At 38.6% G+C, this 110,762-nt stretch overlaps 3 protein-coding genes across 3 annotated transcripts; 1 reads left to right on the forward strand and 2 right to left on the reverse strand.

Moving 5' to 3' along the window:
• Positions 1 to 569: 569 nt before the first annotated feature.
• Positions 570 to 5,068, reverse strand: LOC140236751 (alpha-1,3/1,6-mannosyltransferase ALG2-like). Its single transcript, XM_072316679.1, has 5 exons — positions 4,760 to 5,068; positions 3,497 to 3,679; positions 2,905 to 3,049; positions 2,073 to 2,270; positions 570 to 1,720 (listed from the first exon to the last, which is right to left on the reverse strand). Exons 1-5 carry the CDS (start codon positions 4,925 to 4,927, stop codon positions 1,209 to 1,211), a joined length of 1,206 nt encoding a protein of 401 aa, XP_072172780.1. The 5' UTR covers positions 4,928 to 5,068; the 3' UTR covers positions 570 to 1,208.
• Positions 5,069 to 11,896: 6,828 nt separating this feature from the next.
• Positions 11,897 to 17,817, reverse strand: LOC140237146 (adrenodoxin-like protein 1, mitochondrial). The gene is made up of 6 exons (XM_072317087.1): positions 17,652 to 17,817; positions 16,412 to 16,469; positions 15,228 to 15,334; positions 14,151 to 14,238; positions 12,923 to 12,975; positions 11,897 to 12,573 (listed from the first exon to the last, which is right to left on the reverse strand). Exons 1-6 carry the CDS (start codon positions 17,815 to 17,817, stop codon positions 12,470 to 12,472), a joined length of 576 nt encoding a protein of 191 aa, XP_072173188.1. The 3' UTR covers positions 11,897 to 12,469.
• A 6,398-nt stretch (positions 17,818 to 24,215) lies between these two features.
• LOC140236933 (VWFA and cache domain-containing protein 1-like) lies at positions 24,216 to 97,260 on the forward strand. The gene is made up of 28 exons (XM_072316872.1): positions 24,216 to 24,859; positions 59,597 to 59,665; positions 65,227 to 65,375; positions 66,419 to 66,525; positions 73,403 to 73,547; positions 78,091 to 78,235; positions 79,357 to 79,492; positions 80,298 to 80,387; positions 80,712 to 80,846; positions 81,542 to 81,648; positions 82,080 to 82,215; positions 82,827 to 82,976; positions 83,716 to 83,839; positions 84,274 to 84,346; positions 85,370 to 85,448; positions 86,211 to 86,300; positions 87,239 to 87,381; positions 87,848 to 87,945; positions 88,641 to 88,724; positions 89,198 to 89,308; positions 90,191 to 90,313; positions 91,177 to 91,276; positions 91,683 to 91,934; positions 92,279 to 92,397; positions 93,089 to 93,205; positions 94,436 to 94,578; positions 95,129 to 95,404; positions 96,607 to 97,260. The coding sequence occupies exons 1-28, from the start codon at positions 24,464 to 24,466 to the stop codon at positions 97,038 to 97,040; spliced, it is 4,131 nt and encodes a 1,376-aa protein (XP_072172973.1). The 5' UTR covers positions 24,216 to 24,463; the 3' UTR covers positions 97,041 to 97,260.
• Positions 97,261 to 110,762: the final 13,502 nt, after the last annotated feature.

The raw sequence follows: 110,762 nt of genomic DNA on the forward strand, positions 1-110,762 counted from the left end.
CGCTCGAATTCATGATTTCGTGTGCAAATCCAATGCAAACTGTGTTTTTTTGTTTAATTGATATAAATTAGTTTATTTCAACTTTTAACCAATGAAATAAATCAATTCTAATGTAGATAAGCTTGAAAAAGTGCCTCCAACAAATTCTGGCAAAAAAATAATAGGAAAAAGAAAACAAAAGATCGAAAAAACAATAAAATACATAAGAAATTAACAAAACAATAAAAAACAAAAGACAATGATTTTGATTGCACTATTTTTTTACAAGAAAATTGTTTGATGTGTCTTGAGGAATTCTGACACAAAAATTCAATAATCCTTCAGTCTTTTTGATGGAGTTATAGGTGAAAATATGATTTCATGTGTTAATTTGCATAATTAATTTATTAAAAAATATGAAATCAACATTTTTCTATTGTATGACGATGTAAATCTTGTAGTTGACATCCGGCTCTATGTTCAGGCAAAATTTTGCGGCGAACGCGTGATCGGCGGCCGAGATCTGAAGGGGGGGTCAAATTGACCCCCCCAGTAAAAACTTGGTCTCAAATAGCCCAGTTAGAATAGGGTTAAGATAATGTCACATAGAAAAAAAAAGATAAAGACAATCAAAACATAAATTATCTGAAATACTGACAAATACTTTAACAAAAACCTTCCTAATGATGAGAGATAAAACCTTATGCAGAGTTTGTGTTTTCTTTAATTTCTTACAGCCTAATCACATCCATTCACACTTGATTTTACACCACACATGAACAGAAATGTGTGTGGGTTTTGTTGGGTTTTTTTTTGTGATACAAACAAGAATAAAGAGGCATATAATTTCTTTATCAAAAATAATTCTTAACATAAATACTCAAATGTATATTTCAGATTTATCGCAATATCTTTCTGGTATCAATTTATACAATTATATTTTACCTCAAACTGTTTTGATAGCCATAAAATCTTTCATCTCTCTTGAATTACTATTTTCCTTAAAACAAAAATCTTCCACAGAGTTCATCTGAAAATATCACAGCAGCTCAATTGCCTTCAATTGACCATTCACACAAGCACAATGCACTTCTATATCATATAGAAGCATATTATAAACTATGCAATACTTGGTTGCTTTTCACCATACATTACTGACATGTTCCACATAAAACACAGAAGCTACTTATGTGTAGATCAGACACAATACTACAGGAACTTCAGTTCTATTACAATCTATTTACCCTCTTTACAAGTTTCTCTAACTTGTTTCCAAATGCCCTAAAGGAGAAATTGTTGATTACTCTGTCTCGCCCTGCCCTCCCTAGTCGATCCCTAAGGTCGGGTTCACGCGCAAACCGCTCCATGGCACTGGCAAAGCTTGCTGCTGTCGGCTCGCACAGAAATCCCGTTTGCTTGTGTGCTATCGTTTCGAGAGGACCCCCGCTATTGACTGCAATGACTGGCCGGTTCATGTACATGGCCTCTATTGGCACGATGCCAAAGTGTTCGTTGGATGGCGTGTACAGGAGGCACGTGCAGTTATCCAACAGTGTCAGCTTCTGGGCGTCGCTAAATGAACGCAGGAATGTCACATGATCTCCAAGACCATGCTGCTCTGAGAGGGCAACAAGCTCTTCGTAGTGCTCGCGATTCTCAACAACGCGGTCGTCGTAGCCACCGGCCATCACTAAGTGAACGTTTTGCCATTTGTCATCGGAGAGCTTTGTTTTCAGTTCACCTAAGGAGTAGGGTTGGAGGAAAACAATGTGGAAGAAATGTGGGTACACACAATGAGTATCAAAACCAAAACTCATCTATAATTCAGTGACAGTTAAGAGTTGAAAATATGAAAGTGTTGCTTTCTTTTTAATATAATACAATATTAGTATTTATTGTGTATTCATTCACGGAGACAGAAATTTGATTTACACTGGCAATATACAACGAAAAATACATTTGTACTCGAAAACAATTATACAAACTTACATACAAACCAGGTCCAATTTTAGATGTCAAATTATATGTAACATGTTCAACAACAATGTGAATTTTTCATTCCGCACCTCTACTACAAAGGAGACGATACTCACCCATGGCTTCGATCGCTAGACCGAGATTCTTCTTCCTCTCATAGCGATTAATGGACAAGAAAAGAGTCTTCACACCAGATGGTATGAGGTCACCAGCTGGCTCGATGGTCGCATTAAAGGCTGAGAAGTTGAGTGAAGGATACAATACCTCAGGCTGGACATCGCTCAGGGTTGAGAATGTCTGCTTGAAAGTCTCAGCTGCAGAAACAAGAAGAGAGAAAGGAGAAATAACTAATAAAGATTTCGAAGGTCTTCAATTCTTTTTTGTTTTCACATTTTGTGCATTTATTACATCAACTGTGCATTGTTCTATAAATGCAGCATCAAGAGAAAACATGTTTCAGGCAAGCATGAGATGTCACATACTGTTTACGTCTTCATACTGAAACATGATCAACTATTAAAGAATACACATAGGTTTAATTATTGCCATTTCATTTGCTGCTAGGAAAAGATTTCAAATGTGGTAGCCATGTCATCTGCTTAGATCATTCTTGAAATGACCAGATGAAACAAACCAATCATCAAAACAATATGGCAGCTCTTAAGTGCATCGCAACATTTATGTCAAGTTAACAACAATTTGACACGTTTTGATGTGTTTTGATGGGACCTGTGATAATCCTGCAGGCTTCTTTTTTTTTTCTCTTTCTTTTTTCCATTCCACACAGTCTTCACTCATTTTTTATTCTTCTTTTTCTGTTGGGAGTGATGTTGATGTTAAGTTGCTACAGCTACCACTTGCAAATATTTTTGTATAGACTTTGCAAAGATTCAGAAAATTGAAGAACAGAAATTACCCTAGAGTAGTGTTTTGTAAGACTATACTTGCCTGTGAAATTACTGTTGACTACTATACAGTCTGCCATTCCTGTAGTCTTTTCCTCCAGCCAGTCAATGGGTGCACGATAGAGCTTTTTCAAGAAGCTTTGTCGTTTTGTAAGCAGCAGGTCAGGAAAGTGGCAGTAGAAGAGTATCTGAAATGAGGAGGGCAATTGTCAATATCGGAAAAATACTGCAGACTTTGAGCTTTTAATACTGAAGCACATGGAGAAACTCATAAAGTGAAATAGTTGAGCTTTCCACATAAACTGCTCTTCGGTAGATTTTTGCAGGAATTGATCTTTGGTCTACATCACTATATTGACAAGGCAAGCACATATACCTGAAAATGAATAATGAGGATTCATTCGTTAAATTAATAAAAAGCCTGATGCAGTACATTCATATACTGACTTGCAGCTTTTTCACACCACTTTTAAACATGGTTTTATTTGGTCTAAAAAAAATAGGAGTACTTGGCAGGTACCTGTATATAACAATATGTAATATTCTTGAGAGGAATAGATTTTTTTTTTTTTTTTTTGCTATTAAGAAAGAGAATTATAGATACCAAACATTTGTAAAAACTAATGAGATATTACCTTGGATCGACGAATCTTGAGGAATGGAATGCAGGCGGAGATCTGGTCACAGACGATGACATCATACTGTTCTCGACTGAACAGAATCAGGTAGAGAGTGACATACACCATGCGCAAGTATGCACAGAGGGCGTAGCAGTAGCCAAATACGCTCCTTGGCAACCAGTCTCCGGCTGTGATGACCTGCATGGGGTCAACAGGTGAAGAATGGATTTATTAATTCCTACCATAATTAAACAAAGAAAAAGGAAGGCTGCACAAGAGACTCTTTGACACACCTCGGTTCATATCAAGATAGTGTACCCACATAGTGATTGCAAATCAATGCACGTTTGCAGCAAAACTATATTAGCAAAATAAGTACATGACATGAAACATCCAGCATGGCGAAATATACACCAGGGCTTGATGTTTAGCGGTAGCCTGGTGTCGAGCCATGTATTTAAATCCATCTGAAAGTCTCCATAATTTTAATTTTAGTGGGTCCTAAAACATAATGAAGCACTCACTTCATGGTGCCATTAAGGTCACCAGAACTTGAAATCACTTGTGACTGTGTGTGCGTGTGTGTCCTATCATTATTTTTTTTTTTTTTTACCTTGGTAATGTTACCACTACCAACTGCTTAGAATGCAAGTAGACTCTATTCTTTTTCTTTTTTTTTCTTTTTTCTTGCTTCACTTCCTACTGGCCACAATTTACAACTTACAAGATGCAAAATAGTCACCAAATCACTGACAATGCCTCTGAAAAAAAAAATTACTTAGTAGGAAACCTATTAGATTCAAATTAATTTTACCACTCTAGAAATTAGCATCCATGATCCACTGGCAGGATCTGCACTGTAGCGTAGGCATAGCTGTTCAATCACAGTACTTGTCAGTAGTAAAGACACCACAGTTAAATTTATTATATTGATTCATTTTCATTATCATTGACCTTTTGCAGTCTGTTCAGATGTAGGAATGTACCAAGTGTGCTATCAGCTCAGCGGGAGTTGCCATTGGCATATAACTGTTTAGAGTGGAGCTGTGCTCTTGCCTTGGAATCTGTAAGTGTAATGACTGTATCAAGTTGCTGGTTGGTAACCATTTATTGGCATTGGTAACTGGATGGGATGCGTGCACAGCAATTCAAACTTCCCACAACATTATTTACGTGTGGGACTACACACAAGCTAAAAGTGACTCTGTGTCTGACATACAAGTCGGTCTATCGTAGCTTGATAAGTTCTTATTAAAAACTTAGGAGCTGTTTCCATACCTCCAAAGTGCCATCGCTTGTCTCTTTGAAACAATGCGAAGGGTCGTGATGAGCAGTGTATAGCTTCACTGAATGCCGCCGAGTCTGCAGGGCTAGTGCGGCGTCGACTATGAGTCGCTCGGCTCCACCTATGCCCAAGTCTGGATGCAAAAAGATCACTCGAACCATCGCTGATTATTTGGTTTTACAATTGTCTTACAGTTGAGTTACAAACTCTGTTGGTTGCCGAGATATGTCTAGACTGTAAGGGAGATTGTCAAACACTGGTCGCTACTTAATCGGTATTCCTAGCGCATAGCATACACGACAACCTGAATTAAAATGTGAGGTCCAATGATCGAATGTGTTGGGTACTGCCACATAAAGCTGCAGCTGTGTATGTGTGTGTGAGTACTGTGTGTCATGCTAGCTGCTAGTTTTCTTGCACCATGTGGGGTTCGTGCGCCACCCACACCGCGACCGCGGGATCTGCTCCGCGTTGCAGCAGCAGATTCAGCCTCGCCTAGCGCCTACGTGTCGATGTAATCGATGCTGTATTTTACAATCAGCTGATGCCCGACGCGACCAGCCACCCGAACAGGTCGGAACAGGATGATGTAATCCCGGTTACAAATGATACTGACTGGGGCAAAATCAAAGCAAAACGAAGCAGTCAGAAAAGAAATCGTTTAACATCACAAAAATGTGTGATTAAATATAAATTTAATGATATTCATGTACGTTTATATGCTAATAAATACCACAGTATTGTAATCAAGGGGTATTCATAGCATGAATGCTTTTGTGTGTTGGGAGAAAGTTGTGGGGTTCGCAAGGGTGAAGAATGGATGGCAGTACATCCCATATTGCATGCCTCAACAGCAAAAATATATTCATTTTTCTGACGCAACATAGCCACATGCATGTAGATGGTAGGGTGGAATTAAGAAATAGGTCTTTCTTACAAAACATTTCTGTACGGGCAATGGTAATTCTATAAAAGCAATTCATGACATCCTTCTATTTGCCACTTGCTCAAATCATGAAAGGATCCGTTTACAAAATATATAGTCCTATGTAGGCCTATAACAGGAAATGAGGTTTTTATTTTATTTATACAAAGACGAAAGTCAATTGTTCCAATGTAAACTTAAAATTGTAAAATGTAAATGCACATACACACCATCTCTCTCCCTCATCTCCCTCCCTTTCTCTCCCATCTGTATATACATTGTATCTCTTCTCTGCCTTTATATCTTTTCTCTGTACGTGTATGTGATATAATGCTCTATCTCTGCATCTGTATAATACATTTGAAACATGCAAGTTATATATCTCTTTCTATGTATAATCATGTATCTCTTGATCTCTCTCGATCTTCATAAAACCATCACCTATATCTATACTGTTGTACATGTACACATTTTTAGTACCAGTAAATGCAATGCCAGAGAGAGGGAATTACATCATGGCTTTTATTTTTCTTTACTGAAATACAAGACAGAAACATTTCAAAATGTAATGTCATCATTTATAAACACACAGCACAAACTTAAAATATCATCATTAAATCATCTGGATGCATAGTGTAGCCACCACACAAAACAATAGGCCACAAACCCTAAAACATGTACAATTTAATTCACACTGCACATTCCGGCAACTAGTGTTTGTGCACCAATCAAGTCTGCATGACATTCACAGAGCAGAAGACAAATGATTATTTGTTAACCTATTCACTCATCTACATGAAGTCCCATTCATCTATCTACTTCCTTATTCAAGCTGACCTCGCAAAAGTCGAATTATCGCCAAAGTCAAAGGTCTTTTTAAGTCCTCTTCTCTTTATTTTCTACTGATTTTAATCCCTCATAAGTCAAATTTTCTCCATAAGTCAAAGTTATTTCTTCAGTCCATATATAGATTAGACTTAGGCGAGGTTGACATATTATTTATTAATTAATACATCCATCCATCCATTCTTCCTCCAACCTATCTAATTTCATCCAGGAAGTGGAGCTACTCAGTATAAAGCCAAGGAGAGCAGCTGCGGAACAGCCATCTCCATAGTGTACAAGTCATTCTATGTGACTCACTGATACTCAGATAGTGGGGCCTTATGGAAGCATTTTTTCCTGCATAGTGAACAGGAAAAATCGACCTAATGAGACAAGTTGCCAGCGTACATAATGGAGTTGGTGAAACACAAGACGCACAGTAGGCACAGTTTGAAGGAAAATCCCAAGACTTTTAAAAATGTTGTGACAGCAAGGATGGCATCAAATTAAAACTGTGATTGCCACTAAGACATCCAGCAGCCAGCACATAATCTTACCAAAACTTGCAACAACCAGCTTGGTTATGGGACAATCATATTACATTGCTTGCACAGAAAAAGTTCAATCCTTTCAAACACCTAAATGCTAATGCACAGGATTACTTATTCAACTCGTAGCAACAAATTACTCTTTCTTCTTTTTTTCTGGTACATAGCATGCAGGCTGATGCAATCCTGGTCATGTCAAAAGCAGAGCTTATTACACATTGTACAAGTAAAGTTTGTCAAAGTTTGCACGTCATATGCACACACACAAACTGAGGTGTTTTGAACAGTCATCCATGTACTAGAGGGCTGGTTGACGTTAAAAATGATGATACCATATTGTTGAGACCATACTTTTCTTAATTGATTTTGTCATGATACACAAGAATTATGTTATTACTTCTGTCTGCATAAACAGGGCCGGCGGAACCGGGGCGGGGGGCTCGGACCCCCCCCCCCCCCGCACACTTTTTTTTGGCACCATACAAAGGAATACATAAGGTGTCACCACTTTGGCCCCCCCCCCCCCACTTTTTTTTTTCCCCTGGAAGTGCCTAAGTGGCACTAAAAAGAAATAGATAGAAACCTTGAAGTGTGAGCACGGTAAGGCTTTGTTTTTTGCGTTGAAGACCTTTTTTTTTTTTTTTGCTTGTCAGCTGAAAAAACCCGGAAGTGGCACCCAGAACACCAAGAAGTTGCGCTGAAGGCATTTCTTTTTTTTTTCTTTTTTTTTTTTGCTTGTTAGTACATGAAACCCGGAAATGCCCCCCCCCCCCCCCCTTTGAAAACGTTCCGCCGGCGGTGATAAAAATTAGTTGATTTCATTAACACATAAAAGATATTTACATACATTTGACTTGAGAAATTATGCAGAGATAAAAAATATAATATATCACTTTTACTGGCAATTTAATACATTTTGTGCGCATACATTGTCAAGAGTTTGAACAATTTCACATTCACCATCAATTGCACAAAACCTGCACCAATTTTAATCCCTCTCTACTTCACAGACAACTTGAGACTTAAAATGTCAGATGCAATATAAAAGTTACCCCAAACAGTGCCACGGTGTGCCTCACACTTGTCGACCGAAGTATTCACAAATTACAAAAACTCTTTTCAACATTATCTATTTGTACAAAGAACTCCATTTCTGGACAAGTATGACTTGAAGGTTGATTATTACAGTTGTCAGGATGACATGTCTATCTATCATGGTTTTGTGTCGTTTAATTATTTAAGCCTTCTCTCGGCATCCTCTCATCATTCTCTCTGCATCCTCTTTCTTTTTCTTTTTTCTTTATGCGTGTGTGTGCAGCTGATGTAGAAAATTGATACTGGTTTAATTTGGCCTTAAACTCTAAATTTAATCCTAGGTGTGCTTTGAGTGCAGATTGGCACAGAAAATCTATAGCACTCATACACACTGTCCAAAATAACTGACATGGGAAGGGTGAAGCAAATCCCAATTTCAGCCTAAGGAAAAGACATTTAGGTTATTGCTATCTCACTGTTGTGAATGTGGCATTGTCTGGGAAGAACTCACAAAAGTATATTTAGCACAAGAATTTGACATTACTCCGACTTTATATGCAGACTTCCAAGACACCTTGAGATACATGATCATTCTACATACCTTGTACCACTTGTTAGCTCTGCTCTATCTTCTATGGCAAAAGGAAACAAGTTTGAATCCGAAATGTAAGCTATGACGTTACACATTTACATTTACGTCAGTTATGTTTCAAAATTGGAGTATGCTCTATCTGGATACCAAGCTTTGAGCACACACACAATGTACTAATTACTAGACGTCTAAGTCAAGATATCAAAAATTACACTGATGTTAATACAATCAACGAAAAACAGATGTCGCATTGTTTGTTTTTATAACTTACTTCCTTATGTCAAAGTAGGGCAGGTTATTCAAATTTTGATATCTTATATGCTTGAAGAGAATACAGCACAATTGATACATTTTGTAGTTCGTACAGACACTTGTCAAAAGGAGCTGGTAATAAGCCTCGAAATATATTTAGTTAAGTTATCGTCCCTAATATTTATATCTACTCTATCTTATTTGTCATCGCATATGTTCCAATTTTTGTTTGAAATTTTGAAAGAACACTAAAGCCAATGTGAAAAAAAGGTGAATTTGATGACAGCTCATAAATGATAATGGAATACAAATACACAACATTTAAAAACAACATGGTTTAGTCCCAAAGATCAATATCTTTTCCTATTAATTAGAAACTAATGAGGTATTTTCACAACTCCTTCTAGACAACACATAATATGCAAATAACAGAGAAATAACAAAATAATCCTTTTTTTTTAAATCACAAAAACAAAATCTGATGCAAATGCTTTGTTAACTGTAGTATCACGCTACAAGAGAAATATTTAAGAAAACAATCACATCAATGTTACATTAATAATATCTAAGTGGCATTCACAAACTCTACCAGAACCACTTTGCTTCAAATAGAGGATTCTTTTTATGTTTTAAAGATAAAACTTTGAGGAAATACAGCATACAGCCATACAGCCACATCCATATCATATTGCACAAAGTTGTCAAATGTTGAGCTTTAAAAATACACACAAGTTACGAAGAAACATACAGTGTAGTTGTCATTATATCAATCCCCTGGTGCCACAAACTACTACGATTGGTCAATCATTGATAATAACAAAATGTATCTTGTAAGTTGTAACTGTACATGCCTCAAATGTTGCAAGCACAAGTGTATATCTTATTCAGAATTGGGACTTTTAGGACAATTTCACATAGGGTTATATTCGCTATTAACAACCACAGAAACAGATTGAGAAATAAGGAATATATGTATATATATATTTTTTTTTTTTTTCAGGAGAAAAGCTATGGATTTCCCACCTTGGAACTGCTATATGGGGCATTTGTGTTACAAGTAGGAATATTTTTGTAAGTTGTTGATTTTGCAAATATCTGTCATTTCGCAAAATTTGGGAAAATAAAAACAGTGCGAAATATAAAATTCATCGCTGGGGTGACAAGACCTCGTATGTACAAAATGTCAAATGTTCAGGAGAGCCAAAAACATGGTGGCTAAACACTATACCGAATGGGATAGCCTTTCCTTTGACATGCCGTGGTGGCTTCATTTTTGGAGTAAGACAATTGGGATTTGGACGGGACATCACTTATCCCATTATTTGACCATTAATCAAAAAAAGTCATTTTCACCAAAATTGCAGATACAAGGTCTTGTCACCCCAGTGACGATATTGCTAATACTTTCTCATAAAAATTTGTAATAGCTACAGGGGAGGACAAGGCAAACGTATGCTGGAGGCTGAAAGACCTTCCGTTGAAGAAAAAAAACTAACAATTCTGTGCATTTCTCACAATTATACTGTTAGGGACTATTCTAGCGAAGCATAACACACATCAACATCAGTTTGAGGTGGATTTCTTCAAAGTATGGATAAATTAAGATGGAATCAGCTTTTCCCATCAACTTTAATCATGGGGAATACTCTGTGAAACTGATTGTCCCAGATGATGTTCTGTGTTAGTATTTGACTTATGCTCCACATAATAAATAATTGAATAACAGGATAGCCCAAGGCTTTTCTTTGGTGTCTAAAATTTGACTTTGAGTGACGTTCACAACAGCAACACCTTTCAGAGGAACCATGAGAGGTGCTTTTTAAGATCATGTTGTGTTGCAAAGATTGTCACACATACTTATGTTTATTGCATATCATAATGTTGTTCTTTGTGCATAAGGTGACAAACCCATGAAAAAACAAAAACAAAAACAAAAACAATATTTCTGACAAAAGTACCTCGTGCGTAAATCATAAAGATTTAACGATACAAATAAATGTCAGATTATGCAAGCAGAGTGCATTAACCCGTTGAGGACGGACTGATTATGCTACAACACGCATTTCCCATAGACACCTGCCCGAGTATACTCGGGACTCGTCCTCAACGGGTTAAGACATCATTTCATGACGAACTGTAGCTATCGATTTGACTAAAGTATATTATCACAGATTCCCTCCCATGTTGAAGACTCATTGATCTACATACACAACCAACTAATTCTTACAATTACACAACAAATATACATTCAATCTATTTCATCTAGTACATGTACTTGCATATTGTTGAGTTATCTTTAATACCAACAACGAGCTTTAGATCTGTGATGTGAACGCTAAGACGATGCCTCCTCGAGGGTTGGGCAATGGAAATAGCCATCTCCCGCATGTGCAGAGCACCATTTTTTGTCTAATTGCATCATCTTAACGTTCATGTACCATATCTAAAGCTCGCCAATGTATCAAACCACTGGGTACCATACTTGTGGCATGTTAAAACCAGCTGCTACATCAATATTTTCTGTTTCCAACATCTCTTCATACCCAATGCTGTTTTGCATACAGGTTGTTCCACATATTATCTGGTATGAGTTCAAAACAACATAAAAGTTGATGAATGCTTTACTAATAAGGATCCTGAAGGCTTCTCACTTGGCAAATATCCATCGATAAAGTTTCAAAACACCCTTAGAAACCATGATGTTGTAAAACAGGGTTTTCTTGTGTCCGAAAACTATAAGAATTAGTTTTTGTAATCATGTTCTTTAGACTAGACTTAGCAAATTATGGCCCATAGATTTTTTTCACATCCAGTTTTCCAATATCAATGCAGGCATTTACCACCTTAACAGCTTCACCTCTGTCAAACAGTTCAGAAGGCAGAACTTAGTACCTTGACAATTCTGCTCGATTTCAACAAATAAATTTATACTTCTTACAGTATACATACATGGTACTTTTTTTTGCACACTATTTTTACATGTACGTGTTCGAAGAGCTGTATTACTCACTGGCTTGCCATAGTTTGCGGCCTGTGAGAACAGACGATATCTGTAAAAATGATTCCAAAATGCCATGCAAGAACGGAGTGATGCGCGAGATCCCATGGTCATGTGAAAAGCCTTCTCACTCACCATTCTATTAATCTTATCAACAGATACCCTGACAGTTCCAGCTAAATCTCCCTTGTGCCAAACTTCATAAACGCATACATCTTCATTGCCTGCCAATCCACATTGCTAATCTGTGGGGGGAAAAAAAATGACAAAGACCCAGCTTTTCATGCCAACAGAGAAAAGGTGGCATGTCGGTTAAAAAACAAAAACAAAACAAAAGCACACAAACCTTGCAAACTTTCTTCACCCTACAGCACAGATCACCAATGGGACTGCATGTACCAATACATCCCAACCCACCACGCATTGGGGTGCCCAGCACCCTCATCCCTCTGACATGGCAGAGTAGTCTGATATTCACATCAGTGCTGGAAGCCCGCTTCACGTAAGGGAGTTTTCACTTGCGCTGTGTCAGTGTGGCTGCGGTACGTGGCCATCGACGTAGAAGTTGCGCGTTGCCTTCGGCAAGTTAATCTCCATCCCATCCAGCTCCTTACTAAGAATGATTTGGCAGCCTACAAAGGAAGGTATAGTTGAGGAAAGAAACAAATAAGCCTAACTCTGAGATGACTTCAGACTTCCACATCTACATTCTTTTTACTAAATGCCATGAGGGAATCTTAAATTCAGAAGTAGCACTCTCAATATTAGTGAACTTTGGAAAAAAAAAAAAAAGCACATCAAAGCCTAATGTGTCATATTTTGATCCACTTCTGAAGTTGGCTATACAAAATGAATACATTCATCTAATCACTTTTCTGTAAAGTTGTTCTACTAATTCAATATCTTTGTATAACATTCAAAATTCATAAAGTAACTGAAAAAAATTTGTTGGGCTGATAATGAATAGTATCTTTTACTTACTTAGCCTCGACGTTGCTGTGAGAAATGGTGCAAGGTCCAGCATATCTTCTTCCCTGTAAGGCAAAAAAAAAAAAGAAAGAAAGAAAGAAAAGAAGACATAAAACAATTACTACTTGCATTTCTTTGTTACGTTGAATCTCTTTCCTTTACAACAGTCATAGAGCTACCACAATGTCAGTTTGACAACTGATGTCTTCTCTTCAGTCTACATCATATAAATGAGCATCTGTGATTTCATTCTCCATCTTAATTGGCTAAAAATCACTCTCAAATACAAACCTGCTTAGTCATAACATTCTCTGTATAGGTCAATGAATTGTTATCTTTTATTCAATGCCTAATATAATTGTTGATTTGGATGATATGCTGGAATAAGATTTAAATAAGAAGGATTGTAGTGCATGAATTATTGCAGTTCATCAGAGACTCCAACTCTCCCGTTTTCGACGGGAGATCTCCCGCCGAAAGCCCATTTTTGCACAATCTCCCGTTCTCCCGTTTGAGATTTGATTTCTCCCGCCCTGGCTCTGTGTCTCCCGGTGGAAAGGATTTCTTACTTATTTCTATCGTATGTTGAAAAAATAAGCCTTAGATAGCACCAGACAACATCTAGAATCCTAGGAACTTCGCGCTTCGCACACATCAACTTGGAGTCTCCTGTTTGCTAGGGGTTTCGGGCGGGAGAATCTCCAGATCAGAAGGTGCTTGGGGTTGGAGTCTCTGGTTCATGTCAGAATGAAACATAATGTGCATATATACAATAACATTGAATACACCTCTTTTGTACGACAAACAAAATGAAGATGTGCTCACTTGTATACAAAATATCTCGAAAATAAAAAGAAATACTCCAGGTCTTTAACATAACTATATGTATGGATATCATTAATATCACAGCTGGAACACTACAGAAGACAAAACACTGGCATCTCTCTTAAATATCACATGGCTGGTAAGGTCCAAACAACTGACTCCTCTCATGCTTTAAGTTTATGAGAATGAAAATCTCTCCTTGTCCCAACAGATTTGACCTTTGGACAGTTGACAGTAATGCCAGGGTAAACTTGCAGTGCAAAGATATTGGAGTGCTACAAGATGCAAGAGACACATATATGGATGAGATTCTCATCAAAGCTGTGAGAAATGATACAAGCAATTTTTACACACATATTTCCACCCACTTTCGACTGAAGGATTATTTGCAGAAAGACCAGAAATTGTTACTCACTCCTCTGTGGCCTCTGGCAGAAGGTCAAAGTAGGACTCTGGCAAGATGACGTGACAAGTACAGCATGCTAATGATGCTTCACAAGCGCCTTCAAGTAAGAAACAAAACAAAGCAAAACAAAACAAATTCAAAATCATTCAAGCTTAATGAACACAGTATTGTCAGAATTCATGTTTACCTTAAATCCAAATTTTATACAACATAGGTTTAAATTTGATGTAAGTAGAAGGGGGGGGGGTATATTGAATATTAGTCTCTACTAGTAATAGAGATTGATTATGACTTAGTTTACTTGTAAGACAAGACTTGCTGTCTCATTGGACACACTATGCAGGGTTCGAAATTGGCGATGGTCCGCTGGCCATTGGCCACCCAAAATCACGTCGGACTAGCTAAAAATCGAAAAATTCTGAAGTTACTAGTCCGTCTGGCTAGCCAAAATATTGCTTCAGTGTCAAAATTGATTCTAATGATACCATAATAAGTAACCAAACAGAAATACATTTTCAGTATATGCTCTATTAGCATTACACATTTTCAAATATCTCCTTTAATAGCATAATCCACATAATCCACTCATCCCATGTAATCAATTTGCTGATTCATCTACTGTCATTTCTGGTTTCATCAACGATTTTAACAATCCAAAGAAATTTCTGCATACATTCATAATGAAAAACTACGCGAAAACAACAACAACTCTTCCCATTCTTCATTCACATCAACTTGCTAAAGATTTCCTTTCCGTGCAGATTGACTACAGAATAATGCCAGTATCTCCCGAGTCAGTCATAAAAAAAAAAATAATAATAATAATAACAGCTGCAGTACCACAACCCCTTTCAGGGGTAGATCCAGGAATTCTTTAAGAGGGGGCGCCTTTACAAAATTAAAGAAGGGCGCACGTGCCCCTCCCATTTTTTTCTTTTTAATTCCTTTGTTTTAACCAAAAAAAAAATAAAGGGGGGGGGGGCGGGACACGCATCTTGTGCACTCCCCCCTGGATCCACCACTACCTTTCATAACTTCATGGACAAACAAGTGGCCAGGAGAGAATCAAAAGTTACCAGCACTCACCTTCGATTTCAATGCCATATCTATGTGCCAAGTACATCACGTTATCGCCAACTTTTCCTGCTACCTCTATCCTCTCATCGTCCTTCGTTATGTATGTTATGTTGACACTGAGGAAACACAACAACAGAAAAACTTGACTCTGATCTAATGATTGCCTCCCCCATTGATGGCTTGATGGATTGATAGCTAAAAGGTTATCATTGATTAACTGATTGACCAACTACTTTTATCAATAAAGAGGATTTACTTTAATATTCAAGGCTACATGTAATCCACTTTATTTACATTTTGTACTACAATACACCAAGAGAAGGTATAATAACCATGCATGGAATATCACCCCCCCCCCCAAAAAAAAAAAAAAAAAATGTTAAAATGTGTTATAAATGTTCAATAGGTATTCTGCAGGGTTTCGTAGGAGCTCTCATCTGCAAGCACAACACCTGGGCGGGGAGAGTAAGTTTGCGCAAAAGACTCCTCCAAAGTATTCTCACTTTGCATAGAAACTGCATCAGTACATGCGACATGATTTGCATAGTGCATTGACCTCGTAACTAATCTGACAATAGTTTATTAATCAATCTGTTTGGCATGTGCATCCCACTGAGCAGCTAGGCAGGAATATCTATATCAAACCATACATACATGACATATCTCTCAAAGAGTTGAGCAACCACATCCCACAGAGTGTTACTGAAATACATCATGAAACTGTAAGCAAAAGTGGACTTCAAATAAAAGGGAAGTTCTTTTAATAATAGACAAGGAAAATAAACATAAAATTTACATAGACATAAACATGAACAATCACGACTACAATGACAAATGCACAACAGGTCAGTTGTGCCATATTTCACATATCATAGGTCAACATTCTACAGTGAACAGGTCCGCTTATTAAATTTACCTTTACATACCAGCCTAAACTAATTGGAACAAATCCCAAGATACAATTTACAAACCTTGTGTTTTAAACTGAATATTCTTTTTGAAAACTGAAAATGTGTCCTAAGTTTGTATTTAAATGTAAGCCTCCCATAATTTGACCACAATGCCATCAAAAAATCAACTGCCTGCTACGTAGTAGAAACCTATGCTGTTATTCACAGCCCGGTCAAACCTTGGCATGGGAGGTCGAACCTTGGCATGGGAGGTCGAACCTCGGTGCGGGTGCTGATACTCACACTTCATCTGGAGATTTTGGATCTTGCCATTCATAGTCTCCATGCCTGAGACCACCACCTGTGGAATACATTGCAGAATGTGCATGTCCATTAAAACATCAATGATGATCTAAAAACATTGCATTTTACAAGTTGACCCCTATCTGTAGGCTATTAAAACAAAGAAAAAAAAAGCTTGAATACTCAAGACAATTGTTGTTATTGAACATGGCCACATCCTTGATAATCATACTTACTTAAAGGACAAGTCCACCTTCATATACATGTGGATTGAGTGAATGCAGCAATATTAGTAGAACGTCGAACACATCATTGAAAGTTTGGGGAAATCAGACAATGCGTCCAAAAGTTATGAGTTTTTAAAGTATCTGCACAGTCACTGCTGGATGAGAAGACTACTATAGTGTATAATGTCACATTCACATACAACGCTATAAGGAAAATATAAAGAGAATTTCACAAAATGATACTTTTTGAAAAAAAAGTGTACATTTCCTTGACTCTTCACTGACGTATGTTAAGGGTAGTATGATTCCACTTTGACTTCTGAAAGAGGGAAGTCCAGTGTTCTTTTATTATGCAAGGAAAGTGAAAATATGTTGAATTTTCTTTATATTGTTGTACACATGTGATATCACAAGCTGTACCGGGTAGTAGTCTTCTCATCCAGCAGTGACTAAGCAGAAATTTAAAAAATTCATAACTTTTAAACAGATTGTCCAATTTTCCTCAAACTCTTGCTGATGGGTTCTATTAATACCACTGCATTCATTCAATTCACATGTCTATGAAGGTGAACTTGTCCTTTTTTAAATAGGATTCTAGGAATGTTCATTTAAATTATCAACTTTTCCTGTAAATTTAATCAAAGTTAAGTTTCTAATGTTAGTTTCATTAAAATCCGCCCACAACTTTTTGTGTTACTTTGCAAACAGACATATGGGATATAATAGACAAACAAATTAAATAAAAACAACAACAACAACAACAACAACAACAACAACAACAACAACAACAACAACAACAACAACAACAACGCCGACAAAAGCGTAACCGTACCCCATACCCCTCCTTGCTTGGGTCTTGCGGAGGTAAAAAGCACAGTGTTCAGTGCAGTGCATGCAGTCATTGTGAATCAAAGATAACTAACATTTTTTACTGTAGCTGGGACTACAGTAATACTAGTAGTTCACACGCAATGTCGGTGTCTAGAGAGGCTCGCTTGGACATAAATACTTACCGACAGCAGTATGTATATGCCTCGCTCTCTGAATTTGGTCGCATTTCCTTGATGTTAAATGGAAATTCGAGCCATTTCGTCTCGGTCGAGTGAGTGTCCCTCGTAGGATTGACGAAAAGATATTGTTACGAAAACTCAGCAAAACTTGCCTCATGGGTGTCGCCATGTTGTTTCCACTATTAGCCTTTATTCAGTCGTGGTCATGAGTATAGGCCATAGAGCTCTATTATAGGCCTATTTAGAGCCATTGTTTTGAGGGAGTGGGGGAACAGTTGTCTAAAATTGTATTTCTCTTGAACTTTAAATGATCCAAAGGAATGGCTTCATATCTATGAAATAATCAAAGGAAATATCTGAATCTTTGCCATCAAAAGAGAGTCAGCTGACGTAATAGAATTAAAACCAAAGAGCGTACAGAATGGTGATGGCGAGTTTACAAACCGACAGATGGCGCTAGAGCTCTTGGAAAGTAACCGTTCTCTACTACTAGTATACGGATTTAGAGCTCAGTGATTGTTTAGGCCTATTGTTCGGGACAACGGAGTTTTGGGAAAGATCTTTACAAGCCACTCGTGAGAGGGTTGAATTTTTCGCTATGTTATTGTTGTTGTTGTTTTGTGTTTAGTGGCGTTTTCCATTCTCTTTAGAATATTCACGCCAAACACTGCTCTATAAATTTCTTTTCCCTTTATCATTTTTTTTTCTTATACAAAAAGGAAAATATTGTAATGAGAACCCTTGGTCAGCTGTCGGTACGTCTATTTGCCTGCTTAAAGTATATCTTCTGGCCAATCCGGCTACAGAAGAAAGCGCGTATTCGTGCTACAAGTAATTACATGACCAATAATAATTGATTGATTTAAGTTGGGTCTCTTTCGTAAAAGCAGACATTCGGGCACCATTTCATGATAGTTGTCAGCCTTGACAAGTTGTCATGTCAGTCTCTGACCTAGAGTGTAAATCGTAAATCAGGGGCGGATCGATCCATAGCAAGAATTCCATTAAAGGGGGGGGGGGAGGGGGAGGGGGAGGCGAAAAAAATATATATTCTGGTGCCACTTCCGGGTTTCATCGACTGACAAGCAAGCAAAAAAACAACAACAACAAAAACACAGAAACAAACTTTATCAAAACAAAACAAAAAACGCCTAAGCACGCTATTTCCTCTTTTGTTTATTTCTAAAGAAAAATAAAGGGGGCGCGTGCCCGGGGAGCCCCCCCCCCCCCCCGATCCACCACTGTGGGCAGGCCTTGGGAGGGGGGAGGGGGGTGGGGAGCTGCATACCCCCCCCCCCATCCACGCACACATATCTGTGTATGACAGTGTTTATGAGTGTGTGTGTGTGTGTGTGTGTGTGTGTGTGTCTTTAAAAAATCGGGAAAAAGTAAGAAAGACAAATTTGGAAACAAGTCGGAAACAACAACAACAACAATCCGGACAAAGAAACAACGACACCATGACTTTCCGAAGGTTTCGTCCTAGACTTTACTGTCTAAGGGGTACCCCCACCCAACCTTTCCCTGGTTTCGCGGCCGCTGTTACGGTCTCTAGGCTTGCCTGACGCTGCTCTCTTCCTTCAAGACTGAAGTGTCACGCAAAGTGACTGATCAGCCAAGCAAAAATATAATAGTTTGGTTTGGTTTGGTTTATTTTTGCATTTTTGCAGTACTGTAATAGTTTATTACAGTACTGGAAATTCGTAACAGAAAACATGAAATTCCTCTTTGCCTCTTTCAACAAGTGAAAATGATAGAATGTATATAAAGCTCAGAGGTGAATCTGTCAAAATACAATGATCACGATCTTTATTGTCAAATGTGTATATCTCTTTCTTTTTTTTGGGGGGGGGGGATGGGGGAGGGGGCTTTGTTTTTCATCCTAGATTTCATTTTAACTAGGAGTTGGACAATCAGTTGCAATGAGGACCTATATTTCTCTTTCCTGGCTTGTTTCTATCTGTGGTCCCTTGCTCAAATGCCTGTCTATATAAAATAATATTTGAGTGTTTCGGCTCTTTTGTTTGTTGGTTTGGTTGGTTGGTTGGTTGTTGTTGTGTTTTTTTTTAATGTCTGTGCATGCCACCACTCTGACAACATTCAGAGAGGCATGCTCTACCCTCAATACAACTTTGCAGTCATTCGATACTGGATCTCTTATTCGTCAAGATGCATTCAGATTTTACCAGCACAGTGCACGTTCTTTTATTGTTTAAAATAATAGAGATCATTACCGCGGCACCTCCTCACGACACATTAACTGTTCATCCTTATAATTATATAGCTTCTTGGAGCAGCTGCAAGAGGGATTACCTCACTCGCGAGTATCATCACAAGTATCAATTTGTTTCATTCAACGGCGAAAAAAAAAATGTTCAATGTCATTCGGTTGTCGTCCTTGTGTGTGTGTGTGTTTTTTTTTTTTTTGGTGCTATAGGCCTATATGTTTTCCAACTTATTATGTCTGTTTCCATTTTATTTATCTTTCCGTTTTTCAATTGTCCGTTTTATTTTTGGTGGTTATGATCGTCCTTTGCTTGAAAGAGTTTTAATTTCATAAATTCTCTCCAAAATCTCCTATATACAAGCTTTGCTTTTTAGTAGGTTCCTCATATTGCACGTCACGTCCTTATACATTTGTGCTATTTTGTTTCAAATTGACTGTTGTGTTAAACACTTTTTTTCTGAAATCAAATGGAATAAAAAACTTGTATGAGATGTGGAATATGGAACATGAATAGAAAAAAAAAAAATCCATGACGTGTTTTCGTGTTTGTTTATTGGTTTGTGTTTTCAATCTCACTGCAAACACGAACATGACGAACACTACACTGTAAAAACATCGGTGTTAGATTTAACACCACGGGTGTTAAATCTAACACCGATCAAACTTCAATAAAGGACCACACCCACAGGTGTTAAAAATGCACTGTGATGGTGTTGAAAAGTGTTCACCTGACACTTCGTGGTGTTAATTTGACACTGTACCTGGTGTTATTTTGACACTGTATTGGTGTTAATTCAAAAATGACACCACATGGTGTTGATTTGATATTTGCTGGTGTTAATATCAATGGTTTAACACCCGTCCAGCTTCAATAAGGGACCACACCCGCTGGTGTTACTTTGGTGTAAATTTATTTTCACATTTTTTTCAAAAATTTAGTATTTTAATGTAAAATTCTTGATCGTCTTGTTTAAATTAAAAATCAACAAGAAGTGCAGTTACTAAGAAACTCTTCAAAAACAGTTTAAAATTTGGAAATGACACCCGTAGGTGTTAATTTAACACCATAAATGAGCACCGAAAATTTAACACCAGCTCGGTGTTCACTATTTAACACCGGACTTTTTGCAGTGTATAGTCTTAGCCAGAAAGTTGATATTAGTTTGACATGCACATTTTCTTTCCCCGGGAAGTTATAGGCCTACCTGAAGAAAAAAAAAAAAGAAGAAGAGGAGCTAGGAGTATATTCGATACAATAATAAGTAGGCCTATATGACACACTATATTTAGAGTATAAAAACATGAATAAAATTGAATATAATTTGTCAATTAGTAATATCCGAATATGAGGCCGGCACACCCGCGCACACGAAAACCTATACTGAGCGGACTCAAACCGACAGCACATAAAATAAATAAACTCTTATAGGCAAAAGAAGAAAAAGAAGAAGGAGAAGAAGAAAAAAAAAAGAAAAGAAAAGAAGAAACAAGGAAGCACGGGCAAGTTAAGTATTGATTTAAAGATGAGAAAATAATGTCTTCAACACAGTCTTATACACTGTAAAAACATCGGTGTTAGATTTAACACCACAGGTGTTAAATCTAACACCGATCAAACTTCAATAAAGGACCACACCCACAGGTGTTAGAAATGCACTGTGATGGTGTTGAAAAGTGTTCACCTGACACTTCGTGGTGTTAATTTGACACTGTACCTGGTGTTATTTTGACACTGTACTGGTGTTAATTCAAAAATGACACCACATGGTGTTGATTTGATATTTGTTGGTGTTAATATCAATGGTTTAACACCCGTCCAGCTTCAATAAGGGACCACACCGGCTGGTGTTACTTTGGTGTAAATTCATTTTCACATTTTTTCAAAAATCTAGTATTTTAATGTAAAATTCTTGATCGTCTTGTTTAGATTAACAATCAACAAGAAGTGCAGTTACTAAGAAACTCTTCAAAAAACAGTTTAAAACTTGGAAATGACACCCGTAGGTGTTAATTTAACACCATAAATGAGCACCGAAAATTTAACACCAGCGCGGTGTTCACTTTTTAACACCGGACTTTTTGCAGTGTATAAAAATGGTTGCGTCGCTGCTTTTTTACGATCCCGTATGGCCTCTGGGAGGGGTTGCGCCAAATGGCGTGGGTTCCTATACCCTGTTCACTTGGTGTACCTGGCCCGGTGTGTGTGCATGTGTCTAACAATATTACAAATCCCGTACACGAAGTTCCAAGAACTTTACAAAAATTTAGTAGCAAATTTTGTTTACAAAAGAGAAAGAAAATAATGAGTGACTAGTATATTGGGGACTATTGGCATTGAAAATAGGGATAAGAGCAAAGAGTGAGAATATAGGAACAAAGACTAACCGGAAGAATATAAGGAGGGGAGAAGAACAACCTCTTACATCAATGGAAATGAGCCCTGTTAAGGGAATACTGTAAGACATAATAAATAAGGTAGCCCTATATAATTATGATATCCATATGTAGCAATATTAGATATTTGAGACTAAAGCTGCTGAAAAAAAAAGAGAAGAAGAAAATGATCCCCGCGTGATAATGTTGATATTAAGAAACAAACAAACAAACAAACCCATCGTCATTTAACAGGACGGTGAAGTATCATTGGAAAGATTTAATTTTTCTCTGTTTCCTCGATGATGGCCTCACTTTGGAAAATTCAAAAGTGACGTCATCTATTTTTTTGTTGCATTTTCAAACTCTTTTAAAACATTTTCTTTGTTGTCGTCCCCAAATAAAAGTGAATACAAACATAATTTTTAGCTTGCCACTGCGGGACACAGTGTAAGAAATTAAATCACATGTAAATATTACGATTTTTGCTGGCAAGCCGATCAAAATTGATATTTCAAATTATTCTTTTTCCCCTCTCTCCCAAAGTTATATACCAGGGAGGTGTAAGAAAAGGAGAGACAACTCCTGCTCTCCTTTGAAGGATGCGCGGCACCGCCGAGAAGTTATGCGCTTAACTACTAGTATGCAGGTGGAAATCAGGTGCTTTGACAAAAGAGAGCATCAATAATCGGGACTAGCGCTCTCACATCTAGAAATACTTGCCCCTACTGCATTTCGCTCTCTCTCTCTTTCAATGTGATGGCAACAATGAATTTGTGTACCTTGAATTGGAGCAGCGAATCAAAATGCAGTGTAAAACTAACAATTTTAACAGCAAATATTTTAAAAGCACGCTGGAGCACGCTTTAGCGGAGTACTTTATTTGAAGGATCAAAATATCCCAGATTAAAGGATAGAAAACTAGCATGCGGAAATGTGCGCATTATAGAAAAATATTAGGTTTTTAAGAGGGCCTAATTTTCATTTCACTTCGATTTGCGCATTACGAAGAAACTAGAAATACATGTTTATAATATTGAATTCTTTCCTAAACTACTCTTAATCAATTCGAGTATTTCATTTAAAACTTTACGAGGAAATAAAGCTTGTAATTCAACGAAAGGTGAAATGCGTTCTTCGTCTCCGAACTTCGCCTTGCAACTAGAGCGATGCAGAGCATGACTTCAAAGCGTATAGTGGAATGCTAGATATCCCATTGTAACGTTCTGAACCCAAACATTGTGTTTGCATGAATAGTCTCTCCTTTTCTTACACCTCCCTGGTTATCCTCAAGATGAACTGAGTTAATACAGGATTTAACCCGGTAACATCGCTCGTTTTTATTAGTAAATTTATGTGTTTTCCTTCAAACAGAGACGTATTTCATAATGTAATCTGCCTAATCCTCCCCTGCAAACCACCGTAAGATGATGTCACACACTACTGGTATTTTTCTTAATCTTCTTGTTTGTTTTGGTTTTTAATGACATGCATGTTTTATCAACTTGTGAATAATAAACCACATTTGGTACAGTGTATTCCGAAAGACAGGTGACACTCTCGTTGCATTCATTTTCGTCACACTTTCGCCGAAACGCCCTCACGTGTCGTCTGTGACGGTTGCATGCAAAAACCCTCGATTTCGATTGCAGTCGTGTCGATGGCTTCGGCAAGCACAACATCCACAGAGCTAGCAATGCTTACATACAGTAGCATAGCGTGCATAGCCTGTGTATGTGCGATCGGGGGAGTCTATGCACCTTCTTGCATGCCGAAACAAAACAATACAAACACTGCACGACGCACTATCCACGCATCAAATCGTGTATAAGTATAATCGAGGATCGGGGGGACAACGCGGTACGGCAATAGAGCAGCAGTTAGTGTGTGTGCGCGAAGACGATCCTGATCCTGTGTAGTATGCTGTGACTCGACGACTACGCTTAATTTTACGGCGTTCAGCCGATCGAAGGTGTATTGGCAGGTTGGGAAATTTGCTGTTGTCGTTATTCGCGGTTTTATTCAGCGCTAACATTATGGAAAAGAAACTGAACGTTATTTTTCCTCTTGAAAGTTAAGAGAACACACGACAGAGCTGTCCATGGATAATTTCCCGGACATAGTATATCGTACGGGCATCGCATTGACGCTTACGTCGGACGTGTAGCTGCAGCATAACCCCAGCGGCGAGCGAAGACAGTTGAAGGGGGAGAACATGGCGTCGGGAACAAGAGGCCGTAAGCTCGTCGCGTTTGCGGCTTCAGCGCTGTGGCTATTACTTATTTTCTCTCGTATCAAAGCTGAGAAGACGAACCAGTCAACAGAACCACAGCAGACTGGCCCAGAAGGTCCCGAAAAAGAGGATACTGCAAACTCTAAGAAAAAACTACCAGAATTTCCAAACGGAGTCATCAAGTTCAATAACCCAGATTTGTTGAAAGGATTGACGGGCAACGCTCGCCCACCGGCCGCTAACAAGCGGCAAAGCTATGCCGTTGTTGAAGCCGAGTTTAGGTCTGGAGTAACAACGAGTCTCATAAGCGAAGCACAAACTTTGGCCAAGAAATTTTCTCAAATTGTTGAAGAGGAACTGGGATACACTTCTATGCAGGTAATTTCATCTTTTTCGTACAATGTAATTTTCTAGAGTTTCTATTAGTGTATAAACTATGATAAATGTCGGCGATAACTAACGTTAGTAATAATAACCATGATAACTTACTCAAGTAGGCGCCTAACTGAATCATTGAATCGACCCCTACTACACTGTAAGTTAGCCAGGCCTACCACCTGACTACTACATAGTGTATGTCCCCTATTATTAGCCTCTAACGTTAGGTACCTAGATCTATATTCCATGATTGAACATCAACTCTAACACTAACAGTTAGAGTGCTTCGTTTTGGAATGCTTGTGTATTGTACATTTCGATTGTGATTGATGCTGATGTGAAGAAAAAGGACAAATTTCACAAATTGAATCTGTTAAAGAGTGTTGACTGTTGTTCTGGAGTTGTTGTTGTTGCAGATCGTGAATTTATGTGCTTTGCTGCCTTTAAATATTAACACTCGAATCTGTTTAGTATTTGTCCACTGCAGTATCATGCTATGTACAGTAATGTTCTATTGACTATTGTATAGCAGGGTTTGACATTAGCGATGGTCTGGTGGCCCAGATGGCGTGGCCCAGATGGCGATGGCTCAGATAACTAGTAGTCCTTAGTAAAAATTGATGCTGACCTTGGGTCACCAAATTTCAAAAAAAAAAAAGGCTATCTTTTGGTGACCCAATCAGGCACTTTGGATTCAAAATGGATTGTTATGTTTGCATTTATTTGTGGCCATTACGTTTCTTCTTTGGGCCACCAAAATGTCAGATTTGAAGATTTTAATGTCATAATTGTCCAAATAGGCCACCAGAGGAAAAAAAAAAGTTAGTGTTTACCATCGAATCGTGCTATGGAAAAGTATAGAACAAAAAATGTTCTAAACCTCAATCTGAAATGATCAATGAGCTTTTGAATAGGAAAGCCAAAGGCAAACCCAACCAGGTACGTATCATAGTCAGATGATCTTATTTTGATCATAGCATCTCAAATGGAAGAGTGAGATCTGAACAGAAAGTGAAATTTGGTGGAAGTATTGCAACGAAGGGATGAAGAATAAATCTGTCATCTACAATCCATTCTTATGTAATTTGCCGAATTATTTTTTCCCACCAAGTTTTTAATGATATGCAAGATAATGCATAAAGACAGGTGAACTGAACATAATGATCTTAGATGCTTACTTTCATTGGTGGAAGAAACAAACAGTCAAGCTTCGAGAAGAGAACATTGATCTATAGTTTGTGACTTTCTACACTACGTCAAGAGGGGATTTTAATGCAAAAACACAGGTTTTCTTTTAGATAAAGAAGTCAGTAAACCATTGAGTACAAATATAAAGAGTATGTTTGTCATTGTTCTGGTATATATTGAGAAGCAACCAAAGAGATATTACTTTGATGAGTATGGTCAGCAGAAATAAAACTGTTTTCCTCACTCTTTAGTACTGTATGATTGTTTGTCATGTACAATGTAAGTTGCATGCAAGAGAGACCCATGAAATGCAAATCTTCTGAGTGGAATAGAGAAGAGGGAGAAAGAAAGAAGGATTTCTTGCCAGGCATCTTGGTCTAGGGGTAACTGAGTCCAGCCTTGGCCTTGTAATGGGGTCACCTCTGGAGGGGTAAAGCAAGCTTTTGACAGGGAGAGTATATCTGGCAGGAGGGGGAGAGACTTTAAATCCCTGTTGCAGGTCATATTGGTACTGTAATGGGATTAGAGAACTGGATTGAATTTTTGGCTGCAGTCCTCCCCTCAACCTGGTTGGGATTACAGCGACATGTTTGTGCTTGAGCAGTCGAAGCAGATTGTTATTAGACGGGAGCAACTGTGTGTGCATAACCTAATTTTTTCTTTTGGAATAATTTTTTTTTTTTTTTTTGTGTGTGTATGTTCCATCAGAACTTCATAATCACACCTTCATTTCTCTATGTAGGGCCTATAGTATAATGCTTTGAGAGATGAGAATTAGATATTGTGTGTGAGGGAATATACCTGGTACATGTATATATTTTTCATATCTTAATTACTCATTCAGGTTCATAATTTGACAGTGCTAAAAAAAAGGTTTAAAATTAAGAGAAGAAGCAGGTTTGCGACAGAGGTTTTTGACAATGACATTTTCTACTGTCTGCTGTCATGAGTGAAAATAGGATGACCTATTGAAAAGACACTAAGATAGCAAACAAATCCCATCAGGCCTACAATGTATCTCTATCCCAATCAGCTTATCACAAGTTGGCCTTGAGATGGTAAAACAACTGTATGTTGAAAATTTAGGAAAGTTGACTTTTAATAGTCACATACAGTCAACCTTGCCTAAGTCAAATCTGTTTGGACTGAAGAAATAGCTTCGACTTAAAGGGACTGTACAGTACTGGTTGAGGTAGGGATTCATGTTTTGAACATTCCGAAGTGAGATAATGAAAAGCCTCTCATGAAATATGAAAGAGCATGTAATTTTAAGAAGGATTCAACATTTATTTGATGAAAATTGGTTTTCAAATGGCTGAGATATCCAAAAAAGTGCTAATAATAAAAGGCGACATGCCCCAACTTTATTAGTAACTCTTTGTTTCACCTTGTTTTTGGATATCTCAGCCATTTCAAAACCGATTTTCATCGAATAAACTTTTGATACCCCTTAGAATCACATGCTCTTTGACATCTCATAGAATGGTTTCTGAATATCTCACAAAACGTTAAAAGCTAAATCTTCACCTCGACCAGAACTGTACACACCCTTTAATAGGAAAAATTTGACTTAATATCTGAGGGATTAAAATCAATAGAATATATAAACAGAAGAGGACTTGAAGAACCCTTCAACTTTAGGTGATTATTCGACTTTGTAATATGTGAGGTCGACTTGAGCAAGGTTGACTGTATTTCAATTTGTAATCTAATCTAAGAGTGATCTAATCTGAGCTGTAAATGTGTTTCAAAACAGCTTTGAGTTTATCAACTCTACACAAAGGTGCTTCTGGCTCAAACTCGTTTGCGATCACACTTTTGTTGCCATTTTAGAAACTTGTTTCGAACCCCATATCAAAACAGCATTGTGTTTACCAACTGCCCAAAACTCCCTACAAGTGTTGTTTGGAAACCTTAATTCTCCAGCAGAAGTGAGTTGATACAGTACAATTGTACATGCACCCAAGAACAACTTGAATGGACAATGTGCTTGGTAGAAGACTGGTGCAACTCTGCTTTTAGTCAGCTAGCAAGAGAGTAAAGTTATGAGACATGCTTTGATATGATATTAACAGTCTGAAAGTAGACCGGGCTGCCATAGCAGCTGGGAATATTTACTCCTGGGCTGAGTGTACAGGCCAGGTATGAATGTTATGAAAAGAGAGAATGTTGAGATGTGAGTTTTCTTCAGTGTTTCTTCAAATAGAGAATATTGCCAGGTCCAGGGGATGATACACCTGATGCAGGTGGCCCAACTGTACAATGTACTTCACTGCTTGTGGGGAACTTGTGAGCTGACCACCATGTCCTGGAACTACAACTTTAAGAATTATGTCAGGAGTGTCTGGAACAAGGAGTGATAGTCAGGATGCTTTCTTTTTTTTTTCTTTGTGATCAGTATTAAATGCGAGAATTGCATGATGTTATGATGCAAACACTTAATATCCCTCAAATTCTGGATCCGCATCACTCTGAAGTCTGTGCGAGAGAGACTAGCGCAAAGAGTGTAAAATGCAATCTGCGTGAACAATGGCACTCTTTGCCAGATACCGGTGAATGGGACTCCTTTTGGAGCTAGGGAACAACAAAGCACCTTGGCTTCCCCCCCTTTTCTGGGTGTATTAAACACCATTCATTGGGCCGTGATCGCCTGCCACAAGCCATTAAGTTTCGGGATTAAAGAGGTGGAGGGGAGGCATGTACATACGGACAGGGAATATGACTTGTACATATACCAGTGCCACCCAGAAAGAAGCCCATTAAAGGTCTGATGATGGGTTCTTGGTGTGACCTCACCTGTTTTGCAATGTATTGTCCAATACTGGGTTAATGCGGGAGATGAAGATGGTATCTTCTTGCTCATTAACTCTAATTTGTTGAGAAAAAGTTTGCGTTTACAATGTATGCCACTGAAATGATGCTTAACCAAAGATACATAAACTTGTTATGTGGTTGGCAGTGAGGTAAAATAAGAATCCCTTTTATAAGACTGTATACCGGTAAGTGTATAAAACATAAAATCTACAATGAAATTGGGGTAGGACCTACACCATGAACATTGTATCTCCTCCTCAATACAAATACTGTAACTTTTGCATATTTTTTTTAGTACAGTATAATCTCAACAAACATAATACAGGTGCAAAGGTGCTGGAAGATAAAATATCCCTTTATGTCCAATTTATCACTTTTTTTTTCAAACACTTATTTTTGTTGGTTCTTGTAATTGGCTAGATTATCATGACATTAAAGGATGTATTTATATACTTTTTTTGTGGGCTGTGATAAACCTGTGTAGATTTACACTGTATGTTTGCAGAATTTCATTTGTCAGCATATTACTCTTTCAAGTTTGCTCAGTGACATATTAAATGTGTTGTGACATATTTGCTCACACGGTGTAAAATATCCATTTTCCCCTCAAATTGATGCAGGGCGGGGATTATGTTCTGCTTGGCGTAGCAGAACAAAACTCATCTCATTTTCTGCATCATTTGATAGGCTAAGTGTCCTTTCCTTGCTTCTATGCAAAGCAGTTTCTCTTTTCTTTTATTTTCTATTCCCCATTTGTTGATTGTGTGTGTGTGTATGGGGGGGGGGGGGGTATATATTTTTGTTTGGAATATGTTTGTTTTGTTGAGTTGAGTTGAGTTGAGTTTATTAACAACATGTGAATATGATAACATAACATGAAATTCCATAGGGTAAGATACAATAACATGAACATTTTTTATGAGAATACAATGATTTTGTACAAGGTTCTTACAGCTATGCAAGCATATATTTTACATACTTGTATTTATCTTACATAAGAATACATGTGGTATAATAGATTTAGTTTCGTTGTGATACATCACTGAAAAGGCAAAGAGTATGAATAAGTATGTAATGTAGAAATACGCACTGATAGACAAACGTTCTGAAAAAAGCAAAAAAGAAAAACAGAAGATAATGTTGTTAAAGGGGGAACCAAAAGTTAGCACAAGTGTTAGATACACAAAATGTGAACAATAGTTTATAATAAAAAATGTTGCCAGACTAAACCGTATACAATTATGGTTTAATGAGAAAAATACTGATCTCCTTATATCTAAGGCTTTATTGCAAAAATTTTATGTGGTAGGATGTTTTGTGACACAACAGACCTACACATATAATGCATCAAATATGATATCTTGGAACATTTTTTAAATCACTGTTTCCAAAGGTAAACAGGACCTTTAAGAAGTTAAACCTCAGTGAAGTGTGTTTTATGTTGCATAACATGATTCATAAAGCTCATGTGGTGCAACTCCAATTTTCATGGATTATAATGCATATATTTTAGAAAGAAAATATTTTTTCCTGTCTTATTGATTGTGATAGGAAGAGTTGGCCCACGTTTGCACTGCACTTTTAATAAGTCAAAGCTGCCCCTTCAGAAAGAAGTACAGGTGAACCGTCGCAACACTATGGATACTTTTGTTGATATACAGTATGTCGGGGGAAAAAAATATGCTGTAAACTTTGCTCTTTTGAGATTGACAGCATTGTGTTGAGTGGGGTTGGGATGTAGGTAGGTGCCTACCCTTTGCTAATGCCTTTGTAAAACATTTATTTCTATGGATGCGTAGGTGCTCTATCTTTCTATTGACATCATATTGAGTATCTATGAAGTCATGGCATTCAGGTGCGTGATGATTAAAAAAAAATTATATTATGACTACAGCATTCAGACTTGCTGCTGTGTCGCAGCAATCATTCAAAGAGCATTCAGACTGTATGCCCTGGTTTTGAACGAATAGTCTACATTAGCAATGGAAGTTGAGTCATATGTGTACAAAATGAATGATGACTCTCACTCATGCAGTATGAATTTTGGTAATGATTTGCTGCGTTGATGAAGTCTATTGATACAAATTTTAAATTTTGAAGGTACAGGTACTTGTAGGGTCAACTGTGGACATGCTGTCGACATGCTGTGCACAGGCTGTGCTCAGATACAGGCATCAATGTCTGACTGTTTGGACAGGTGTATTATACAAATTCTAGTGCATGATCTGTGCATTGTAAATCAAATCTATTTTATGCAAGTCAATTGAAAAAAAAAATGTTTCTACACAAATGCATTCAGACTAAAAAAAGTTTATTTTAAACTGAATTGTTTCCACATGTCATGTACACTGAATTGAAATTAGTACTTTTTAGCGGGGGAGGGGGTGGGCAATCTCATCCAACACAACAACAACAACAGCACACACACACACATACGAATATAGGCCTGATACAAGAGATAAGACAAGCTCAGGAATGCTTTGTAGGCCACTCAAACATCAGAGTTTACAAGTCTTCATCCCCCTTGATGAGTCAAGAAGAATTCCTGTCAGGAGGTGTCCTTACGACCACTCAGAGAGGGATATTTCTCTTGTTCCCCCGCCACTTAACTTAACGCGAGTGAGTCCGAGCAGCCAGCGTGCCCACAAAATTATGACTAGTCTTGGACAATGCAATGGGCTGTTTGCACAAAAAGAGCAACTCGCCTCAACAGCACTGGCCTTCTCCTCGCAGTGACCTCGTTAAAGCTCGGTTTTATCACTCCGGGCAGAGCCATTAGAGACTTGGCAAACAGGGGTTTATGGCAGGAAAAATAAAAAAGAAGAAAAAGAAGAAGAATGAAAATAGAAAAAAAAAGGAGAAATAGGCAGGAAAAATATATGCGAGCAGGACCCCTTTTTGATAGTTTGGTGGAGGAATACCTTTGAAGGAATAAAGATTTTTTTTTTTTCTCAAGGCTTTTTGTTAAGTTATCAGGTATACATCTCAGCTGCATCAATGGAATGCCCCCCCCCCCCCACCCTTCTTATGTATTGCACACAGTTATTATGCGGTCAATTCTACTGATGGAATAACATATCCCCAGGGAAGGATCATGTTTGAATGAGGGGAACAACTTCCATCTATTATATAATTTCCAGTATGATTTTATTTTAAAGGGGCATTCTGGACAATTTTGATAATTGCACATCATATAGGCCCTAGGACATATACCGATAAATCCATAGACTTGAGTTGTGGATCGATAGATTTTATAGTAGAGAAACCAATAGTCTGAAAAATCTTATTGAAAACAAATTACACTGAACAATGTTGATGACATAGGAGGCTCACATATTTCAGAAATGTAGCAGTGTAATTCCATTACAATATCACTTGCTTTCAGTTCACCTGTGTAGAATCTATGCATGCCTTCTTCTTTTGTTTTGCTTCCTTGAGCCCCAACTCATGCATTCTTATGGTGAGGCTGCCATGTCATCATCTTTGTTCATTGCATTTTGTTATAACTGAAAATATTCTTATTCTTCATCGCAAGCATTATACTGTAGAGTTAATGTCATTATTGCCTAGTTGAAGCTATCGTCTGTAGCCCGTTATCTACCACTTCAATATACACCTGTAGTCCATTATCATACTGCAGTCCTCCAAAAATTTAGCGGCATAGGCGTTTTCACATCAGCCCGATAAAAATCCAAGCTCGTGATATTTTTCGTGACTGCCTATTTCATTTCCTATTTACATCAGCCCGAACATTATCAAATAGCGAGCTAGTTCGCATTAATTATCCTGCTATATCGGAAATTTCCCGAGTCTGACTCGAGAAATTTTCTCGATCAATTAGCGCGCTAATTTGTATTCACATTATCAAATAGCGCGCTATTTCGTGATCGGGTTAATTTCTCAAGTCAGAATATACAGTTGTAGCGCGCTATTTCGAAACATCAGGCTGATGTGAAAACGCCTTTATGGTGTATAGATACTGGTGAAGAAAGCATGGAAAGACGACTAGACCACTACACAAGGCAGGAGGAGCTGCCTTTTTAGTCATGCAAGGACGAGTCGCCTCTTAGACTTATTATGCAGGCGAGTGTTTGATCTGATGTAGCGCGACTTTGACTTTCCTGAGTCCATATTTGCCGGCTCCTAACTGCTTTTGTGGTGCCAGGGCCCCATAAACATCCCTCTGTTTACTGTGTGGTGGGACTATTGTTGCGTGCGTGCTGGATGCGGTGAACACCGCAAAAAGGAGATGTGGCCACAGTTTTTGGGACTATCTGTACATGTGTGTGTGTGTGTGTGTGTGTGTTATGTATGAGCATGCATGTGTGTTTTGCTTTCAGAATTTTGAGCATGTTTTGAAATAAAATGTACATTGTAGGTAGTTGAGCACAGTATTCTCAGCCTCCCAAACTGGGTTGATGGGCTTTACCATTACTGTTCAGTAACACACAAAGCAATACATTCACATCTTTTCATTAAAATTAGAATTCTGAGTCAAAAAGATGAAACAAACATATAAAGGATCAATGACTGAAAGGATATATTGTAGGATACTACAAGAAAAGCTTTCAGAACTAAGTTGACCCATTTTATCTGGACACTTTTGTGTACATCAGAAACGTTCGCATGTACCCTCAAAAAATTTCCTTTGCCACCACTGTTGAAGTGAGACTCTCTTCTTTTCTGATATAATTCCTTTATGTTGTTTCTTGAACAGATGCTTGGAGATAGCTGTGTTTCTGAGGTATAGTTCCCCAATTCTCTGTCGTTTACACTGCCCAAGGAGCATTGAAAACAAAACTATTTGGATCTATCCATCTTTCACATGGATTGTATCATTTGATATGATTCAGTCTCCGTTAATGCATGGAAATGCCCTTCGTTCTCCCCCCCCCCCCCCTTCACACATACCTGAGCACCACCACCATTCATCTACATAAACGGTAAATATAAAATCAAGATAAACCTGTTTGCCGTAGTGATTATAGACCCAGATAGGCTGCAAACTCTTTACCGCTATAAGCCACAACTTCTTTCCTCCCTTCAGAAAGAAAGAGAGAGAGAGATAGAAGGAGAGAGAGAGAGATGGAGGGGTTGAGGGAGAGAGATGGAAGAGGGAATGCTAGAAATATGTGAGAAAAAGAAATTGTTCCCTTCATCCCAATTCTTGAATCGTGCCTTGCGTTTTATCGTGAGCCATTGTTTGATCCCCTTTTCTTCCGCACACTTGATCTTCGATGATATCTGAAGGTGTTTTCCAAGGTCTGTGTGGCTTGATATTTCACATGCACCTAAACAATTTATATATGGCAGTGTACAATAGTGGATGTGAGTATTCAAAATGTTTTCATATTGTACACTGGCGTACAGGCGTGATGTGCATGGAAGCCATGCTTTTCCATTGCCAAAACCTTTATAGGAAGGTAGAATACATGCTGCATTATTTTCATTACATTCTGAAAGGCTTAAAGTGAACCCACCCCTCCATCTGCCACTTCATTTATATTCAATCGCGAGTCAGAAGTTGATGCTGTCTCTTTTGCTTAATCTTCCATATTATCCCAAGAGAGAGTGCTGAGTAAAAATATCTTGACTCTGAAAGGTTTGGACCTTTTAGGGTGATGACATTTATTCATATTGCTTGTTGAGTAATGCTACAAATATGCCTGCAAGCAGTATTTTAAACCCCTCTTGCTTGTAATTTTGACCTTTATTTTTTCAACTTCCTTGTTGGCATGTCCTATTCCATACTGGGCTTTCATAACTAGGGAGAACATTCCTGAAACTGTTACTTTATATTACAGAGATTGTCTCTATTTATTACCATGAAGCTCTGTGCTTTCACAGCCTTGTTTTAAATTTGCTTGTCTTCCTGCTGTCATGAAGTGGTTTAACTTCCCCAGAATTACAGTTATTTGAGCAAAATATAAACATGATTGCCATTTTCCAACTTTTCTCATACAAATCCAAGTTGCAGAAATTGAACAGCAAAAAACAAAACAAAACAAAAACAAAACAAAACAATTACATGCGAAGTAGATCTTCTTTTTTTTTATCAGAGATTTTCATCAACTGAGATTTGTAACATCACAGTAGTTATATGTTTTGCAAGGAATAAACACTGCAAATGTGTACCAGTCAAATAATGCCTCAAGGAGCAATACAGGAAACTAATAAGTTGTTTTAGCAGTGGTTATTTGCTGCAAGGACTCTTGAAATGCACGATTTGCATGTCTCTTAACTTGCAACCAAGTTTGACATTTTGTGACGAATATTGAGAGGTGGATGGATTTGTGTTTGTTGTTGGCATTTTTGCTACTCCTTCCAAGGAAAAGAATGAAATGAACAGGAGTTGATGTAGCAAGTGTAAATTCTTGTGGCTTCTTGCTATTCAGTATCTCAAGCCTCCCCAAATGTTGGATTTTGAAACAAGCTGCTCAGAAAAGAAAGAAGAAAGAAAGAGAGAAAAAAAAATCCCTCTTTTCCTGCACCTTGCATATTTTCATGCGCTTGCAAAAATAAATGGAACTGGACAACTTGGTTTAATGGCGATGGGCTTTCAGCAGTAAAAACCACAATAAAAGCTGACAGAAAATTGCCTTGAATTTATGACATGTTCGGGCTAAAAGCGACACAAGACCAGAGTCAGAAAGGTCATTGATTTTATTTCAATCAAAGAAGAAAAATACTGCCGCCATCTCGATATATATCTGAATTAATGCAATTTTGTGTTTGCTTGGGAGCACAGCCGGCAGAAAAGCAACTGCATTGCGTGTACAGGAAATGCACGGAACATGTCTGTGCACATTGCAGAGGTAACTTGCACTCAAAACTTTAAGCAAGCGCTTTGTGGATATGTTTTTAGGTTGATCAAAGTGGCAGTGCCACATATTGTTGCAAGTGTGTACCATATGCGGAAAGTGCAGAAAAACAGCAAAGAAAAGAAGTGAAGATTCAAAGATATTTGTTTTCCAGTGATCGAAAGAAGAGCTGCCCTCACATGAAAGTTATCTCAGGATTGTGAAATAAGACTCAAGTTGGTTTTTCCATTTATTTTGTTTGCAAAACTCTAGATTGGCTGAGAGGAAAAAAAAAAAAAAGCAGAGATAGAATTGGGGATGACTCAAGGATAGGGATAACTTACAAAGATTGCAAAATATATTGCATACCAAAACAAAGAGTAGGAAACAAAATAAATAGGGAGGGAGTTTTTCTTCTTCATTGTGTCTATGGGGGTACAAGTTGAGTCATTTATTTTCTGTACATGTGTATGTCTGATGCAATATCTTCATGTTGATATGTCTGTATATCACAAGCATAAACAAAATTGGCTATGTCAACAGATTCATGCTTCCATTGTTGTATAATGCTTGATCTGTACATGTATGCTGCAGTATGTTACGAATGGTACATTTTAAAGTGAATGTCAGGGATATGTATGTCATGGCTAGAAATGTATTCAATTTCAAATGAAGCTAGTGAAATCCAATGTCAAGTAGAATATAAAGTGAAATTATTCTTTAATCCATTGAGGACATGTCCTGAGTATACTCGGGGATGCTATTGTTGCAAAATCAGTCCGTCCTCAAGCTCAATGGGTTAACATCTTTTCAAAAGTTATCGTAACATGGCTGCCAGTGGGACCAATATGCACATAATAATCCTGTTTGGTTGACATCATCCATTCAAAATATCTTATTTGTTGAGAATGATTGACAGTGCAGTTTTTCAGTCAATTGTACAAAGGAATCAAGTGTGTATGTTGTGAAGCAGGGGGGGGGGGGGGGGGGGTCTTAACTGACCACATCCTTTGTACAGTATGTTTCCAGAGTTATTCCATGGGACTTTGCATCCCTGCTTAATTTGAAACTTGGTTTATTTCACACACAAAACATGTCATTGACAAATATATTTGAAGTATTAACTACACTGATATGGACATCTCATGAGTGATTTATGAGCATTGCGGTTTTCTGCTTATTTTTTTATTTATTTATTTTTTTGCACAAGTATTGCATGTATTTTACAATGTGCATGGAATACTTGTTTCTTGGCGGTGTATACTTTCTTTAATGAAACTACTGTTCACATACGGACTAAAAATATTTGAGCTCTATCGCTTTTATTAGTAGGCTTATGTCATGTACATATTGTACATGACTTTTCTGTATGCTGTTCAGCCTGTTACCACATGATGTCACTGGTTTTATATTTAGGCTATCACTCCCTGTGCATTGCAGAGTGAGGTACAATGTAAATGTCTGCTTTCTTCAGCATCTCTACTTCCGAAGCTGCCTCCCTTTTCCCCTTTTGCCTGCTTTGACAAGGTAAAGCAGTTAAGGTGCTTTCGTGGGCCATCTATTGGCCGCGCACGCTCCATCAATTTTGCGGGGATGCTTTCCCCCGTCAGTTTCTGTTCAGGTAATTTACAGCATTCAGTGTGCGGCAAAGGCCAGTGGATACCTTTACTGGCCTGTAGCCAGGTTACATTGGCTGTGATTAGCATAGATGGCCTGTAGTCTACATATCAGTCCCACCTACTGGGAATTGTGTTTGGAGCTGTTGCAGGTGCAATATAGTGCCAATGGGGAGACCCCTTTGTTTGATGCCACTGTGCACTTTCATGGACCCTAATATCCATGTTGGCAGGGAGTCTACTGTTCTTCCCATTCAGTACATTGAAATAATTACATTACTATGCTTGATCTACGGCCCCATGATATTGGCTTTGTGTGCCCGTAGTGCCTTTTTATGAGGTTATCAGATCATGTTATGAAACATCATTTCGGCCAGGGAAAGACTTCTCCATATTTTCCCTCTCACATTGAAAATATATGAATGCAGATGCCAGAAATCTTTGTGTGAAAATATTACAAAATACATATTGTAGTTCAATGTGAAGTGCTAGTCGCCTGTAACCTTTATTCCAACGGGCAGTAATGTGTAAGAAATAGGGCCTACAACTGTACATTGTACGTACACGTACATGTAGATTTACATCTATGCATGTTGTTTCAAGAGTGTGAGTTGTGTGCACAGTGCACATTGCTAGTAAAATTCGATGACATCCCTGCAGCATAGGTTGTAGACCCTTTCATCCAATGTATCTTGGTCATTATGCTAGATTTATCATAATTAATTTTTCTCTGTAGGCTGCTGGTAGATCAATTCTTACAGTGTATGACTTCTGATGCAGGGTGTATTCTAGGGATCCTTAAATGTACAATGTATGTATCATTCATGGTCATCTGAACCATTGCATATCTCATATATCCCTATTTTCGGTCAAATTTTCGATTAAATTTTCGATTTTGAGATTTTCAGTCATTTCGATAGTGAACATTTCCATCATATGTATTGTGAAATTCTCAGTTTCTAATTTGATGTAATTTTGTGTAATCACTGTTTGTAGAGTCTTGTCATTTCATTTTGTTCATTTCCCCAAAGGCGCGCGTGTCAAAACAGCAATATGCTGTCCTGTCCTATGCATGACTGTTTGGATGACCCCAATCACAGTCCGTGCGGTCAACCAAACTGTTGTATAATGGGCGCATTGACTTTGCGCGTAATATTAGTGATGTACAATACGGGTCAGTGACCATAAGCACTGTGCACGTTGTCAACAAAACAGTCGTGGCAACTGACAATGATCTTTGCAAACCGGAAAAAAAAAAATGCTTTTAGCTCTCTTTCGATTTCTTGCATAATTCCTAACAATATAGTTTGCCGAAAGCATCACATGTTAGAGTAAGAATTAAAGACTGACGTATTACATAAATAATTGGAAATGCCAGACGTACTAGTGTAGCAATCATGATTGAAAAATGGGTAAACTTCAAACATGATTATCTCGAAATATCATTCCTGCGCAAAAATTGCGTATTATACGATGGTTCGGATGACCGCTGACGATATAACGGCACTATACAGCAATCAATATTATACAAATAATATTACTACACTGTATCAGGCAAGATAATTAAAGAGAGAACTGAATTGAAATAGTAACAGTAACAACAACAGCAACAAATTTTGATGTGATACCCAACAGCTTGGGGAATTGAGAGGACAAAACACCCAGTCTCCTTACCCCAGTGTAGCCAAAGCAGTTAAATGGTTAACCCTCTGTATTGTGAGGAGTGTTAAATGCTTTAAGGCACTGGGCATGAGACTAGGCCAATACACCGGGAGGCAGTGCCATTCCACACAAAGCGTTCAATCTCCCCGAGTAATTGTTCTTCCTACAACCAGCACCAAGCATACACGAGGCTATAATATTATGAGAAAGTAGAGGATGGGGGGGGGGGATGGGGGTGGGGGGGGGGGAAGAAACAGAAAAAGGGATGTAGAAGAGGAGAAGGAGAGGGAGAGGGGGAGTAAAAGAGAATGAGGGAAGGAAGAATGTAAAAGAGGAAAAGGTAAGCAGGATAGAATGGTAAACAAAAGTACAGATGATAGATAGCCATTTTGATGTTAAGATTATTAGGAAGAAAGAGAGTGATGTATTTTGTAGGTACAAATACATGGCACAAAAGACAAAATTGTATAAATGTGATAGATAACTCCAAGGTAGGTGAATCATGAATCATATGATTGAATTTATGTTTATATTATGTGTATTTGAAATAAAGAAAAATATAGTAAACGATATCCAGCAAAAAGGTGAGAGATGCAAATGTATGGGAAATATCTTGAAGGACGAAATAAAGATACAAGATTGAAAATAGTCCAAAAAGAATGAATGAGAGAAGGAGAGAGAGTGAAGGAAGAAATGAATTAAGAAAGAAGATGAAACCTTGATAGGAAAATAAGGGTGAGGCAGAGCGGAGGAAGAGAAGGGGTCCAGGCCCCAACAAAAGGTCCAATTGCTTAATCTTTGATCTCTTTTACTAACATGGTTCAATTGTGCCCACATACATTGTACTGTATGTGTGTGTGTGTGTGTGTGTGTGTGTGTGTGTGGTGAATGTGTGGATTTTCTCCTTTTGATTGGGTGAGGGGGGTAATAGGAAAGGATCCTTTGTATTGTGAGGGGGTCCTGGCTGTAATGAATGACCTTCTTACGGGTAAGAAATAATTATCACGTGAAAGGGCATGTCAGGGCTACTGGGAAAGAGAAAATAGTAGGGCCTATTTAACTGGCTGGATTCCCCTCCTTTTTGGGGTGAGCTGTGATGGTAAGATGGTAAATTTATCAAATGAAAGGCAGGAGAAGGAAAAACCCCTCATTCCAGTTTAAAATGGAAAAGATACCATATTCTCCATATTTTGATGCGTACTTTACTACAATTTACAAACAATAGTGTATACTGTTTACATGCAGTGCACATTTTATACATTATTAATTTGTGTGTGTGTGTGTGTGTGTGTGTGTGTGTGTGCTGTAACAAGTTTGAGTAGGGAGATAGGCCTATAACACAAAATTTGCTGCTCTATGTCATCATGGGTTTAGCTCATAAAGTGAAAAGAAAAAGAGTGAAAGAAATCAGACAAGGGAGAAAAAAAGGCAGTATGACAAGTTTGAATATCTGTCTCCAAGTCATTCCTTTCTTAACCTACTGCAGAGTCAGCATGTGGTGTTCAAACAAAGGACAAGTGAGAAAGTTTTTTTTTAATTTTTTTTTTTGAAAGAGATGGATGGACGGAATGAGACAGAAGATCTATTCACCTATGGTCCAGATTTGACATGAAAGGTTGAGAAATACAAACTGGGCATGGCTACATGGAGGAATATATAGAATTGTTATTCCATGAAGAAAGAAAGAAATATAAATATAACAATTATAGTAGAGAAAGGGAAAAAAGTATTCAAAAATTCAATTGTGGAACGACGGAGATAAGTAAAACACAGGCATGGGGAGGGTGAGAGAAACAGAAAGGTAGATATGAACAAGGCCAGGAATATACCAGGAGAGATAGGGAGAGAAAGATGGAAAGAAAAGAAACATAGAAGAGAGAGAGAGAGGGAGAGATGAAGAGAGAACGGGATGGAAAGAAAAAAAAAAGGGTCTGCAGTTTTCTCGCCCTGCATTCTGTCAAAACAGCATGACTGACCCGCAACTTGAACTTGCAGGATTTAGGAAAGAGGCAGAAAATGAGAGTCCCATCTTATGAAAACACCTGGTTTCCCGTTGCATGGCTGCATCCCAAAAGGCAGATTACAGCACTCGCTGGATGAAAGGCTTTGGTTGGTGATGAGTGGAACAATACATGCTATACCCAAACCTGTTCCTTTATCGAGGAGATTTATTTCTTTTTCCCCAGCTATTAAAACAGCGATGTAGGTTTGTTTTGAGAAACCATCAAAAAACATAGAGTTAATAGGTTCCTTTTGTTTCATGACGGTCATTCAGAATACACTGATATCTTGTGCTTCATCATTTGCATAATTTACATTGTTATCATTTCTTTGAATAGATATTGTATTATTATTTGATGTGATGGTGATAACAGTATCTGTATGAGACGACTTACATGTAGGCATTGATGTGAAAGTCATAAAAGCTGTAGGCATTAGATGTATTGTTATTGTTGATGTCATTCTGTTTTGTTATTCTTGTTATTATGATTATTATTGTAAGATTTTTTTTTACAATTGTGAGATTTATTGTACTTTTTGTTTACTACTTCTACTGCTGCTGCTACTGCTGTTATCATTATCATCACAATTGCCATAACAACCACCACCATCATCTTCATCATCATTATCACAATCATTGCTGCCTTTCCATTTTCAGCAAAGTCCAGTATAAATGAATACGGGATTATAATTGGTGCATTTGTAGACTGATTTGCATTCAAATGTGTGCACAATAATGAGAAATTCATTGATTATGTCAAACAGCAATTATTAACACATGCATGCATACATGTACACACATGGATGCTTTACATTGTACGTTAACAAACCGCAAGATTTCTCCTGAATCTGATGATGTGCATCTACTACGCACTGCATCCATGGAGCTACAAATGCTGCATCTTTTAGAGTTGTAGTGCATGAACATTTTGGTTGTTATTCAATTTCCAGGTGACAGAGAAAGGAAAATGTGTAGATCTAGAGATGATAGCATTTCCTTCAATTGGTGGTGATGGGAGAGGGGAAGGGGGGGGGGGGGGGCAGGGAGATGGGAGGGGGGGGGGGCAGGGAGATGGGAGGGGGAGATGGCCAAGGGTATCTAATATGATAAGTAGATGAAGCCAGAGAGTATGTGGAGGGCAACTGCTGGTTGTTAAATTGGACAGCCTGCGACCTCCCACTGGTTCCTAGACGTGGCTTGCCTACCGGTCCTGTCATGTGGGTCTTGAGGATGACGGGGAGTCCTGACCACACTCCTACCCCCAGTGGGAAGATACTCGGAGGGGTAACATTCTCAGGAGAGAAAAGACAGACCCAGCTTGTTTGAAGTCGCATAGCCCACACTTTGTTCTCTTTCCACCTCGCTGCATGATTATACCCTTCACATCTACTGCAGACCAACTTCATGTAGGCCCATTGGTTATCAGTTGGAATCTTTGAATAATTTGGGGAAAGAATTTTTGTGTATACATGTAGCAGTGGTGGATTTATGCCCCATGTACTTTGTAGGAAAAATGGTACTTGATGAAGAGAGGATGAAAATAAACCGTGGAAAAAGCCATTCTGTTGAGCGTCTCCAACAGTATGGGCAGTATGGTGGCATGTGCCTTGCCATGTGGCAGCAGCAGGAGCGATTTCAATGATCTATCAATTTTATGAGCTTTTCAGTGTGAACCACCATTGAACTCACTACACATGTACATGGGAGTGGGGGGAGGGGGATGAGGGAAAAGGGGGACTAACTTTTGACCAGTGAAATGGAGTTCTTTTAATAGTAATATCAAGTTTAGTATACTATCATGCCACTGCTTGCTTCTCGAACCCTTTTTCATAGACTTTGCTGAAGCTGTTTTTTGTGTGGCATCGATCCTTTCAAGTTAAGAATTAGACCATTTCTCGAGCTGTCAAGGAATGTCTTTCTATACCTTACAAAGACAGTTATAGATTACTCAGTATGAACTAAGATACTGTGCATCATGGGAAACTTCTCATCCTGGGAAACATGGATCAGTTTTCCTCATTCAGAATTAGATGCGGAATGCCGAGAAGGCACTGTATTCTGGTAGCTGTTCATCCGAACAACAATCTTGCATATTGCGTGACTCATTGCTTTTGTGTTGCCATTTTAATAATGGAATTGCTTTGAACAAGCTGATCTGTATAGATAAGAATAATGTGAAGTGAGGTTCCACTCACTCATATGATATAAGGATCTCTATCTTTTTGTTTTGGTTATTTCTTTTGTGACCAAATGAAATGATTTTCTTTTGCTGAGCAAGTGATGTTTTCCCCTTGCAGATATTATTTGTTTATCTATCAGTGACACAGTGCAGAAAGTCACAGAATGCTTGCCATGACATATGTGTAATTATCTGCATTTCCATGAGAAGTCTAAAATGATTTAAGGACCTGGTGATAAAATTTCGATGGTGAACAGGGTCACTGTCTGGATTGTGAAAAGGATATCCTAGTCATTGTGAGGTAGCGGCAATTTTGACATTACCTACATGGTAGGAGATCATTCTCTTCCCTGACAGTGGTATGAGTTCTTGCAGTGGTCTGGTTGGCTTCACTTTAATGAAGCACTGTTCAAGTGTATTCAAAGCATCCTTCTCAGGATATGAAACACTGGAGACAGGAATCTTGACAAGCATCTTGCATGTCCTTCCTGTCTTCATCTTCCCTCTTCCTTTGTTGGTTCCTTCCATGTTATCATCTTCATCCTTTCCTTTTCTTCTCTGTCTCTTCCCTTTCCCAATGTTCTCCTTCTCCATCATTCCTTCTTGTTGCTATCTTTCTCTACACCTTGCATCTTCCTGTTTCCATTTCCTCTTATTCCCCATCCGCATTATCCTTTCCACCTCCTTTAATCTTCCTTCTCCTTTCTTTCCCCCTCCTTCTCATCCCTCCTCCTTCCCCATGTCTTCATCCTCTCATTCTTCTCCTTCACAGGACTTTCTTAAAGACCCGAAATGGTAGCTTGGGGACACCATAGAGTGGGGAGGCAGCCCTGTTTGGATAATATATCAGGGAGGTGAGACGAAAACCTCACCTCCCTGGATATATTTGAGAATCCTCATTTTATAACAAATTGTGTAGGCTCCTACAGCTCTGTCACTGATTTCTATATAAGATCACACACAGCTTTATAAGAATCTTGACTGGAGTTGACCATTACCAATGAGTGTACAGTTCAATGCACATATTCGCTGATGGGCGCTGTTCGTGGTTTTCGATTGTAGGCCTACCCCAGTGGGCAGTGAATGTAGAGCAATTTATTTGGGCCACCCTTGTCTGCACATGCTACTGGGTCTTTCATTCCATTCCCTCTTCCTCCTTTTTTGGATTAGAACTTTCCTTTTCCTCTAAGTACTGGTACTTACAGGGGAAGTTTTACCCAAATATAAGTGTGGATTGAGTGAATGCAGCAATAGTGGAACACATCAGTGAAAGTTTGAGGAAAATCAGATAATCTGTTCAAAAGTTATGAAATTTTGAAGTTTTAGCGCCACTACGGCTGGATGAGAAGGCTTCAACAGTTTGTGACATTACACTGGAACAACGACACGAAGATTTAAAGGGAATTTTACATGATTTGATTTTTTTGAATAAAAAGTACACATTTCTTTGACTTATTGTTGACATTAAGGGTAATATTATTCCCCCTGCTTTCTAAAAGAACTAAGTCAATTACACTTTTATTATGGTAGAAAAATGAAATATTGTGAAATTCTTTTTATATACCACTTCTTTATATTGTTGTTCTGGTGTGCTGTAACAAGATGTTGTAGCCTTCTCATACAGCTGTTATGGCACTAAAATTTTAAAATTTCATAGCTATTGAATGGATTATCTATTCTCCCCAACTTTCACAAATGTGTTCTATAAATTGCGGCATTCATTCAGTCCACATATATTTGGGTAAACTTCCCCTTTAAATGTTACCTCTTAGTACTTCAGCTTTCTGCTCCCTTCTCCTCTCTCTCTAAATTCTGCCCCCCCCCCCAATTTTCCTCTCCCTCCTGCATCCTTCATTTCTAGAGTTTGCCCTTCTTTCTTCCATCTCTTCCCTCTCTCACTCTGGCAAGATGCCTTGCAGGGATTAAGGTGAGCATCAGCAGGCAGGCACGTGTAGCTCTTCCCGCGGCCCGCTGCCGATTGGTTTCATGTCTCCAGCTAATACCTGGGGATGGAGCGAGGAGAAAAGTCCGCTGATTGAGGTGCCGCTAGAGAGGGAGATCTCTCCCTCTGTTTACTCAAATCTTCTCCTGCCAAGCCCCTAAGAATGAAAAATAGAAATTCACCCCTCTGTTGTACATTACCGGGTAATACGTGTATGTATGTATGTACACAGTGGCAGCCCCAATCCACGGTACTTCTTCCCTTTCATAGTAAGGAATGTACGTATGTTTGTGTGTCAAATTTTAAAGGTGCTAAACATATATCGCTGTCGTAACTACCTTGAGACATTTACGAGTTAGCTCTTACATACACCATGTCTCAAGGCAAATTGTGAGGCCATTACAGAATGACTCTTCAAGGGCAAGGTACCTCACAGCACTGAATGTGTGTTTGCAATGTGTGCATCTATTGGTACATGTACATTCATACTAAAAACAGACCCTGACTTTTGGATTATGATGACAACTTGAAGAAAGCTTTAAACATTCAAAGGAAATGGGAGAAAGAACAACATTTTCAATTTGCATTTACACACAATTTGTTTACTTTTGTGGGTTCAATTTTGCATATCATTATGATATCAAAACCGATTTCACATGCAGGAAATGTGGTTTAGTAAAAAATAAAGGATTTGAAACTTCCATAGTGACAAGTACACTGTATGACCCTTTTGATAGTTGCATCTCCATAAGATATGGATATTGTGTATAAGAATGTTGGAAAAATGTAACATTGTGTCATTTGGCAGCATTTTATTCATGATTGAATTATTATTTTTTTAAATTTTTTTCTTTATCGAAGCCTTTTTTACCTATGAAGTTTGAGATATAGGCTTGGGTCGCCTTTGATGGGCATGTTCTCTTTTAACATATGATAAATGAACTTTGTGGTGTGGGAATGATATCATAGTATAGGCCTACTCGATAATAGGCTGTCTTGTAAAGCCGATACCAAGTGATGGCATATGATATGCATAGAAACAACTCTCCCGTAGACTCGGGTGCATCTTGACTGTGGCTATGAGGGTTTAATCCGTATACGGTTGCATTTTGCCGTTTACCCATGTAACCTCATCGGCGACATCTCACTCCCGTCAACAAAGATGCGCATGCACTACAAAGGAAGTTACGGTTGCTGCATGACAAATATAATGTGTACTGGCAATACTTCAATATTGAAATATATCATAGAGTCACTTATGTTATGAATGAGCCCCTCCGTGCTTGTCGTAAAAAGTCAATTTACAGGAATTCCCCAAAGTACATTCCAATTTGGCTGACCTCCGTGTGGCTCCAATTTTTCATGGTTTTCATATTTCCCCTGCTCGTGTTTATCTCTTCCTCTACCTTTGCGGCACTAATCCTTTTTGGCTCTTAATGCCCCACCCCAAAGATGGGTAGGGAGGTAGAGATGGGAGAGAGAAAATGTGAGCAGTGATTTGATAAATCATAACTGCGTGGATGGCTCTGTAAATGGATGGCTAGACAGAGCTGTAATGAGCAAAATTCCCGTGGGGTAGTGGTGACGGTTAACAATACCCCCCCCCCCCCACACACACACACACACTCATGGAGTCATGCATATACACATGCTTTCTCTCTCTCACACACACCTCACGTCCACAGAAAGGGACACATACAATTGTACACAAGCCATAAACTCTTTTAATTTCAGCCTGACCAGAACTCTATAGTACCATTTATTTCCCCCAACCATTTTCTTTTGTGATTTTGTTTTGCCGCCAAATTACTAAAAATGATCAGTCTTGACTGGAGACTAATCATAAGTGGTACTGAGAATGTTGTAATATGAATGGGAATCAACAGTATAATTACGAGGTAAGTAAAAGCCCAAAAGAATTGCATCAAAGTTTGACCTTTCATGGACATTGATGGCAGTATTTATCTCGTGTCAAATTAACTTCTTGAAAACAGCAGTGCTAACTTTGGTAAAATGTGCTCAGCATGACATTTGAATAAGTCCCCCCCCCCCCCCCATAGATAAAAAGTGATATTCAAACACTAGGAAGTAATTGTCTACATAACAAAACATTTCTAGATAGTGAGAGAACTATAGAATGTGCATTTCACACCACTAGCCCAGCAAGCATTCTATTTTTCATAAAACTCTTTGCGTTTTAAATTAGTTTATGACTGACCATGAAGTGTTCCAAAGTTGATATTAGGTCAATATAATAACTCACAGGGTTCATTTATTTATTCTTTTTTTTTTTTCGTGGAGGTTTTCTGCTGATATTGCAAGCAGCATTCTCCATTTGTTGCACACATTTGCAGTTATTGTAGATTCTGTAGCCTATAACATGGCATGTGGTCCTCTATCCATTCTGAACCAGTTGGTAGCATTCATCTTTTATGTCAGTTATTAATTGCTAGGATTAATTGTGAGGGTGCTGTATAGTGTCTATACTGGGAAGATTTCAACAGCAAGTATGCATTTTAACAGATCTATACGTTTTCAAAAAATTGGGAAATATTTTTGTTTTTATGTTGGCATTGCCCCCGTCTAATTTTTTAAAGGTTTTTTTTATTATTATTGTTGTTGTTGTTGCAGGATATTGTCTGTATAAAAAGTTTGCTGACTGTGAGATTAGACCCTAGTTATTGCTGGAATGTAGTCGAGGATACAGTCCCTGGTACATTAGCCCTGGTAATGATGTAGCCCCATCTGCCCCAGCTTGACAGCCCAGAAAAGCAGAATAAAGACACCAGAATTGAAATTAATTTAGTCTGGATGGTAGATTTGATTGAAAAATGGTCCTCGTGCAGCCCGCATCTCATGGGGTGAAACGGGAGCCCAGCAAAAATATGGAGCTGATTTCTGGCTGGATTTGTGCCTTGGGATGGCAGTATTCTCCCAGCGCAAAACTCTAGTCTTAGTGATACAGTCTTCAACAGTATGGAGCAAGACATGCCTTAAATTGCGTAATTATTGATTTACTCTTGTGTGTTGTGTGCTTTCTTCATTTTTTGCATGTTTCATCTCTGTTTGATAAACTCAGTCAGGGCATACTTGCACCAGGGAGGTGTGAGAGAGACCTCCCTGCTTGCACAAAACATTATGTATGTGATATAATCTGCAGTAATATGAATGTGGTTTGAGATTGTTCAGAGAAATTGTACCCCTCCCACCACCCACAACCCCACAACTCGGTCATACAAACCTGAAGTACTAATTATGCAGAGTTTGTGAGCATTCTTACATGTTATTGTTTGCGATATCAATTGTTCAGTGCAATTTCGACTGATAAAAACATATCTGTTTGTAATGTGTAGTATGCATCAGAGAAAAGAATATAAATGCTTTCTGTGTAATTGATTGTCACTGAGATGAAGGTCTGTGTGTTAAGTACATTGTATGTTAATCAATGCTCTTGGTTTAATTAAAATTTATGGACACAAATGGTGGTGATTAACTTTGTGTGTGTGTGTGTGTGTGTGTGTATGTGTGTGTGTGTGTGTGTGTGCTTGTTTGCAATTGCTTGTAGAATGACATGTGTATTGGAAGCAGAAGGTGGTACTAGTATGTTGGCTGAAGTTTGGTCATGGATGCAGACTAGTCAAGTACCCTACCATACACAGAGGGTGCAATTCCAGAGTGCGGTGAAAGCTTTAATATGCATCATATTTTGCTGCCGGAGTTATGACAGCATCTGCACAAGGTGTCATCAATTTTGTCAGAAGACTTTCCTCTCCCACTTTCTCTCTCAGGAGCAAACTGGTTTCTGTGGGTGTGAGAAATTTGTTCTCCGAAAATAACTGGTAGTTGGCAGACTTGGAATGCATGTAGTGTATGGAGGTTTTTCCACCCTTTTTTCCCCTCTCCTCTTTCTGCTCTCAATTCAAGCAAATCAGTGCCTTCTAAAATGCACCTGCTCACATCGTTCAAATTTTGATTGCTGTATATTCTCACATTAAAGCATAAATAAAGTTTTAAAATGAACAGATTTCATGTGAAAACTGAAATACAGCAGAGTTCAATGTTGTTGTTTTTTTTTTTTCCATTTGAATAATCCATATTGAAAGAAGGTATTCATAATTGAGTATTTATATGTACTGTACATAAGGTTCTGACAGGTAATAATGGAAGATTGCATCTGCACCAAGTTTTGAATGGCCTATGAAGACATGGGATTCTAAAGAAGCAGACGATGGTGCTTGTAACGAGGCTAGCATGGATTAACAATCATTACCACTCGATAGTCTCCAGCAAAGTTGTTTCAAATGTCTGCTCACCCATGTATCGCATAAACATGACTGTATTGATTCATGTAATACTGCCACATGGAACACAATCTGTGAGCAGTTTCTTGTGGAATATAGGCCCACATGTGTATTTCTTTCATTGATTCACCATGTCCAAGAAATCTTAGTTATCATTTTTTGCTGTATATTTTTGTCATAATTCTTATCACTTATCATGAGTATTTCATAAGATAGAATAAAAGAAGCTTATTCATTTGAGCCTTTAAATAGTTTGGTCATATGCACCTTTGGTAATTTTGGTTGCCTTGTTATCAGTGGCTTCTAAATCACTAGGCTATAATCTCGATTGATCCTTCAGTTGGCAAGACATTGTATTGAGAGAAAAGTTATGTCTCTGCTGCAAATTCTATTTTTTGTATCTTTTTGTGATTTAGTGCAGATTAGTTGATGGAACCAATTCCATAAATCCAGTCTTCAATGTAAAATATGTGGTGAAATGCAGAATTGCCAATTTATTTGATGATTTCTGCACAAAATTACTGAGGAACCAGATGGATTAAATCATTACTCCAATACTACTATCTAGACGTTTCAAACTTGTAGGTACACTGAATAAGGTTGAGATAAGTTTTGTATTTTATTTTCCCAACAAGATACGGATGAGGGTAATTTATCACATTCAGGAAAAAGAGAAAGACCTGTTTGAAATTACATTATAAAAGGATGAATAACATGTAGGAGAAGAAATTAAAGATGCAGCTGTAGTAGTGGCAGAAATAGTAGTAGTAGTAGTAGTGGGTGAATGAGAAGGTGATTTGTTTTTATATTGTGTGTACAATATCTGCCATTTCGTTATTGCCATTCATGCAGTATGTTTCAGTTGTGCAACTCAAAGTTGTTGTTATCAAAATTAGATGTGCTTTTGCTATTCCCTTTTTCCAAGAACTAGTAAAAAAAAATATGTGAAGACGAGTAAAGGATGAATGATAGAGATTTCCACTTCAGTAGCTTGTCTGTTTCAGCATTGCTTTCATACATATTTGTATGTGCTTGGCTGCACCACTATTGAATATGAGTATTGAATGTAAAATCTTTCCAAGGACTGGCAGCGCTGCATCAATAATTTATCCGCAATGCTAGGCAGACATGGAAATCAAATTGGCATTGATGAATGCAGGCGCTGGAATCCCCTTTTTGATGGGCCTACAGTCAGGTAGAAAACCTGGCAAAAATGTTGGAATACGGCTGCGACACTTTGGCGTGTATGTGTGTATGTATGTGTGTGTGTGTGTGTGTTTGTCATTAAACTCCCATTATTGATTATACCGACATTCCCCCCCCCCCCCCCACCTCCATTTCCCCCTCGCACATGCCTGCTGCAGATAAATTTCAATTAGCTAGGGTGCCTTGATTTGGCGGCAGGTAGGGTTGAGAAAAACAAAACAAAACCCCCATATCAAATGCGCTGTTTGCATGCTTTGTTTTGGCTGTCTCGTTAGATGTGCTGCTGAATGTGCACTATCTCCACATGATGAAAACACAAGCAGAAGATCATGGTTGCCTCCTAGTGATCCTCTGGACAGTGCTCTTTATCACACGACTACAATAACATCTTTCCGATATCGTAATAGCCCTCGCCCAATTTCCAATATTACATTTGTATAGTGACAGTCACCATTGATATCACTTCATGACTTGCAATATGAATTCATAAAATGTATTTATGCTGCAAATGCATTGCGTTTATATCTGCTCGTAATGTGATTTGAAGTCTTATTTCTGTATGTGAGTAGCAGCCCTTCATGCCAGCCTCAAAACTTTAAAGGAGGCATCTAGATGATTTTAGACTTTTGCATTTGAACATACAGATTGGTTATACGGGATTCAGAGTTTCAACATTTTTAGTGATTGGGATGAGTAATGGATAAGAATGTTTTCAGATTCATAATAAGTCAAAATGAACAAGGCTGATAATATAGCAGCTTTATGTAAGAACGAATTATTAGGTGTTTGCGGCAGCGGAACAAAAGAAGGAATCATGCAAAATTCTATGTAGGTGAATTTAAGCGAGTGGTATTATAATGGCATTACAATGCTACATTACTGAAATACGTGTATGTGAGCCTCCTATGTCATCATTTTTTTCCCAGTGTATTATTTTTTTTTTAAAGAAAATTGTTTGAATATCTGCTCAAGAACCACAATGAATTCCACAAAATTACATATTAATGACACAATCAATTTAATACTACATGATGGAAATTATATCTGGAATGCCCCTTTAACTATTGAGATTTACATGTACTTGGCATTCGCCATTATACAAGATGATACAGTTAATGATTAGTATATTATGATTTAACGTTAACTGTTGACGTACCCATATTGCTGTGAAAATTTAGATCTTCATGTAATTTTTCATACAAGATCGATTAAGATATATTTCAGGCATTTATTGTGAAAATAGTGACAGCATAAGTTCATGGGGACAAAATTTAATAGCAAACAAAACACTTTCACTGCAACATAGTATGTGAAATGTGTTAATACTTGTACTTACAATATTCCGTATTTATAATTCGGTTTGAAAAGTGTTTTTTTTTTGGCCACGTCTAGATTAGACAGGTGTGGCTATGTGTTTGGTTATCAGATGGCCGCTTTGCTTCTCACCCCTCCCCTGCCCACTTTTTGTCTTGAGTAGATGTTGCACACCTGCCAGATAAATAATTTGGTGCACCTTCTCCCTGCCATTGATGACTCGCGAATGGAAAGTTTGTGTGCCGACGAGGGCGGAGTTTAATGAACCGTAAGGCCTCGAACGCCATCTGGCAGTTCAGTCAGTGGGGTGGGTCATCCCTTCTCACAGTCTCCACAAGGTTATATACCCCAGAAGAAGAAATCTTGGATGTAAGATATGATGATACTAGGGGATTGCACCTTTCCGTCACATGTATGCTTATGCAACTGTCTAGTAGAATGTAAAGATTCTTAAGAAATCTAGGCTTTTACAATAAATCTGGGGTGTTTTGTTGTTTATCTGGTTATCTATTCATTTAGTTTGATCTTAAAAGATTTTAAGCATGCTAATGTGTGTTTTATCATTTACTGATTATTATTATCATTGCTTTTTCTTGTTGTTATCAGGGTACTTGCAAAGGAAAATATAGGGAGGTATTTGGCTGAAGGGTTGGGGGGGGGGGGGGAGGTAGCTGGCTGTAGATATACGTAGAGGGCCCCATTTTGTGTAATATCTCCTGGACCGGTGAGAAATGACGCTCTCAAGCAGCCTTGGCCCTTCTCCTTCCCCATAGAGAGTTCAAGGGATTTTAACTGCCGTAGATTGATATGAGGTCTTTTTGTCTGACAGCATAAAAAAATATTGCAATAACGCACTGGGCGACGGTTTATCATGTGCCTGCAGCTCCCGCTTCATATGCATGTATCAAAACCTCACATCGCATGGGAGTTGAGAGTGGATATGCTGTATGGCAGTGTACGCTCGTGACACACGCTAATCACATATTATCATTGCATTTTGATAACGGTGTCATTACAAAGCCATTACTGATCCTACTTGACATTTTCATCCAGCGTATGCACACATTCTTTTTCAATTAGGCATGGTACATTGATAAGAAAGAGAGAAAGAGACAGGGGGGGGGGGTTGAAAGAGTGAGGGAGTGATTTGTGACATGTTTGCAAAGTGTTTTCTTCAATATATTGCTTTGTAGTTCCCTAGTGGGAGTGCTTTGTGTATATACCTGATCAAATTTTATTAGCTTTTCAATGAATGCCGTCAGCAACATGTTTATGTGCAAAGTCAATATGATTTTAGGCTGGACGTTTTGAAAGGGTTAAAAAACAAGGTGAAGTGAGAGTCTTATAGTGCAATGCTTCTCAACCAGTGGGTCGCGAAGCTCTTGCTGGATGGCTGCAAAGTCTTCCCAAAATAAAAAATAAAACAGGTTTGTAGTTCGATGATCTACTCATGTAACTGGGCCTCAAAAAACTTTGAAGGAGCCAAAGTGGGCCTGAGGTTAAAGGCATAGTTCACCATTTGCAGATGAGACAAAAACCCAGCATTAGTGCTTCAAAATAGTTCTAAAATGTGAGTTAGGCATAGAAACAACCAATGTAAAAATTTGAACCAGTATAATTGAGGTTAAGTATTGTTAAATATACAAAATGTCAACAGTAGTTATAATGAAAATGTTTCCAGACTAAGCCATCTACAGTTATGGTTTAATGAGAAAAATAGTGATATCTCCTCATATTTTAGGCTTTATTGCAAAAATTTTATATGGTAGAATGTTTCGTGATACAACAGACCTACACATATGCATCAAAAGTGATATCTTGAACATTTTTTAAATCACTGCTCCCATAGTTAAACAGGACCTTTAAAAAAGGTCGAAAAATGTGGCTTTAGTGTATGCATGGAAAGGAGATTCTTCAAATATAACCTGTTATTTAGCATGGATGGATACAAAGTAAATCATATTGCAGAGGATATGCAAACATTTCTTTTTTTTTTATCATTATACGCCACTTCTTAGTTATGCTACTTTCATGTGTTCCTAATTCTTATGCTGTGCATCATTAAAAAAAAAAATGAGATATCAAAGAAAGCTGGAAGGAAAAGAACATTTGAGCATGGATATGGAGTGAGGAATGTTGACTTGCTTGAAAACAAGTGCTGACCCGGTGACTCCAGAAAATTCTATTATTCCCATTGGCTTTAAGACAGAACCTGGACTGTTCCCTAAGGTAACTGCTGCAGTAATAATATCATATAAACAGGATAGACAAAGGAGTGTATCTCACAATTCATATGCAATGATTATGCAGAGTTTAATGGTCTAGTTTTATATATATATATATATATATATATATATATATATATATATATTTTTTTTTTTTTTTGCTTTCTTTAGTGAAGCCATTTTTTCAGTTAAGGACCAAAACTTTAAGAGAAATGAATGTATAATGGCTCTTTTGTTGCAGAATTTTGGCCATTATGACTGCAGTGTCTAAATGAGATGTTTTAATTGTACCACTAAAAACGATCATGAAAACAGAAATTGCAGAGTGCAGGAACAGATGTTCCGGAATCTTTGAATCACTTGCATACTGTATAAGCTGTTATAAATTTTCACAAGTGTTTTAATAATTTTTGCGAATTTTGCGAATCACAGTTGGACCGTAAATTTAAAAACACATGAATATGTCACCATGCACTCTATAGGTAATAGTGCGCTTATGATAAGGCCTCTGTGTCAATTCTCGAAAACATCATCTCACGAAAACGTCAGTGACCTCTATTCTATTTTGATGCATCTTTCAGTGAACATGTACATGTTCACTGAAAGATGCATCAAAATAGAATGCAACAATGACCAAAAAGAACAGAAAACATATCAGTCAAGTAGGAGGAAAGTTGTTCATGACCATATAGGCCTATGTGATTGCCTGGTCATACAAGGGGATATGTTTTATAAGCTTTGTGGATTATATGGTATGGTAGAACAGAAGATTGGAAGACTTGACAATTACAACATGTAGGCCTAAGTGTCATCATGGAGCTACATGGTGTCATAAAAGGAGCCGTTAGTACTGTGTAAGATAGCCACTGATTTTATAGGCATCTGAATTCGGTCTTTACATAACATGGTGCAATCTAATATTAAAGCTTTGGATGAATACATTCAATTTGCTTGTTAGATTTTCCCTGCTTGTAGCTGTTCATGCACAGCTTGAAGTCAAACAAATATAATGAATCCAGAACATTAGAGGGAGATCAAATTAATTACATATTTCCTTGTCTCGTGTACAAACAACATTGTATGTAGAGAGGTGCCCCATTTTGATGAATTCAGAGATCAATGAGCAATTACAGAGATACATGATTGAACCAAAAGCTGCCTCCCTATTGGTCGGTTGTTCATTCCGGGTGATCATCAGCATATACTGATTGATGTTTGGATCATAGAAATAGGATTCCCTTAGGGGGTTCTGGTGACCTTGTTTCACCATTGTGTATTCAGATGGGGTGCGGGAGTACCATTTTGTGTCGTGACACGTAAAGTGTGATCTGTGTGTGCAATCATGATTAAAGACAGAATGTGGTAACCACCACTCTCTTCACAGTTTTGGCATGATTTCTCCTTCCCTTTCACAAAGAACAAGGCCCAAAGGATTGCAATGTCTGCTTTGCCAATTACTGTCAATCATTAGGCTAGTGAGAAAACAACAACAACTAACAACACATCTCGTCAATTGAACATTAACAAGGTATCGGGGAGTAATATGCGGACCATTATTGTTGAAACCTCAACAGTGTGTGTTATTTAACAAGAGGGTGTCTTTAGCTGCGAGTACACCATTTGTCAGTTTAATGATCACAGAGTGGGGAAAATTGTGTCGGAGGTCACTGAGATTACGTAAAAAAAGAGGGGAAAAATCATGTATAATGAAAATTGTTCCCAACAGAGGAGCATTGGGGAGCATTGAAATGGTCTCTTGACAAGTCACCCTTTTTCTGTGAAGATTTGCCGCAATAGGCCGATGCTTGGATGGTGTGGCCAATGTCGTACCTCGCATCCCGGGCAAGAGAATAGAATCTGGCAGATTATCACCCCGCGACTGGCCGGCGCGGAGCTTATTCTCGCACCTCGGTCAGGCGGCGGTGTCAATCGGAACACCCGGTATGCCGGAACCTTCTGTCATTTTCACAGCTCTCTACGCACCCGTAGTCTCCTGGTACAGCCTCTTTATGCAATGCTAAACAGTGTCAGGTATTTGAACCTTGTGGTGTTGGATTTGTTTCAACAAACTAGGCTGGTGATGTGCTTCCATTGGGCATTGACACAATACATTTGCTAATCTCATCCCCTAGGATACATAATCTGATGAATGTTGTTTGATTTTGTGTGTCACTTCTTTTATATAGTGTAGGTACAGTATAAAACCTAGACCTAAATGCCAGTTTTGCCATTAGTGATGAAGTTGATGGGGAAAGCATAATTCAGTCATCTTGCCTGGAATCAGGAAGAAATTTTGTGATATTTGCCCATTGAGAAAGAAACAGGATTTTTTTCTCAAATGTATTGCCAATTTAAGACAGAGATATTAGATTTAGCAATAAAGAAACTTGTGAAAAGCCTGCAACTGAAATGAACTGTTGTTTAATTATGACAAAGGGCTCAAGTGAGTGAAAATTTCTTGATAAATATTCATGGAATGCTAACATGTATAGAAACTTTAGGAACACTAACATTAAAATGCATAGTAGAAACTGCCTGTGAGAGAAAAGCACACAACACCAAACCACAGAAGTGTAGCTTCTGGCATGTAATATTTGGCTAATCTTCAACCTCTCTTGAATATCACGATAAAGCTTTTCGCACGCTATCATAAACATCACCTACCCGGCTATACTTTGGAGTGGAGTACATGAAAATCATGAATATCTGGTCTTCCGATGACTGTTGCCTTCATGTATGCAATTGACTTCTCGCCCGCGATTATGCATGCCGCATTGTTTATGTGCGCATTCGGAAGAAAGGGTAGGGACTCCCATTCCTCTCTTTGGCGTTTCACGTCGGCGAGCCGGTTGGCACGGTGGTCGGCCAAGAGTCTGCCTCTGTCGGCAGGATGAACGAACGAATGCATGGGGAAAAATCATAGAGATGTGATTTGGGTACATGTTTGGGGAGTTTTTTATTGCATTTATCTCCCCTGATGGTTCCTGTCTGACCGAATGAGTCACGTATCCTGAAGGGGGATGGGCAAAGAATGTGCATATACATGTAGGATGAAAGAAAGAGGGGGAGGTGGTTGGATGAGAGGGGAAGGAGGGATGAAAGCAGAGAAAAGGCTGGAAAGAGGAGCTCAGATGGAATTTGAGAAAGTTAGCCTGGGGAGGGGTTTGCAGATTGAAGTACATGATTGAGCAGAGGTTTGGAATGAAACCCTGAGGAAAAACAGAAATAGGAAAAGGATTTGTACATTTATGATCATAATTATTGTGTATTTTGTTTGTACAGAGGGCAGAAGAATGAGAAGAAAGCAGAAATTAGAAGGCAATATATCTCATCAAGCCTGTATAATCTTTAAGGTAATGAGAATGTGGAGCTATAAAACGCATGCAGTGAAAACAGAAAAAAACAACAACAAACGGAGCGAGTTGATTACCAAGAGTCAAGATGTTAAAACATGTCGATGACCAAAGACAAGAGTCAACATATCAAATAATCATGACTGGAGTCAAGAAGTTAGAATGAACCTTTTTTTCTGTGTTTTTACAGAACAAACATCAAGATTAACAGGTGTTTTATATTCAAATGTATCACAATTTGACTTTATACATTGTGTGTGTTGTTCATGTGTTACTACTACAGAATGTGGGGAGATTGTGTATGGCAGAGAAAAGGGTGTAGCAAGATGCTACAGATCCATTGCTTTCTTGCTGGGGCAACTATAGGTGCATTCACATGCGAAATTACTTCTGTATTACATTGTACATACCACAATTTTTGCCACCATTCTCATTGCAGTGAAATACCATGGCATTAGATACCAAGACATTTCAATTGGTGTAGTTCTCATAAATAATAATGTGGTATTTCTGGCCCAAAATTACACCTCTGTGAGGTATGCACTGTGCATGAATGTATTATGGGAAGAAGATAGGAAGTATGTGAGGCCATGTGAGAAATACACTTCAGTGCGGTGGCATGATTCACACTCAAAGCTCTCATGCCTGCAATGGATTTCTAACCAAATTTGAATTTAAAACACCCTAATTACCCACAGTATTTCACAGTGTATTTGTGCTCACGTTATGATTTATTTCATTTATTTACTTATGTATTTTTTATTTATTTATTAATTTATTTTTTTTTATTTTTTTTTATTTTTTTTTTATTTTAATTTTAATTTTTTTTTTTGCTGTGATATTTTGCTGTAAGTATGAATGGGCCCAATGACAAGTGATATAAGTTGGCATGTGCCTGTGCCTCTGTGATAGTATGGTGCCCTTGCCCTGGATATCCCTTCTGCCAGGTGGGAAAAATAATTTGCTTTGCAATGCCCTGTTAACACTTTCTGTGCCATGGATGTTAGACAGTGTATACAATGTTACAGGGTTTTCTGTGACAATCTGCACCCAAAGCATGCAAAGGGTTGAACATGATCAAAGAAAAGAAAGGAGAAGAAGAAGAGAAGAAGAAGACAATGAAAAGGAAACAGAGAAAGAGAGTGGGGTGGAGGGGAACTGAATTAAGAGAGAGGTAAGAAAGATTTCTTTCGGGGAGGAGAAGGATGATGTATGGTTGAGATTGGTGGATTGGAAAGAAAGGACACATACAACGTGTAGTGAGGAATGAGATGGATTCACTTTATCTTCATCTCTACAGCAAGAGAAGATCTGAGTGCGTATAGTAAGTACCCAGAGATATTGCCAGGAGATGTGTATCGGTGCAGACTTGAGACCCTGGGAGGAGAAATTGGAACCTGGTGAAAAGATAGATCCATATCCACCTTCTTTTTTTTTTCTCTTTTCGCTAGCAGATGATCAGATGTAGCATGCACTTCCTTTCCTGCCGACATCATCAGGACCACTAATGAAATTAGTTGTGATGATCCCAGTATTGGCTGCTGCATTTTGTGTGTGTGTGTGTGTGTGTTTTAATGAACAGTTTCCAAGGCTCGAATATCTGGTAGCCCAGTCGGGCCACTAAAATCTGTAATTCTGAAATTTTGATGGCCCAAAAAAGAAATATTGACCTGTATTAAACTGGTGTAGTGGCCTGCATTAAACTGGAACATAGCAATCAATTTTGAATCTTAAATGCCCAATTGGGACACCAGAAGATAGCCTTTTTTAGAAATTTGGTGGCCTGACATCAATTTTCATGGGCCCCCGGGCCACGAGGCCACCACTTACATGTATGTCCAGCCCTGAGCTTCAAAGTAATGCTTTAATTTTGCATAGTATTTTCATTTTGACTTCATAGCTTCAGAAACATTAATTTCCTCATCAGTTATTTTGTACTAATGGCCATTAAGAAGAAAGTGGATTTTTTTTTCTCATTGTATGCAGCTCAATGATAGATCACTATCTTTGCTGTACCAGTGAGCACTGACAATTTCACAGTTTGTCTGTATTTTGATACAATGATTTTTAATGTTTCTATCATTGCAATTCATCAAATGATTTATCAGTTGTAATTCTTAATTTGCTCTTTTCAGAAAATCTATGATGCCCAGAACTACCAGCGCGCAGATCAGACATCCAGCGATGAGTACCAGGTGCAGAGAGTAAGTGCTACGTGAATTTCACAATGTTTTCAGTGTGATGGAAGCTCCCGTTAGACTGGAAGAATGCAGTACACTCACAGGAATATGCACATGTGGGACTACGCATTAGTCACAAGCTTCCAAATTCTGGCAAATATGGATCCATGATGTGTAAACTACACGTACAACATGAATTTGTGTTTAAAATCCATACATTTTGTACAGTACATGATAACCTTGTAGATCACCATATGCTCTGTTCTGTTGATAGAGTAAGTTTTCTAGGAATCATTATTCTCAGTCCTGTGTGATCATTTTTTTTTCTTTTTTAATACAAAAATTGACCATGTCTGTACGATTGATGGCTGCCATGCAGACTTCTGGCAGTTTTACCAGGGGCGTAATTTATAACAGCAATTGTTGCTTGTAATTGTAGCCTAATGCTGTCTACCATGGCGATGTCAGAAATTCATATTCCGGTACTCAATGCTGATTGGCAGTTGCCATGGTGATCGCAGTTGTCACAGTCAGTCTGAAATGGGATTTGACCTTTGTGGCTGTACAGGGTCTTTCTTTCACTGGGTGGGATATTGAAGTGTACCATGTACTTGCATGGGAACCATTGGATTCAGCAATTCTCTAAATGAAATCGTACCCAAAGAAATCTGATCAAGAGATTGGGGGGGGGGGGGTGGGTCTCTCCAGGAGGTCAATGAAATGCGACAGGTGAACAGAAGATACTCTCATACTCTTATGAAGAATGTGAAATTTGATTGAAATATTTAGAGGGGGGGGGGGGAGGGGGTGTATCACCCGTAAATGTAATATCGGGGGCTAGGTGGTTGGTGCCAGACTGGCTGTGAGCTGAACATAATTGGAAGGAACATGATAGGCTGATGATCTTGTGAGCATGCAAAGCAAAATGTGATTGAAATATTGGTGCAAAGGTTTGGGGAATGAGGTGGATGGCAGCTCACGTGCTATTGGGAATCAAGTGAACATACTGGGTGAGAAATATGATGGTTGGGGTAATCTCTGTATCCAAAGAGTGCAATCTGAGTGAAAAGCCGAAACTTGGTTGAATGTCTGTATGGTGGGTGGTAGATGATGGAGGGGAAGGAAGTGTTGGGGGGGGGGGGGGGGGAGGCTGGAGAAGGGCAAGCTTGGTACTAGAAGTTCATTGAACATGACAGGGGTGAATGAGGTGCCGGGATGATCCTAACAGTGTAGAGTGAAGTCTGATCAACATACATGGGAGGCTTGTGGGGTATGGAAAGGAGGACAGGAGTATTAAGCTGGAGGTGCTGGAAGTCAGTGGAAGATAATTCAGTGGAAGAAGTTACTGTACTAAAGAGCAACGAGTGACATTTGATCAATATGAAAGTGGGGGGGGGGGGGGGGGGTTGAGGGAGGCAAGGATGGTCCTGAAAGTTAAATGAATGTGACAGGTGAAACTGAGATACTGTGAAGATCTAATGTACCAAAAGTGAAATCTAATTGAAATATTGGGCTGGGGAGGGGTTGAAGGAGATGGGTGTGGGCAGTTGACTGAGCAGAACAGGTGAGAATGAGATATTGTGATGATTTTATGAGCCAGAGGTGAAATCTGATCGAAATATTTATCGGGGATGGGGATAGGGGATGGAGAGGTGGCATCAGGTCTGGCAGTCAACTGAACATTACAGGAGAGCAGGAGATCCTGTTGATGATCGTTAAGAGCGAGGGAAGGCCTCCCAAGGGGGGCAGAAAAACGTGAGAAGATGGGGCCATTCAGGTGAAAATGATACCGCATCCATATCATAGCCGCATCCATATCATAGCCGAGTGGATGAAGGTGTTGCTGGGGTTTGGCTGGAAGAGTAGTTGATGGGCAGCGAGAGAGGAACCTTTGAAGTAAAATGGAATGTCCCTTTTTACAGTCTTCATCCACTTTACTCCATCTTTTGGTTCTGTCATAACTCCTTCTCTCTATCTCTCCCTCGCCATCCACCTCTCCCTCTTTCTTCCGACCGCACAAAATGCAGTAAAGAGGGCGCAAATGGGGCTACTCTCGTAATTGAGGTGGAGGGGCGAGCAAGAGTGAAATTCCGGACTGTGAGAGAGGAAGTTGGGATGCACCGAAGGGTTCACTTTACATCTCATAGAGCATCTCCCCAACCACTCCTTCTATTCTACCCCATTTCCCTTTTCCTTGCACCTGTCTGCTCCTTATTGTGCCTTGTATGCTATCATTACCTACGTCATTCAGGACATATAATTGGCTAGGGAACATTATACACGTAGTAGCTATGGTCAATGCAAAACATGCTTTCCCACTCATGAAACTGTGTCAAGACTGCCAGTGCCATCTTCTTTTTTTTTGTCTATCAATATATTGATTTATGTACTTATTTATTTCAGTTATCTTTTTTTAAAAGTATTTATCTATTTAAGTTCACTCCTTTACATTTCTTTTCATTCATTCATTCATTCATTCATTCATTCATTCATTCATTTATTCATTTGTATGATTATGATTGTATTATTACCTATTCATTTATTTGGGCATTTATTTGTATTTGTTCATATATTAATTTCCTTCTCTCCATTTTAGTATGCTTTTGATTTTGTATCTGTTCATGCTATTATGAAAATGTGTAGATGTGGAGAATATCCTCATGTTTAATTTGAAGACTGCTGTATGGGAGAAACGCACGGGATCTGACTTCTTTCATGCTCTCCATCATGCAAACCCTCAAAGATTATCAAATGCACTTCAGCATTTCGTAGCCCTCTCATGCTGCGGAAATGCAAAACATTTCCCTCAGATTAAAAATGAGAATTGGAGCCTTGTTATAGGGAACTGTGGATTTCCTTTGCATTCTCAATTATGCAGCTCATTATCCCAATGTCTGTGGCCGTAATGGATGAAGGAGAGGGTACATTAACGACGGATTAAAGATCATTGAAGCCATCTGTCACTGCTTTCAACTGTGTGGACTTCTGACTATAAATGTCAGCCGAAGTAGAAAGTAATTTGGCGAAGGAAATTTTGAACATTAACTTCTTTGGAGAATGGGGGAGGGGGGTAGGGTAGGGGAGAGGAATGGAACTGGGGTCCAAGGATCATTGACTGGAAAAAAGAAACGGGCGTGTACAATGTAGGGCGGAAGGAAGTGCCCTATGTGGTGTGGTGGAAGGAAAAGGGCAGGATGAGGGGGATGGAGTGATGCTGCCTACACAGGAGTAGGGATGGCATCTCAGATGATTTCCTCCACTAGCCTTGCTTCAAGGCTGTGATGTCACTGCTCCTCACTGTGATTGTCTTTACGACTAAGCCTACAAAGAACTTGTAAATCCAGTCCTGGGCTAGAGCACCTCTTTATACTCAGTATTAAACAAAGAATGCATTTTTCAGAGAAATAGGCTGTGTTTATTGTGTAGAGTGCTTGACTGTACGCAAAATTCCATGTAGTCCTGATAATGTGGATGTACTGACCAATGGAAACAGCTAATCTAGGATCATTAATACCAGTAGTGGTAGAAAATACTCATACTACTATATTTCTCTTCTTCTAGAGAGTAAAATCTTGCTCTTTTTAAAGTTGTCTCTGTCTTTTTTTATATATATCAAACTATATTTTGCTCTCTTATACCTGATGCAATGTTCATTTAAATCTGGTAAGCATTCACATTGGTCTTGAGTAAAGTCTAAGTCCTTCCTCAGTACATTTGCACTCATACCCTGGGGCTGGACATATTGCTCTGTCTCAGCTGCTGTTGCTGTAAAGGGTAGTTGAAAATAACATCCCTAAGCCGGGATGCTGCCATGGCTCTCCTATTGTCAATCACGGTAGCAACTGTCCAAAGACAGTTGTGTTCATTGAGCCTGGTACCCATGCAAAGAGGTACATTTACGGGGTCCCTGAGGTGCCCCATAAAACTTGGCCGGTCAGACAGGCAGGCATGTTTCCCCAGTGTCCCCCTGCCATTCCATCCATTGGCTGATCATCCTGTAAATCCCTCAGTTTGGATTCTAGTCACAGAGTATCATGAATCAAGGAAGAGTTTCTTTGATGATCTCATCATTAGCTGATGAGAGAAAATGGTTAGGGTGGGATGTGGAGAGGATGTCTGAGGGGGTAAGGGTGGATGGGCGGGAGTGGGTTAATGCTGGGGTAAAGGGTGGGGGGGGGGGGGGTGGATTTTTATGCCCCTTCTGATTCCCCCCTCCACTTGAGGTTAGTTCTTCCTTCGGGAGTGGGTTAGTGCTAGGGTAAAAAGGGTGAGGGGTGGATTTTTACACCCCTTCTGATTCCTCCTTCCACTTTTGGTGAGTTCTTCCTCCCGCACCCTAACCCCACTCCGGCTCAGGCAGCTATGCAATCAGATGCGCCCCACTTCACTTCCACATTCAGCCCGTGGGATGCGATCCCGCTTCTCTGTTATCACTTGCATCCATTTGCATTAGCACATGTCAGTGGCTGACATTGAGTTGTGTGTGTATGTCAGTGCCAAGTTACATTTGGGGAGGAGAGAGATAGGGAGAAAGAGAGGGAGAGGCAGAATTTCACAGAAAGGAGCGACAAAATCTTGAGGAGGACTCTTATTCGGGGGGGGGGGGGGTTGAAAGAAGGGGAGGGGCAGGGAAAGAGAGGAGGATAATTTTAGGAGGAAGAGTAGGATCTTATTAGAAAGCTATCTCAGAAGTAGGAAATGGAGAGAGAGGGTGAGATGGAGATTAAAACTAGAAAGTTTGAAGAAGAGATTGAAACACTGAGTGGGAAGAAAACCAAAATGATGCTGGAATAAAGTGAGAGAAAAGCAATAGAAGAGGTGGGAGAACAGGAAGAAGTAGAAGAAGAAAGAAAGAAAAAAAAAAGAAACCAGGAACAAGAAAAAGAAAAGAAGAGGAAAAGGAAAAGAAGAAGATGAAGAAGAGGAGGAGGGAGAAGAAGAAGAAGAAGAAGAAGAAGGAAGAACTAGAAGAAGGAGAAAAGGAAAGGAAGAAAAGAAGAGGAAGAAAAAGGAAAAGAAGAAGCTGAAAAAGAAGGAAGAAGAAGGATGTGTTTTTATTTGCTACATGTTTTTACCAAAACCTTATGGAAACCTGACAATTTGAAATGTTACAAGTTTCACCCTGCCCTCTATGTAGATTTAATAGAAAGAAAATATTGTGAGGTTCTCAGCAGGAACCATACATGAAATCTGTCTCTGTACCAAAGTGATTGTTCTGCCAAAATGAATATATTGCATTGCAAGAATGTAAATCTATATTACATCTACAGAGATTGAGAGTGCTTGATACAAGCAGTATGAATATCATTGATTCGTGTTAATCAATATGCATGAAGGTGACTATGAAATATAACTTTATGGTGCTCTGCTTTCTTTGTTTGTATTTTGTTGACACCTATCATAAATACATCTTTGAGGTTGATATGCACATGTAATCTTGCCTACAGTTTATGAGCCAAAGAAAACTGTCCCATTTCTCCTCTTTGTAACCTGTCTTGGTCTATTCAAATTCACAATTCATATTCTACTGTATCATCTCATTTTTTCTGACTCTTTTTATGCCTCTTTTTTTCTGACTGTTACAGATAGCATCCAAAGTCCGGGCGAAGCTGAGGAAATTCCAGAACGTCCTCAACACGAACCGGCGAACAGTGGAATCATTGTACCGCCAGCACCGCTCGACTCCTATCTCAAACAGTGTGGACTGCTGTACGCTGGCCAGAACCAAGCACAGGTGAGTTTTAGGCTAATATCATCCCTACTTCCTTATAAAAATGTTATACCAAAAAAAAAGAAAGAAAAAAAAAAGAAGAAAAAAAAACATAATGCACCCCCCCAAAAAAAATCTCTTGATGAAAGCAGTTTGCAAAATGCACGAGAGCCAACACATTGTAAGCCCGGCCACATAGACCCTACGTACACTGGCTCACTGAATGTTTTGTGTGGAGAGGATCAGCTAAGCACATTTCGCCCTACAAAACCAAACACAAGCACAAGCAATACAATGTACCTGCAATGGAAACGTGGTTACATAGTGTGAACATTACACATCTGAGCAAATGTCACATTCTACTGTAATGTACATTTGTATGATCGTAATGTGAAAAGCCACATGCATTCTGAATGTTAGATTTAGATACTTAATTTTTGTGGCAATTATGAGATGAACAAGAAATAAAGAGAGCAGGGAATAATTTACCAACTCAAATTTGATTAGAAATTTCGGTTGATGAACAATGTTTCAAATGGTATCCTGTACACTTCTATGGAAGAAAACAGTTTGTGTAGCAGTGGTGTAAAAAATGCATAGCAAATTGCGATGCGATACCAGGAAAATTATTCCTTGGAGAGGATGGAGGACATAAAACTTTCTAAATGGGATGGATTTTAATAAATATTTCAACATCTTTTTGTTTCCACATTATGAAGACTATTAATATAAAATTTGCCATTTTTAGATGAGATTGGATGGAAATTATGAGGTAAGGTGTATTGCTGCAAATTTTTGATTCCTTTCCATGTTATTATACTCCAGAAATACCCTACTCTGACAAGTATGAATTCAAAATTTCAAAGTGTCCTTGGCTTCTTTGGAAGCTTTATGCAGATAAGGACCCTAAAAGTGGAAGAATAGCATAGTGCCAAGTGAATGCCTCATCAAATTCATAAATATTTTGATTTGCCACAGTCATTGATACTGAGTTGGTTGAGGTCGTTGAATGGTACAGGTTCATACAGGTTCAAACTCTATGTTTGTGTTGTTTCGTTTACATCCAGATACGACTCATTATTCGGCACAAATATCTCGCGAGATACGTCATGTGAGATCTCTTCCCTGTCGACTCCCCCCAGTGCCTTCATACCGACAAAAAATATCACGCAAGGTAAGATTTCGCTCCGCGTCGTCCAAATAAGAATTCTGCGATGCTGTCAAAACTGATTGAGTGACGTCTATATTCATTTTTATGTGTAGATCTTTGTGCATTCTGTGTGTTGTGAAGATATTTCAAACAGAGAATTGATCCACGTAATTGTATGGGTCAAAAGTTTGAACATATCAAGTGTCCGGTCGAACAAAGACTGTTTTGTCTGTGTAAAGTATGATGGAGTCACATCGTACATGTACTCACTTCTTTGTTTCATCCGCCAAAGAAAGAATGAATATGGGGTTGTAACCTCTGATGATTGGAATATAAATACTTCAAAGCGCAAGGAATATTTCAGTGCTATCATGGGAAATGTTTTTCTTGTCTGGTCTCTGTGGTGAATTGGAAAATTGATTGAAGGAATTAATTTTTAGGGGAGGTTATTGGACTGGCAAACAGAAATGAGAAATAAAGTGAAGAGGGTTTTTTTTTATTGCAATATAAAGGAGGCTATAAAACAATTCCAGTCGTATCATCCATTTGCTAAATTGAGAGTGGATTCAAGGTTTTCCCCTGCAGGGAATGGAAATTTATTTTTGTGTTTTGAACATCAGCGGCTGCATCGCTAAAGAAAGAATGTCTCGGGATGTGCTTGGGTTCAACACCTTGCTATTCTGAAAGAGACCACCCCGAAACTGCTGAGTAGTTTTTCTATTGTTTCTTTTACTCTTCATAGACATCATATAAACATGTACAGGTCTGTAGAGATAAGGTTTTGACCAAAGTTGCTCCAGGTCAAATCTTGGTACTGAAACAACTATAATAATGATATATGCTTTGTTTTGTTTTTGTTTTTTTCACGTATGAAAAAACAACCTTTCAAGGTCATGTATGTTCCACTTGCTTGTTTTTGTGTTTGTTTGTATGTATCTTTTTTTTTTTTTTTTAATTACATCATTGTGAGTGTTTTCTTGTGCTTTACTTAGGTTTTTCTCTTGGCTAGTCTTATCATATCACAGAGTACATGGGAGCTTGATCTTGAAGCATAGTCGGTCATTCGCAACAAGTCTTGGTGTTAAATTTCTCTTGAAACATGCTTCGTTGTCTCAAAGGGTCTACGATGCTCATAAAGCTGTGAAGCAGTAAAACTCAGCACAGAACCAGAGTTTGTTACTCGTGCTTTGAAACGGGATGACTGGTTAAGGTTTCGAGGCAAGGAATCTCACCCTTGGTGCAACGTCCAGAACATGAACCGTGACAGTTTGATGTCCTCCTGGCGATTAACTGATAAAACACTGCAGAGGGTAGGATGAGAAGGATGTACGGTGCAGGTTGGATGCGGGGAGGACTTTTGGGGTGTCCGGTTCCGGGCAGGCATCAGCCCGTAGCCATCTCCTGTCAGCTTTACATGGCCATCTTCTGGCTGCTGTCGTATCTCTCTAAAGGAGGCTTGCCTCTGCCTGCAGTTTTCTCCATCGAGATAAACTTGACATTTCCCCCTGCCGTAATGAATAATTCATGAGAGGCCTTGGTGGGTTAGGTCGCTGTTGTGTTTTGTTTATTTTTGGTTTTGTTTTAATCTCTGTCTGTCTTTTTCTCTTCCTGTGTCTTCCTGTCTCTTTCTCTCTCTCTCTCTCTTACTACATTCCATTCCAATCAGAGCCAGCTTGCTCATATGATGTTCTGATGTAGGAAATGAATGGACGATAATTCTATAGTCATCCAGTGTGACACTTTTTAAATGCAGATGATGAATCACATCCTTTTTGTCCAGTTTAACATACCTCTGTAGTATCAATATCTTGGGAATCGAACAGCTTTTTGATGTCATCATTTGAAATTGTTTGAAATTTGACATTTGGATGTCATCATTTGAAATTATTAATTTTGACTAGTATACATCTAGGTTATATGACAGTTATTAAACTTGAGTGTCCACAATGTCTTACTAAGCGTCTGTGTGTAAATGTATTGGTGTGTGTTCTCCATTTAATTGTATTGACAGTTAGATAAAAAAAGGCTTTGTGTGTGTGTGCTTGCATCAGTTGCATGTGTGTGCCTTCAGGTACCCCCCCCCCCCACACACACACAACTAAAAACAAACAGCATGCAAAGTATGCCACTGTATACATTCTATATAATGCCTGTTTATAATACAACTGTACATGCCCATGAATGGGAGCAAGCCATACATACAGTACAAGCTGAGTACAAGATATATCTACAATGTAGGTATTTTCCAAAAGATAGATATACAGTAGTTGTGTGTGATATGTGTCTTTGTCTGTGTGAGTACATAGGTCCTACTATATACAGAGAGAGTGACATTGTCATGTCATCACATCACATCCATGTTTAGTCAGAACGCTTCATGCAGTGTGAGCATGTCCATGACATTCAAGCCGCCTTCGATTGCATCGAGGCGTGTGATTGGCTGTTAAGAAGCCGAGGCTCCCGTTTTGCATGTTTAGAGAAAACTGAGCCACTGTGGGGTGGTGCTAGAGTCAAGTACTTTGCTGAGGTCTTGGTTTGTCTTTACCTGTGAGGGAAACATTCCAAGATCCTTGGAAGAGCATGTCTTTAACCCTGAGGTATGTGTGAGAAAATACACTTCACTTCTGCCACTCACAGTCAAGTGCAGACTGACATAATACGAGGAAATTTATTTGGACAAACTTCCCTCCGAATGTGCGGGAATGATCTCAATACCCTCATTCAAATTGATTGGATGCTCGAAAGAAGATCTATATATATATTTTCTTGGACGGTGCCGAGACTCTATTTCCGTCAGGGGGATAGGAGGGGCATTTTAACTTTCAATGGGCCATGTGTAGGTCATGAAGAACCTGCAGTGATGTTTATTGCAGGAGTACTGGTTTGCATGTGCCAGCATGCTACAAATGATTGGGAGGGGAAATGAAGCCAAACAAATGTGCAAATTTGTATACCGACAGTTCCTGGCAAACTTTAGACACGTTACGAAAGCATGACAGGTCGACTGGAGTAGTGTGGTGCCTCTTTGCCCTACCCAAGGCAGATGCATGTGTCAAACTTGAAGCTTCAAGCTACTGTATGCTAATTGTCAGCACGTTTTCTGCTTCATTGTGTTTTATAGATGCTGAGTGAGGGACAGGTAATATTAGCAATCTAACTGCCATTAAAGTTGTTATTTTGCAAGAGTAGAAAGGAAATGACATTTGTTTTGCTGACTTCAGCTTTTCATGGAGTTACATGTATACCGTTGCAGTGAGTTAGTTCAGTCGGTAGCACGTCTGCCTCACGATCCAAAGGACCCTGGTTCAATTCCAGAGTCCCACTAAGCAATGTTGTGTGTAATCATACTGTCCCCTCTAGTAAGAGGCAAAACACTCTGTCTTTCGGATAGGACAGAGAGATCCTGTGCGTGAGAGAGTCACAACCCATGCACGTAAAAGATCCTGCTTCATTCATTCATCGCAAAGAGCAGGGTGTTTAACCCAGAGAAGTGGTCCCACCTTTATATCCAACTGGACTGCATGGAAGACCAGCTGGTGTAGCTGAATATGGACTATCCAGCCATCTTCTTAGATGGAAATGAAGCAAACAAACAATACTTCCAAACTGGACTCTACATGTACCTTCACATTTCCCTGCTTTGCAAGGGGCAACTAAAACCTACTGTCGGGCAAATACGAAAAGCATGAATGAGCACTTGCTGATGAAAGTATGGGTATGACCCTCATCTATCATTTGGGCAAGTGCAAGAAATGACGTGTAGAGATCTCTGTGGAACTTGGGCATGTTGCATACGAAAGGTACATGTGATATCAAACATGAAAATAGAGTGTAACTCATTTTCAGCCAGTCAGAAGTGTTTCCAAGAACTGTGTTTGGCTTCATGTTTGCACATATATATCAAACATAACTTTTAAATTTGTAACAAGCCCCTGGAAATAGAATGTGCGAAGCTGGTATGGCCTTTCTGTGTGTTTCATTCGGTTGTTGTTTTTTGTTCCATGCATGGTATCCTTTGGATATGAGGTGAATCAGTTGCCATACTCAAAGATCAATGTAATGGGTATTACAATTTTAATTTATGTGCACTTCAGTCTTATACATTGTATGTATGTCATTATTAAACCTTCTGGGGAGAAAAAGAAAAAGAAGAAGTGTCAGAATTGATGAATTTGTCATGTAATATGATTTGACTTTACATGTGATAAATGACCCAGCTGGTATTATTTACGAATGGATGAATTGCACTTTTGTGTACACACTCGACATATCTAATAGTAATCAACTTTTTTTTTTCTTTTTTTTTTTTTTAAGAGTGCCCTATCCATTTATCCTGAAGTGCAAGCTGTATAGGGTATGCCAACAAATAAATGTCAATTATTCAAAAGAGGATTACAATTCCATACAGACAGTACAAGTCATCAGATCTATGCTTTATTTTCCACCAGGTAACTTCCCTGTAGGCTCATCTCTTATATTTGAATTTTCCTGGCCAAAATAGCATAGATGACATTTATGTGACAGTTTTGACTACCCCTCGTCTTCTACTTTCTGGACTTGTGAATTAAAAGACTGGAATCGAATTTATATGGCAGCACGCTGCTGATATAAATCACATACGTCAACATGCCACAGATTTATAAAAGACTGTCATTGTACGACCAAAGGACTATTGTGAATAACCCAAATTGTGAGAGAAGAGTAGTGTCCTTTGCATGTATGTGTGTGTGTGAGTGAGTGTGTAGTGTAAAAACTTGTATGTGTGTGTTGTGTTTCCCTAATACATGTGGCTTATTTCTTTTGTCGCGTGATGTCAAATTGAAGATGGATAATATCAACCTTGGTACAATGTATGAATAGACGTGGACTAGATGAGATCCATTTTATTGGGAGGGGGGGGGGGAGGGGGTGGGGGCTCTTAATATGGGGGAAGGAATTTTAACTTGAGGGAGGTCATTCACCGCATGAGATCCCTCTGTCCCAATGAGGTTCCTGTAAAGCTCAATCAATGTCAGACAGATCGTTGGTGCCATCCCAGAGTTTTTTAAAGCCTCACTGACCTTGCAGTAATTTTACAGCGACCATAATATCACAGTGAAATGGTTAACTGGAATTGGCTAAGTGGATTACGGTACCCATCATGCACTGCGTCAAACTAAAAGCTTCCCCCCCCCCCTCTCCATCTTACTACCAACTACTCTTGAGTAGTAGACCATAAAATGATTCACTGCTTGTTTGTTTGTTTTCGTTGTTTTTTTTTTTTTTTTGTGCGCTCATTGTCAGACATAATGTATTATAGAGAGGAGGCAATAGAAGAGAGAGCACAGTCTGATGCCTGATATTGGTTCAACATATGTTTAAACATGGATAACTGTCTGTCGGTTTTTTAATATAAAAAATGACATCTCTTCTGTTAGGCTGCTCTTAGGCTGCACTTGACACTCTGCATGTTTTAGCTGAGCCAGATACACAATTTGAACATGCGTCACCTCTGGGCGTGAATGATGGATGAAGTATAGCGTTGGACGTTTGTTTATTGTGTGAAGGCCATGGGCATTGGTATGGCTAGCAACTGAACACTGCCGCCTCCAAAGCGGGCATAAATCTGCGCGGACTTTCAAACAAACCAATATTTTCACACTTCTTATGCAGGATTTATGGCGGAGAGTGTGGCTTGCGAGTAAAAGGAAATAAACGCAGGCTCTGGAGGTGCAAGAATTGGAGGAACTTTAATGGGCTTTACACAAAGGAAAAAAAATGAATGGTACATAAAGGGTAACCTTTAAATGAGAAACAAGGCTTTGTGTAGTTATGTGATGTCAGTTGAATTGGCAGTCTGAAATGCTTTATTCAGCGCGTGATTTTCTCTTTGCTTTTTAGATGTTGTATCACACAATTTAAGAACAAGTTTTGCCTGAACTGTGAAGGACGGCTCATGAACTGAAGGAATCTCAACACATTTTATTTAATCACTTGTCTGACACATTGAATTTGATTGGATTTCACATCCAATGCATAAATAACATTCTGCAAAATACAATCATTATATTGATGATTTCAATTCTCCATTCTTTTTTATTCCCAAAGTAATTCCAGGGATTCAATTCTTTCATCTCTCATAAATCCTCCATTCCAACAGTGTTTTTTTTTTTTCCTACATACTTAAATCAGCTATCTTTGTGGTGTGGATGAGGCATTTGCACCACCCTTCATTATTTTGAGTGTGTGCATTATGACCATAATTATGACTTTTTCTTTATCTAATCTGAGATGAATGAATTGATTGTGTGGATTGCCAGGATCTGTTAGCAAGTGTTCTATTGTACATTGTACGGAATTATCTTCTGTGTTGAGAAGTGGCTTCAAATTGTACCTGTGATGATCCTTTAAAAAAGGGTGTCCACTTCATGTGTGCTCAAATAGAATACTGATAGCAGTGTGCCAAACTTGTGAATACAAAATCTATTTGTTTTTGTTTGTGCTTTGGTCTTGTAGCAGTTACATGTGAGATTTAAAAGAGATGTGTCAATTGTTGTTAGTAAATAGAGTACCAAAGTGTGATGTCATAGCCATTCATTGTCATGGAAACTGGCTGTAAACATACCTCACGTAGCCTGAATATAGATCTGTGAACACAACGGTTGCTAACCCTGCTCAAAAGACTGTGACATCATCACTTTGGTGTTCTGTAATGGTCAGCTACAAGTTGTATTCAGTAAATTGTTTCTGCTTTCAACACATACCTGTACAATGTGTGATTTGAATTTTCTCTCACATTAAATAGACCAGTGTACTAGGTAAAACTGTGCCTTGTGGATGGCACACATTACATGTTGTATTGATTTCTTCTGACTGTGTTCCTGTTCCCCCTCCCTCTTCTCCTCTTCCATTCTGCGCCCAGCTTTCAAGCGACAGTTGCTTAGCAACCCCACCCTCAAGTGGCAGTACTTCAGCTCAGAGGATGGGGTCCATGCCATCTACCCTGCCACCCCGTTCGTGGCCCAGCACAAGTTTGCCGACGCCTGCACCGTCGACATCCGCACCAAGTAAGTCCGCCCTTCTGTCGCTCAGCAGCAGAAGGGAATGATTATAAAAGCATACATGTAGTTACTGCCCATGACAATATTACAAAGTCTTCATAATGAAATCCTGGAACTGATAAAATAGCCAGCTTAGCCTTTGCTCACATGAACTACATGACAGATTGTAAGTGTGCCGTACAGTACATTGGCTGTATGGGGAATTACTGTTATACGCCATATTGATATAACTAGTGAGACTAATTTTTCAGCGAATCTGGACTTCTAGAAAATTTTGCAAGTGGTTAAATTTGCGATCAGGGAGTATAGCAATGAACGAAGAAGTGTATGCATGCGCATCACAGTCATGTTGGTTTCAGAGTTGATATTTTCATGTGTTGTTGAATTTGCGAATCGCACCCGACTGGCAAAATTTGCGAAAATAGAAACCTCGTGAATACAGCACCATATATGTGAGAGGCTGTCGGTTGAGTGGAAACTTTTTGTGCGTAAACATCCAACTCCTGTGATGAAAGCAACACAACTTTATCATGTATCATGTAGTCGTGATTGTGTGAATGTATCTATGAAAATGTGTTTTGTATGCTTGTATGTAATATCACTAATCAGCATCTGTATGGCCCAATAAAGTGTAAGCAGTAGGTACATGTTGGATTCTTGAAGCCTCTTCATAGTAATGGGAGAGAATACCATAAGATCTCTGTTAGATGGTAACATACTGAAACCTCATTTCAACTGTGTAGTAAGAGCAGCAGAAACATCCCTGTTGTTGTAGTACAGTACATGCTCTTGCCTATTGTTTGTTTGTGTGTGTTTGTGTATGTGTGTGTGCGTGTGTATGTGTATAATTATGCTGACAACATTTATTCATACACGCACATTGCAAACAGCAGCAGCAATTAATTAATCCCAACAAGATCCTGAAACGGACTCACATACTTAGTTTCAAAAGAAGCAATTAGGATTTTGTTAAAAATAGTTGTTTGTTCAATTCCTTTTTTTTTTCTTGATAGCATGTATGTGTACCTCTAACTCAAAATAGGAAAAGAATTATAAACATATCATAAAAGCTATGTACATGTTGAAGAATATCAATAGTTGACTGGTATTCTTCATCTGTGGTTATGTCAATATTAACAAAGCGTATGTGGCAAAACAATGATTTTCATGTCTATCAAGCGTTATTTGCCAGTATAATCATTGATTGGGGGGGGGGGGGGACAATTTTGCAATATCAGTTATCTGATGATTGAACAAAACTTTAGCTCTTAACAGGAGTCAAGAAGGGATTTTGTGTAGCACAGAGTGGTGTACGAAGACCCATAGGTACCGTAGGAAGGGATAAGCTTGATGGGAATACATGACAGGCAGTTTATATGGCAGTAGGATGTATCCCTGCTTGGATTATTTGTAGTACAGCGTAAACTACTTGTGAGTTATTACAGGCAATGCTCTCCCAATTTTCAGGTGCACAGTACGTGATAAAGTATCAATCTGCCGCGCATCGGGTTTTATCGACAGCACATCTAATTATCACCTGTCTTCCTTGTACGGCGGCTTGGAAAATGCATGTTATGTTGGAGGTGCGGGGGGGGGGGGGGGGGGGGAGGGGGGTTAATTTTCATCTACTGCGTTTCTTGCTGTCATGGTTCTGATGAGCTTTGCAGGCTTCCCCGTCCGCTGACATTCTCGGCTAATTTGCGCATCATCGGCCGCGTGGGTTTTCAATCTCGCAGCGTGGCGAAACGGCGAGGCAATCTGGTGTGTGCCACGGCTGCGTAACTCATTGCGCCCTCGCACGCAATGACGAAAAAGCATGTGCCGAGTAATATTGCCGAAAAACAGGAGAACTGCAGAAAGGGGGGGGGGGGAGAACAGAATGCTCCATAGAGAAATAAGAAACTGGAGCAATGCTTATTAGTGTTAGAGTGCCCCTAAAAAAAAAAAAAATGAAAAAAGATGTTTCCATGGTAATGGGAGGGAAAAAAATGTCTCTTGAGAGTTCATTTTAAGGGAAGCATATTCTAAATGTGTGCCTAAGATAACAGTTGCTACTGAGTGCATGTTTATGTATACACTGTAAGTCAGTTCCTACTGTAGGAGATGTTCTCAATCTATTTGTATAAACTAATTCTGATGTATCTTGTATTTGCATACCAATCAGTATTTCCTGCCTCATGCCAGTTTTGATATTTGGGAAGAGATGGAAAATGTTTTTCTTACCTTTGCCTGAGTTTGGTCAAATTATCGAAGTGATGATCCCCAAAGAATATCATACCGGGCATTCATTTTCAAGATATTGTCTCATGTCCAAACAAGAATTTTCAAAAGGGTCAGATTGAATCACATGAAAATGTTTGTTCCAAACGAGTATTTTTGTTTTCATACGTATATATGAAGCTCAATCTAATAGCACAGTGTTTATTGTACTGTGTGATTTTTTTTTTCCTTTGGAGGGGGGAGGAAGGGAGGTAGAAGAGAGAGGTTTTCACATGAGGAATATAAGAGATTTCCAAATAAAACAAAAAAGGGACTGTGTGATTTTTGTATATATATATATTTATTTATTTTTTTTTTTTGGGGGGGGGGGATAAAATCAGGACGAATGTATTGTGTATCACGTTGCAAATGTCTTAGGCAGAAGCTTGTTGGCTATTGGTTTTTAGGATCTCATTAAAAATGTTACATACATACTTGCAGCGTACAAATGTACATGGTTCAGGAAAATGTTCTTGTGTGTAAAGTTTGATTGGTAGTTATTTGATAAGATTCATATCATGTAAGACTATGTGTGAAATCATTCCTAAGAATAATTTTACCGGGCTTCTCTCTCCAGTTTTCCATCAGTCATCAATCCTTTCTGGGTCTGAATGATTAATTATTGTATTCTGAATAATTAAGAACAAGTGAGAGCAATATTGTTTCCATTGACAGTTATTCATTATTCAACAACCAATTTTGATTGGTTATTTCTTCATGGCATTTTCTCAGTATGAGATGAATAATTGATCCCATTTTGCACCAACGTATGAAATCATCTTGCCAAATTAATTCATTATACACCAAATGTAGTTACTTGCAGTTATAGAAGAAAATTGAAATCATGAAATCAAAAATTATATTATATCTCAGTTAAAGAGCATTTAAAGAATGCCTTAATATAGTCACGTATTGTGTACACCAGTAATGCTTGGTCCATCAGGTACTTTTACCTCATAGATCTTCTTCTTCAAGATGCTCAATGTTTGATGTTGTGTATGTATTTTTTTTTTTTTACTACTGTAAGGGAAATGCATTATGGAAGGGTGTTGATGCCAACAAAATCATCCATCAAATACAGATTTTGAAAAAAAACCCCACAACAACATCTTGTTGTGATGAAATATGGTACATGCAGTACCTAAAAAAAAAGTACCCTTGCCCTTTACATGCATTATGTTTGCAGCTGTCAATAAAATAATATGGTTATTCTCCCAGGGGACTTTCAATGATTTAGTGACATTTGATATTAGAATCGCTGTGCATCATCCCTCAATACTGAATATCTTTGAGCTGGAGTGACAACCACCTTCAATTGCACTTTCTTTAGCGCTGGAAAATATCCTCATTTTTGCTGCAGTGATATTGTTGTGTGTCTCCGGGTATATTTTGTAGTCAGTCTACAAGAAGAAAAGCATCCAATTGCACTTTTACTAAATGTGAAAAGATAATCTTGACTTTTCTAAATAGCATCAAACTCTCTTTATGATTTCAAAAGAAGATCTGCAGTTGCATGAACTTGTTTGAAATATAAGCTGAAATAACATTTTTTTTTTCTTTTTGATAGGGAAAAGTTTGAGGTTTGATGAATGTGTGACGAAGATCCGTTGACACCTACACTGTATATTTGCATACCAGTACATACACCCTATGCATAATTTATGTACTGTTTAAATGATATTCTTTATTTGAATTTCACTAGATATCAGGCTCATTTTCACAGATAAATTGAACAGAAATAAGCTGCTGTATTCTTCTCACTTGTACTGCTAAATCACACATACAAATACATACACACACTCACACACACACTCACACACACACAACCTATGACCTTTTCATCAAAGCAATCTCGCTTTCCCACACACACAGACATTTGTAGACATACACAGGCACAGACAGACAGACAGATGCACAGACACACAAGCCAGTTCACAAACATTCCAGCAGACAAACAAACTTGGTGGCATCACCTAGGGTAATCGAGCATTTTAAATCTAACATGCTATGTATTAACCTGTTAAGTCCTGAGTATACTTGGACAAGTGTCTCTGGGAAATGCATGTTGTAGCAAAATCAACCCGTCCTAAATGGGTTAAGTAACCCAGATGGGGCATTCTAGTCATAGATCAAGATACCCGGCTCCACCACTAAGACCACACTAACCACAAAAAGAGTCTCATTTCACGCCAGGAATCACTCCTTGGTCTGTAATATGATGATACAATCAGTAAATGTTTGACACTCATATCACAACTCCCCTTTTTTGTTTTTGTTTTTCCATCCACAGGAGTCTGTATGCCTCCACGGTCAGGCCGACGGCCACCAACGTGGTGATCATCATCGACAGGGGATCTTCCATCAGCCCCGTTTCCCTGGAGATCGCCCAGAAGGCCGCCAAGATTGCGCTCGGCGCCCTCTCGCGGAAAGACAAGGTATCGTTCGTTCCCAATACGCTAGTTAATCATTAACCACCCAGAAGTGTTTGGATAGCTAATTAGTGGTGAAGATTTCCATGGAGTCGCTCCCCTTCATACACATTTTAATACCTGGAGATTAATTAACCCATTGAAGACCAGTCCCGGCAGGTGTCTATGGGAAATGTGTGTCATAGGAAAATCATCTTCTCTTCTACGGGTGAGGGAATTAGTGATGAGCTAGGTTGAGTTTATTTTCATAGGAAATTTGCCCCCTCATTTTTATGACTAGCCAGTGAAACAAAAGTTGATGTCTGTATTCTCACCGTATGTCTGCCTGCATTTTAAATACCGGTATGCATCTTGGAAAATGACCAGGGAAATAAATGGAATAGCTTCCGACAACTTCATCTGAATTTTCATTACCAAACCTTCTTTCTACATTGTGCATGCAGAATTGTATTTGAACCTGCCGAGTGTCCTCGATGCTGCAGAGGGCTTCATGAAAATTTCAGTATTTCTCTTTCATGCCCAGATGAGAGAATTTTTGTTGTTGTTGTTGTTTAAAGGGATGGTATGATTTTAGTTGAGAGTGGGGATTCGCATTTTAACTTTCTGCAAGATAATCAGAAACCACTTTTATATGAGACATCCAAAACTAAAGAAAAACAAAGTGGTCCTAATAAAAGGTGGGTCCCACCTTGTATTAGGACCACTTTTTTTTTTCTGTCTGTCCCAGCATTTCAAAACCAGTTTTCATCGTATAAACTTTGTCTTAGAATTATATGCTCTGAAATGTTTCTTAAGTGGTTTCTTATTATTTCACAAAAAAAAAAGTTGGAAACCTAAAGCCCAATCTCAACCAAAACTATACCATCCCTTTATAGACATTGGATCACAGAGTATTCAATGAAGATGATGAAACGTTGAGTACTTTTCCATTTTGCAATTCTAGATTTTCGTAGGGGTGTACATGTATTTTCATCACAGCAATCCTCAATGTGTACATAGTATCTAGGCTTCATGCTCTTCTTCAAATATCATTGCACTGTGATCTTTCTGCATTTGAAAAGTTATTTTTTAATGATGAAAATAACTCTCCCCCCCCAAAAAAAAAAAAAAAAAATCAAAACCCAAAGGTCGCTGTCCTGAGCATGGGATCTGATGTGCACGTCAGTCAGCCCGGCAGTTGCTATGACAACAGCCTGGCACCAGCATCGGCGGAAGTCAAAGAGCATCTGATCACGTTTATTAACGGCATCAAGGCGATCGACGGTAAGTTGATGGATTCTGCTCCTCGGATTTTTTTTTTTTTTTTTTGAATTTGCTTCCTAACCCATCCCCTGCTCAATATGTAACGTCTGTAAGGAACTGAACAATATGTAGAAGGAAGACGCTAGGACTTAATTGGACTTGCTCGTGTGCGGTCTTTTCTGACTGCATTGCTGTTTGTCGTTTGGTTTACCACAACTTGTTATGCTGCGTTCTCCTGAGAAGCTGACACATTGTTGACTTTGCGTGTGGTTGTGTTGTGCATGATGTGTTTTGTTAGGGGTATGAACAGGCTACACTTGTGTTTTTATTGTTGGTTAGTGCTTTAGCAATCTGAAGTATGTTAGCACTATTATGATTACATTGCAGGCCCTGTTTTTATTGTTGGTTAATGCTTTAGCAATCTGAAGTATGTTAGCACTATTATGATTACATTGCAGGCCCTGCGTGTGAAATCATTTGATTAAGCACAATTCGTAATAACCTCATCTAATGTGACCAGAGTTATGTTTTCCATTTTCTTCAGTGGTGTAGATCTGAAAATGATTGGATGCCGGATTTACTTACTGGTACGGTATTCCAGAACTTTTGTGAACTCGTATTTGAGAACATGATTGTGTAGTTTGAGGTAGTGGTTATATTGTTTATTCCTGCATTGTTATGATTGATTATGGTGATGAGGATTATGATGATGATGATGATGATGATGATGATTATAATCATCTTTTTTTTTTTCTGCCCCTACTGCTACTACTACTATACTACTACCACCGCTACTGCTGCATTTTTATTTAATTCTCCCTTGCAGGTCCATCCAATCATACAGCAGCGTTGGGAATAGCCTTTGAGCTGATCCAGAGATCCACCTCCCCACAGCAGTCTAATGGCTCCAAACCAGGTAGGGTCCACATTGTATGTAGGCCTATATAATGTGCAGACAGATGCCCTGTGTTTTTTGATGTGCAGTAAAATCATCCCCAAGTTAATGCACAATTACTCAGTCCCACACATGTACAGGCCATGCTGTTAATCTTGTATTTCGGACTATTGTGTGCTCTCTACTCTTGCAAAAAGAAATTATCCCTAAGTTATTAATCTCGTCTTATGTGTATACCACTCTTGCAACGGAAATCATCCCCGAGTTAATGTACAATTGCTTAGTCCCACACATATTAGCTCATGTTGTTATTCTCTACTTGTTCGTTATCCTCTCTTGCGGCAGACTCAGTAATCCTCTACATCAGCACCGGCCATGCCAGCAATCAGCAAGAGGTCCGGTCAGTCATCAACCTTGCCATCTCGGAGAACAGGCGACTCAACAACCGCGTCGTCATCATGACCTACCCCCTGGTGGAACGTGAGTTTGTGATGCTGTTGTAAAACCATTCCAAACATCATTCTGTGTTCTGGATTTATCCTCATGTTTGAAACCTTGTCTTTTTCAAATAATTCAATTCAAATCTTATTTTCTTTTTTTTTTTTTAACAAAACATAATGACATAGTGCATGTAAACTTTACTCTCTTTTTCAAAGTCAAATGCAAACAGTACGTTATGAAATGAACGAAGTATACAACTATTAAGAAACATTGTAGGAAATCATCAAAGCAAAAAATATGTAATGCAGTACCGAGAGCGAATTATTCTCCATGCGAACATTCGGGAATATTTCCGAATATTCGCGAATCGCACATTCGCGGGAATATTCAGTAATAATTGGCGCTTGATATCCGAAGTGAAATAGAGTACATAGTGTCATCTTTCCACATATTTGCGAATATTCACGAATTTACGATACGTGAATTTGCGCGCATATGCACAAACATTCGCGAATATGTGGAAAATAATTCGCTGACGGTACTGTATATATTATGTTTTCCATGTTTTGTATTCATTTCATTTGTTATTGTTGCTGTTGAAATTTAGTGATTGTACACGACAATGACAGTGAACTGTTGAGAAGAAGAAAGGCTGTCGCATAGCACTCAATCAACCAATCACATGTCAAGCAATATAAAGACAATATTTTCACTTGCCGTCCAATCCACTACAGAAGGAAGAACTGAATTGGAAGAGCTGTCTTTCCTACGAGACCTGGCGGAGCAGGACAATGGAACATACAGGGCTGCAGCGGCGGGTCCACAGCAGGCACCAGTTCCGGTAGGAAAAGAATTTTTTCACAGTGCTTTTTGGTCATTGTGTAGCAGTGGAAATTCTGTGAGCAGTGGTGCACAGTGTGGGATGGAAAAGAAATCTCACACAAGTTCTCACGCAGAAAATATCAAAAGTATGACAGACATTATCATTGTTTGGAAAAGAAATCTGACATGTGCTGTGGCGAATGCATTCCTAGCAACACTGATATGTCATGATGAAGGTCTTTTTCAAAAGAAAAATTTTTCCTTGTAATGTGGCCAGTTGTAGCATTTGTTATCTCTCCTTTTGGTAGCAGTGGATATCTTCTTGTAGCATTTGAAATTTACAGGCATATTTTGTCAGTTATGACTGAATAGAATAATCAGAAGAAAGATGTTCACACATGGTTTTAGCTCATCCCTGCACATTCTCTTTTTTTTTCTATGATTCTACAGATGGGAGTCATGACGGTGCTGAACCCAATCAGCCACATCCCGTCAACCATGGGTACCTTCTACACCGTGTTGCCGCGGCAACCAAGCCAGGCACCCGTCTCCTTCTCCCTGCCATACATGGATTCCACGGGAATAGGTAAACGCCCTCAGCACTGCCTGCGCTCTACTTCCTTTATTTATGCATAAATAGCAAATGTCCATGAAATCTGCATTGATGACATCTCTGAGGCACTGTGCATAATTCTCATGGAAAATTTGTTTGTGATATTCATGTAGAATGAGCTGTTTCTGACCTCGTATCAGTGGCACGGCACATCTCTTGTGTCTGATGTTCTGCGACCAGAAGAAAGATGATTCTTGTCTGTAGTGAACTTCTTTTTTTTTTTTCAACTCGGTGTCATTTTTGAAATTAGCTGTTTCCCTTTCCCTGATTTGAATAAATTCTGACTTGCCTCATAACAACAACAACAACAACAACAACAACAACAATAAAATGCTTGTGAAGGCTTTCAAAATAATGTTGAAGCTCTGTATGACAAGCTTTGCTTATTAAGCATCGCTTACCCAAGCAAGAAAACCACTACCTTACAAGAAACACCTTAACATTGAGCATACGTCAGTTATGAGAAACTACAATTACGCGATGTATGTAGAGTTTATTGTCCATATGAAAGTACTATTTTGTGGGAAAGGAAATGATGAAGTAATCATGAACACTGTTACATATCTCAATCTGTTATGACACAGGTTTGATCATGAGTCTGACCCGGCCGTGCTATGCCAACGACCAAGTGTTCGGCATCGTGGGACTGGACATCAACATGGCGGACATTTTGGAGGACGTGACCTATTTTGAGGAAGGCGACCAGTCCTACGCATTCATGATTGACGAGCAGGGTAAGACCCGAGGGGGAGAGAAATAGAGGTGGACATTGTCGTGAATTTGCAGTGTAGAAGATGAGACTTATGATGGTGATTGGAAAGTATTTGATCCATATTGTTTGTGAGGGTGATAAGGAGCAAATTCAATTCATACATTTACAGGTAGACACAGTTTCAGGTTCTGTAAAAGTGGTTATTTTCACAAAAGTAGTTTTTTTCGCGCTTGGCTGGTTAAGATGAATTTCGCATATTTTTTTTTGATTCCGCGGAATCAAGATATTTATTAGTGGAACATATAACGTGCAAAGAAATTCATATATTTTTATTTTCGCTCTGGTTTCTGGTTGTGCAGAATGCACGAATATTTCCACTTTTACAGCTTAGCAATCACAGTTATCATGATTGACCGATACTTTGTATAGATTGACAAAAGCTGCAAAGAAATATAAGAGTAGCAAAATTGCTTATTTCACTGGTAATGTATTTCTTACTTTATGTCATGCTATATCTCAGAAATACATTGTTGAAACATTTCAGAGAGAGTGACATAGATTATAGAGAGTGTGTGTAAAGTGTGTATCTCACTGGTATATTTTACAACAAACCGTTATATTTATATCTCAGAATAATTTTTTTTTTTTGTGATACCCACTGGTATTCCAAAGATTTACACAGATAGGAGGGGAGAATGTGAATTGCGTATTTATCTCTCCTTCTGACTCTGCCGATTGTTTTACATTTCTTTGCTCTCCAGGTCTGACCATCATGCATCCCTCCCTGCCCAAGCCGTCTCTGGTTGCCGAGCAACCCATCTTCACTAGCATCAGACACTTTGAGCAGTCTGTTGGCTTTGACAAGCTTCAAGAGATCATTCTCAGGTAAAACAAAAAACAAAAAAAAAAAGAAAAGAAAAAAAGAAGGATGGGTCCATTACCCTTAATAGTGCATTCACACAGTATTGCAATGATCACATGTAAATGATATGGACCATGACAATCTATTTTGTCATATGTGTAGCTTAATGGACTCTATCATGAGTATTTAATGCGAACTTGATCAAAACATATTACATATGATGCTCATGGTCTACCAGTACATATTACAGATGTGCTATTCTTGAAATAGGAAAGAAAAAACAGGTTCAAACATTATTGTGTGTATGATTTACTGTGGTATTGCAAAAAGAAAAAACCAAAAAAAAAAACCCCAATTTTTTATTTTTAGTGGTATTTTGATAACATGATACCCAAGGCAAGGTTGACTTGTTTTGATGTATTACCATACAAATTTCATGATTCATTTTTTTGTGCAGGGAAAAGTCTGGGAGTGATGTTCTGCGAGTCTCTATGAATGAGACAATAGAAGCCAGGTACTCCTGGAAACATGTAAGTAGATGAGATCATTCTTTTTTTTTTTTTTTTTAGCCCCGATTTTTGTTGTCAGGGCATGTTGTAAATAGGGAAAAATATGATTATCCAGTGTATTGTTTCCTTTAAAACCAGATGTCGTAGATAGGATTTTTGCATGAGACACATCTTTGAGTCTGTGAAAAGATAGAATGTTTTGTGGTACATGTATGTCAGGATTGGGAACTCCTTACCTTCTGAAAACAAGAGAATTCTGTTCCAAAAAATTTAAACAAACTCTTCTGAAAAGTAGAAGGGTAGCATTGAAATGTAGTGTTGAACTTAGACCTCGGTAAAGCTTGTGAAGAAAGTAATACATGCACTGTAAACTGGACTCTGCAGGTAGCGTCCTATAGAGAATAAAATATTCTCCGTAAAATTTAGAATTGCTACAGATACATTGAAAATGGTCTCCCTATTCAGGGCTGCACACTAACCCATTTTTCTACTGGCCCGAACCTCAAATTTACTGGTCCTGTACTTTTTTTCACCTGGCTGCGACAATGACTGTCAATGTTATTTTTGTTATTTTACCTGTCATGTCAGACCAGTAAATTTAGCAATTCCGTAAAAGTTACTGGTCAAACATTAATTTTTACTGGTCTAAGACCGTCGGACCAGTGCCAGTGTTCAGCGTTGCCCTATTGTTTTAACAGCAAAGGAATAGAATAGAACTAGTCATTACAGATCATGTGAATCAGGTGTAAAGGGGGTAAAGTTTTGTCACCCCATATGTTCTGCTGCTCACTAATGTTCAATTTAAGGAGCGAATTCAATTTCATGATGGGGTGGTGACATTTATCTGTGTGTGTGTGTGTGTGTCTGTGTCTGTGTCTGTGTCTGTGTGTTTTCTTCAACAAGATTGCATTATTGCCAATTCTAAAACTGTGTGTGTCAAAGTCCTCTGATCTTTCATGTGCATGTTTGTATGAGTTTGACTGTAGACATTATTCGAAAATTATTAATTATTATTTGACCTGCTACAAATGTTGTTATTCACAGGTTGATGGAACTCCATTCACAGTGGTTGCAGTTGTACTGACAGAAATAAAGGACATTTTAAATCTAAGACACACAAAAGGTAAGTCAAGCTGGCTCATTTCCCAAAATATCTATCCCGAGAAGAGTATGAAGCATTATTATTATTTATTTTATTGTATTGATGACCAAACAATTTGTGCATTGTATCAATTAGAACTGGTCCTTCATAGATGTAAGTCAGCTTCATAAGTATTATTTTTTTCATTGCTTATTTTTTGGAGGGTTTGACAATACATAACAACAACAACAGCAGCAAATCAGGTATATGTGAACATATGAAAATATGAAAAATGAGTAAGTGATACAGTAATATATATCAACAAAGTGTATACCTTATACACGTGTATGACCATGTGCATATGGTATGCCTTATTAGGCAGGAGTTTTTATAAAGTATTAAATTTGACTGGGAAATGGCATTTGTTAAAGTTGGAGATTGCCCAACTGAACAAGGGCAAAAATTCTATAGGTGAATATACATCTTAGTTTAATAGATTCTGATTCTGTAGGTTGACATGACAGTTGGGGATGATGCTCAGTGGTGGAAGGTTGTCATTTCCTTTTGTTTTACTGCCTTATCTTCAAAGTAATTTGCTACACTGAGAATGATACACATAAAAAAAAAAATAAAAAAAAAACAACAAAACAATATCTGTGTAATAGTGTTGGGGGGGGGGGGGATGGGGAAAGAGATCACAGTGGGGATGTCTTTAATAGTTGTATATTGTATGCGCCAGAGACATGGCAGTGCAGGGCTTTGATGAGTTTGTGACTGACCCATGTGATATTTCTTGCCCTGCAGTCTCCTCCGGTGAGAGCCTGATGTACCACCGCCTGGACCTCCTGCCTTCCAGCGTCATGTGTATGCACCTCAAGCAGCTAGCCACTCTAGGTGAGGGAGAAAGTAGGGGGCCAGGGCACTGGGTGTGCCACCCCAATGAATGAGATCTTACTCTCCACTTGTTTTGTTTATGTTTGGCTAATCCCATGTAAAAAGATCATTCAAATGTGATACAAATGGCAGGATTTGGTTGTATTACATACCGTGTTGTGTTCAGTCATTGGAATTATGGTCTAGGTATCCTTCGCTGATTCTTTTAGGATGAAATGTGCTTTATTTGTACTGAAAACAGGTATTTTTCCCTGATGGAATCTAATTGTTTATGTAATGACAGTGCTACCATTCTTTCTGATGCCTGCTCCACGAGAGTGTTCCTTACAAACATAAGTGACAGAAACAACAATCTCTGCAAACTTTCTTTTCATACCTTACTTGGAGCAGCATTCCAGCATTCAGTCTGTGAACAATCTTAATGGCGTTTACATTCAATGAAAGCATTACTGTTTGTGTAGCAGACCATAGAAGTATGATGGAATATACACATCTTTATTGTAGTAAACCATCTAACGTGGAGTAATTTTGCTCTCATAGTTCCTGTTCTGCTTCTGAACCATTCACTCTTTTTCTTTCATCTTACCAAGATCCACATGACATGATTTTAAATTTGCATTATGTCTTAAAGATGAATACCATTATCTACAGTATGAATACAATGGGAATGGTGGAAATGTGGCTAAATTCAAACAGTGTGATCTAGGTAGCGCTGCAGAATGGGGTAGTAAATTGTGTGCACATACTTCATGAGTGCCTGCATGTTATATATTTTAGCAGCACTTCTCACACTCTCAATCCTACTTAACCCTTTGTGAGCTCTGAGTGCTGGTTAGCCCAGAAAACTCCATAGCCTTGTATGCACAGTCTGAAGTCCCTGGAACAGGAAGGGTTAATATCAAATCAGTGGTTTGATTCAATCATTCTCATACGTACAGATGGAAGCAGTCTGCTGCTCTCGGCCAGTAGCTTCGCCTCGCCATACGAGCACCTGAGCCAGGAGGAGACCAAGCTGGTGGTCCAGGCCTACATGGCCTATCTCAGTGACAACACGCGACTCATAGCCAACCCGGGCCTCAAGGTACATTGTGTCTCCATCATCATCCTTCTAGTGGTGGTGATGGTGATGGTAGTGATGGTGGTGGTGGTAGTGGTAGGAGGTGGTGATGGTGGTAGTGGCAAAAAGTGGTACTGATGGTGGTAGTGGTAGAAGGTAGTGGTGATGGTGGAGGTGGTGGTTATGGTGGTTATAGAAGTTGGTGATGATAGTGGTAGTGGCAGAAGGTGATGGTGATGATGGTGGTAGAAGTGATAGTGATAGTGCTGGTAGTCCTTGAAGTTAGTAGAGTTTTGACTTTTTTTCTCACAAGTGTACAATAACAACATATTTTCCATGTTTTTGCCACTGTAATTACACATATGCTGCTATTATCATCATTGCCATTGTCATTAATGCTGCTGCAATGTACATTTTGTTTTATTCCTATTGAATGCACATGATATCATGATATTTATGAAAGTTTCATCTGTCTTCTCTCTCCCTTCAGTCAACCATAAAAAATGATGTTGCAGTCACACGCCAAATCGAGAAGACATGGATGAAGCAGATTCTAAACAGTGACAACACAGAATACATCGTTCGAAGGTGAGGAGAACCTTTGATAACTCTTCTGTGTATCAAATCGTTAATGATGGGATAAGATTTGAACGCTGCCTCACAACGTTTGCACACAGTTGTAGTCTCCGCTTCAATCAACAGCACTGCCTAACAATGGATTTAAACACCTTACAGTTCTGTATTACACGTGTTCATTGCTAACTTTACACGGTCCATTGTAGTTCTGTATATTACACAGTAATGACTAGAAACGCGTGCTACAGCTGCTTGTACCTATGTTGCCTGCTGAAGCCTGCCTTTGTAAGTTATTGTCTGCTACAAGTGTCTGCGTAAATGTCATCTATGAGGGGATGTCAATTGTATCGTTTAAAGAGAAAATGTCGCCATGGAATGAAATCGTTCAGGAACACATAAAGACATGAAAAACAGTACCCAAATGCAGCAGCCATTGTACGAAATAGTTCTTTTAATCAAAGTTTTGCTTATATCTTGCGAACAGATTTACTTATCTAAGCTCACACCTTGAACACAGAGCCTAGCATTTTCCTAACCAAGTCTATGTACCGTAGATGTTCATTTGCCATTTGGTGTCTCTAACAACCTCAAATCTGCTAAAACTCATTATGCATTGTGCAATGCAGTGTGTTGAGAACACCCATTTTGATCACTTTTCTTGATGAACATAATATATGCATCTTCCATTGTTCAATTTTGAATGGCAGATACGTCGCAACCACCAGCGGAGCTGTCTGGATGTATCCAGGGACGCTGATGTCAAAGACCTTTGACCCTGCCAGGCGACCTTGGTATGGATACTTTGTTGTTGTGTTATAGTGGAAAGTGAATGAATTCATGTCTGCAACACATTTCAGGGCAAAAAGATCTTAAAATATGTTATGGCCCTTGCAAATTCATAGCATACAGTTGTACATTTATCAAGTACAAATTACAATATACATGGATGAGAAATTCTATTTCAAATTCTATTTGATTCTTCTTCATATTTTTGTGCACATTCAGTGTTTTGGTATTGATTCACTGACAAGCTGTTTTGTAGATAGTTATGATGCATGCACAAATTTATTAGAGCCAAGTATATCATGTCCTGCTATTTATGCCAATATTTTTGTAGTTGTAAGTTAGGTACAGAGATCCTTGTTCTTGATGTGAAGAGTGTATGCACACATCAAGTCTATGCGTGACAGCATGGAAGCTTGAAATATTAGCACAAAGTCCATGCAACTGTCAGTGATGGTTAAAACGCTTTCCCAATCCCCAGGTACAAGAGGGCGCTGGACAACCCAGGCAGGATCACTCTCTCCTCTCCCTACCTGGACGCTGGTGGTGCTGGTTACATCGTAACACTCAGTCGGGTCATATTTGAGGGAAGGTGAGCATTCAAAACAAGATGAAGCACAATAGAGCAATGCCAAGCGTGGGGTATGATGGGTTGTGGATACTGAAATTTAGCAAACTTTTGTGTGTTTTCATAGTGCTTCACAGAAGCTGCAGTTTGGGATTATCGCAACAAATAACAAATGTGTGTGTTGGTGCTGCTCACCTGATGCTTTAAGAGCAAATTGGGTGTCTGATTAAAAGATCTGATTTCAATGAAGGAACTGAATTATTGATGTTGCCAGTCCTTTCCTTTACTTAAATCAAAATCAATAAAGATTGATTTCATACTTGCAAGTAAAATGTAGAGTGATTATTATCAGATTAGTTGCTGTTGTGCAAAAAAAAAAAGTCTGCTCTTCATTTTAGCCATGTATCTGACACACATGAGTCAAGGCTGAATGTGTTTTGGACTGTTCAAAAGCAGAAGATGGAGAAGTTTACCAATGCCGGACCTTAGATGGAGAAGTTTACCAATGCCGGACCAAGTAATGTGCATTATTTGTTTTATGGGTTGATGACATGAAAATAATTCTGTTGTAGCTACTTTCACAAGATTCCAGGGCCAGCACCAGCTTCGGGCTAATTTACGTAACCACACACACAAACAATTGTTGTTGCAGTGGATCTATAATACATGGACAATGCAACTGAACACAGACTAGCTGTTGTAAGTAGAGCTGCCATTAGCATACTAACACCTGGTGAAAAGTGAATTTGGCCATTCAGACAAATATTGGTCGCCTGAGAGCTGTCAGCCAATCATTTAAAAAGGATTTGCATCACCATTTTATAATTGGCATTGACCCCTGGTTGTACATGTATAATGTATGTTGGTTGTTTTTTTTTTTTTTTTTTGTTCTTGATGGTCCTCCAGATCAAATGGCTACCACACGGATACTGACCATGTTGTGGCCGTCATGGGGATTGACATCACCCTGCCGTACTTCTACCAGCTTTTGACCGACACCCTGCCGGTCTGTAAAGAGAAGCACATCAGGTGTGTGATACCTGCAATAGAATTACTTGAAATTTCACCTTTTGCATTGTAATCCACTGTGATGTGAAAACTTTCTCTTATCTGACAAAAGAAGAAAAAAAAAATATTGAATGAATGGTTGAAAAATTGTTTAAGGGTTTCCTGTGTGACAGAAATTTAGGTACAGGTTTTCGCCGATGACATTACAGAAAGACTTGACAAACCAGGCAAGATTCTCTTTGTCACCGATCAGTTGTCTATGGGAAACTTACCTCTCAAAGTGTTTTGTTAGAGAGTGTGTACCTCACAAGTTGGTGTGGTTCATCATGTTGCTCACAATGCTTACACACCAGACATTTGATGGTGTTTAAAATTACTATACTGCAGCGATACTCCTTGAAATCTGTCATGTTGCAAAGAGGGGGAACTCGTAAAGCCACCTTCTGAGCTTGCTAGGGCCCTGAATTTTGATTCTTTCTCTATTTATTCGTGACATCCCTGTGTTACTAACCTTTATCAGTGTAACCAGAGATTCCACTATGTCTCATTTGATACCAGATTAGAAAAAGATTGAGCCTGGGGATTTAGGTAAAAACTGAGATGCCAGCTTATGCTAATATTTACATACAGTATTTTTCTTGTGTGTGTGTGTGTGTGTGTGTGTGTGTGTGTGTGTGTGTGTGTGTGTGTGTGTGTGTATGCAACCCATATGTGGATATGATGCTGATCATCTGGGTTTACATTTCAAACCTAATACAAGAGAGTTGCACAACTACATTGTACAACAAGAGACATTTCCCTCCTGTTGGAGCGCTAGTCAAATTGATAGACCAGCGATTTTACATCCACATCCTCCATGATTGTCTTGCCTCCGTATTCCTCAGATGCTTTGTAATGGATGAGAGGGGATACTTGGTCGCCCATCCGTACTTTGTGGAACCACTGGGTAGGGGACCAATGGAGAAGCAGCACATCACCCATCAGGTTAGTCCAAATCTCTCAAATTTAATTCAATTACGTTAATTCCACCTACAGTGAACACTACAATTTTGAACACACTCGGGATAAAGCCACATATATGCATGCCTGTGAAAGCAGTGGTGTAGATGAAAGCCTGATATGCACTAACTTGTATAGATTATCAAAGTGTGATGTCGTAACCTTTCCCTGCCATTGAAACTGGTTTTAAACAATCTGACCTGGCCTGAGTGTTTATGTGAACACCTGGTTCCAACACAATTTATAACAAAACACTGTGACATCAGGCACTGAGTACATTAACTACATGTAACTGTAGAATGTCCAGTATATAACTTGTTTATTACCAATTGGTCATTATAAGTGGACTTTTGTACAAAGTTGTTTTTTTTTTTCACTTCTTCTCTTTCAGGAAATACTCATCTCCAATGATGTGCTCTACCACGACGAGTTTGTTCAGAAGCTGCGCTGCAACCGCTTCGGCAACCGGACGGTGCAGCGCTACTACTCCTTCAACACCAGCTACCAGGGCGTGGTCGCCAACAAGTTCCACAGCGAGCACTGCATCCAGTACAAGATGATGCCCATCCCCTTCAGCAACACCTTTGTGGGTGTGGTCAACGAAACCTGCGAGTTCATCACCGCCTTCTGTCCATGCAGCATGGTGAGTGGTGGTAGCCTTCCCTCCAGTGATATTAATTTCTCACAGCTGGTAGTGGGCAGTTTGGGGGTTTTAAAGTGCATGGAGCTGGGATCAAGAGGGCACCATTGGAAACCGTGATGATAGCTGCCATCTTACATAGTCTTCCTTGACAACAGGATAGACTGCTTTGGATTGAGATCTTATTAGTTGTCATTCTTGTATTTGTTTTTAAACAGTAGTAATAGAAGACATGTGATTTTTCCTCTTTCCTTTCGTTTAGTGGTTACCTATGAGGAAATTATACTAGTGCTCTGGTTCTTTGATCATTGTTTTGGGTGAGACTGTTTTTTTTTTTTTTTTTCCAGACTGACCGGCTGTGTCTGAACTGTCACCGGATGGAGCAGGAGGAGTGCGAGTGTCCATGTGAGTGTGGCCTGGAGCTTGACCCTTGCACTGGGGACATCATGAACCTTGATGATGATGGGTAAGATATCTTTCTCTTCTCTCTCCCTCTCTTTCTATCTCTCTGTCTGTATCTGTTGGTCTGTCTGCCTGTCTCTCTCTTACTCTCTCTACATTTGCTCCTGCCACAATTGCTCAGGTCTTATTTTCGCGAAGGACTTATGGTTAGGTTTAGGGTTGTGTGAGGGTTTTAGGTTTAGTTTGATGTGAAGATTAGGATTAGGGTTAGGGTTATGCTTGTAGATAAAGTTTATGTTTCGCTTATCGTACAGATATTTCATGGGAGCAACTGTCACAGGAACAAATGTCATGGAACTGTCTCTATCATATGGAGTGCCTTTTTGAAACATGTCATTTTGAGTTCCTTTCGTTACCTTTTTCCAACAAATCAATTTTTGTAATCTCTTTATATTCCTCTTTACTCTTAGTCTTTCTGTTTCATGTCTGGGGGATTCTCTCCAGACTGGGTCTTCATCAAGATGACGTGTCCCCAATCTTATTAATCCCCTTCACACCAGCTCTGCTTTGTCATTCACTCTTAAATGTATTTGTCCCTGTAATCCTCATCATCGTTCTCACGTCACCACAGCTTACAAATCTTCTCCGGATAACTTGTGTCCATTGCGTTTCTATCGCAAAACCCCTCAAGATGAATAGACAGAATACTTCAGAATCATGTTTCTTCTTCGCATCACTCTCTGCCATTTTCTCAGAAATCCGAGCTGCCCAGGGATGGATGAGGACACTGGTCTCCCGGCTGTCGACGAGTCCATTGTGGCTGACCTACCGCAGTGTTACGACTTCCAGTGTGATCAGAGAGCAACCATGGGGTCAGTTTGGCTTCTACTTCTAAACTTTTGAACCTCTTTCATTTTGCCTCAATTGGACAGATGCATTGGTGCTTGTGTGACGGGATGTTAATCCTCTTTGGGAATTAAATCCTCCAAATGCCTTTAAAGGACAAGTTCACCTTCATTAACATAAGGATTGAGAGAATGTAGCAATATTAGTAGAACACATCATTGAAAGTTTGAGAAAAATCGGACAATCCGTTCAAAAGTTATGAATTTTTGAAGTTTTTGTGCAGTCACCGCTGGATGAGAAGACTACTGCAGTGTATGATGTCACATGCGTACAACGATATAAGGAAAATATAAAGAGAATGTCACAAAATTTCATCTTTTGAAAAAAGTACACATTCCCTTGACTCGTTACTGACATATGTTATGGGTAATATTATTCCCATTGCCTTTAGAAAGAGGCAAGTCAAGTGCTCTTTTATTATGCGAAAAAAGTAAAAATATGTTGAATTTTCTTTACATTTTCTTTATACTGTTGTACTCATATGACATCACGAGCCTTAGTAGTCTCCTCATCCAGCAGTTCCAACACAAAAGTTTTAAAAATTCATAACTTTTGCATCGATTGTCCAATTTTCCTCAAACTTTCACTGATGTGTTGTACTAATATTGCTGCATTCTCTTAATCCTTATGTTAATGAAGGTGAACTTGTCCTTTAACATTGTATATAAGCTTGGTGGTGGGACTGAAAGTGTTAACGTGTGATGTTGAGTATATGGTGCCAGATGAATATATCATTATCTAGCTGCTGAAAAGAAACCCTATGATACACCTTTACTCGAAAGTTCATAGTTTGTAATTATTATCAAAACAGGAAGAAATATTTGTTTATCAAGTTATGGGATATAAACAATTTTGATAAAATTTCACGATGTTTGTGGAGACGGGTATAGGCAGGTTATGTCACATTTTCGGCAGCATATTGCCAGGTAGAAATACTTTTGCAGTTTATTCCTATGACCACTGTGTGAAGATTTTTTTTTTTTTTTTTAAACTTTCCCCACAGTTTTCTTTGGTTGTACAAAATTTACTGTGCATCAGATGATGAGCAATTTTTTATGTCCAATCCCTTGCCTATTTGTGATATTTGAAATGGATATAACAAATATTAGTAGTTTAAGGCTTCGTAAGTTTTGCTGAGTACACGTGTATATTGTTACTGGAGATTCATCTGCCCTCTCCCCCCCGTTGACTGACAGGACATGCCGCGGAGTACTGGACTGTGAGTGGTGCGAGTACAACCAAGATGGCAGCACGCTGCTCAAGGATCCATACTGCGCCACTCAGCGAGAGTGCTTTGGAGGAGTGCTGGGTGCTCCCACTCCGTACCAGGACCAAATTGGTAAGATACAAATGTATCAAATGGACTATATAAATACCAGTTGGATGATTGGTCATTATGCAAACATGTGACTAATGTAGCAAGGAAAACTGGGAAGTTTTATCTCCATGATGGTGAAAGGGGTGCTTAAAAGTTTAGGCTATTGAGTTTTACTGGTAATTCCCAAAATGCTACAGTTGAAGCGTCTGTCTGAAGAACGAATGTTATGTAACAGGTAACATCATAAGACTACATTTACTTGTAGATTTCTTTCTTCTGCCTTCTTTAATTTTCTCTAGGAGAGACAAATTTTGTGCACAGGAGCATGCTATATGAAAGGATAATTATGTTAAAATACTATAAAAAATAGTAAGATATCAATCTATCTGTATATCTATCTGTATGATAATGTAATATATTACATATACATATTATGTACATATGGCACCCAAGAGTGTACACTGCATGAAGGAATATACTGCATTGTACAAAAAACATTCAAGATTATAGTAAATGATAGTACAAGTAAAGTACTTCCTTTTATTCATATGCATTCATATTTTTTCTCTAGTAGTGGCACATCGGTCATTCATCTTTGAGACCGATGCCAATGCCCATGTTGGGCCCGTGGCTGGCGCCCTCTTGGGTGTGATCCTCTCGCTTGCCCTGGTCATCTACATCTACCGACACCACGTCCACAACCAGGAGCGGCGGCGGCGGGAGATGGCCCAGAACGGCTCCGACACCTCGGTCCGGATGACCCAGGGAGACGCCGATGCGGCCGACGCCACGGACCCCGGTGGAGCCGGGAGCAACTCCCCGGATAACCAGCATCCTCCCGGCGCATGTGAGTTCCGAGCATCAGATGTTTTGAGTTGAGATTTTGAGAGTGTAGATATTAAAAGTGCAACATGTGGAAGGAAGGAAGGAAGGAGGAAGGGAGGATGGATGGATAGATGGATGACTGAATGAAGGATGGATAAATAGATGGATGAATGGATGGATGGATGGATGGATGGATGGATGGATGGATGGATGGATAGATAGATGAATGGATAGATGAATGGATGGATGGATGGATAGATGGATGGATGGGTGGATGGATAGAGAATAGATGGATGGATAGATGGATATATGGATGGGTGGATAGATGGATGAATGGATGGATTAATGGATGGATGAATGGATGGATGAATGAAGGGATGGATGGATGGATGGATGGATGGCTGGATGGATAGATAGACGAATGGATAGATGAATGGATGGATGGATGGATAGATGGATGGATGGGTGGATGGATAGAGAATAGATGGATGGATAGATGGATATATGGATGGGTGGATAGATGGATGAATGGATGGATTAATGGATGGATGAATGGATGGATGAATGAAGGGATGGATGGATGGATGGATGGATGGATGGATAGATAGACGAATGGATAGATGAATGGATGGATGGATGGATAGATGGATGGATGGGTGGATGGATAGAGAATAGATGGATGGATAGATGGATATATGGATGGGTGGATAGATGGATGAATGGATGGATTAATGAATGGATGAATGGATGGATGAATGAATGGATGGATGGATGGATGGATGATGGATGGATAGATATATGGATGGATGGATGGATGTAGGGAGGGATGGATGAGCAGATCCAGGGAGGGATGAATGGATGAATGGATGATGCTGCATCTATGGATAGATTGATAATGGACAAAAGGGTTTATAAGATACCTGTAGGTAGTGAAGTTGTGATTAATGGCAATAGAATTGTAGTTTATAATGAAATGAAAATACTTTGTGATGATGAGACAGGCATTTAAAATTCTTTCTGTGCAAGACCATATTTGGTTAGGACACTTCAATATCCATCCAAAGGAATAGGCTTACTGTTTGGTATTTGTTAAAATTAGACTACACTGTAAAAATAAGTATCCGTGGTGATGATCTCCCTTGCCATTCACGTGTTAATATTCTGTCAATTTTCTGCTGATGCACTGTTCAAACATCTTTTTTTCTCTTCCTTATTTTCTTGTAGATGGTCAAGGAAATGTCATCTTGGCAGCTCTTCACCACCCGAGCCCCTACCACCAGAGAATCCGGCACGGCATTCGTATCTGGCGCCGCCACGGGCAAGCGCCCAGCGAGAGCGATCACGGCTACAGCACGATGACGCCGCACGAGGATAGCGAGTACCAATACGTGGAACCAGAACCGGTTGTCGCGTCACCAGAGCGTAACATCGTCGATCCGCCCCCGGGAATGCTCCATGTAGACGGACCAATGGAGTTGCCGACAGTAACATGTAGGACTGCACTCATAACAAGGGGCAGTAGCCCGCCCTCTTGTGACAACCCTCTGGCGCCGTCAATCGTGCCAAAAATTGACCCCCCGCCGCAGACCGTGCTGCCCCGACGGTCGCACCACATGCGGACGAGGGCGCAGGTGCATTCTGTCGACACGACATGCTAACGAAGACATTCTCATGCAGACCTTCACAGCGTTTTTGCTGAAGTGTGCAGCACAAGCAAAACAACGACAACCTAGACTTGTAATTATTGGAGAGTATAGGCATTATTGTATATTTATCTCAAACGTTTGTACTTAGCAAAACCCACCTACCAGTGGAGCATACAACTGCCAAAGTATTATTTTGTACTGATATTCAGAGGATCAAAGTTAGATGAGCAGAGAGTTCTCTTGCGCCAGATGAAGGAGATTACCTTTAAAGTACAATACGTAGTTCATTATGATGCACAGAGGTATTCAAGAAAGAACGCCTTTAGATGATACAAGTCCACTATGTAATCCCGCCGCGAATTTATAGCGTGTAGAATTTTGCTGTCTGTGCATGGAGTGTCCTTGGAGAGTCATCCAGTCACCTCATCGTAATCCCACCTGGAAACTGCTTCCTCGTTCTGGAATTTCCACCTGAACTTCCGTGTTGGTGATGAGGATCAGTAGCCGCAAAGTTTTTCTCTCCTTGCAAGAAAGGTATTTTTTGTGAGGATGCTGTTATTGACATTGTGTGAAATCTGGATCACTAGATACGCTAGACTCCGGCCATAGACTGTTTTCGTAGGTACTGCTTATTAAAGTACTTGCTAGAGAACCTTGTGTGGTAAAGTTGTACTAAAAATTAAGTATCTTTAGCCGAACAGGTGTTCCGTGTTTGTAAATATGAAATGTAAGTTGTATCCCTCAGAGTTTTATGTGTCAACAGATTGATCCAGTGTGGAGTGACTCTAGTGTTCCATGTGAGTAGATTGCCAATCTTTAAGTGGTCAGATGGTATTCCAAGAGAACCTGAAGAAATTTTGATAAGATATTTGAGTAAGTTAAACAGTGTTGATCATGTGGACCTGGAAAAATTGAAAATGATTATACAAGTTTGCTGAAAACTTTGTATACTGAAACTATTAACATGGATATCAGATGTAGGATTTCATAATTTTTTTATTCCCCTCATCAACTAACTGCAAACGGTATATATGGCACAATGTGTCTTGACCTTACATGCACACATATGAAAGATATGTTCTTTCACATGAACCACAAGTTTTCTTTTTTTTTAATAAATATTTTGATGTTTTTTCCATATTGTCTACTTGCAGTCAAAGAGGGTATAGCACTGCACATTGACTTTACTCCATTCTCAGTGAATGAATGTCCAGAGTTGTCCTTTTTTGAAATTATAAAAATCAATTTTGGGTTTTTTGTTTTGTGGCAAAGTGGAATTTTATTTCCAACAGCTCAGTACTGCAGTGCTTTACAAACAATACGTAGACAGACCTGTGCACAACAACAGTCTGCATTTTTCCTTGTCTGAGCAATACGCTATTTATTGCAACAATTTTGTTACCTTTTTTTTTCTAAATTTTCAACTGATCATGAAATGTACCCTTTTATTAGCCATTTGTATGATTGTCTTTTTTTAAATACTGAATGTTTATTTGACCTTTCTTTATTATTGCCATCACACTCTAGTGTGATTTAGCGGGTCTGATCTTATGTGGAAATTAGACAGCAGTGTTTTGTTGCTCATTTGTTATAAGAAAGACAAACATTGTGTCTGTGGGTGTATAAGCATTTGTGTGGTAATGCAAGCTTCTTCAATGATTTTGCTCAAAATTGCATTTAAGGTCTTGTAAAATTTTGTTACGGATCAGGCATGAATGGGGAGAAAAAAACAATGACCGAGATATATACAACTTCTTGCATTGTCATGTAGGAGTCTTTTGATGCTCTTTTATAACACATTTTTGGATCAGTGTAGGGTCAATGAATATCTCTGCCCTGACGAATTACCTTCATGTTTATGACATTGTGAAACTATTTCTCTGTTACTTATTTTTGATGGAGTTTTATTTTCAAAGTTGTTCTTATGAAATCTCGTTAGAAAACTGCTCTCACTTCTTGATTTCTCTTGTAAGAATTGAATTCATTGCCAAACTGTTAAAGTGATATTTTTTGTTTGATTTTTCTGTCTATCAAACTGTATTTATTATTTTGTATTCAATCTGAAAAGAGGAGTTCCATCACAAAGAAAATGTATTGCTTCCCTAATTGTTATCATGGCTGTAGTATGTTCATAAGTTCTGCACACCTTAATGCTTCCAAATTTGCTATGCATTCTGTGGTACTGTTATTATTATTATTTTTTTTTTACAGGTGTCTGTTTTGCTTTTCATGCAAAGCTACTATCATTTCTGTTTGAGGTCACAATAACAGTTTCCTGATTGAAATTCCTGGGAGATACATTTTACAAAGGAAAGGGTGTTGATGCTATTTACTCTCCTGGTTTTAATACATGAGTGGTTAAAAAAAAATGTGCCATGATTTCTTGCAATGTGGGCCAATCCTTTGTTTATATACTGATTTGCCAAATTTATGTTTGTTTGTTATTTGATTTTCATATCCTGTACGCCATACATTGAGACTTTGATAGAGTGATAAAAAGTTTCCTCATCTCCAGCGAAGAGCGGAGGGCAGAAAAGGAGGGTGTACTGATTGATTTATGAGATGATGTTGTATGGTATACAAATACACCACCTATCTACAGATACATGTACCTACATGTAGGTGTCTCTTTTCTATTTGTATCAGTGCTTGTTTAAGAAAAAAATAGAAAAAAAAAAAGAAACGTAGAAAAGAGTACATCCTTTGGAGAAACTGTCCCGTTTCCATTAATTGATGTAGTGTTCTGCCATGTAGGGGATAAGTATGATGTAAAGAGTTTCTACCAGTACTATTGAATGGCAGAGTAACCCCCTCCTCCTCCCAGGGTATTTCAGTTGTAATACATTGTCTCCTGTTTCTTGCATAATGTTTACCAAGTTTGTGTTCACCCATATGAACTTGAAGATAAGTGACTATGAGAATGAGCTGATTATGAGTATGTGTGATTATGATGACGCAGATGGAATGAATCCACATGTCGTACGCAAATTCACTTCTTTTGAAAAGAAGATTGTATTGTAATATTTACTATTGTATTGCTTTTTTTTTTTGTACAGTACCTCATAAATTGTTTGTGCCAGTACTGTGAGAATGACTTCAGACTTACTCATAGTTTTTCCTGGTAATGAGGAAATTGTAGACACATAAGCAGATGTTAGCTTCAACTGCTGTTATGTAATTTCAGCAGTGCAAATTTCTTTTTGTTCAGTTTTGATTATTATTGTATGAAACAACAGCAAACTAACAGGGCCACTGTCTGCTAGTCGAAATCTACCTTGTTATTCCATTTTTATGACATGCTTAATCTGAACTAGAAGCTTTGTCCACAGTATTGTTTGGATGCAAAACATGGATTCCTTACATCCAGTCTACAACCTCCCCCCCCCCCCAAAAAAAAAAAGAGAGAGAAAAAAGGTCCTTTCAGTATAAGTCAAATTTGCGTGAAGTTTCAATCTAGAACAACATCATCATACAGTTGTAATCTTGATTCAAATTAGCAGCAAACGCACTCCATACATCAGACAAGAAAATGAAGGACCTGTAATATTTGCCAGTTAAAGACTTTTTTCTTTGAAAAAGAATTGTACTTCCTTTGAAACATTCATTCTCCATTATTTCAAAATCACCATTCTCAGTAATTGCCCTCTCTTTGTATGGTGCTAAAATACATGATTCTGAGAACACTGTTTATAATCAGTTTCAGCATACCTGTAAAAGGGAAAATTCTTAAGACTTGAAAGATGCATTAAGTGTATTCTAATTCTAGAAACAAGATATTCTGGTACTTTTCACCATGGAATATTTTTCACTCATTTCATTCACACCTGTATTCATTCCAGTAGATTGTGTTTGTATTCATGGTTTTACTCAATGATTATGATGTGGGTGCCTGTACACACAGGAATGTATGAGTCAGTCAGGGTATTACAAACAAGAAGGCTTTTTTATGCTTATTTATTTCATATTTCATGTGGTATCAACCCTCTTGTTTAGGTAAGCATCTCACAGGGGTCTTGACTGGCTGTGTTAAGGTTGTAGATATTTGTGTTATCAACAAGAAAAACTCTTATGTTCCTTTCCATTCGATGCCATAGACCTGTGTCATTCTTTAAAAGTTTAGTATGCCATTTTTTGGAAAGAATGTAGGACATCATTTCTTTATGAATGTGGATGTCTGTAAGTAAAATCTTCTAAATCCCCAATATCCATCTTGCTGAGGTTCGATGACGACAAAAAGGTTGTTTTATCAACCTTTTTGCATGTCTTAAGATGTCAATAGATTCTGCAGATTTTGTTGTCTCGTGTTTAAGCAATACAGGATATAATATGTGATATTTTCTGCCCCCCCCCCTCCCCCCCAACACATCAGGCAAAAGTTATTTCATACCAAGAAGTGAAACCTAATAACCTGATTTGTTTTTTTTTATATACACACACTTGATGGCAAAATTTTGATGATTTGTGGTATTTTTACAGGACCTTTAAAGATATGAAGCAACAATAAGATGGTAGAAACTTCAATCCATGTCTAGCTGTTCAACAGACAACTGCCAAGTCTCTCTCTGATTGTAAAGGAGACCCCTTGAAAAATCAGATAATCCTTTCAAGTCTTGATAAGAGAATAGTATACATCAAGACCTTCCTGATGTAGGGAATCATTACATGTACTTGCCTATAAATGAGATGCATGTATCATGCAAAAATCTCTTCTCCCTGTTTGCAGTCTCAGAAATTCCCTGATTTTTGATGCTTGAATGTTAGCAATCCTATTTGATGATTGCAATGTGAATACATATAAGTACATTGTACCGGAAAACCTACCCCTATGAACTTTTTACTACCATTATTCTAATTATGAATGTGAAATGTGAGGCGGACGTGCAGAGCAGAAACTCTTCGTCATGTTAGCCAGAGGCGATGCTGAATCAAGGGTATGTCAGCATTGCTTGTTTTCATTTGTACATGGCACCAGAAAGCAACTACGAGGTCGTGTGTCAGTACACGTCGCTACTGCGTACAAAATAAACGAAAATAAGAAGTGAAGAATTTCACTCATTCACAGCAAATATTCCATGTCGGTTGCCTGTTTTCTTTTCAAGTGTCAGAACAGTGTAGTAGTTTTGTAATTTTTCATTTTGTCAAGTAGAAAACATCAAACAGTAATCACAGTACACTGCACACTACTATACATCTATCAGATTAATATCTTTTACTCAGCACAATTTATTTCAGTCTTCAAATTTTTTTTTTTTTTCTCATTTCATACATTTGCAGGGTCTGGGGGAGGGGGGAGGGGGTATAGGTGTTCATGGTTGGTTGGGTCAATGCTGCCCCCTGCCCTTTTTCAATGCAAATCTTGGGGTGGGACTCTCCATAGCAATGGGTTTTCTTCAGTATTTTCCCCCATTTTTTTTTTTCAGCCAAAAGTGCCCTCCCCATTGCTCCATGGCCAGTATGAGTTGTATCTTCTTTCATTTTTTCATTTGAACACCAAGACAAACTTATGCTGAGCCTATCTGATAGGTATAGGTCTAGTGATATTCCAAAAAGGGCAACATCAACTGAAAGATTATACCAAAAATTTGTGTAATTCCTAATTAAAAGAAGCTCTTTCTTGAAGGGAAATGAAACCCAAATATATTATGTGAATTGAGGGAATGCAGCAATATTAGAAGAATATATCAGCAAAGTTTGAGGAAAATATAAAGACAATCCTTTTGAAACATATGAATCTTGGTAGGTGCAGCTATCGTTGGATGAGAATACTCCCAACACTGTTGTCATGTGTGGAAAATGATAATAAAGAAGATATGAGGGAAATTCAAAATTTTTCGCTTGTTCGGCATAATAAAAGAGCACTTGAAGAGTTTGTTTGCAAAAACCGATAAGTCCATATTTGCGTAATGGAGATATTTGCGATTAAAGGTCAAGAAAAATAAAGAGAACAATAAGAAAATTTTTGCTTCTTTTGATCATAACTTCAAAAATATACCTTTATATGTAGTGACCAATATATCATTGAAAAGGTATTATTTTGTACTTTATGACAGAGGCCGTACTTCAAAATCTTCAAAAATGGACTTATCGGTTTTTGCAAACAAACTCTTCACTTGATTTACCTTTTTTTTTTTCAGAAAGCAGGAGGCATGATATTACCCCTAACATATGTCAGTAACAAGTCAAGGATATTGAACATGTACTTTTCATTAAAAAAAAAAATCCAATGCAATTTTGTGAAATTCTCAGTTTTTTAAATATTATTTTACATGAATGACACCACAAAGTGCTGCAATCTTCTCATCCAGGGATGGCTGCAACAAAACTTCCAAATTTTAGAACTTTTCAATGGATTTTCCAATTCTCCTCAAACTATGCTGATGTATTCTAGAAACGAGAATATTGCGGCATTTCCTCAATCGACATGTGTTTTTTGGTTTCATTCCCCCACTGAAATAGCACCCCCAATTAAGTTGCACTAATGAATAAATGGAAGCTTTTAATTGTGTGGTGTAATCGAGAGTGCCTATACTCATTTAATGTAAAACCACAGGATCAGAAAGCAGATCATATGGCAATTCTCGAGGAATTGAGCTGATGTAGTACTGCCAGCCTGTTGTAAGCACAATTACTATATCGCTTCCACCTGCAAATGTTGCTGGTATGGAAAACTTCTGTTTAACATCTGTCTCGGGAAATCAAGCTTTAACAATAGTGGAGTGTCAATGTCATGTGGTGCCCTTGAGAGTGCGAAGAGTCAAGTTGATCTGCTCCAAATAAATCTGAAGTTCTGGATAGTGTTTTCCAGCAAAATGAAGATATAATGCCTGCTGAAATCAGATCCTGTCACTTTATCGTTTGGTCTTGTCCATGAAAAAACAAACAACGTGTGTTTTGTTTACAAATCTTTATCTTATTGCTAGAAATTAAGAAGAACAATGAAAAAAGGGGGAGGCATCATCGCATGCAGTAAAAAGTCACTTCAGCAACAGCAATGATAATGATGATACCCACTTATAAATGATAGCAACAATAACGAGTACCGGTAGTAGGGTATTACAATAACAATAACAAAAGAGAACTTGACAAAGTTATAAACACATAAATCATAAATAACACATAAATCCTCTGCCAGACTTTGAAGCAGACTTTCCTGAAAGATGGTGCAAAAACTTGGAGAGATAAGACAGGTTAGTTGAAAATATTTGAAGAGTTTGTTTGCAAAAACCGATAAGTCCATATTTGCCAAATGGAGATATTTGCGATTAAAGGTCAAGAAAAATAAAGAGAACAATAAGAAAATGTTTGCTTCTTTTGACCATAACTTCAACAATGTACCTTTATATGTAGTGACCAATATATCATTTAAAAGGTATTATTTTGTATTTTATGACACAGATCGTACTTCAAAATCTTCAAAAATGGACTTATCGGTTTTTGCAAACAAACTCTTCATTTATTTTAGTCTTATGCAGTGAATTCTCCACCATAGAATTAGCCCAGGGTTCAAAAAGGAATCCAAGAAATGTAGTGGTGAGAGATGAGAATATGACGAAATGTTCGCATGGGTTACTCATCTGATACAGAAGTACACTATCTAGGGCCCAATAATAATTATGATCAGAAAAGTAGATGAACTGTCGTTATTGTGCTGGGGCAAAGGGCAGATATTATCACTCGTTTTTCGCTGGCGCGTTTGTCGCTTTTTTACACAGAAGCGGGGTGGATTATTGCTGCCGTAGAGCAAATGGGCGCGTCCGCGGCGATCAAGCAGCAGCTGCAGCTAGCTAGCTGCTTATCAGTGAGTGTTGGCAGACGGATCCGGGCTAACTCGGCCCACGGGACAACTCGTCCCACCCGTCGAGGGTGGGCCGAGTTGTCCCACCCGTTGGTATCGATAGTGATCGTGAGCGCTTGTCTGTGTTTGAGGTTATTTTGTCTTTGTGACGTCTTTTTTAACCGTAACTTTTATGGAATTGTGCTCAGTGGTTTCTGTAAAGAATATTTGCCAACTTTTGGGGGATACAACGACGTAAAAATGAAATTTCAGACGTTTTTATCGCGGTTCGCGATCCCCATAGGTTCACGTTCATTTCGCGCGGTGGGCTAACTCGGCCCAACTAAGTTTTAGCTGTTGTTTTGTCAGTAAATCTCCGTAAAATTATCAATTTTATCATGTATGAAGGTGTATTCAGGGTTCCTTCAACTAATTTCATCTTCGAGGGAATTTAATTTTGCACATGTTTGGGGAAATGTTGGATATTTGTTCGCATGGTTTCATCTTTGCCGTATCCGCACCTCACCGGTCTCGCCACCAGCAGCTCGCTCACACATCACAGTGGCAGAGCTGAGCAGCGCCATGCCCATGCCCACTCTCGGCGAGGCACGGGGCGGCGGCGCGGGGCACCCGCGCGAACGGCACAGAGGGAGCAGCCAGCCACTCCGTCAAACGTCGCTACAGATACGGGCGGTGGTTGAAATTGGAGGAAAAGGCGTCATTTGCTGCACTTCCCAATTTTCTCGCGTAAGTAAATTCTATGCAGTAGTCAGTTGGCATTTTCCTATCCATTGTCTTGAACTTTGAGCTGAGGGCTAGAGAGGGAGCAACTTGTTTCAACTCAACTGTGTTTTGCTGCAACGTCGCGTGAATTGGGCTGAGCTGGTGTGCATGCTACCGCCAGCCAATGCCAAGGTAAAGGCCAAGGGCAAGGGTTTCTGTTAAAGGCTGGGCATATAGGGGGTTGCTTGACTCTTTTTTTTTTCTGATTTTTTTTTTTTGTCTTTTATTTTTTCTGATATTTTTTTTTTTCCAGGATGACTCAATGATATGTATTCCAACCTCGTGCAGTTTGCAGTTGTCATTTTGCTGTTTTTCTGTCTATCCCCCAGCATCAACGTTATTAATGATTGACACTGAATTAAAAAAAAAAAAAATCGTTTAAAAAGAAACACACACACAACACACAGACACACATAAAATAGCGATTTGGATGCATGCTGTATTGTTGGCAATTATCACGTGACTCGGATGACACTATTCGTTATGTTGGGACACTACTCCTTAATTTACGAATATATTTGTGAAATAATATGAGTTTTATTATGTGAAAATGTCACCTTTTTGTGTCTGAAAAGTGAAATGATTTACTAGTACCCGTACTATGGTGAAGTCTGTTTTCAAAGTGATATTTATTCAATGTACTATAATTGCTAACAGAAATACTGTTGTTATGATTGACAAATTGCCCTACACGTACATCGATATAAATGTTTATGTAAATATGATGATTTATAGAGATAATTATTGACATCGATGTAGGGCAATTTGTCAAAAAGTTTGCATTAAAAAACATCTCGATGGAAGAATTTCATGAATTTGAAGAAATACTGTTATACCGGTACTGAAATGAATGGAATATACAACCTTGTAACGAAAGCAGCAGATAAAGCAATAACTTTTGTTAGTAAATTACATTGTGATCGAAGTTCATCTATGTAGCAACCTAACTTATCACTTTATCATTGAATTGTCATATAGACTGCACCTTGCTACTAACAATGAATACTATTGGCCCTGAAATTAATTTTACATTAGTACATGTATGTTCTTTCTTTCTTTTACACCCAAGTACCGTACCAGGTATTACTTCTCTGGCAGGATAGACCATTAAACTCTGTGGTATTGAATTGCATACAGACTTGTGCAGGATGGATACTGCTAGTAGGGCCTGGTAGGGGAAAATATGACCAGGTAAGCTCTGAGACTGAGATTGTACTGTAGTACTATTTTGGAACTACATCGCATTAAAGATCAAAAGGGGTGGGATTTTTTTTTTTTATAACACCTAGAACTTTTGACAAAGCTTAACATTCGCTAATATTTCACATTTTTTCTTACCCCTGTGCCTAAAATTTTATTATGATGGCCTGTAGGCCCACGGTAAGACAGCAAACTTGAATTTGTTGAGCTTCTTGGCTATTTCATTCTTTTCAATCTCAGATCATTATATTTTGTTCAGTTTGTAATTGTATAGGTTCATAGGTTGACACACATTCTCATTGACCTGTATGCTGTTTCTTTTTATTGCCCTCATTCCTTTCCCATTCATGTGTTCACCCCTTTCACACCACACCTACTCTTTTGTTTAACATTCCATATTAAGTTCGGTAGTCCGAACTTAACTTCCCTTGTCCAGTCGGCCACTACATTGGGATGTTCAACAGTGACATAGAAAAAGAAGAAATAAGTTCTCACCTGAGCTTGTTGACACCTTCATCCAGTTTATTTTCATTTGTAGTCATAGTGAGTTGGGTTTTTACATTTTAGTTGGTCTCTTCCATTCCTGTTACTCTCAATTTCAATTTCAATTTACATGTATTTTCATATTTCTCATGAAAATAGTACAGACAAAATAAAAATGTACAGCAGTCTGTCTCAGCATGAAGTAAAAGGTGAGTTTAGAATTGGGCTATGGTACTAGAAATATGATGGGGCCTATACCAGCAAGTTTGTTCAGCTGCAACTTATACATAGAGAATAAGCTCATCAGGAGTCACATTCCAGCAGGGCTCCTACTTAGAACCAGACTGTGTGACCATGGTAACCGGCAAGCTGCCACATACAAGAATTCTGAAATCAGGTACAATAATGAAGGACTTGTGGAATAACAGGCAGGCTGATCAATACCTGCATTCCTGGTTAGGATCCCTCCGGAGTAGAAGAATTAGTCCATGGGCCAAGACCAGATTTTTACGATATTGGTACCACTTAAAGGGACAAATTCTGCTTATGCATTTTGAAATGGTATGTATCTGTAGATGATATTTTGCTATGATAGCAATTCAAGAGAAGTAGCTTAGTCTCAGTATCAGCCGTTAACCCTCATAACTCCGAATACCTTTTTTAAGCTCGGTAAACCATGGAGGGCACAATCCGCTCCCTCTATAATTTCAATATTTTTTATCAATTGCTCTGAAATGTGGAACAAATGTAAATCAAGACATACTCGACAAAATGGCACCATCAAAACTTTTCTTGGAAACCACAAAGACGGAGCAATTTGTCAAAATACAAAGAAAACAAAGAGAATATTAAATTAACTAATTTTAAGGCATATGTCGGGCAGTTTAGGCGAAATTGCAACTAGTTTTTGCTGTTGATTTCTATCTAGACATATCAAGACACATTTGAACTTCATTTTAACCTTTTGGAGCATTTACAGGTCCAAATCTTAAGAAAATGGTGTTTACCACAGAAAAAAAAATTAAGACAAAACACAAGAGGGCGCTGTAGCTTTTTTCAAACATAATTAAATACTTTATTATATATATTACTTTATGTTGTGAATACATAAAATAATAAGTAACAAGCTAAAAAGGGTGAAAATGTGAAACGGAACTTGCTTATGTTTATTTGTTGCCATGGTAACCAAAATACTTTAACACTAATTAAACATATCTTATACAACGTATGCATGCGTAATAAGTTTCGGGAAACGACATCAAATTTGGAGGTGATCAGACAAGATATCGAACTTATAGTGAGCAAAATCTAATTTTCAGTGTCAGCGGAGCACCTCCCTCTCCAAATTTTTTGCTATTTTGGAGATAATAACAATTCATCCACTGTCACATAAACAAATGCGAGGGCATCCTCATTCCACACACGCGAGCTGTTGCATTCTTCATGTTCTTAGAGTTGTTATTCAACTATGCAATCAACACTTTGGGGAATATTTAGGGGAAAAGAGTGAAAAAACCCGGCATTTCAAAGGACACTATCAATGGGAAATTGTGTCTGTCACCTTTTGTTAAAATCATGATCACTAAATTCGTAATCAAATAATTCTTTACTACTACAAATAATCAGAGCCACTATCATCACCAACATTTCGATATCCATAGTACAGCACTACTTGAGACTTTTTTTTTTAATTAAAGATATCAAATTTGTCTACATTGAACATCAGTGTAGATATGCACACACTAGTTGTTCTATGTAAATATGAATTCGGAAAAAAAAATACTGGTGTGCAATTCACATGAAGTATGCAGTGTTTCAAATCAAATCTCATTTGACACTTGACAAACACATCACGCATAAGAAAAGAATGGGTTGATGGAAGAGTGAAAGAGAGACGGGGAAAGGAAGCGGAAATATTGGCAGTAGGCGATCTATAGAGCCAGACGAAGAATCATAAAAAAATACAGAACTTTACAATGCAGTTGTGGAAAGAAAGCTTTGTACACAGATGATACTTGGTAATATGATAATTGAAAATGAAAGTATTATTTCAAGTCAAATGAGAATGTTCTGTTATTCAAGAAAAAAAAAATAGAGAGGAAATATGTAATAGATGTTAAAATGACAAAACAAAACAAAACAAAACATACTTTACATGCTCACATTAATATTATTCAAAATTTGCTGTGATCTTGCAGTCTTGGAAAGAGCCATACAGGTACATTGTATTCAAGGGCAGGCAGGGCAACAGTCGAAAGGATGCAATGGCCACAAAACAACAGATTCTTTTGTGAAGGAAGATGAGAGCTTATATGCATGACCTTACCAAGCCTACCATTGCATGTTGTAATGTTTCTTTTGTGACCCTGCATGACTGCAAATTAGGTACCGGTAACACTTTGAGTACCGTGCTTGAGAAGGAAGACCATTTGAGAAGCTATTCATCTTTGCTGCTATAAAAAAAAAAAAAAAAAAAAAAAAAAAAATGTGCATGCATGAATTCAACAGTATGAGTGCAGGACAAGCAAGGATTTGAGAATTTTATAATCAGCCTTGTTTTGTACAAATAAATAAAAATGTAAAGATTAACACATGTAATAGGGCTAAGGCATGGAAAAGATTAAGCTATGAAGTCCAAGTTTGATTCAATAGATCATCACAGTATACATAACATAGGGAGAGAGAGATATACACTGTAGCAACAGTGCATATATAAAAAGAAAATTACAAAAAAGAAAATTAAAGAAAAAGAACTTGACGGTTGGCCATTATCGTGCAGGTATAGGTGGCAGAGGATTTTTCTCTTGAATTAGGGTAAGGATTCCCAATGGCAAAAATGGCAATGTCATCAAAACAAAAACAATTCCTTTTTATTTTTGAAAGTACACACAAAAGGTAGGCCCTACAATCATAAACAAGGCCAATCTAGCTAGCACTACATTTCATTACTGTTTTCATGATATCAACCATTCAACCAAACCATCCATATCTACAGGTCAAATAACTGACCACTGGATATCAAACAATTTATTAATTACCACGGTAATGCCCATGAACAGACTGCGAACAGACTCGCCCCTTTGACTTTTGCTTGTTTGTTTTTATTAAGAAAAAAGGTAACATTTATTGGACAGAAATAACTTTTGAGCTAGATCACAGATCTATACATAAAATCAGCAACAACAACAGCAACAACAAAACATTTAACAGTTAATATCAAATGCATATAATGACCTTCATGTAGTTCACATCGAATGATCTGCTACATAATTTGATTTCTTTTCTACTAATACGGGTACGGAGTGGCCGGCTGCTCCCTCTGCCTCTCGCGCCCCACGCGCCGCGCCCCGCCGCCGCGTCTCCCCGAGTGGGCATGGCGCTGCCAGCTCAGCTCTGCCACTGTGTGTGTGAGCGAGCAAAGATGAAAAGATACACGGCAAAGATGAAACCATGCCAACAAATATCCAACATTTCCCCAAACATGTGGAAAATTA

This window comes from Diadema setosum, chromosome 13 (assembly GCF_964275005.1).
Source record: "Diadema setosum chromosome 13, eeDiaSeto1, whole genome shotgun sequence".
Classification (NCBI taxonomy): Eukaryota; Metazoa; Echinodermata; class Echinoidea; order Diadematoida; family Diadematidae; genus Diadema; species Diadema setosum.

What these genes read in the sequence shown, in the direction of transcription:
- LOC140236933 (XM_072316872.1), top strand. Translation starts at nt 24,464, where the DNA reads ATGGCGTCGGGAACAAGAGGCCGTAAGCTCGTCGCGTTTGCGGCTTCA. An exon ending in ATGAGTACCAGGTGCAGAGA is followed by an intron (nt 59,666 to 65,226) that starts GTAAGTGCTACG and finishes TGACTGTTACAG; the next exon opens with ATAGCATCCAAAGTCCGGGC. An exon ending in ACAGAATACATCGTTCGAAG is followed by an intron (nt 87,946 to 88,640) that starts GTGAGGAGAACC and finishes TTTGAATGGCAG; the next exon opens with ATACGTCGCAACCACCAGCG.
- LOC140237146 (XM_072317087.1), bottom strand. Translation starts at nt 17,817, where the DNA reads ATGGCGACACCCATGAGGCAAGTTTTGCTGAGTTTTCGTAACAATATC. An exon ending in GCATATACATACTGCTGTCG is followed by an intron (nt 16,470 to 17,651) that starts GTAAGTATTTAT and finishes TGTATTCCACAG; the next exon opens with GTGGTGGTCTCAGGCATGGA. An exon ending in ATATGGCATTGAAATCGAAG is followed by an intron (nt 14,239 to 15,227) that starts GTGAGTGCTGGT and finishes TCTTACTTGAAG; the next exon opens with GCGCTTGTGAAGCATCATTA.
- LOC140236751 (XM_072316679.1), bottom strand. Translation starts at nt 4,927, where the DNA reads ATGGTTCGAGTGATCTTTTTGCATCCAGACTTGGGCATAGGTGGAGCC. An exon ending in CAAGCGATGGCACTTTGGAG is followed by an intron (nt 3,680 to 4,759) that starts GTATGGAAACAG and finishes GACCCCATGCAG; the next exon opens with GTCATCACAGCCGGAGACTG. An exon ending in TCTAGCGATCGAAGCCATGG is followed by an intron (nt 1,721 to 2,072) that starts GTGAGTATCGTC and finishes CCTACTCCTTAG; the next exon opens with GTGAACTGAAAACAAAGCTC.